Source organism: Pelobates fuscus, chromosome 1 (assembly GCF_036172605.1).
Source record: "Pelobates fuscus isolate aPelFus1 chromosome 1, aPelFus1.pri, whole genome shotgun sequence".
NCBI classification, from domain to species: Eukaryota; Metazoa; Chordata; class Amphibia; order Anura; family Pelobatidae; genus Pelobates; species Pelobates fuscus.
The window spans coordinates 47,978,171-48,122,349 of record NC_086317.1 but is presented as its reverse complement, the minus strand read 5'-3'; the positions used below and the strand labels follow the sequence as shown (position 1 = coordinate 48,122,349).

Genomic DNA, 144,179 nt, shown 5'->3' with positions numbered 1-144,179 from the left:
TATATTTTTCCTGATCAAACATGGCAGCATTTACTCATGGGTTAGCTCCTCCCCTCACAGCAGGAAGGACAGGAAATAGAACTCTGAAACTGGTATAAATAGATCCTCCCCCTTCCCATCAAGCAGTCCTTTTCCTGTCCTTCACAGCAGTTTGGAAGGAGTCTGCTTAAGCAGGCCTCAATTTTTTTTATTTTTTTTTATGCTCACCAGGCCAATATTTTTGTGGCCCTTCCAGGGTTCAGCCTCTAATCCCTGAAGACCCAGCAACAGCACATCTCTGAGTCGCTAGCCTGGGTACCCCCTTTAATGACAGGGGTCTTACAAAGGTCTCTCTTCCTCAGGGGATGAAAGCGGTCCACTGTATACATGAGGTCCATATAGGGTCCAACCTCTAATTCCTGAAGACTCAGCAACAGCCTATCTCTATGAGATGCCAGCCTGGGTACCCTCTTTAGTGAATGGGGGTCTGACCTAACTCTCTCCCTCAGGGCGTAACAGTGGTCCACTGCATACATGAAGCCAAACCAGGGTTCATCCTCTTATCCTTGAAGACCCAGTAAACAGCTCTTCCATAAAGTGGCTGCCTGGGTATGCCTCTTTTATGTATTCCACCATGGGGTTTATTTTAAACCTTTCCCCACTGGTGGTGGCATATGGGGTACAGAGGGAAACCTATAGTTCAAACTGTTTATGCTGTTATTCAAAACCCCATTCACTGCTGAAATTCAGGTCTGCAGCTGTTCATCTGTATCCATGGCTGTTTAGTGTGGTTTCCTACCTCAGGAAAATACATTAGTAATGTAGATTAAAGATTTAATGACAATTAGGCTCCTTTCTAAAAAAAATAGGTCATATTTAGGAGGTTTGTGTGGTGAGCATTTAGGTAACTTTATGCATGCAATGATGCATTTTACAAAAGAGCGCTGATAATGCAATCATGCATTTTACAAAAGAGCGCTGATAATGCGATCATGCATTTTACAAAAAGAGTGCTTATAATGCAATCATGCATTTTACAAAAAGAGTGCTTATAATGCAATCATGCATTTTACAAAAAGAGTGCTTATAATGCAACAATGCAATTCACAAAAGAGTGCTGATAATGGATATCCTGGCTGTATAAAGTCTGCCTGGATACCACAGTCCTGAAGACAGAGAATAGGCCAATACCCACGGTAAGAGAAAGCTTCCCTTGGTGACTGAGCCAATTGTACCTGTACACCCAGTGCATACAAAGGGTAAGTGATTGCATAGTGAAAATATATACTTACCAGCAAGCGCTTCACTCATTTACTGGTGTTGGCGTCTGGTTATCACACGGTATAAAATAATTTTTGTACATTTCTGGTGTGTTGTAAGGAAAGAACGAACCAAAGTGTTGTAGCAGCTTATTATATGTATCTTTCTATTGTTCAATATTTGTTTGTAAGCGCCTCTTTTATCACAGATATATCCTATAACCTGGTCTCCACACTTGAATAACCCTGTGAATATTCAAATTCAGGCAAAAATGGCCAAGTTGTGACTTGTTATTTTGCCCACCTTTTGCTATCAGACGTTAATTTGCTAAAAATCAGAATTTAATGAATAAAACTGTTCATGACGATTTTTTTTCCTTTTGTATGAAAAGGTTTTTGTTTTTTTTCTTCAATATTAATAAATAAATAAAATTAAAAGCAAATAGTTTTTGTCTCTCATGTTCTTACATTGCAAAACAAACACCAGAGCCACAACAGTATGGTTTTTGTACCAGGAATACCAATGGTTTGACTAGCCACCTAGGGTCTGCTGGTCGCTGTCCCATGGCAGCACTACACCTGACAGAATGCTGGAAGCTGTACTTCTGAGCTAAGTCTGCAGTGCAGGGCTTAGCTGAGTGGCTGAGAGCGATCAGCTGTTGAGAGCTAAGGGAAGTTCTTAACCCCTTAAGGACCAAGCTTCTGGAATAAAAGGGAATCATGACATGTCACACATGTCATGTGTCCTTAAGGGGTTAAGCAGGCACGTCAAACTGTTTCAATTCAATGGAAAGCAATGCCTGCAAGAGGAAGTTCTTCATTTAAATATTGAACGTAAAGGCAAACAGAAGGACAAAGTGCACATACAAACCGTGCATGAAGGACTTCCTCTTGCCAGCATTGCTTTCCATTGAATTGAAACAGTTTGACGTGCCTGCTTAAGAACTTCCCTTAGCTCTCAACAGCTGATCGCTCAGCCACTCAGCTAAGCCCTGCACTGCAGACTTAGCTCAGAAGTACAGCTTCCAGCATTCTGTCAGGTGTAGTGCTGCCATGGGACAGCGACCAGCAGAACCTAGGTGGCTAGTCAAAGTATATGACATAGGATAGGGGCAGCCAGGGCTGGCCTGTACATCGGTCTTGGTAGAACCATGGCTCCAGGTGGCACATTGACAGGGGTGGCATTATGCTGCCTCCGACATAATCTAAGAGCAGTTGGAGAAAACCCTTGTTTCCCCCGATCTGCGGGCTTGGAGGTTGGCCAAAATTCAAAACAATCCTGTGCGTTGAGAGAGGGGTGGAGAAGGAGATTGAGCTAGAGCTGGCTGGGGACTCAGTCAAGTTTTCCATTGAAGATCTGGCGCTCTCACATCATTGGCTATGCTGCCGGAACTTCATCTGTACTTTACTTACAGTAGTGGTGGTGAAATGAACAAAGCCGCTGGGAGTCAGTTCAGACTCTAGTCAAAAGCCACACCACCGCTGAAATAGCAAGTAAGCACCTTGATTAGCTGCAGTGCACACACAGAGTGCTGTACATAGGCAGTGGAGGGCTGGCAGCCTTAGGCCTGGGGGGCAAAACCAGTCAAGTGGCCCATTGCGCCACCAAATCATTTCACCATCCATGCCCATCTTTTCCTGGTTTTATAACGGATATTGATGTTATGCTAATCAGTAGCTCTTTGCCATACCCGCTCCTTCGTGGCTCTGACTTTCAGTGTTGTCAGAGCACAGGCTGAGAATCTCTGAGCCTGTGCTCTGACTCACTAACTGAGCGCTGGAACCACGAGGGAGAGGATATGATCTGACTGCACCTACTGCTGGTGCACACCAGTGGACCACCAGCGAATCGTTTAAATTAAATATGCTGGTGTACCCAACTTGTGAGCTGTGTTGGCCGCCGGGTGCCTCTGTTGTCATGGCACCCTGCGTGACCGCACAGCTTGCCCACCCCAACGGCTGGCCCTGCTGACACACACTGACGTTACTACTTAGACATCCCTCAATATTAATACAGACATCACAGTAAACACCAATAAACTGTGGAAACAGAGCTGATCCCCCCAAATTTATAAAGGTTTGCTTAGAGGATTTATTGTAAGATTAAATCATGCCTCCTCCTCTCTCTCCCCCATGCGCTGCTCTGTAGGCTGGGAGGAAGTGAAGAGTAATCACAGTCTCCCAGCACTACGCCACCTGTGGCTGCATGGGGAACAGCTGTTTAATGTAATGCTTGCAGGACGGCCAGCTGCCGCAGAACCTCTTTGTTTCCGTCTCTGCAAAGGGCTCCAGGCACTGCTTGTTGTGAGTGTGAGCCACTGTAAATTAGGGGTAGAGGGCAGAGGGCACTTGCACTGCGGTCAAGACGGGTCTGGGCAGGAGGAGAGTGCAGTGCAATCAGTGCACTCCCCTCCTGTGGGTCACCAGTAGACTGGTGCACCTGCCAGGGATCAGAGCCGGTGCAAGGATTTTTGCCGCCCTAGACAAAATATAAATTTGCCGCCCCCCCCATGTGACATCACAATGCCCCACCCATATGATCTGCCATATGAACTAACGCCAGTGCTGCACACAGTGTGTGTTTACATTAAAAAGCCTGCAGGGACCAGCTATAGACACCAGAACCACTTCATTAAGCTTTAGTGTCCCTTTAATATGAGGTAAATTATAGATTAGTGTCACTAATAATATACTAGATTGCCTACTTACAATTAGATGAGGATGATGATGGGCTGCAGTTTGGCTCCACTGGTCTGGTGTAGAACAGGATCTCTGGAGGCTTTTTGCAACTGTGGTCACAAAATTCAATGTTCTGGGAGAATAGGAAGCAGCTCCATTTTTGGGGGGCCTCTTACACAGCTCAAGGTCTGGGCCCCAGGGCCTGACGGTGGGTATGCCCATAAGGCCCACTCATAAGTCCACTCATATGTTCCACCCACCCATGAGTTCGCTCACAGGGAGTGGAGTGTGTAGGGGATGTGTTATGTGTTATTGTAGAGGATCTAATATGTGTGCTTATGGTATGTAGTGTATAGGGATACCAGTTTGTGCAGGTGATGCAGTGTGTTTGTCTGAAGTGGAAGCAGTGTGTATTTGTGTATAAGGGATGTATTATGTGTTTCTGGTTGTGTGTAAGGGATGCATTGTGTGAATCTGTGTTTGTATGCATAAGGGATGCAAGGTGTGTGTCTGTATGTGTGTGCATTGAGTGTAAGAGATGCATTGTGTTTCTGTGTGTATGTAAGAACAGTGTGTGTGTTTGCATGTGTGTGTAAGGGTTTGCATTGTATGTTTCTGTGTATGTGTGCAAATGATGCATTGTCTTTGTGTGTAAGGGTTGCATTGTGTGTGTGTGTGTAATGGATGCATTGTGTGTTTCTCTGTGTGTAAGGGAAGCATGTTGTGTTTCTGTGTATGTATAGGGATGCATTGTGTGTTTCTGTGTATGTATAGGGATGCATTGTGTGTGTGCGCATAGTGTGAAAGAGCTCCCTGTCGTATAGAGCTGTCCCTTCTGTCCCTTAGAGCTCTCCCCTGCCCCTTAGTGGTCTCTCCTCTCCCCCACCCTCCCCTAGCGGTCTCTTCTCACACTCACCCACCCTCCCTGTGCTCTTCTCATCCCCCCCCTCCACCCTCCCCGTGTTCTTCTCACTCCTCCCTCTGTGTGTTCTCCTCACCCCCCTGTGTTCTTCTTACCCCCCTCCTCCCTGTGTTCTTCTTACTTCCCCCCTTGTTCTTCTTACCCCCTTCTTCTTATTACTCCCCCCTTCTTCTTACCCCCCTTCTTCTTCTTCTTACTCCCCCCTTCTTCTTCTTAACCCTCCTACTTCTTCTTACTCCCCCTTCTTCTTCTTACCCCCTCTTCTTACCCCCACTTCTTCTTACTCCCCTTCTTCTTCTTACCCCCTCTTCTTCTTACCCCCCTTTCTTCTTACCCTCACTTCTTCTAATTACTCCCCACTCTTGTTCTTCTTACTCCCCACTCTTTTTCTTACTCCCCCTTCTTCTTCTTACCCCTCTCTTTTTCTTATCTCCTCTCCTTCTTACTTCCCCCTTCTTCTTACCCCCCCTCTTCTTACTCCCCATTTCTTCTTCTTACCCCTTCTTTGTCTTACTCTCCACTCTTCTTATTCTTACTCCCCCCTCTTTTTCTTACTCCCTCCTCTTCTTCTTCTTACTTCCCCCTCTTTTTCTTACTCCCCCTTCTTCTTCTTACCCCCCTCTTTTTCTTATCTCCCCTCCTTCTTACTCCCCCTCCCCTTCTTCTTACTCTCCTCCCCCTCTTCTTCCCCCCTCTTTTTCTTTTCTCCCCTCCTTCTTACACTCCCCCCTCCCCTCAGTCCCCCTCTTCTTACTCCCCCCTCCCCTTACTCCCCCCCCTCCCCTCTTACTCCCCCCTTTTTATCCCCCCTGTCCTCTTCTTACTCCCTCCCTCCCCTCTTCTTACTCCCCCCTTCTTCTTACTCTCCCCCCTCGCCTCTTCTTACTTCCCCCTCCGGTTACTCCCCCCTCCCGTCTTACTCCCCCCTCTTCTTACTCCCCTCCCCTCTTCTTACTCTCCCCCCTTCCCTCTTCTTACTCCCCCCCTCCTTCTTACTCCCCCCTCCCCTCTTCTTATTCCCCTCCCCTCTTCTTACCCCCCTCCCTTCTTCCTACTCCCCCCTCCCCTCTTCTTACTCCCCCCTCCCCTCTTCTTAATTGCCTCCCTGCCCCCCGGCCCAGCCCGCCCCTGCACATAGGAAACAATCAACAGCACACATACAGACACACTGCGTCACCAGCACACACACAGAAACACAAACTGCATCCCCAGCACATAATCAGACACACCGAATCTCCAGCACACAAACTGACACACTGCATCCCCAGCACACACGCATACACACTGCATCCCCTGAACACACACTGACACAATGCATCCCCAACACACATACAAACACAATGCATCTCCTGCACACACACAGACACACTGCATTTCCTGCACACACAGAGACACAGTGCATCTCCAGCACACACACAGACACACTGCACCCCTTGCACATACACAGACACACTGGACCCGAGCACACACAGACACAAACTGCATCCCTAGCGCACACACACAGACATACTACATCCCCAGCACAAACACATACTGCATCCCTAGCACACATACAGACACAGTGCATCCCTAGCATACTCACACACTGCATCCCATGCACGCACACAGATACATTGCATCGCCTGCACATACATAGACACACTCAGGGCCGGATTAACATAGGGGCTGATGGAGCTGCAGCTCCAGGCCCAGGCCCATGGAATAGGCCCATTGGTTTTTAAAAAAAAAAAAAAAAGTTTTTTTACATTTTTTTTTTTTTTTACACGCTACTCTTAGGGTTGCCAGGTATTTCTCATGTATTTCTTAGGGTTGCCAGGTATTTCTCAGAAGTATTTCTCAGGTATTCAGGTATTTGAGGCTGCTTAGCCGGTGCCGGTATTGCAGTAATATCGGCAATACAAATGTCTGTCTCAGTATAAACATAGATTATTCTGCAATACCAGCGCCGGCCAGTAGGGGTCGCTGTTTGTGTGGAGAGAGGCAGGGATAAGAAGTTACGGCATCTCCCTCCCTGCCTCTCTCTACTCACTGATCCACGGGGGAGCAGCTCTGCACAGAGAGTCCAGACAGCAGCTCCGAGACATGGGGACGCTGAGACATTGGGACACTGGGGAAACGGGGGACCCTGAGCATGGACGTCCGCAGGAATTTTTCCGTGGGGGGGCATAATTGTAATGACATCCATGCTTGGCCCCTTTTTGACAGTGTCATGAAAGGGAAGGAGCATAGTCATTTTCACATAAAGCAAGGATGAATAGCGTTTTCACAACTATGGTGTCAGGAATATATGTTTGTATTCCTGACACTATAGTGTTCCTTTCATCAAATTACAGGAACATTCTGGTCACCATAACAACTTTATCTAAATGAAAATGCTGTGATGCAAGGAGGCCCCTGGGTGCTCTTTCTTTGAAGGGGTGAAACCGCTCTCAAATGGTTTACCCCCAAAGGCTTCCTTCAGCTCCAGATCTCCAGGTCGGTCAGTGGTATTCGACTTCTGAAACAGAGTGTCAGGAAGTGCAGATTGACGTTGGGCATGGGTGCCGTTGATTGGCTAGAGTGGTCAGCTGACACTCTAAGCCAATCACTAGTTCCCGATTCATAAAAATGTTTTACGTTTTTATGAATGGGGAGCTACTGATTGGCTTAGAGTGCTAGCTGACCCATCTAGCCAATCAGCGGCACCCCTACCCAGCGGCCCTCTGTGTTTCCTGACACTCAGTAAATAAAAGTGAACACATTAACACTGATATTGTTTGTTTTTACCTGGGGAGATGAGAAGGTCCAAAGTTTCCCTGCCAGGCCCAGGTACCAACGCCTTATGATGTGGTGTCCAGAATGAAGTGCTCCAATCTCATTTTCTTCTCCTTCATTTGACACAGTCTTCTTTGTCTTCTGAGGCTCCTTCTGCTCCTTTACCTTTCTGCTACTTTCTGCTTATTTTGCGCCCTTCTGCTCCTTTCTCTTTCTGATCCCTTTCTGCTCCTTGATGGCTCTTCCTGCTCCTTGATGGCTCTTCCTGCTCCTTGATGGCTCTTCCTGCACCTTGATGGCTCTTCCTGCTCCTTGATGGCCCTTCCTGCTTCTTGCAGACCCTTCCTGCTTCTTACTGCCCTTCCTGCTTCTTTCTGCCCCTTCCAGCTTCTTGCAGCCCCTTGCTGGTCCTTTCTGTTCCTTCTGATTCTTCCTGCTCCTTGCTGCCCCTTCCTGCTCCTTGCAGACCCTTCCTGCTCCTTGCAGACCCTTCCTGCTCCTTGCAGACTCTTCCTGCTTTTTGCAGACCCTTCCTACTCCTTTCTGCCCCTTCTTTATCCTTGCTGCCCCTTCCTACTCCTAGCAGACCCTTACTACTCCTTGCTGACCCCTCCTGCCCCTTGCAGACCCTTTCTACTCCTTGCTGACCCCGCCTGCTCCTTGCTGCCTCTTCCTACTCCATGCTGCCCCTTCCTACTCCATGCTGCCCCTTCCTACTCCATGCTGCCCCTTCCTGCTCCTTGCAGACCCTTCCTGCACCTTGCAGACCCTTCCTGCTCCCTCTTCCTACTCCTTGCTGCCTCTTCCTACTCCTTGCTGCCCCTTCCTGCTCCTTGCTGCCTCTTCCTGCTCCTTGCTGCCTCTTCCTGCTCCTTGCTGCCTCTTCCTACTCCTTGCTGCCTCTTCCTACTCCTTGCTGACCCCTTTTGCTCCTTGCAGACCCTTCCTACTTCTTGGTGTCCCCTCCCGCTCCTTGCAGACTGTCCCTACCCCTTCCTGCTGCCCCTTCCTATTCCTTGCTGAACCCTCCTGCCTCTTGCAGACCCTTTCTACTCCTTGCTGACCCCTCCTGCTTCTTGCTGCTCCTTCTACTTTACCCTCCTGCTCCTTGAAAACCTTTCGACCCCTTCCTGCTTCTTGCTGCCCTTTTCTATTCCTTGCTGACCCCTCCTGCCCCTTGCAGAACCTTTCTGCTCCTTCTACTTTACCTTCCTCTATGCGGTCTCCCCCACCCCCCATCCCTCACCTTCCTGCTCTGTAGGCTGCCTCTGTGCTGCTTCCCTGCAGTTTCAGTCATGAGAGAGGCAGGGATAAGCTGTAGCTTCCTGCCTTTCTCCATTCACAGCGCCACCTACTGGCCAGTGCTGGTATTGCACTGTATTCTCACACCAAAACGAAAAATAGCAGCACAAGCTGAAAAATCGTGTGGGGGGGGGCAAGTACCCCCCTTTACCCCCCATTCGGATGCCCATGACCCTGAGACACTAGGGACACAGTGGCCCCATGTCTCCCAGTGGCCCCTAGTCTGTGTCCCCATGTCTCCCAGCCACTGTCCCTAGTGGCTCAGTGGCCCCATGTCTCCCAGTGTCCCCATGTCTCTAAGTGTCCCCTAGTGTCCTAGTGACATCAGGACACTGGGAGACATGAGGACACAGACTCTAAGGGACACTGGGAGACATGGGGATACAAACACTAGGGGACACTGGGTGACATGGGGACACTGAAAGGCATGGAGACACAGGGAGACATGGGGACACTGGGCGACTTTGAGACATAGGAGACATGGCAGTGTCCCCATGTCTCCCAGCCAGTGTCCCTAGTATCTCAGTATCCCCATGTGTCCCTGGTGTCTCTCAGTGTCTGTAGTGTGCCAGTGTCCCTAGTGTCTCAGTGTTCCCTAGACTCCCAAAGTCCCCTAGTCTCCCAATGTCTCTGTGTCCCCATGTCTCTTAGTGTCTCAGTGTCCCCTAGTATAAAAGAAAAAATCTCAGGCACTCACTGTGATAGATTTAGGCAGGTTTATTGGACACCCCATGTCTCTCTGTGCCCGTAGTGTCTCTGTGCCCGTAGTATAAAAGAAAAAATCTCAGGCACTCACTGTGATAGCTTTAAGCAGGTTTATTGGACACTGCAACATTTTGACCTGTACCCAGGTTTTTATCAAGTCTCCAGTGTCCCCTATATATCACAGTGTCTCAGTGCCCCATGTCCCCTCGTGTCTGTCACCCAGTGTCCCCAAGAGTCTCAGATTTCCCAGGTCTCCCAGTGTTCCCTAGTATCTGTGTCCCCATGTCTCCCAGTGTCCCAATGTCTCTCAATGTCCCCTAGTGACATGGGGACACTGGGAGACATGAGGACACAAACACTAAGGGACTGGAAGACATAGGGACACAGACATTCCCCCTTTTTGTGTATGTTCGCCCTTTCGGCTGTTCTGGTTATGTGATTTGTGTCAGTAGCCCACCCTTTTACCGCATCCATAGACTTCCTGCTTTACTGGACACTGCTGTTAGGGGGTATGGGTTTACTTGAAAGATGAAAGCATGAGATTAGCAAAGGGTATGTGTTTTCTCATAGTTGCATCCTATGAGTTTCCCTACAGCATCATCTCCATCAGATACATGATGCTTAGGAGGTAGGACTGTTTTAGTGTTTTTGGTCAATAAGATTTTGTAATTAGGCCCATCATAATTATCAGCACCAGGCCCACTGGGCTCTTAATCCGGCCCTGGACACACTGCATCCCTTGCACACATAGACACACTGAATCCCCAGCACACACACAGACACACTGCATCCCCCGCACACACAGACACTCTGCACCCCCAGCACACACACAGACACTCTGCATCCCCAGCACATACACACTGCATCCCCAGCACACACACAGACACTCTGCATCCTTAGCACACACACAGACACTCTGCATCCCCAGTACACAGACACACTGAAATTCCTGCACACACACACACTGCATCCCTTGAATGCACACAGACACACTGCATCCTCTGCACGCACGCACACACACACACACACACTACATTGCCTGTGCACACACACAGACACAAACTGCATCTCCAGCACACACACAGACAAACTGCATGCCCTGCACACACACTACATTCCCTGCGCACACACGCAGACACAAGCTATATCTCCAGCACACACACAGACACGCTGAATCCCCTGCAAACACACAGACACACTGCATCCCCAGCATTCACACAGACACACTGTACTCAAGCACAAACATACAACTCACTCCATCTCCAGCACACACATACAAAGTACATCCCCTGCACACACATTGCATCCAAAATCAATCACACAGACACTGCATCCCCTTGACACACTGCATCACCAGCACACACACGCTGAATCCACTACACAAACACACACACTGTATCCACTATATACTCTCTGCTTGCATCCATTATACACAAATACTCTGCATTCACTTTGTTTTGGTGGCCTGATTTGGGGGTGGTGGAGTGGGGGAGGAGGGGGGAGGTGTGGTCAGTGAGGGGATGGGGGGGAGGATTTTATCCCTGGACCAGGCAGCAGAGTGTCTTTGCCAGCTCTGGTGGCAAATGAGACAGTGGAATGATAGTGCTCCATTTGTAGTAATTCCCTATAATGGTTAACTTTCAAGGTTGAATGTTAAACTATTAGCAGGGTAAATGCAGTCTTTCATGGTTCCAAAGTCAGTGACGAGTAAATATACAGCATCACATATTTGTAAAATAGCACAAGCTTGATTTATCTTTTGAGGTACAATGTTTTTATTTTAGTATTTTGGCAATTAAATACTTATTTCCAGATAATATGTAATTCAACTGGACTGGGTAATGTAGTTTGATTGTAATGAAGTGCCAAAGTGTACCAGCCCCCAACTAGAGCCAGCGATTTCATGAACACAGATATCTCTGGAATGCAGACAGTTTTAGATAAGAGGGGAAACAGCAAAGCATGGAACCCATTAAAAAGAATATTAGGGGCAACATTCTTTTTTAAACCAATAAAATACTCATCAACAGAAAATATATTCGTCTTTAAATTGTTGATGATTTAAAAAATAAATTGCAATGAATATTCTTTGCACTTCATGTATTTTTTAAGACAAATATATCATGACCTCTCTAATGAGAGCAAACAAGCACATCAGCTTGTTTAGAATTAGTGATGATAATTTAGATTTTTCAGTCTTCAGCAGAGCACAAGTGTGCCATAATCACAAACATCTTTTTAACCTTTCATCCAACATCAGTCTCAAGTACAAATAAAGTACAAATAAATTACAAAAATTATGCAATTATATTACTTCAAAAGATTTTGTTTTCTAGTTAAATTAATAGCCTTGTCCATCTCTTCTGTGGGGCCCAGATGCGTCAAGCATACCGGGGGTTCCCCACTCCCAGCATTCCACCTCCCTGGGGGATCGGAAGGGCTCAGTGGCAGCCCTGAGTGGTTAACTCCGTGAGCTCACCCGGCAGTGTGGGCGAAGGGAAGGTGAGAGAGATGCTGGTTCCATTTGCATATTCAGCGCCTGGTGTGTGCTGCAATCTGAGATCCCCCGCATTGCTTCAGTTGATCCCAGAAGATTGCGCATATGCTGTGAAATGCTGCCAGAAAGCCGAGGCTAGGCCTCACATGCTCCGTCGCCACGTTGGATGCTCGAGCTAGTCCCCTTGAAAATGATTATTATATTATTTATATAGCGCCATCACATGCCGTAGCACTGTACAATGTGTGGACTAACAGACATATAATTTTAGCCAGACAATTGGACATACAGGAACAGAGAGGTGGAGGGCCCTGCTCAATGAGCTTACATTCTGGAGGGAGTGGGGTATAGTGACACAAAAGGTAAAAGTAGGGGTACGAAGTAGGTTATTAGAAAAGTATTCATTGAGGGCTTAGTAGGTAATTTTTGACGTTTGCAGGAGAGGAGTCATGGGGGATTGGGGATAAAAACCTGCTAACAGTTTAATTGATATGCTTTCTTGAAGAAGTGAGTTTTAAATGATTTTTTGAATGAGTGGAGACTGGGTGAAAGTCTTATGGAGAAGGGAAGGGAGTTCCACAGAAGAGGTGCAGCCCTGGAGAAATCTTGGAGGCGAGCATTAGAGGTGGGCGTACGGACAGAGGATATACGTAGGTCTTTGGCAGAGCGCAGGGGCCTCGACGGGACATACTTGTGTATTAGGGAGGGTAGGTAGGTTGGAGCAGCAGGTTGATCTTAGCAGGGTGATCACAGGTCAGTCCCAGATGACAGTAGGTAGCTTAAAGTGCAGGATATCCCTCATGGGCGCGGGAGTAGACCTGAGCAGTTCCCCATCGCTTCCACTGTTAGATCGTGGGTTGAGTGATCGGCCACCTCCCTCACTTTCGTGTCACCCGGCCGCAAGAGTGCCATGTTGATTGTCCAGTAAATGAAGCAGTGACAGCTTTCTAAAGCACTAAGTAGGAGTCTCAGAATTGTATAGTTTCAGATTAGCATTGAAAAAGTTGTCAAAAAGGACTACCGTATATTACAAGAAATCTCCTGGAGCTCAGGTGATGTGCGACTGCTCACCATGTTGGTAAGGCCCTGCCCCCCCTCAGGAAACTTTTTTTATTGTTTAAAATAAATATTGGAAGGGGACAGAAAAGTGAAAAAAATCATAACAAATGGTAAAATAAAGTGAATACTTATCACTAATAATAAGCTTTCCAAAAGCACAGAAAAGCATAGCATGAATATGTGGCTAAAACCAAATATGTTTCAGTTTCATTGGTGCCCAGAGTATTCCTTCAAATATTAAAACAATCTAACCTTTCCATTAAAGAAAAACAAACATTTTATTAAATTCACAGCACGCTTACAGAGCTTTTGTTTGCTTGTTTTATTGTTAAATCACACACATGCTCAGTACACCAAACACATCTTCAGTGACAAAATGAGCAGATTGGGCATATAAAGACCGCCAATGACCACGATGGAGGGAGATGAGAATACACCACAATAGCCAATGAAAGTCATCCTTTGTCAACCCGCAGGTTATTCATAAGGAAAAGTTGTCCCCTACTTTTCCTACTTTGCAAATAGGCGTAATTTTTAAAATGGAAAAAAATCAGGGCAGACAAGGGGGATTTTAGCCATGCCTAAAGATAAGAGAGCCACTTTAAGGAAATAAATGAGTAATAAATGAGCACAATACTATTTTGCAGCACAGCATGAGACTTAAAAGTATAACAAATACAGTCAGACAGAATGGTAACACTTTACTCCAAGGTAGCATGGGTTTCAGTTAAGGCTCAAACATCCATCACATTTGAGTCAAAGCATTGTTATAACAATGCATTCCTAAAGACAACAACCACCCATAAATGCATTCACACTTAATTGCACTTTCTCATTGAATACAGTTTAATTGCCCCAAAAAACAGGGGTCTCCAACAGCAGGATCTAATTATTTTCATTGTTCTCATCAGGATGAGATTTCAAGGAGAAACCCTGACTCAGTGTGAGCAGATACAGGGCTGCACAGCTTAGCTGCCCCTTTTATTGTCTTTCTGCACTGTTCTTCAAGGTACAGTTATAAAACTTATCACAGTACTTCTAAAAGGATATTGTTCTGCAGACAGCTCTGTAGACAATCACTGGAGGTGTTAAAGGAACACTCCAAGCACCATGAATATTAAACCATAACTACTAAGAAGTCAAAACGTTTTTGAATGGTTCACTTTCATACCTGGGGTCTGCTCCTTGACTCTACTACTGAAGAGTCGGAAGCTCCTATGCAGTGTAGGACTTAGCTCATGAGAGCAAACCAATTTCCTGTTTAGGAACTTCTGGATTTCCAGGATTGGTACCAGAGGAGGTGATGTGGGTGAGGCAGCAATGGTGGAATGTGATGCCTTACAATGAAGGGGTACCAGGGCACTTTTGACACCATAACCACCAACTGGTTGTTGTGCATAAAGTATTCTTTTAAGCTAGCTAGTAGATTGCGTGGACATGATACACACTGTCTACCATAGCTACCATGGCAAATGTTATCCAAGATTAGTGTAAGTTTAAATCATTAGTGGGCAGCCAGTAGAAGGGTGTGTTGTCATATGTTTCTAGGGAGGTTCATTTCCTGCAAAGTGATAAGGATTCCAGCAATGAGGAAGTAAGCTTTCCCAGCCACTCCAGTATTGTTCATTTGCAGAAAAATAGAAGGTAGGTGTAAATAAATACTATTTGAGAACATCTTATGATGTGATAATGTGTGAATCAGACCCACCCAAGGAGAGGTCAAGGAAACATGTTAAAATGAATGTAAATGATGAAATCCTTACTAGGTCCTTACATAGATTTATCTATGATATTATATTATTTAAGATAAATCATGGCAATAAGTCATCATTGAGGCGTGGCAGAAGGTGGGGGCCCTAGCAAGAATAATAAATGGGGGGACATAGGGTTCAACTTACAAGAGTGTACTTCTCTTAAAGGGAATAGGTAATTCATGATATGTGAGTGGAAAGGTCAATGGGTTTAAGAGGAAATTTAGATTTTTTAAATGTAGCAGCTATATGTGTGTTGCAAGTTAATTATTGATATGTCTGGCTGTTGGTGATATGAGTGGAAAGAGGATCAGAGGTCACTACAAGAGCAAAATTAACCATAAATGAACCCCAGGTGGCCTATGGCACAGATATTAGGTATGGGCCCTGAAATGATGAATTTTACTTGGATTTATGTTCCCTATATGAAGGGGCCCTGGTAACCTGCCTAGAGCATTGTAGGGTATTAATCCTTCTCTGGTAACTATAGGTGGATAGGAAAATTATTTATGAATCTGTTGGTATACAGGGAAATAGTTGTGTATGTGTGTATGTGTCTATGTTTTGAAAGCGAATTGATGCGGTGTTTGTGTGTAGAAAGGCAATTGATGTGAAGGAGCAGTGTGGAAAGGAAATCAGAGGTCACTATACGTGGAAAGGAAAATCTTTGAGGAACCTGTGTGAATAATTTAGAGGGACATGGTTGTGTATGTGGTGTGTCTGTGTATTTGGAAATGGAATTGGTGGCATTGGCATAGCTGTGTGTGGTAAGAGGATTAGTATAATGTGTGGGAAAAGAAGAGACAGCACACTTGATGTCTGTTCAGGGATTTTTTTTGTTCTCCAATTCTTTACCTCTTTTGTGCCATCAGTTTTTCTTTATAGAATGTTCTGTAGTGTTAGCCCAATCATAATTTAAAGCTACAGATCCTCATGGACCTTACTCAGGATAAATGTGCGAAAGATTATTATTAGAATTTATTTAGCTAACATATTCCTCAGCGATTTACAATTATAAAATGAGAATATCTAACAAGTAATTGACATACAGAATATTAGCAGATACAAGAGATGAAGAAGGCCCTGCCTCAAAGAGCTTACAATCTAAAGGATTAGGGTTCCTCTACCCAACTATAACAATAACAAAACATTTTCCTCATCCATATCTCCTCCACAGAATATTTTGCAGTCACGGATATTACCCACACCATAAATGATTTTCATATATTTTTTATTAAGGCTGGGTCTGAGTGGGGACACTGATAAGCATACGTGGGTATCACCAAGTCTCCAGGTTTCTAGGTAACAACCTTAAAGTAATGCTACCTTTTCTTTCAGTTGGGAAAGTGCTGTATAGCTCTGATTACTCCCTGCCTGGTTTTGCTCCAAAACAGCAAAATTTGCCTTGTTAAGAGACAGGAATTCCCCTTACCAGGTACTCCACAAATATGTTGTAGGAGGAATAATAGGGAGACACGCATACATTTCAGAAAAGTATAAATGGCAATACAAGGGTGTAGATATCCCATGAAATGTGGAAAAGACTGCATCAAACAGCATACTCCCACCAATGCACTATTCAGCATGGGCTAGCAAATGATATAAAACATAAGACCCTGCATGAGTATGAGCCGTATAATGAGCAAGTAAAAGTTCATCTGACCCCTGTATTTGTAGGAAACAGAATATGTGTGGCTGGTGACCTATTGGCATGGTCATGTAACCACAAATAATTAGCAAATTCAGTTTCTGGGGCAGAGACTCTAAGTCCCCAAGGTATGGGGGATGTAGGGATAGACGGCCAAGAAGACCCAGTGCATCACATTACTCCAGGCCTCAATCAGGATTGACACTCAGTGCCCACTGACCTAACCTACAGAGGCTAAGTCAGAGTCCTGAGTAAGTCCCCACATCATGGCACATGCATGGCGGGCCTCTTAGGTGTGTGTGAACGGTGCTTTGGCATAATAACCACTGCCACTCCTGGCCCAGGTTAAAACCTGCCCCTTGAAGCTTCCTCCTTGAGATCCAGCTGGTCGGGTGGTGTGGTGATTCTTGGAGGCAGTTCTTCTATCCTGTCCCAGAACAGAAAGCAGATGTGATAAAAAAGGCCTTCAAGAATGTACATGGTTGCTGCACAGGTAACTCTGCCACCGCGTGAAGTACAGAAAGCGGCCATCTTGGATCCGCATCTCTGGGGGGGGGGGTTTAGTCCCTGAGTTGAAATTAATGATATATGAATTGTTTTTGAGGAAAATAACTTGGTAGTGAAGGGAATTATCATTTCAAGTTTCTATACAGTAAGCATTAAGAGGGTTCAGCATGATTGTACACTGAACATAAAGTCTCAATTTAATATTTTTTGATACGTTTTTGAAATTATGTAATATTTTTGGATGAACGTTTACAATTATGAAATATTTTGAAAAACGTTTTAATATTGTAATATTTTTTATATTTTTCACATATTGATTTTTATCTATATTTTAATAATTAAAAAAATAATGAAATCAAGGCCAAAGAACTTTATTTTTTAAAGGTCTTAAACAGGAAGAGCCAATAGTGACTGGCAGTCTCACTAGAGCCAACATTTTAGATTAATGTAAACATTTCTATTTTTCAGAACTCAAACTTGGTTGTGTACTGCACTTGTAGCTAAATCTGATAACCAGACAGCAAATGTGCGCTCTATATAATCACATGTGAGCTTAAACTTGAGCAACTTCATTTATGCCCTTTTTTAAACGGTCACGTGTTCAGAGTACACAGCAGGAAATATTCTAGTACTCTGAATCAGGATTTAAAGAAAGATTAGAGAGCAGTGTTTCATCTACTGTGGCAATTAATTTGATGCATATTTGAATACTGTTCTGTGCTTTCATTGTACTGAAAACATCACAAGCAAAAGGTTACTTTTTAATCTTAAGAATGAAGCCAGTGTAACACAGAATTTCATAGCTACGCTTTAATTCACTTTTTTTTTCTTGAGAACCTTTGATAATTTGAATGAAATTCAAGTAAATGTTGCTATTTTTCAATAAGATATGTCTGATCTAATTAGTGTATATGTTGAAGGCAGACAGCAGTGAAGTTGTACCAGTGCTATAACAAGGGGCCATTGTTTTATATTACAATGACTAAGCTGACTCAGGCGTTTGTAGAAACAAAGATTTGCTCTTACTGTCTAATCCATTCCAGCTCATCGTTGTGTTAACTGAAAAAATATTACCATTCTTCTCTCACATTAAATACGTATTAACTTTTTCATGATCAGAGCATTCTTAGTTTTGGACAAAATGCTTATTATTTTTGTCCAACTGTAATTTCCTCCTTTATCAAATAAAGATCCCATTGTACAGCGCTATGAAATTTGCTGGCTCTATATATATGGTAAATAATAATATATTAATATATGCCCCCCCTTCTTTCCCTCGTTTTTGCAAGCAGCTCTCATTCATTCTTTTTTTCTTTTTTAAGAACGTGGTGTAGGTTCTTTCTGCATTGTGCTGGTGCAAGCATCTCTCATTTACTAGAATGGGGATGTAGTGAGCATTTGATGTGATCCACCATGCACAGTTTTCTTTTCCAGATCAGCGATTGCACAGGGAATTGTATGTGATCAGTCTGATTAATGATATTTTAAAATGATCTTAATTTAGCCAGAGTTGGATTTACATGTCAGGTGCTGTGGCCACAACATTCAATGGTGCCCCCTCTACCCACCCACAAAATAAGGTAAAGTAAGTATAATCAATTTATTAACGGGTCTTTGCAGGACTAAAAACATCTATAAAAATATTCATATTTGAAAACTGCATTTGTGTAAATGTGTGTACGTGCATATTTCTTACCCGGTTGATGAAGCCATGTGGTTAGTGGCGAAACGCGTTCCGGATTTGGCACATTGCTGCAATTTTATTTGTTAATTTTATTTCATGTGAATAAATACTACTTTTTATTTATATTTCGTATCCTGGTTTCCAGCTATTTATATTTCAAAAAGAAGGGAGTGCAGCCCTCAGTCTGCATATCGTTTGGAAATTGAGTCATTACTTGATGACTCTAGATTTGTAAGTACCCACTCGGGATTCCCTTTGTATAATTTTGGGCACTGTACTAGCAATACTGCGCAATTGTGTGTGTTTCTATTTTCTCACACAGAAAGAAAAGTCACATCGCTAATAGGGGTGGGTCGCCTAAACGGACCCAGAAGCGATTTCAACTAGAGCTGAGTTGACAGCTCTCTGTTTGTGAGTGTAATATATCTTTAATTCTAAGATTCAATAATTTATTTTGTATAATCTGCACTGTTCGAATATTTTTTATAGATGTCAACGCATCCTGCGTTCCCTTAAAAGAGAATACTTCATTCAGAACTCAAACAGGTGACTCATTTTTGTTTCATCTGTACCAAAATAAGCGCTACATTTTTTTCTCTGTGACACATTTTCTGTTACGGTGTTATTGTAAGGAAACACTTGAATGTTTAGCAGCTAAACTTAAATTGTTGTGACATTGATTTACTGAATTTTGGAATTAATAAGAGCTGGTTTCAACTATTCCTATTTTCAGGTGTAGGCTTTGAGTGCTGGAGTTTGAAAGGTTATTTGTAAAGTACTCACACTCCAATGTCTTCTGCAAAACAGCCAGACAAATTATATTGGAGCTGCAGCAGCTGCTATACAGTGTGCATCACTAAGGGCTTCCCCATCTCCTTCTGCAAGGCATTTCTGGTGAGAGAGGTTACTAGTGGTCATATGGGAATTGATCTCTTTCACTCCCTGTCCAGCCTCATCACACACAGCAGACACTGTAGGAACTGGGACAGTTTTACACCCTCTAGTCTATACCTCTTCCTGCAGGTCTTTGATTAAGGCTGACTGGAGTACAGATGATTGGCCAATGCCATTGTATTTATCTCTCACCACAAGCCTATTTAACCCCTTAAGGACACATGACATGTGTGACATGTCATGATTCCATTTTATTCCAGATGTTTGGTCCTTAAGGGGTTAAAGGGACATGATAGGCACCAAATCAACTTTAGCTTATTGAGTCCATTTTGGTGTATAGATCATGTCCCTGCAGTCTCACCGCTCAATTCTCATCCATTTAGGAGTTAAAGGGAATCTCCAGTGCCAGGAAAACGATCCGTTTTCCTGGCACTGGAGGGTCCCTCTCCCTCCCACCCACCAATCCCCGTTTTCCTGGCACTGGAGGGTCCCTCTCCCTCCCACCCACCAATGCCGTGCATGCGCATTAGCGCTCCCCATAGGAAAGCATTGAAAAATAATTTCAATGCTTTCCTATGGGGATTTGAGCGACGCTGGAGGTCCTCACACAGCGTGAGGACGTCCAGCGATGCTCTAGCACAGGTTTCCTGTGCTATGAAGGAGGAAGTGACCTCTAGTGGGTGTCTAATAGACAGCCACTAGAGGTGGAGTTAACCCTGCAAGGTAATTATTGCAGTTTATAAAAAACTGCAATAATTACACTTGCAGGGTTAGGAGTAGTGGGAGTTGGCACCCAGACCACTCCAATGAGCAGAAGTGGTCTGGGTGCCTGGAGTGTCCCTTTAAATCACTGTTGTTTCTGTTTATGCAGCTCTAGTCACACTTCCCCTGTCACACATCTCTTTGCCTGCATGAAAAAAATTGCTTTGTGTTCAATCAGATGTGAACTTGCTTTAAAGGTTTTAACTTCTGCTCTGTAAATTGGACTTTAATCACTCACGGGAGGCTTCTCCAAGTTCTAGAAGACTATTAATATAGCAGGAAATAAAACATTCTAAATGAAATTACTTTTTCAATAAAGGAAGTTTAAACATTAGATCACTCTTTACAGGAAGTGTTTAGGAAGGCTGTGTGAGTCACATGCAGTGGGGTGTGGCTAAATAAAGTGATTTAACTCCTGAATGGCAGAGAATTGAGCAGTGAGACTGCTTCATTAAGCTAAATTTGATTTGGTGCCTATAGTGTTCCTTTAAGGTGAAAAAAGAACATTATTAGTGCTGAAAACAGGTGCCCCTTAGTGGTCAGGCACCGCCAGTGGGCTGGTGCCTACTCTGCTTAATGGAAAATCAGGCCATGACCTTAGCAGGAATTGTGGAGTATTGTATATATCTGGACTGCTTTTTTTACATTGATATTGATCCAGAGCTGATCTTTACATTGCTTTTTTCATAATCATTTACACTGATTTTAAATTCCTGTCTTAGCTAATTCATAATCAATTATCTTTCATCTTACAGTCATGTATTTTTTAATTATTTTTCATGTATTTTTATTTCATAATCAAGTGTAGTCATTTTATATTAATATATTCTAGTTTTTACGTGAACAATTCATTTTAGATTTATGAGATCCTAATATAAGGTAAGCAGAGCCAAAAAAATAACGTAAAAATAAATACCGTATATACTCGAGTATAAGCCGACCCGAATATAAGCCGAGGCCCCTAATTTTAACCCTAAAAACTTGGAAAACTTATTGACTCCAGTATAAGACTAGGGTGGGAAATGCAGCAGCTACTGGTAAATTTCTAAATAAAATTAGATCCTAAAAAAATTATATTAATTGAATATTTATTTACAGTGTGTTTATATAATGAATGCAGTGTGTGTGTATGAATGCAGTGTGTGCGTATGAATGCAGTGTGTGTATGTGTGCAGTGTGTGTGTATGTGTGCAGTGTGTGTATGTGTGCAGTGTGTGTGTGTATGAATGCAGTGTGTGCGTATGAATGCAGTGTGTGTATGTGTGCAGTGTGTGTGTATTGGTGCAGTGTGTGTATGTGTGCAGTGTGTGTGTGTATGAGTGCAGTCTGTGTGTGTGAGTGCAGTGTGTGTGTATGAGTGCAGTGTGTGTGTATGAGTGCAGTGTGAGTGCATGAGTGCAGTGTGTGTGTGTGTGTGAGTGCAGTGTGTGTATATGAATGAAGTGTGAGTGTGTGTGATGCAGTGTGTGTTTGTGTATGTGTTGGTGGGGGTGGGCATTTTGATTATTGTTATTTTATTAATTATTATTTTAATCATTTTTTGTTTTATTATTTATTTTATTAATTATTATTTTAAAAAAAATTGTTATACTGTTATTTTTTTTTAAATTATTATTTTTAATATTTTATTATTATATTTATTTTTTTCGTCCCCCCTCCCTGCTTGATACATGGCAGGGAGGGGGGCTCTCCTTCCCTGGTGGTCCAGTGGCATTGGCAGTTCAGTGGGGGGAGGGGGCTGGCAGAGCTGTTACTTACCTCTCCTGCAGCTCCTGTCAGCTCCCTACTCCTCCACGCCGGTCCGGTCAGCTCCCCTGTCAGCTCACACTGTAAGTCTCGCGAGAGCCGCAGTATGACCCCGCGGCTCTCGCGAGACTTACTGTGGGAGCTGACAGAGGTGCAGAACGGACCGGCGCGGAGGAGAAGGGAGCTGACAGGAGCTGCAGGAGAGGTAAGTAAATGCTCTGCAGCCCCCACAGCCCCCAGTCTGTATTATGGCAATGTAAATTGCCATAATACAGACACTGACTCGAGTATAAGCCGAGTTGGGGTTTTTCAGCAAAAAAAATTTGCTGAAAAACTCGGTTTATACTCGAGTATATACGGTAAATATATATTTTCATGCAGGCGTGTGACTCTGTTATGAGGCTGTTTCATATATTTGAATTCATGAAGTTGTTTGAAGTGTTCTCTTCTTATTCATATAGTGCTAACAGGTTTACTTAGCATTTTAAATGTTACATTACCTTAGGAAGTAAAGTACAGTATTTATACAGTATCTGCATGTTTATATATTGGATTTGTTTTGTGCTTTTAGTTGTTCCAAGCACTTTACAGTTTAATCCCTTCAATGCAGTGGAGGAACTAATGTAGAGAGGGTTCTGGTGGAAGAATATCTGTTGGACAACTCCCACAATGCAAGCTGGAGACCTACCATTTGCCCATCGTTGTCGGCTTGCATTTAGTGCAGAGCAGTGTGTTTGAATGTAAGAATATTGTTTTATGGTGTATGTTTAAGTGAATGTAGCAGTGTGTTTGAGTGCACTGTGGTCTTTCGAATGCAGGCATGCATTTGTGTGTAGTGTTGGGTTTTGAATGCAACGGTTTATTTAAATATAATTTTGGTGTTTTAATACAGAGGCGTTTGTATGTAGTGTTGACATTTGAATTAATGAGTGTTTGTATGTAGTGTTGACATTTGAATATAGGAGTTTATTTGTGCAGTGTTGAAGATGAAATGCTGAAAAGAATGCACATATACAAATACACTGACACATACACACAAACACACTGACACACAGATACATATAGAGATGCACAGACACACAGATACAAACACTGACACAGATACACAGACACAAACATGCAAATACACAGACACATAGATACAAACCCTGCCACACATACAGATACACAGACAAACATATAGATATACACACACTGACACACATGCAGATACACAGACACACATGCAGATACACAGTCACATAGATACAAACAGACACACATACAGAAACACACAATGACACACGTGTAAATAAGCCTTCCCCCGCCCTGCAGAGCTCAGTCTGCGCAGAGCCCTCGCCGGGTGAAGATGGATTATTTTTTTTGCGCTTGTTTTTTTTTTTTTATTGTGTCGGTTATTGTTTTTTTATTTGCCCTTTTTTGGGGCTGAAAAAATAAGATTTTAGAAGAAAGAAAACATCAAATGGTAAGTTTTTTTTTACAGGTTCTTAGTTGAAGGTCCCCCCCCTCATTATTTATAGGGTGAGGGGGGTAGGTAGGGGGATAATTTTTTTGGGGGGGAGGGGGTGACTAGGGGTTGGGGGACCCCTAGTCACCTGGTGGGGGACATATTTTTTAGGGCCCCCACCCGCCGCTTAGGGGTGGGGGCCGGGGGGGGAGGACAATAGGTCCCCCCCATATTGATATTTAGGGCCCCCACCAGCCGCTCAGGGGTGTGGGCCAGGGGGGGAGGACCTTAGGTCCCCCCCTTTTTAGTATTTAGGGCCCCAACCCGCCGCTCAGGGGTGAGGGCCAGGGGGGAGGAGATTAGGTTCCCCCCCCTTATTCCAATTTATGGCCCCCACCCGCCACTCAGGGGTGGGGGCCAGGGGGAAGGACATAACGTCCCTCCCTTATTCCAATTTAGGGCTCCCACCCGCAGCTCAGGGGTGGGGGCCAGGAGGGAGGACAATAGGTCCCCCCATCATTTTACTTTAGGGCCCCCACCCACCGTTCAGGGGTGGGGGCCGGGGGGGGCACGTCGCGGGTGGGGGCTTGGGAGAGGGGACCCAATTTTTTTTTTTAAACAGTGAGCAGCCACAGGCTGCTCACTGTTTAATAGACATGCCCCTACTCGCGGTATTGCGAGTAGGGGCAAAATTTACTAATACTAAGTTATTTTTACTTAGTATTAGTAAATTCGGCTGAAAGACCAATTTACGTCTTTCAGCCTTTTGGTAGATAACTTCCTAATACCGTGGAAATTAGAGAGTTATCTACTAAGCGGCTGCAATAGAAGTCCCGAGGTGCCGAAGTCCCGAAGTAGCCGAATTTCCGGAGTGCTGAAGTGCCGAAGTCTTGAAGTGCCGAATTGCGAAAATACCGAATGCCGAACCAAACCGAAAATTTTCCCCATGCACATGCCTAATATTCTTCCTTTCCCCAGGGCAGTTTGAAATAATAACTGGTGTACTGACCTCCGAATACTGTAAATCATCATCGGATAGTCAATCCAAACGAAACTACAAAGAAACAATAGCAACCTGTGTACAGAAAGATTCTGTTTACTGCCCATTCTTTTTAAAAAATATTTTTAAAGTGATAATTCTCTAATGAAAATGTAATTGAATATATAGTGAAAAGCTCCCTCCTGCAGGACACATCTTCTATGCATACAGCACTTTATCAGGTTCACCTACATCAATTTGCCCCCTTGCGGCCACGTCCATCTTCGGCTCCTAGCGCTGATTTACGATAATGCAGCATTTTCGTGCATGCGCAGGAGCGCAACACCGAGGTCCCGCGAGATCCTCCACAGACAGAACCTGAATCCCACAGGTGTAATTTGTGACGGCTGCGGTGATTGGGCAAAAATTGATGGAGAAACTCCGCCTTTAGTCGACCTAAAGCTTTACCATAAGTCAATGTAGTCCATACTCTTTTGAATCTGTGAAAATCTGATTCAATGCTTTTCTGTGGGGAAGCCCTAATACACGCACAGCAAGTTCCTCCATTTCCCTGACGTCGCAGGAGGAGGAGCCCGATCCAGTGCTGAGAGACATTGTTACTGGAAGCAGGTAAGTGACTGAAAGGTTTTTTTTTTTAACCCTTTAATGGACGGGAAAAGGACTGCGGGGCAGAGAGACACCCTAATGTTATAAATACATCTTTATATTTTCAGCACTAAAGTGTCTCCCTTAAAAGCAGATCTATAACTTTTTAGGGGTCTTGGCATATTTTTTGCCGAAACTGACAGAGCATATGTGAGTGCCGGGGGATGCTGGGTGGGTGGCAAGGTTCACTTACCTCAGGCCGTCCCTCGCGGCCACCGCCATCTTTGGTTCCGCCTTTTGTCAACCTAAAGCCTTACCATAAGTCAGTGCAGTCCTGACTTTGCTGTATGGCAGCGGTGCCCGATAGGTGCCCAAGGATCCACACTAATCTCATACCCATCTCATGTTCCTCTAAATCCTCCTTCAATACTGCCCTCTGGAACGCACGCTCTGTTTGCAATATAACTAAATCCACTGCTGTCCATGACTTCTTCATCTCTCGTTCTATAGATTTACTAGCCATAACAGAAACCTGGCTCTCCCCCTCTGACACTGCCACCCCTGCATCTTTGTCCTTCGGTGGTCTCCAACTTACCCACAACCCAAGAAACTCTGAATGTAAAGGTGGTGGTGTTGGGTTTCTCCTCTCCCCTCACTGCTCTTTTAAACCTCTTCCCACCCCCCCTTCTCTCTCTTTCCCATCATTTGAAATACACTCAATTCGCCTTTTCAAACCCTTCTCTGCTAACATTGCTGTTATTTACCGCCCCCCTGGTTCCCCTCTTCTCTTCCTTGACCACTTTGCTGCCTGGCTACCCTATTTCCTCTCTTCTAACATTCCATCCCTAATTCTCGGGGACTTCAATATTCCTATAAACCCACCTTTGACCTCTGCAGCCACCAAACTACTTTCCATGACTTCCTCCCTCGGGCTATCGCAGTGGGCAGATTCTCCCACCCATGTAGCTGGCAATACCCTTGACCTAATCTTCACTTATGCATGTACAGTATCTAATATCTGCAACACTCCATATCCACTCTCTGATCACCACCTCTTATCATTTGCTCTCACATACCCCCTCACCCAAAAACCTCAGCCTAACCCCCCTCAACTCAGGAGGGACCTTAATTCTCTTGATCTCCAACAGTTGTCAGCTGACATTGATTCACAACTGCTGTCCATCCCTTCCCTCTCCTGTCCTTCACAGGCCATCTCCATATATAACTCTACTCTTACATCTGCCTTGAACACTGCAGCGCCACTCCAAACAAGCACCTCGAGGAGGACCCGCCCCCAACCATGGCATACTAAATCAACGCGCTACCTGCAAAGATGCTCCCGTTGTGCTGAACGCTCCTGGAGGAAGTCTCGTACACAATCAGACTTTCTCCATTATAGATTCATATTGTGTTCATACAGTGCAGCCCTTGCCCTTGCCAAACAGTCCTATTTTTCCACTCTCATTAGTTCATGTTCCCGCAACCCCAGGCGTCTCTTTCACACCTTTAATTCTCTTCTTCGCCCTGCTGTGGCCACCCCCAAAACTAACCTTACTGCTGATAACTTCGCATGTTACTTCACTGACAAGATTGAACAGCTAAGGAAAGAATTCTCCCCTCCTTGCCTTTCTGTTTCTCAATCACACATAGATCATGCCTTTCCTACCCTTCAGACATTCTCCCCAGCTACTGACTAAGAGGTGGCTGCTCTTCTTTGCTCCTCTCGCCCCACCACTTGCCCACTCGATCCTGTCCCATCTCACCTTATTAGATCTCTCTCCACTTGTCTCGTGCCTTCTCTAACACACATCTTCAACTGCTCGCTCTCCTCTGGCATCGTCCCTGCTGACCTTAAACATGCCACTGTAGTACCTATACTAAAAAAACCATCCCTCGACCCATCCACCCCCTCTAACTACCGTCCCATATCCCTGCTCCCTTTTTCCTCAAAGCTTCTGGAAAGACTTGTCTTCACCCGTGTGTCTCATTTCCTCAATTCCAACTCTCTCCTTGACCCTCTTCAATCTGGCTTCCGCCCTCTCCACTCTACAGAGACTGCCCTTATCAAAGTTACTAACGACCTAATCGCAGCTAAATCCAAAGGCCACTACTCCATACTAATTCTTCTTGACCTCTCAGCGGCCTTTGACACCGTTGATCATGCTCTCCTTCTTCAAACTCTTCAATCGCTTGGTCTCTGTGACTCTGTCCTCTCATGGTTTTCCTCTTATCTCTCCCAACGCTCATTCAGTGTCTCCTTTTCTAATGATACCTCCTCCCCTTGCCCTGTCTCAGTTGGAGTTCCCCAAGGCTCCGTCCTTGGTCCCCTTCTATTTTCTCTTTATACTGCCTCTCTTGGCAAACTTATTACCTCTTTTGGATTTCACTACCACCTGTACGCTGATGACACCCAGCTATATCTCTCCTCCCCGGACCTCTCCCCTGCCGTCCTGCAACGTGTCACTGCTTGCCTTTCTTCCATCTCTGACTGGATGTCCTCCCGCTTTCTGAAACTCAATCTCTCAAAAACTGAGCTCCTTGTCTTTCCTCCTCCTAATACTGATCCTCCTCTTTCGCTCTCCCTCCAAGTTTGTGGTACCAACATCAGTCCATCCTTGCAAGCGCGCTGTCTTGGCGTCATACTTGACTCTGGTCTCACCTTTGAGCCTCACATCCAGCATGTTGCCAAATCCTGTAGATTCCATCTTAAAAACATAGCCCGCATCCGCCCCTTTCTTGCACCAGATACTACCAAGGAGCTTGTCCATGCTCTAGTAATTTCCCGCATGGATTATTGTAACCCTCTCCTGATTGGTCTCCCCAATAGCCGTACTGCACCCTTACAGTCCGTAATGAATGCTGCTGCTAGATTGATTTTCCTCTCTAGTCGTTTCTCTCACACCTCACCCCTCTGCCAGTCCTTACATTGGCTTCCTGTATGCTATAGGAGTCAATTCAAGGTACTAACTCACACCTATAAAGCACTGAACAACTCTAGCCCCTCTTATATCTCCTCACAGATCCATAGGTATGTCCCTTCTCGGTCTCTCCGTTCTGCCCGTGACCACCTCCTGTCCGTTGTCCGCACTCGTACGGCCAACTCGCGCTTGCAGGACTTCTCGCGGGCGGCTCCCTTCCTATGGAATAGCCTGCCTACCGCCATCAGACTCTCCCCTAGTCTTGCATCTTTTAAGAAGTGCCTTAAAACCCATCTCTTTAGGAAAGCTTATGGCCTCCAAGACTAACCCTTACCTCACATACCTGTCTCTTGCCCTCTCCAAAAGGGCAGCCCACCTTATTTGATTGTAAATTCCTGTCCTAATGTGTTTTACACCCCACCTCCTATAGAATGTAAGCTCGTTTGAGCAGGGTCCTCTTCAACCTATTGTTCCTGTAAGTTTATTTGTAACTGTCCTATTTATAGTTAAATCCCCCTCTCATAATATTGTAAAGCGCTACGGAATCTGTTGGCGCTATATAAATGGCAATAATAAATAAATAAATAATACATCCCCCATGAGTTTTAAAACTACAGCTTCCATGCTGCTTTGTCATTTCCAAAGGCACGCAAAGCATCATGGGAGTTGTAGTTCTACAACATCTGGGGATCTACCTGTTGGGCAGCCCTGCCTTAGAGGCTGTGTATTAGCATGCATGGTATTAGTAAAAGCTGTGTGATAGGTGTAGATTGTGATGGTGGATGCACTGGGTGTGATCAGGACAGGACTCATTATCCAGGTCTCAGTGTGACACATATAACTGTCTGTGTCCACAAACCATGATAACTCGGGGTACAGGTAGTAATGAGACCCCCCCGGGGGGAGGGGAAGGGGCTGTATGAAAGGGGACTGACCGGTAGACAGGTAGGTTGTAATGTACCTCACTGTCTTATCTCACTTTGTTTGGATTGGGGCTGGGTAGGGTCCTGGCCGGAAGTGACGTCACGATTCACCTGCTGGGATTCAGGCATCGACCGTGGGCAGAGAGAGCGATTGATAGATAGAGCTCGAGACACACTGCGCTCGCTCTCTCACTCTCCCAGCGGCGCACGCGGATTATTAACCGTTGGAAGGCAGCGCGAGGACAGGCAGTGCGGGTTGCCAGGTGACCGAACAGGGGCGCGCGGGGGAGAGCGCTCCGTTATTATTATCATCATCATTATCACCGACCGGGAGAGGGATACACCCAGCCAAGAGCCGCTCCTTCACCGACACCGGGCTCTCCAGGATGGCGCTGCCAGCCTCCGCTCTGCTGCTGATTGTCAGCCTCGGTAAGTACTGTCTGAACGGACACCGGGCACCGCAAGGTGAGGGGGAAGTGGGGCAGTGATCACTTACCCACTGCACCAGCTCGGCCAAGCGTCATGGGAGTTGTAGCTGCAACCTGGGGGCTTCACAGGGCTTGCGGCTGTCTATAGAATTGGAGTTGCTCAGCAGCTGGGGGGGGGAATCCTGGGAGTTGTTGGAGTTGATATACCTGTTGGCCAAGTACTTCCTGCATGATTGGCTCTGGGCTCACATGACCACCTAGTTCATTAGCTTGAAACCACCCAGCCCTTGTTAGACTACCATCACTCTCAGCCAGCCTGCTGATAAGCTGTTCATAGTCACCTAGTGCCAACACCCAGAGCAAACCCAGCTCTTAGGACATTTACTGGACACTAAATACACTATCTACATCTCATCCAACTAAATACACTATCTACATTTTATCCGTGATACTTTTGGTTTTTAGAGTGATTTATGTATGATGTTTCTAAGAAAAGAATTTATATTCCTGTCTGTTTAGTAAATTATACTAACCAGAAATGACCCTTCATTATTCACATTACACTAAAGTGGCCAGCAGGTTGGGTCCCCCTACCCCCACCCCTTCGCAATGTTAAAGAACTGTAACTCACATGATGCTCTACCAGCAGAGAAACATGGGAGTTATAGGTCAGTAAAGCTGGGGAGGAGTACTCTGTCAGTGGGTGTATGTGGATTATTCAAGCCCTGTAGGAGTAAATATAGAGGTATTGATGTATTACATTACCTCATGGCACTCAAAGGTGGAAAATAATTTATATTTTAATGTGCACCCAGTATACAAATAGTTAACACAAGACTACTGCTTAACCAGGTAAGTGCAAGAGACATGTATGCTGCTTTCTGTCCCATGGGGCACACATTAAAGAGTTGTTTTCTTTAACCCTGATGTCATGGCATGTGACCCTGGATGCCCACAAACCCCCCATCCCCCTACATGAGCTGCTCCTGCTGTTGGAGGGTTAAGTCAATCAGTGGGACAATGTAGTGGGGGAAGGTAACTAAGGTTTTACCCCATCAGGAAAGCAAGGGGTGGGGGCTTGCACAGTTTTCTGAGTTTTTATCCCATTAGGAAAGAAAGAGGGGGCTTGTACAATGTGCTGAATTCGAGAAGTGTGATCTATTAGTCACAAATCCTCCACAAAACTATTGGAGAAAACTTTTTGTTGATCTTAATTAGATAAGATGACCTGTAATCTACAGTTTTGAAACAGTCTCTAGTAATCAAATAATTTAGCTTTCCGTAATCGGGGAAGTTTTGGCTCAGATTCCTAACTGGAGAGTCAACACATTTTCATCATCCTTGAAAATGATTATAATTCCTTGTAGTTGACTTTTCTTCAGTCCCAATTTACACATTTTAGTTATCTGTCTGGTTAATTTAGCCATAAATACAGTCAGCAAATATTAAAATATTTCATGACTTTATAAATGTGATCTGCTCTCAACATTCCAGAAATGCATAATAAATGTTCTCCCATCCCTGACAATGAATCAATTAGTAATATTCATTGACAAAGATGAAGCCTTCTTGAAGGGCAGTTTTTTTTTTTATCTTGTCCAATCCATTGAAGTGGTTAGGGTGCCTACAGTGTTCCTTTAACTTTTTTTTAATTAAATAGCAGACAAGGGACTGCCATTAATTGTAGTGTAATCTGCTGATTTTTTGGTTACTGACCTCAATTTACATTTTAGTTGTGGTTCTGGTATATAGGTTTGGTTCTAAGTGGGATAGATGACAATTGCATTTCTGTCCCTCTGGCACCCAGTAACTGATTTCTCTGACCAGCAAGCTGCTTGTAGCTGTAACCTGCAGTATTATTTAAACAGGTTTTTAGAATGCCATTTCATATTAAGTTAGTGGGATTTGTTAGGAACTATAAATGATTTTATAGGGAATTTTAAAATGTAAGTTCAAAGTAGTTGAACTCGAAACTTTGCAGACAAGTAGAATTTGTCCAGTTTGGCTATTTTGGGCCTTGAATTTGAGATTCACTGTGAATTCACATTTCATTAACAATTCTCACGTTGGTACATTACTCTGATGAAATACTCAGATTTTCTTTCCCGGTAGTTTTTAGTTGCAGGCAAGGCTGTATGTTTTGGAATGTGCGTTTGCTCCTCCTTCAGTTTGCCCTTTGTACTCTTCTTCTGATGAGTGTGTGGTATCTGTTGACTTTCAATCTGCAGAACATGCTATTTCCAGCTGACAAACTTCAGTGCAGGTTCCTTATCAGCACACTATTGTAAACTCTGATATGCATGTACTGTCTGGAATCACATTTTCCTGCTTAGATTTTGTGTGCCAGCGACATTTAAAGAAACAGGCTAAGCAAAGTTTTACTAACTTTTACATGTAATGTATCACATAATTCTGCATTAGTATTTCCAGTGTCAGATGTGCTCTCCATTGAAATGGGGAAGGCTTACTGCAGTGACTACAGCCCTTCTGACCTGACAAATCGCTGTTGACAGAAAGGGCTGCAGCAGTTTAGCGATGCTGGATGAATCAGATGTTCCTATAACTCAGCTCTGTGAGCCTATCACTGCATATTTGGACAAATAATGAGGAAGTGAAAGGCCTTGTTATGATGTAGTCCTAAACTGGTTAACATTGTTTAACTGTGCAGTGACTCCCACAACAGTTTATTCGCTATATACTGTATAAGAAGGTGAGGATTTTACTCTCTCCCCTGTCCTACACATTTCTGCATGATGTACTAAACCAGTAGTAGTCAACTTTTTTCTACCTACCGCCCCCTAATGCATCTTTTTGGTTGAAAAAAATTCCTTACCGCCCACCAGTTTTCGCGCAAGTGCGGAATACATTTTAGAAAGGAGGGTGTTTAAAAAAAAAAAAAAAAAAATTAAATAAAAAATGTACGTACATTTATCTTTTTATTTGGAAAACAAAGTAAAAAGAAATTACCTTTACTAGTGATTAATGAGATCCTTGAGGTTGATGCTGCAAGACAAAATATTTGATATCAGGTTCGTTTTTCGTAAGGAACAAACAAAGGTCTCCTCTTTCGGTGATATTCAGACGACTTCTCTATTTGCGCATAATATGATTTCTCATCTGTGCGTCAGCTCCCCTCCCCACCTTTCTCCCCCCCCCCCTTATTTTTTTTTTAACCTTCCTTATAGCAATGCCCAGTAGGAAGGCTGAGCTAGGTAGGGGGGTCCCATGTCCGCACCCATTAGCAGGGTGTGTGGATATGAAGCGATAAGGTGGGGACAATATGTTGTAGTTGTTCTGGTGACTATAGTGTCCTTTTTAAGTCAGCTCATTATTTTTTTTATTTTTTTTCAAGTTGAAATTCAGAGGAGACTTAAATCCTACACCACTTAGATATGTCTGTTAGTGCATTAACCACGTCTCCTAAGTCTCTAATTTTAACATTTTATAGAAATTTACCATAAATTCCTCCATGGGACGAGGCTCCTGGCAGAACCCAGGTAAGTTCTCAAACGGTCTCATATGGTTTGACAACTTACCCTTGGAAGGTGCAAAGGGCACTCCTGACATTATAACAACTACAGCCTCCTGTAGTGGTTATGATATGGTGCTTGGAATGTTCTTTTAAGATTAAATTATTTTGGTGCTTTGACTGCCCCTTTCCTTAAACAAACTGGTTTTCCTCCCACTATAGGGTCTTTGGGTGGCCCCCCTCCCGCTGGGCTAAAGGGGGTTAAACACTCGCCTTTCTCCAGCGCTGGGCTCCCTCGGCGCTGGGGACTCTCCTCCCTCTTCTGACGTCATCCGCCGAATGCGCGGCAAGAGCCGCGCGTGCATTTAATCAGTCCATAGGAAAGCATTTCTCAATGCTTTCCTATGGACGGCAGCGTCTTCTCACTGTGAAAATCACAGTGAGAAGCGCGGCGCCTCTAGCAGCTGACAATGAGACACCCACTAGAGGCTGCATTAACCCTAATGTAAACATGCAGTGCTGATAGGATGTCTCACAATGTGTTTCTCTGAAACTGCTATGTTTACAGCTGCAGGGTTAACCCTAGATGGACCTGGCACCCAGACCACTTCATTGAGCTGAAGTGGTCTGGGTACCTATAGTGGTCCTTTAATCAAATGTCATAATCTTCTAACATTTTGTGTTTTTTTTTTTTTGTTTTTTTTCTTTTTGGTAAGCTTGTGGTTGCTTTTTGACTTGCTCTATATATTTTTTTTATTTATTTATTGTCTCTTAATACTCTTTTTCTTCTCGATCCAAATTAAGCTTTGTATTTTTCCTCTCCTATGAGATTACAGAAACTACATGGGTGCAGATTTTTTTCTTTCTTTTTCTTTTTTTTCCATTCTCAAAGAGTCTTCAGAAAAAAAACATTGCATGTTAGCATGTGGATTTTTACAATCTCTGAATTAGACAGTAACATGTTTGTTTCTGATTGTTTTTATTTTTTGTTATACATAATTTTCCATAGTTGTTTCCTACTGCTCTAGAACCCCTTTTGTGTTTGGTTTTGTAAGTGCTGATAGAATGTCTCACAATGTGTTTAGTTGTTCAGCGTACCTCTATAGAACATATCATGTGAACCATATTAAAATGTGGCATCACAGAATCTTAACCAATTGTTCAGTACTGTGATTGTGTGACTAAAAATGGTTGCGCACTTGGGAAGACTACACAGTAGCAGAAACATGGCATATACTTTGGGAGGCTTTTGCATACTTAACAATGAGGAAATGATTGTCAAAAAACAAAAACGTCTACATTGTGCAAAAAATGTTTACATATTTTTATTTTATTCTATCAAATAAACATTTGATATTTTGGTTTGATGGAAAGTTTACCTTTAGTATCTCTAACATGTGATTCGCTTGCTGCATTTCAATATTCTGGATTTGTTTGCGGAATGGTAATAGTTACTTCTTTCATGTATCCATTTGTTCAAATTTCTGAAATGATTATCACTGTGTTCTGTTCAGTGAACTAAAAACATTCACTGCATTCTCTAACCCTTCCATGACATGCAACAGTTGGCACACAATATAGAATGATTGTGTGCTGGGATTTGTTATTAATAAAATGTATGGCTTTGTTAAAGGGGCATACCAGGCTTGCATTGACCTATTTTATGTATTTATAGATAAAACGCTAAAATGTGCCAACAAATGTACATTCAATAAAAAGATACTTGCCTTTTAAACAAACCCTCCAAACATGTCTAGGTGCCCCTATAAACCCCAAGGTAAGTAGTGGAATTGTTAAGTAAGATTTTGACTGTTTCCAACAGTGGAACCAGGATAAGAAGTAAACAATTTTAGAAAGTGGTTTGACTACTTGCATTGGTAGTGCATCAGGGCATTGTTGGCACCATAAATACTACAGCATGTATTCCTTGTAAATTAATGAGATTGCTGCAAAAACCTTATTATAAACTGTGCCCATACTTGGAAGTAGCTGGCCTCTGTTGGACAATACTAGCTGTCCCACTGGATTACCAGTAGCGCTGAGTAAATCTTAAATTATTTCCTTCTCGGCAGAGGTTTATTTGATCTTTATTTCAGCACTTTGATTCTGTTCGAGCCACTCTTAAGAGACATGGAACTTTCTATGTCATACATTTGCTCAGCTGACACATATGGTCCAAGTACTTGTTTGTCATTGCTCCTGCTTTTATGTATGCTCATGGGACCCTGTACTTTATAGCCCAGCAGTAGTGTTTGACATTGGCAGTCATAACCTATGCAAGGAGTTTTGTTATGGTGGTCATCTGTAAAGGGACTCCGTAATTACCAGAACCCCTACAACTTAATGTAGTTGTTCTGGTATCTATAGCCTGTCCTGTTTACGGTGGTGCCTAGTAATACCTCTAGTGGCAGTCACTCAGTCCTATGTTCAGCATCTCCATGCACACTCTACATGGAGGTGCTGAATGTTCCCCATAGAGATGCCTTGATTCAATGCATCTCTATGAGGAGATGCTGACTGGTGTAGTGTGGTGTTTTGCTGCGCATGCGCAATAGCCTCCCAGTACTTTCCTATGTGAAATCATTTGATTTGCTAAGATCAAGATTGATGATCTCAGCCATGGAGCTGGGACCAGTTGTGGTGAGACAGGCACTGTGCAGGAGAGGATCTGGAAACTATAGTTTGTATTCTTGACACTATAGTGTTCCTTTAGGCACACAAGCATTTTCTTTAATGGCTTATTTTCAGAGTTACATTGAATTCTATTTTGACAGCAGAGGGGCCAGGCTTCAGTTTGACATAGAATAATGGCCCAGCACCTAAATAATCCTGCAAACTGTTACTACTACGACTGTATTGATTATAGTGCTCGACGTCACTTATTTGGAAAAACTTTGGTTTTACAATTATGGAGTAATGGGTTTTCTTTGTTCTTTATTAGGATTGCCAACAAGTAGTATAGCTGCCACCTGGATTGTGGACATTTTTATTTTTTGTTTGATTTATCCACACTCTCTTCTTCCCAGTATTTGTTTCCTGTTGGAGTGATAGTTAACCCACTGATCCCATGACATCGGTATTGAGACATCTTTTAAACAGGATAACAAATGAATCTCTATTACAGACAAATTGCATGCTGTACAAATAAGCCCAAAGAATGCTAGACACCAAGTAATGGCCATCTGGCATGAGATTATGTACAAGCTCCTCACCGTATTTTTATAAAAAGGGGACTGGCATACATGAGATGCAGTATAGCTATCAATCACAGTGTGAAAAGTGTAGATAGGACATTTTATACAAACCAACTTAAAGGAATACCTATAGCATTAGTAATACACACATGTATTCCTAACACTACCAATAGGTTGCCCCCTCCATCCCCTTACTGTATTTACATTACATCCCGCCTCTTGCTGGTTGTACCAAAGCTCAGTTTTTATGAGACAATTTTATTGAAATAGCAGAGTTTACTCTATTTCAAAACATTTAGAGTGCTTCTAATGGCTGTCATTGGTACAACCACTATGGGCATTTTAAGCTTGCAATGTAAACATTGCCTTTCCTGCAGAATGGCAATGTTTTCAATTGCAGGGTTAAATGACAAGAAGATGGCTCTCAGGTCACTTCATTGAGATGCACTAGTTTGTGTGCCTACGGTGTCCCTTTTTAAAGGAATGCGCAGTACCATTACAGCGCACTATAGTGTTTATGGTATCATGAGTCCTCTGGAATCATTGCTACTATTAAGTGTCAAACCGTTTTCAGGGTCCCTTGGGCATCCATGGTCTCTAACTCTTTTTATAGAATGCTTACAAAGTGAACCCAACACATTATACATTTCCCCCAATGTGTTCCTGAGATTTGGGACAGCTGTAAACATTGCCGAGTGGGAAATACCTGTGAGCGTATATAGTAAAGACTCTTTAACGTGGCAACCGTCTGCACGTGTTTAAAAATACGAGACAATGACATTTTGGAGATGTGCTGATCCAGTCGTCTAGTCATTATTTGGCCCTTGTCAAAGTCACTCAGATCTTTTCGCTTGTCCATTTTTCCTGCTTACAAAACACATGAAATTCAACAACTGACTGATCACTTGATGCCTTATTATCCCACCCCTTGACAGGTTCCATTTTAATAATATCAATATTATTCGCTTCTCTGTCAGTGATTTTAATGGCTGTTTTATGTATGATCTAAAGTTAAAAAAAAAAAATACAATAAATTAAAATACTCTGAAATCCTTCCTTCCTTTCTTTCCCATTTTACTCTGAGCTTTCTCTCATTTATACACTAAGATTGATTACAAACCGTAGGTCAGGGGTGCACAAAAGGTAGATCTCCAGATATTGTAGAGCTACAACTCTCATGATGCTTTGTCATTCTAAAGCATTTTAAAGGCATGCAAAACATCTTGGGAGTCGTAGTTCTAAAACATCTGGGGATCTACCTTTTGGGCACCCCTGGCAAACCTCTCTGTCAGAAGCCACCATTTATTTAATGTCTGTTCACCTCCTTTCAAACAGAAGTCACCAAAAAACCCTTTTAGCTTTATGAAGCAGTTTTGGTGTATAGATAATGCCCCTGCAGCCTCATTGCTTGATTCACTATTTAAGGGTTAAATAACTTTGTTTATACAGCTCTAGTCACATCTCCCTGCATCTGACTTGCGCCGCCTTCCTAAACACTTCCTGTAAAGAGTCATCTAATGCTTATACTTCCTTTTTTGAAAATTCTGTTTAAGTTGGCCTTTATTATCACATGCTTTGTAAACCGCTTGCTAGACACTGAAAGAGCCCTCTGTACATAAAGTTCAATTTACAGAGCAAGAGACCACATGAATTACTGACCCAATCGTGTTAACACATGTAGGGTCCCTAGTCCCCTTAAAGAAGTCTAAAGCATAACTTATTTCTAGAGCTGTGCGAAACAAAAGCCTGCATGGATCACCACATTAAGCTGTATTTGTTCTGTTGACTATAGTGCCTCTTTTTTTTTCTGATTTGGAAATGAAACCATTTTGCTTTCATGCAGGTGGTGTCAGTCACAGCAAGGGGAGGTGTGGCTGGGGTAGCATGGACAGAAACAAGTTATTTAACTCCTAAATGGCAGTGATTTGAGCAGTGAAACTTCAAAGAGAGACCTGGTCTATGCACAAAAAACTGCTTCATTAAAGGAACACTATAGGGTCAAGAATACCATCTCCCTCCCCCCCCCCCCCCCAAATACAGCTGAATCTTACCTTTATTCCAGTCTGCTGTTACTGACTCTGTCCCTGATCTGCCTCCTTGGCTGACCTCATCAGAAGTGATGATCTAAAGCCAATCACATTGCTTTCCAATTGGATTGGCTGAGATTTCCAAGGAGGCCGATCAGGGGCAGAGCCAGCACAAGCCAAACACAACCCTGGCTAATCAGCATCTCCTCCTAGAGATTCAAAAGGGACACTATAGCCAAGAAAAGAACTACAGCTTATTGTATTTGTTCTGGTGAGTATACTCTGTCCCTTCAGGCTTTTTGCAGTAAATGTTTTTTTCAGCGAAAAGGCAGTGTTTACATTTTAGGAATGTCTCCACTAGAGGTGCTTCCTTTGGTAGTGTTGCAAGTGTGACTGACATTAATGGAGACCATAAACTTTCCTTGTAGAGATGCATTGACTTGATTCTGATTGGCTTGTGCTGGTTCTGCACCTGATCTGACACACTCTGCCAATCCAATGCTTCCCTATGTGAAGGCATTGTGATTGGCTCAGAACATTTATTCTGTCAGCCAAGCAGGCAAATCAGATGCAGAACCAGCAGCAGCACACTGGAATAAAAGTAAGATTTTGCTATATTTAGGGGGATACATGTTTGTGTTACCCTATAGTGTTCCATGTAAGCTAAAGTTGTTTTGGTGACTAGTGTCCCTTTAGCAGAGCATCAAATGTGAAGTTCTGTGCTACTAGCCAGGCCTAAAAAGCTTTACACCTATATGTAATTTGCTTGTAGGTTTTTAAGGACCCTGAAGGCATAGCAGTACAGCTTACCTAATAAGTGCTAACAGTATGTCAAATGAATGTTGCATTGAGCACAGTTAAATCTTATTTTTGTTATATGCTAATAATGCATATGCTTCAAATGTTAAATGGATCCTATAGTGCCAGGAATACAAAGCTGTTTTCCTGGCACTATAGGGTTAATAGGTCCCCCCCCCCCCCCCCTCCCTTGTGCCCCCACTCCCATAGGGCTGGAGGTCCATGAGGAGGGCAGACTTAGAGCTGTAATGTAAACATTGCAGTTCTCTGGAACTGCAGTGTTTTACATTGCAGCACTAAGTGCAAAAGGGTCACAGCACCCAGACCACTTCAATGAGCTGAAGTGGTCTGGGTGCCTACAGTGTCCCTTTAATATTTTTTTCGATCCAAAAGTGCTTGGTAATGAAGGGGTTAACAATATATCCTGATTGCGGTACAATTTCATTAGTTAAATCTAAAACTGCAAACAAATGAATTTGAACGAAACTGTGTAAATGTGGCCCTGCTTGAGTTTACAATCTAGTGGATGTACACTTAAGCTGGTGCTCAGATTGTTGGCGCGGTGTGATCGCATGGCATTGTTTTTCATTGTTCTGTTGCTTGTTACTAATCTCTGGAGAGCGAGGTCAGCACTGCACTTGTTGCTAAGAAACATGGAGGAGACAAATGGAACATGACTCTGGGAATTACTGCAATCCGACTCTGTTCCTCTTAGTGGCAATGTGAACAGGTCTGTTGAAAAACTAAGCATTTTTTTTTCTTTTTTTAAAATGTAATATTTTTGTAGTGCATTGAAACAATACATACAGGCCTTAGGTGCCCCAACAGCAGTCCTCAGGCTTAGCACATGCGGTACAATTGGGGTAGTTGCAGGAACATGCACAATTTTTAATATCTTGAACATCTTAATGGTTATATCGATTTAATGCCAAAAATGATAAATAGGTGTGTGTGTGTGTGTGTATATATGTTAACATCTGTAGCCTGTTGCTGTTCGCTAGATTGGCAATACGAGTTGGTTACTAAAATAGACAATAACATAGGTTTAGCTAAACTTGTCATGCATCAGGCTTATCGGGTACAGGTAACTCTGGAAGTAATATTGTGTAGAATTTAGCTGGCTACCCTATGGATTATCAGTTGTCCGGCTTGATTTTGGGGAAAGTATTACTGAAAGAGTGCCAACTTGTTTACCTCTTTTCCTTTCGTGTCATGGTTCCAAGCAGGCTACTCTTATGCATATAGATTACTGTAGTCTGGAGCTGCAGTGTGACAGCAATAGTGAAACATTAGTAATTAACGTATTTTTCGCTCCATAATATGCACCTTTTCCCCCTCTTATGGAGCGAATTTGAAGCTTTACTTACCTGTCTTGTAGCGTTGGCCGGCAGCACCGGGCGCACCGCGGTACAGGAACTTCAGTTTCGGGTTCCGGTTTCCGGCGGGACTGAAAGGAAGTGCGCACTCAGTGTGCACACTTCCTTTCTGTCCCGCCGGATACCGGAACCTGAAATTGAAGTTCCAGTACCGCGGTGCGTGCTGTAAGGCGAGCCCACGCTACAAGACAGGTAAGTAATTATGGGACAAGGGGAGGGGGACAGTATGGGACAGGAGAGAACACTATGGGAGGGGGGGGGGAGAATATGGGAGGGGGGAGGGGAGAAAAAAAATATTCTGAACAAACTGTCCCATAGTAAGAAACACTATGGGACAGTTTGTTCCGAATATTTTTTTTTCTGGGTTTCTTCCTCTAAAAACTAGGTGCGTCTTATGGTGTGGTGCGTCTTATGGAGCCAAAAATACGGTAAACAGTGTTACGTGGTAAGATGGTGACAAAACATTCTGCCCTCGAGTCTGAATAGTTCTAGACCTCTTAAGCAGCCTTGCTACAGTAGCTGCTCAATACTAGAACGATGAGCGCTCTGTGGGCTTGTGGTAGTGTCTGTTTTAACAAATGCCTTCTGAGGGGATACGGTCGGCACCTGCAGGAGGTCCTCAGGGAGCCACTGGTGCGTAGGTACTCGTGAGGGGGACCTTCTTGCCCCAGGCTGATGTGTGTTCCTGCATCTGTTGGCCACAAACTCGGTCATTGCTAGAGTCCGAGTTTCCTCCAAGTGTGGGAGTAACGGAGGGCCTGGTGATTTGCCTCTGCTTGCAGTACTTGGGCCTCCGTTGGTGTGGGTGATTCTGTCGGGTTTTCACCCGCCTGACCTTCAGCCTGGGTGGGCCCTGTAGAGTGGGGGGTAAGTGGGTATAATATTGCTGTGCCCAACGACTTCCTCTCACCTCCCGTTGCTCGTGGCTCCGCTCATCCTTAGTCTGTAGAGTGTGCTGTGCGTGCTGGGCTACTTGTTGTCGCTCCCAGAACTGTTCCCAAAAGCGGTTAAAGATCTCGTCTAGACATTTCATGGTGTCTTGGTGCAGCCTGTTGTGTGGGAGCAGACTCTGCTCGAATGTCGCTTTATCAGCCGCCATCTTGGGTGCGCCGGGCATAGGTGCGGTGTAGATTGTGTCAAAATGACCGCTCCAGACATCCAGCATGGACCGAGATATCCCCCGTCGGTCCATTGGGGTGGAGTAGGTAGGTGAGTAAACAGCGTGGTCGATGTGAGGAGAGCGGCCGCCTCTCCCTGACTCCATGACAGGTAGGCCCCATTCTGTGCTTGCGGGTACCCGGTTATTGTTTGTTGCAATTTTGGTATCGATCGAGTCTCCCGGGTGTCCCAGTCTTGGTTGTCACTTTCCAGGCGGTATACATGCCACTTTTCTGGGTTTTTTTCCCTTGACTTAGGGGTTTGCATCAGGAGCTGCTTCATAGCACGTCCATTCAGCCTGGAAGCTAGGCTCCGCCCCCAAAACTAAGCATTTTCAATTGCCTTTAGTGGGTTTTTGTTTTTGGGATATATAGTGAAGTGTAAGGTTTTGAGGCACTTTAGTGGCTAATTACTAGTTGAAACACCTCTCCCATTTCTTACGCCAGATCCTAATTTATTTGAAGCACTTCTCTCAATTCTTCTACCTTTTTTCAGAAAGGTAACTTGCCACTTGAAAGTGGATTTAACAATTTCTCTAGTAGGGTTATTCACCAAAGTGAGAATTGTCGGGAATGGCAAGTGAATTTCAAAATTGAGGGCAAGATAATTCTTTATATATTGGCCTGAAATGTGAAATTCACTTTGAATTCCCAGAAATGATCACTTTAGTGAATAATCCTGTTGATCTACTTAAAGGAACACTCTACACCATAACTACTTAATTTTATTGTGCTGTATGGAGGTCCTTTGCACTGTCTGACCCTAAGGGGTTAGACCATTTATTGTGGATGCAATCTCAAAGTGCTCATAGTGGCTTTTGTCCTCCATGCCTGTTTCTCCTCCTCTGGCTTCTATGCAGATGCCTTGGACTGGGCACCAGTAATGGGGTGAGAGTGACAACTGATGCTTTTCAACCTGTCACTGGCTTATAGAGTCAGGTTCACGAGCATGTAATCCTGACACTATATTATTATTATTTTTTTATTTTTTTTTGCACCATGCAGATCTCACAGTGACTGGCCCACACCTCGCTCTGCCTCTATGGCTGAGATAATCAAATTTGATATTTTAACCAACCCTAATGTTTTCCTATAGGAAAGCATTGGGAGCCATGCTTGGTAAAATGCCACGCTTTGCCAATTGTATCTCCTCATTGAATCAATGCATCTCTATGGAGAATGTTAAGGACCTCCATGCAGAGCCCCAGGAAGCACCTCAAGTGGAAAGGAAGTGTTTAATTAAAAAGCCTGCAAATGCATGATATAGACACCAGCACTAATCTATTAAGCTGTATTTGTTCTGTTGACTATATAGTGTCCCTTTAAGGACATTGTTGTTTATTTTTTGTATGGTTTTGACCATACAAAGTGTTAATCTTGACTCCATAACCACTACACCTTGCTGTAGAAGTTGTCAGTCAAACTTTTTTTTTTTTTTAATGGTTTGGCCCTAATGTTTACCCTATTTAGACATTGACTGAATGAGAATTTCAGCTGAGACTCGCAACCAGTTCAAACAAGGTGTGAAATTGATAGCATTCATGTAGTAGTATTAATATCCACGGGCCGGGCCGCCGAGCTGAGTGGTCGCAGGACAGCTCGGCTCCTGCAAACAGCGGCACATATAGCCTATAACACCGGATTCCGAGAGAAATTACCGGCTCCAAACTGCGACCCACAAAGTAACTGGGCTACCTGAGCTGGGGTGAGGCTTGCTCACGGAGTTCCAGTCCCTCGGAGGAAGGGGCCCGCTGCATCAGACGGGACCTGTTCTGGCGGTGAGTGAAGTGGACGGCCGCCGCGACACTATCCTGCCCGACGGAGTCCGACACACGTGGACTACCTGCGGACCCGGTCCTGTTCCCCCCCCCCCCCCCTTTGGACTGGGGGGGTGATCCCGATCCAAGCCATAAAGCCACACTCGGAGGCACTGATATGCCCAAGACCCACAGCTAAGATGCGTCGTTGAGCATAGTGAGTGCAGCCATTCCCTGGCCTGGCGCATGGGACACCGTGCAACAACTGACCGATACCAGGCAATGGTCTCTGAACCCGGAGACTCCCCGGGCGCATGGCGCTCCTAAAACACGTGGATAACTGCCGAGAGGCCCGCTCACTCTTCATCTGAGCTGGGCACTCACTTGGAGGAATCCCTCCATAGCCTACCATACCCCCAGGGAGACGTTCTGCATCCGGCGGAACCCTGGGCCCACGATCCTGGAGATGGGATCAATGGCAAAAGGGCACGAATGCCTACTAAGGCCTCAGGCCGAAGACAAGCGTCCCTCGGAGGTGGAAAAGCCACAGCAACAGATCACGGAAACCGGAGCCATCAGCGCCCGCTAGAGGAATCGGTGGACTCAGGAGCCTTACAAACCACTGGCACTGTATATCCACTGGTTGGACCGCATGGTTTAACGACACCCATCTGGGCCATACCCCTCTAGGACCGCTCTGTGCTGAACTGATGAGATCTCAACCCATACAAGTTTTGGGGCTGTGCAAGACATGCTTGACGTGGACTCTAACCAATATGGCCTCACATGATGAGTATTATTATTAACCTAGCATATTGTGTTTTGTATTTTTTCACGGATGGTAGTTTGCGCGGGCAACGCTAGCGCTAGGCACCGGGGGTGTGAATTGCTATGTCCTCTGCTAACAGCCTGATGCAGCCACCGGGAGGGCCAGACCATATATACGCTTTACACGTCAGACACTGACCCAGACTGCATATAACAGGACACACCACTCCAGCACAGCCCACACAGTTCAGCTTATCTGCCCCTATGACCACTATGGCGCCGTGCCGCCTAACTCACACATGCGCACCCAGTACCGACATAACTGAGCCACGAGTAACTGACAACGACGGACAAGCAGCAGAGCCACAGTGCGAACAACGAGAACAGCCAGTCTACAACTATACCTACGATCTAACACTGACACCACTATCCAACTCACAATCCACATGCCAGACGCAGACCTGATACCTTATGCAGACGTGCATTACCTTTTCGACTACTTGACCTGAACAAGCGATGCATCCGAGTGAATCCACGTTAATAATTTCGACTTGCCACAATTTACACATGCCGAGCTATCTAGACACAGCGATAGAAATATATATGCAAGCAGATAGACCTGTGCATACGTATTAATGTTGAAAGCTACTGCAAACATACGACTACCTGCTAATGTATTATCCATTCCTGCTTTATGCTCAGTCTACGTTAAACGACTTACAAATTAATATAAAAAATGAGGCATTGATAACCTGGAAATTTAACCAACGGTGTTATCGCTATATCAACCCTACTCTGTGAAAATCCTTGCATTTCCCTTTCGTTTTTCTGTACCCTTCACACGTGCCTTAATAAAAGAAAGATTGACAAAAAATAAATAAAAAATATCCACATTAACAAAGAGAGAACCTTTCCAAGGGGTGATTGGGGGACTTCGCCTGGAAACACCTGGCACCATAACCACTAGATCCCCCCCCCCCCCCCCACACTGTTTCACAGTAATGGGTAAAACTACATCAGAACAGTTTGGCACCTGGTTCTGTTGGGGTCCACATTTTTCTGGTTTGCGCTTATATGCTCACAACTATGGTGTCAGGAATACATATAATCTACACCCAGCCATCAATCCTCCTTTTATTTTTAAAACTTTTTTTTAGATGCCATAAAATGTTTCTGTATGTGAGCGGTTCATCGCATTGGTAGCAACTTTGGTAGAAATGCATTTGTGACTTTTGAATTCACGTATGTGGTTAACCCAATGCATAAACTAGGAGTGTGTACTAAATTTTTATTTTTTTCCTTTCCTTACTCAGGTTCAGTAATAGCCTTAGATTTGGTTCCCACCGATCAGAAAAAGATAGAAAAACCTGAAGGTGATCGAGTAACATTAGATTGTAAATTTACTGTTGGGCCTTTAGATGTTGGATCCCTGGATATTGACTGGGCATTAGTGGCCGCAGATACTCAGCAAGAAGATCAACAGGTATGTACCAAATAACTAATTCATAGATTGTGTTTTTTTTATTTTTTTCACTTCATATTTTTCTGAGGTTTTAGTCCTCTGGCTGATATGGTTCTCAAAAACAGCTGTCTTTCTTGATACGATTTTTCTACTTGGGTTGATCAAAAATTTGCATATTTTCTCATGCTTGCTGTTATATATACTCGCAGACCCCCTAGGTTTCTCCTTTTTAATATTACACTTTTGTGTTTTTCACTTTACCCTTTTTTCCTTTTTCACTATTATGTTAGAAATGCCCGTTAAATACTAATAAAAGTTTTATATTTAATTTTTTTGTTTCTTCCCAATTAGAAGTGGGTTATAAATGTTATATGTGGGTAATCGAACCTTTTTTTGAGAATTTTTACCCATACATAGTCTTTTGACTTGGGACCCCCTTTTTTCAAAGAAAGATTTGTTATTCTTTTTTCAATTTTTGGCTTTTTTCTAGGTTAAGCCCATATTACCCATTTAGTCCACTCTTGACTCTGGGGTCAGGTTTTTCTTGCCCCTCTGTTTTTCTGTATATCTATACTTGTTTGTTTAATTTAAACTTTTTCACATAAGCACAACATTTTAAACTCTCTTCTATCCTCATCCTTCATGATTTAAATGCTGTCTTTGACACTGTTGTCTGTCCATCCAAGCCTTCTCTTCACCTGGTACAGCCCCTTACCTGGCTCTCATCCTGCCTTTCCGATCTATCATATCAAGTTTTCTTCAACAATACATCCACTCTGCGGGTCCCTCTTCTTAGTGGTATTCCGCAGGGTTCAGTTGTTGGACCTTTCTATTTCTCCCTTTATATGGCACATCTGTCAAACCTCATCTTTACACATTGCTTCAATGCAGATTTCTTTCCAGTTAACATCCCAATCTTCTCTTTCCCTTCCTTTAATCTGATCTTGCCTCTCTGACTTTCGAGGATATTCACATTTTCTGCAAATGAATCCTGCCAAAACCCAAACTCCAGTCTTCATTTTCCTCCTCTCACCATCTCCCTTGTAACTCCAGGGTCATCTTGAACTCAATACTATTTGAAAAACACCTAGCCACTGTTACTTCTGTCTGCAAAAATAGAAAAAATGAGGGCAGCGCAAACAATTGCAAATGTGCACACCAAGTGCTACAAAAAGCTTTATTTTCAAGGACATAAGGTACAAATGTTTCGGGTTATCCCCTTTATCAACGCATGTTAAAGGGGATACCCTGAAACGTTTGTACCTTATGTCCTTGAAAATAAAGCTTTTGGTAGCACTTGGTGTGCACATTTGCAATTGTTTGCACTGCCCTCATTATTTTATTTTTTATTTTCTTCTAATTTTGTGGATTACTTTACCCTACTTGGAGCTGCAGATGGAGGTGTCAGCAGCACAATTGGAAAAGTTTTATATTTTGATTTTTTCTCTGGGTACTGCTGTAACCCTTACCTCAGCTGTATACGGGCTACTTCTGTCTGCGTTTCCACCTATTTAGCATTCAGAAAATCTGCCTGACCTTTTCTTCTGCAAAACTCCTTATCCACTCCCTCGTCCTCACTAAATTTGATTTCTGTAACTCCTTTCTAGTTGGTCTTCCAGAACACTTCATTACCATGCTTCAACAAATTCAAAATGCTTCTGTCCACATACTTGTTAACATGTCCCAACCATGTCTTCAAAACCACAATTGACTTCCGGTAGACTATATTTCTCCCTTCAAATGTCTTGCCCATGTGTTCAAATCCCTCCATAACCTATCCTCCCCTTACTCTACACTCGTAATTGTCCCCTCCACTCCCTCAATACCACCGCTTACCCAGCCACCCCACCCATGCACTCCCACACTATTTATCTTTATTCCTTTTGGCCCCTTCCACTGGAACAAGCTCAGTCACCTCTTTCAACTTGCGCAAGCCTGACGCGTTCCCAGTCACTTCCTAACCAAATCCCTCACATGTCCATCATAGTTGAACATATCCGAATGTATCACTTTCCCATTACTCCCTGAACTTGAACCTCCCAGATGCATTTCTTCCATTCCAATTCTTTGATTGCTTAAAATGACTCCTTATAATGGCACAATACATTTGTTACCACATTGTTTTATCCCCACAACTTTTTGTACAATTCCCCTATAGTTTGTAAGCTCATGTCATCGTTCTCTTTTTGTTTCATTATGTCTTAACCCCTTAAGGACCAGACATCTGGAATAAAAGGGAGTCTTGACATGTTACACATGTCATGTGTCCTTAAGGGGTTAATAGTTATCTCTGTATAATTACTAATGTTTTTGCATACACTGTAAACCACTTTAAATAAGAGCGCTCTATAAAAACAGTTACAAAAAATTAAACACCACTTTTTAATTGTTGGTAATGACTATAACAGGTTTTGCCATTTCTGTTTTCTTACACATGGTTTTTGTCTTCTAGATAATTATGTTCAGCGGAGGGATGCCATATGTAATATATGATGGGCTAAAAAACAGAGTACATTTTAATTCCACCGATCCCGCAAATGGTGATGCATCCATAGACATTATTAATTTAAAGTCTAGTGATACCGGTACTTATCAATGCAAAGTGAAGAAAGCTCCTGGTGTGCAAAGTAGAAAAATTGTTCTTTCTGTATTTCGTAAGTACTTACCTAATTTAACCTTGGCAAGCTTGTTATCTATTTGAATTGATGGCTAAAATGTTTTTATACAAATTATGCTTATAAAACAGGAAAAGGTGTAGTGCCTGAAGTGTCCTTTACGGAATATATGTAATAACAAACAAAAAGGACTGATAGTGTAGTAAGTTAAAAACTTCTTGATAGAGTAAGGAAAATTAAAAATTGTACACTCATTATCCCCTGCCTATATTTTTTTTTTTTTGTGGTAAAAATTCTTGAAGTTTTGCTTGTTGCGATGGGTATCCTCTTAAAAAATACAAGTGATTAAATAAAAATGTATATAGTGCAGTATGTTGAGGTAATTAGCAGGGGTAGGTGTGTAAATTGGTGTACACTAACATATTATGGAGACTAACTATTGACTCCAGAAGCAATGCGTGAAATGGTATGATCCCCACTCTAGGATATAGGTGATGTGGAAAATTCTCGGTGGGTATATAAAAGAGAAATAAAAATACACAGTAGTGCGTACCATAAATTTAGAGCGTAAAGCACAGTAAAAGTAATAAAAACCTACTTGCATGCTTCAGAGCAAAATGAGGTTTGCTCAATCCAGTTAGCTTTGGTGGTATTATCCCCACCAAGGATATATAGGTCAGGATTCTACAGCAGCAGATCAGGTCCAATAAAGTACTTTTATTTATTTTTAAAAACTATAAAATCCAAGATAAAATAATTATAGAAAACAGTATAACTATACACTTAACGAATTTCACTATGGATGGTATAAGTGTTTTATTCAGCAGATGTAGCTTCAAGTTTAAATTAAAAAAATGTCTTGCTCTACAGATCAGTGGTAGAGGAGCACTTTTGATTTGTTGTGGATGTGCAACTCGTCGTCTTTTATGATGAATTAATGTAAACCTGTAGCCCCAGTAGCAGAATGGTTGAGAAACTAACAAATCTGCTGTAGAACATCACCTTACAGCAGTGGTAGTCAACCCTTTTCTACCTACCGCCCACTAATGCATCTTTTTGGTTGAAAAAATTTAATTACCGCCCACCAGTTTTCGCGCTAATGCGGAATATTTTTAAGAAAGGAGGGTGTTTAAAAAAAAAAACAAAAAAAAAAACCAATGTACGTACATTTATCTTTTTATTTCTACTTAATGCTGGTTTATAAGGTTTTTAACTTTATAAAGTTTAATGAGAAAACAATAAACTAAATTGAAATTACCTTTACTAGTGATTAATGAGATCTTTGAGGTTGATGCTGCGAGACTAAATATTTGATATCTGGTTCGATTTTCGTAAGGAACAAACGAAGGTCTCTTTCAGTGATATTCAGACGACTGTTTGCGCATAATATGATTTCTCATTTGTGCGTCAGCTCATCTCCTCTCCCTCCTCAATTCCCCTCCCCACCTTTTTTTCACCCTTTTTTCTATTTTTTAACCTTCCTTATAGCAATGCCCAGTAGGAAGGCTGAGCTAGGTAGCCCACTTACTATAGTCCACTAGAACAGACAGGCACACATACAAGGCACACATACACGACACACATACACAAACAACACACACACAAGAAACACGTACAGACACATACACACACAAAGACACAGACAGGTACACATACACACACAAGACACATACATACATACATACAGACAGACAGGCACACACAGACAGGCGCACACACAGACAGGCGCACACACACAGACAGGCGCGCACACACAGACAGGCGCGCACGCACAGACAGGCGCGCACGCACAGACAGGCGCGCACGCACAGACAGGCGCGCACGCACAGACAGGCGCACGCACAGACAGGCGCACGCACAGACAGGCGCACGCACAGACAGGCGCACGCACAGACAGGCGCACGCACAGACAGGCGCACGCACAGACAGGCGCACGCACAGACAGGCGCACGCACAGACAGGCGCACGCACAGACAGGCGCACGCACAGACAGGCGCACGCACAGACAGGCGCACGCACAGACAGGCGCACGCACAGACAGGCGCACGCACAGACAGGCGCACGCACAGACAGGCGCACGCACAGACAGGCGCACGCACAGACAGGCGCACGCACAGACAGGCGCACGCACAGACAGGCGCACGCACAGACAGGCGCACGCACAGACAGGCGCACGCACAGACAGGCGCACGCACAGACAGGCGCACGCACAGACAGGCGCACGCACAGACAGGCGCACGCACAGACAGGCGCACGCACAGACAGGCGCACGCACAGACAGGCGCACGCACAGACAGGCGCACGCACAGACAGGCGCACGCACAGACGGGCGCACGCACAGACGGGCGCACGCACAGACGGGCGCACGCACAGACGGGCGCACGCACAGACGGGCGCACGCACAGACGGGCGCACGCACAGACGGGCGCACGCACAGACGGGCGCACGCACAGACGGGCGCACGCACAGACGGGCGCACGCACAGACGGGCGCACGCACAGACGGGCGCACGCACAGACGGGCGCACGCACAGACGGGCGCACGCACAGACGGGCGCACGCACAGACGGGCGCACGCACAGACGGGCGCACGCACAGACGGGCGCACGCACAGACGGGCGCACGCACAGACGGGCGCACGCACAGACGGGCGCACGCACAGACGGGCGCACGCACAGACGGGCGCACGCACAGACGGGCGCACGCACAGACGGGCGCACGCACAGACGGGCGCACGCACAGACGGGCGCACGCACAGACGGGCGCACGCACAGACGGGCGCACGCACAGACGGGCGCACGCACAGACGGGCGCACGCACAGACGGGCGCACGCACAGACGGGCGCACGCACAGACGGGCGCACGCACAGACGGGCGCACGCACAGACGGGCGCACGCACAGACGGGCGCACGCACAGACGGGCGCACGCACAGACGGGCGCACGCACAGGCGCGCGCACGCACAGGCGGGCGCACGCACAGGCGGGCGCACGCACAGGCGGGCGCACGCACAGGCGCGCGCACGCACAGGCGCGCGCACGCACAGGCGCGCGCACGCACAGGCGCGCGCACGCACAGGCGCACAGGCGCACGCACAGGCGCACGCACAGGCGCACAGGCGCACGCACAGGCGCACAGGCGCACGCACAGGCGCACAGGCGCACGCACAGGCGCACAGGCGCACGCACAGGCGCACAGGCGCACGCACAGACGCACAGGCGCACGCACAGACGCACAGGCGCACGCACAGACGCACAGGCGCACGCACAGACGCACAGGCGCACGCACAGACGCACAGGCGCACGCACAGACGCACAGGCGCACGCACAGACGCACAGGCGCACGCACAGACGCACAGGCGCACGCACAGACGCACAGGCGCACGCACAGACGCACAGGCGCACGCACAGGCGCACGCACAGGCGCACGCACAGACGCACGCACAGGCGCACGCACAGACGCACGCACAGGCGCACGCACAGACGCACGCACAGGCGCACGCACAGACGCACGCACAGACGCACGCACAGACGCACGCACAGACGCACGCACAGACGCACGCACAGACGCACGCACAGACGCACGCACAGACGCACGCACAGACGCACGCACAGACGCACGCACAGACGCACGCACAGACGCACGCACAGACGCACGCACAGACGCACGCACAGACGCACGCACAGACGCACGCACAGACGCACGCACAGACGCACGCACAGACGCACGCACAGACGCACGCACAGACGCACGCACAGACGCACGCACAGACGCACGCACAGACGCACGCACAGACGCACGCACAGACGCACGCACAGACGCACGCACAGACGCACGCACAGACGCACGCACAGACGCACGCACAGACGCACGCACAGACGCACGCACAGACGCACGCACAGACGCACGCACAGACGCACGCACAGACGCACGCACAGACGCACGCACAGACGCACGCACAGACGCACGCACAGACGCACGCACAGACGCACGCACAGACGCACGCACAGACGCACGCACAGACGCACGCACAGACGCACGCACACAAGACATACCTACAAAGACACATACAAAGACAAGACACACCTACATACAGACTTACACATACACACAAGACATACCTACAAAGACACATACAAAGACAAGACACACCTACATACAGACTTACACATACACACAAGACATACCTACAAAGACACATACAAAGACAAGACACACCTACATACAGACTTACACATACACACAAGACATACCTACAAAGACACATACAAAGACAAGACACACCTACATACAGACTTACACATACACACAAGACATACCTACAAAGACACATACAAAGACAAGACACACCTACATACAGACTTACACATACACACAAGACATACCTACAAAGACACATACAAAGACAAGACACACCTACATACAGACTTACACATACACACAAGACACACCTACATACAGACTTACACATACACACAAGACATACCTACAAAGACACATACAAAGACAAGACACACCTACATACAGACTTACACATACACACAAGACATACCTACAAAGACACATACAAAGACAAGACACACCTACATACAGACTTACACATACACACAAGACATACCTACAAAGACACATACAAAGACAAGACACACCTACATACAGACTTACACATACACACAAGACATACCTACAAAGACACATACAAAGACAAGACACACCTACATACAGACTTACACATACACACAAGACATACCTACAAAGACACATACAAAGACAAGACACACCTACATACAGACTTACACATACACACAAGACATACCTACAAAGACACATACAAAGACAAGACACACCTACATACAGACTTACACATACACACAAGACATACCTACAAAGACACATACAAAGACAAGACACACCTACATACAGACTTACACATACACACAAGACATACCTACAAAGACACATACAAAGACAAGACACACCTACATACAGACTTACACATACACACAAGACATACCTACAAAGACACATACAAAGACAAGACACACCTACATACAGACTTACACATACACACAAGACATACCTACAAAGACACATACAAAGACAAGACACACCTACATACAGACTTACACATACACACAAGACATACCTACAAAGACACATACAAAGACAAGACACACCTACATACAGACTTACACATACACACAAGACATACCTACAAAGACACATACAAAGACAAGACACACCTACATACAGACTTACACATACACACAAGACATACCTACAAAGACACATACAAAGACAAGACACACCTACATACAGACTTACACATACACACAAGACATACCTACAAAGACACATACAAAGACAAGACACACCTACATACAGACTTACACATACACACAAGACATACCTACAAAGACACATACAAAGACAAGACACACCTACATACAGACTTACACATACACACAAGACATACCTACAAAGACACATACAAAGACAAGACACACCTACATACAGACTTACACATACACACAAGACATACCTACAAAGACACATACAAAGACAAGACACACCTACATACAGACTTACACATACACACAAGACATACCTACAAAGACACATACAAAGACAAGACACACCTACATACAGACTTACACATACACACAAGACATACCTACAAAGACACATACAAAGACAAGACACACCTACATACAGACTTACACATACACACAAGACATACCTACAAAGACACATACAAAGACAAGACACACCTACATACAGACTTACACATACACACAAGACATACCTACAAAGACACATACAAAGACAAGACACACCTACATACAGACTTACACATACACACAAGACATACCTACAAAGACACATACAAAGACAAGACACACCTACATACAGACTTACACATACACACAAGACATACCTACAAAGACACATACAAAGACAAGACACACCTACATACAGACTTACACACACACACAAGACATACCTACAAAGACACATACAAAGACAAGACACACCTACATACAGACTTACACACACACACAAGACATACCTACAAAGACACATACAAAGACAAGACACACCTACATACAGACTTACACACACACACAAGACATACCTACAAAGACACATACAAAGACAAGACACACCTACATACAGACTTACACACACACACAAGACATACCTACAAAGACACATACAAAGACAAGACACACCTACATACAGACTTACACACACACACAAGACATACCTACAAAGACACATACAAAGACAAGACACACCTACATACAGACTTACACACACACACAAGACATACCTACAAAGACACATACAAAGACAAGACACACCTACATACAGACTTACACACACACACAAGACATACCTACAAAGACACATACAAAGACAAGACACACCTACATACAGACTTACACACACACACAAGACATACCTACAAAGACACATACAAAGACAAGACACACCTACATACAGACTTACACACACACACAAGACATACCTACAAAGACACATACAAAGACAAGACACACCTACATACAGACTTACACACACACACAAGACATACCTACAAAGACACATACAAAGACAAGACACACCTACATACAGACTTACACACACACACAAGACATACCTACAAAGACACATACAAAGACAAGACACACCTACATACAGACTTACACACACACACAAGACATACCTACAAAGACACATACAAAGACAAGACACACCTACATACAGACTTACACACACACACAAGACATACCTACAAAGACACATACAAAGACAAGACACACCTACATACAGACTTACACACACACACAAGACATACCTACAAAGACACATACAAAGACAAGACACACCTACATACAGACTTACACACACACACAAGACATACCTACAAAGACACATACAAAGACAAGACACACCTACATACAGACTTACACACACACACAAGACATACCTACAAAGACACATACAAAGACAAGACACACCTACATACAGACTTACACACACACACAAGACATACCTACAAAGACACATACAAAGACAAGACACACCTACATACAGACTTACACACACACACAAGACATACCTACAAAGACACATACAAAGACAAGACACACCTACATACAGACTTACACACACACACAAGACATACCTACAAAGACACATACAAAGACAAGACACACCTACATACAGACTTACACACACACACAAGACATACCTACAAAGACACATACAAAGACAAGACACACCTACATACAGACTTACACACACACACAAGACATACCTACAAAGACACATACAAAGACAAGACACACCTACATACAGACTTACACACACACACAAGACATACCTACAAAGACACATACAAAGACAAGACACACCTACATACAGACTTACACACACACACAAGACATACCTACAAAGACACATACAAAGACAAGACACACCTACATACAGACTTACACACACACACAAGACATACCTACAAAGACACATACAAAGACAAGACACACCTACATACAGACTTACACACACACACAAGACATACCTACAAAGACACATACAAAGACAAGACACACCTACATACAGACTTACACACACACACAAGACATACCTACAAAGACACATACAAAGACAAGACACACCTACATACAGACTTACACACACACACAAGACATACCTACAAAGACACATACAAAGACAAGACACACCTACATACAGACTTACACACACACACAAGACATACCTACAAAGACACATACAAAGACAAGACACACCTACATACAGACTTACACACACACACAAGACATACCTACAAAGACACATACAAAGACAAGACACACCTACATACAGACTTACACACACACACAAGACATACCTACAAAGACACATACAAAGACAAGACACACCTACATACAGACTTACACACACACACAAGACATACCTACAAAGACACATACAAAGACAAGACACACCTACATACAGACTTACACACACACACAAGACATACCTACAAAGACACATACAAAGACAAGACACACCTACATACAGACTTACACACACACACAAGACATACCTACAAAGACACATACAAAGACAAGACACACCTACATACAGACTTACACACACACACAAGACATACCTACAAAGACACATACAAAGACAAGACACACCTACATACAGACTTACACACACACACAAGACATACCTACAAAGACACATACAAAGACAAGACACACCTACATACAGACTTACACACACACACAAGACATACCTACAAAGACACATACAAAGACAAGACACACCTACATACAGACTTACACACACACACAAGACATACCTACAAAGACACATACAAAGACAAGACACACCTACATACAGACTTACACACACACACAAGACATACCTACAAAGACACATACAAAGACAAGACACACCTACATACAGACTTACACACACACACAAGACATACCTACAAAGACACATACAAAGACAAGACACACCTACATACAGACTTACACACACACACAAGACATACCTACAAAGACACATACAAAGACAAGACACACCTACATACAGACTTACACACACACACAAGACATACCTACAAAGACACATACAAAGACAAGACACACCTACATACAGACTTACACACACACACAAGACATACCTACAAAGACACATACAAAGACAAGACACACCTACATACAGACTTACACACACACACAAGACATACCTACAAAGACACATACAAAGACAAGACACACCTACATACAGACTTACACACACACACAAGACATACCTACAAAGACACATACAAAGACAAGACACACCTACATACAGACTTACACACACACACAAGACATACCTACAAAGACACATACAAAGACAAGACACACCTACATACAGACTTACACACACACACAAGACATACCTACAAAGACACATACAAAGACAAGACACACCTACATACAGACTTACACACACACACAAGACATACCTACAAAGACACATACAAAGACAAGACACACCTACATACAGACTTACACACACACACAAGACATACCTACAAAGACACATACAAAGACAAGACACACCTACATACAGACTTACACACACACACAAGACATACCTACAAAGACACATACAAAGACAAGACACACCTACATACAGACTTACACACACACACAAGACATACCTACAAAGACACATACAAAGACAAGACACACCTACATACAGACTTACACACACACACAAGACATACCTACAAAGACACATACAAAGACAAGACACACCTACATACAGACTTACACACACACACAAGACATACCTACAAAGACACATACAAAGACAAGACACACCTACATACAGACTTACACACACACACAAGACATACCTACAAAGACACATACAAAGACAAGACACACCTACATACAGACTTACACACACACACAAGACATACCTACAAAGACACATACAAAGACAAGACACACCTACATACAGACTTACACACACACACAAGACATACCTACAAAGACACATACAAAGACAAGACACACCTACATACAGACTTACACACACACACAAGACATACCTACAAAGACACATACAAAGACAAGACACACCTACATACAGACTTACACACACACACAAGACATACCTACAAAGACACATACAAAGACAAGACACACCTACATACAGACTTACACACACACACAAGACATACCTACAAAGACACATACAAAGACAAGACACACCTACATACAGACTTACACACACACACAAGACATACCTACAAAGACACATACAAAGACAAGACACACCTACATACAGACTTACACACACACACAAGACATACCTACAAAGACACATACAAAGACAAGACACACCTACATACAGACTTACACACACACACAAGACATACCTACAAAGACACATACAAAGACAAGACACACCTACATACAGACTTACACACACACACAAGACATACCTACAAAGACACATACAAAGACAAGACACACCTACATACAGACTTACACACACACACAAGACATACCTACAAAGACACATACAAAGACAAGACACACCTACATACAGACTTACACACACACACAAGACATACCTACAAAGACACATACAAAGACAAGACACACCTACATACAGACTTACACACACACACAAGACATACCTACAAAGACACATACAAAGACAAGACACACCTACATACAGACTTACACACACACACAAGACATACCTACAAAGACACATACAAAGACAAGACACACCTACATACAGACTTACACACACACACAAGACATACCTACAAAGACACATACAAAGACAAGACACACCTACATACAGACTTACACACACACACAAGACATACCTACAAAGACACATACAAAGACAAGACACACCTACATACAGACTTACACACACACACAAGACATACCTACAAAGACACATACAAAGACAAGACACACCTACATACAGACTTACACACACACACAAGACATACCTACAAAGACACATACAAAGACAAGACACACCTACATACAGACTTACACACACACACAAGACATACCTACAAAGACACATACAAAGACAAGACACACCTACATACAGACTTACACACACACACAAGACATACCTACAAAGACACATACAAAGACAAGACACACCTACATACAGACTTACACACACACACAAGACATACCTACAAAGACACATACAAAGACAAGACACACCTACATACAGACTTACACACACACACAAGACATACCTACAAAGACACATACAAAGACAAGACACACCTACATACAGACTTACACACACACACAAGACATACCTACAAAGACACATACAAAGACAAGACACACCTACATACAGACTTACACACACACACAAGACATACCTACAAAGACACATACAAAGACAAGACACACCTACATACAGACTTACACACACACACAAGACATACCTACAAAGACACATACAAAGACAAGACACACCTACATACAGACTTACACACACACACAAGACATACCTACAAAGACACATACAAAGACAAGACACACCTACATACAGACTTACACACACACACAAGACATACCTACAAAGACACATACAAAGACAAGACACACCTACATACAGACTTACACACACACACAAGACATACCTACAAAGACACATACAAAGACAAGACACACCTACATACAGACTTACACACACACACAAGACATACCTACAAAGACACATACAAAGACAAGACACACCTACATACAGACTTACACACACACACAAGACATACCTACAAAGACACATACAAAGACAAGACACACCTACATACAGACTTACACACACACACAAGACATACCTACAAAGACACATACAAAGACAAGACACACCTACATACAGACTTACACACACACACAAGACATACCTACAAAGACACATACAAAGACAAGACACACCTACATACAGACTTACACACACACACAAGACATACCTACAAAGACACATACAAAGACAAGACACACCTACATACAGACTTACACACACACACAAGACATACCTACAAAGACACATACAAAGACAAGACACACCTACATACAGACTTACACACACACACAAGACATACCTACAAAGACACATACAAAGACAAGACACACCTACATACAGACTTACACACACACACAAGACATACCTACAAAGACACATACAAAGACAAGACACACCTACATACAGACTTACACACACACACAAGACATACCTACAAAGACACATACAAAGACAAGACACACCTACATACAGACTTACACACACACACAAGACATACCTACAAAGACACATACAAAGACAAGACACACCTACATACAGACTTACACACACACACAAGACATACCTACAAAGACACATACAAAGACAAGACACACCTACATACAGACTTACACACACACACAAGACATACCTACAAAGACACATACAAAGACAAGACACACCTACATACAGACTTACACACACACACAAGACATACCTACAAAGACACATACAAAGACAAGACACACCTACATACAGACTTACACACACACACAAGACATACCTACAAAGACACATACAAAGACAAGACACACCTACATACAGACTTACACACACACACAAGACATACCTACAAAGACACATACAAAGACAAGACACACCTACATACAGACTTACACACACACACAAGACATACCTACAAAGACACATACAAAGACAAGACACACCTACATACAGACTTACACACACACACAAGACATACCTACAAAGACACATACAAAGACAAGACACACCTACATACAGACTTACACACACACACAAGACATACCTACAAAGACACATACAAAGACAAGACACACCTACATACAGACTTACACACACACACAAGACATACCTACAAAGACACATACAAAGACAAGACACACCTACATACAGACTTACACACACACACAAGACATACCTACAAAGACACATACAAAGACAAGACACACCTACATACAGACTTACACACACACACAAGACATACCTACAAAGACACATACAAAGACAAGACACACCTACATACAGACTTACACACACACACAAGACATACCTACAAAGACACATACAAAGACAAGACACACCTACATACAGACTTACACACACACACAAGACATACCTACAAAGACACATACAAAGACAAGACACACCTACATACAGACTTACACACACACACAAGACATACCTACAAAGACACATACAAAGACAAGACACACCTACATACAGACTTACACACACACACAAGACATACCTACAAAGACACATACAAAGACAAGACACACCTACATACAGACTTACACACACACACAAGACATACCTACAAAGACACATACAAAGACAAGACACACCTACATACAGACTTACACACACACACAAGACATACCTACAAAGACACATACAAAGACAAGACACACCTACATACAGACTTACACACACACACAAGACATACCTACAAAGACACATACAAAGACAAGACACACCTACATACAGACTTACACACACACACAAGACATACCTACAAAGACACATACAAAGACAAGACACACCTACATACAGACTTACACACACACACAAGACATACCTACAAAGACACATACAAAGACAAGACACACCTACATACAGACTTACACACACACACAAGACATACCTACAAAGACACATACAAAGACAAGACACACCTACATACAGACTTACACACACACACAAGACATACCTACAAAGACACATACAAAGACAAGACACACCTACATACAGACTTACACACACACACAAGACATACCTACAAAGACACATACAAAGACAAGACACACCTACATACAGACTTACACACACACACAAGACATACCTACAAAGACACATACAAAGACAAGACACACCTACATACAGACTTACACACACACACAAGACATACCTACAAAGACACATACAAAGACAAGACACACCTACATACAGACTTACACACACACACAAGACATACCTACAAAGACACATACAAAGACAAGACACACCTACATACAGACTTACACACACACACAAGACATACCTACAAAGACACATACAAAGACAAGACACACCTACATACAGACTTACACACACACACAAGACATACCTACAAAGACACATACAAAGACAAGACACACCTACATACAGACTTACACACACACACAAGACATACCTACAAAGACACATACAAAGACAAGACACACCTACATACAGACTTACACACACACACAAGACATACCTACAAAGACACATACAAAGACAAGACACACCTACATACAGACTTACACACACACACAAGACATACCTACAAAGACACATACAAAGACAAGACACACCTACATACAGACTTACACACACAAACAAAGACACACATTATATTTAAGTCACCCTCCTGTTTCCTACCTTTAAGGTGCAGGAGGGTGACTTTTTCTGGGGTCCAGTGGTGGCTCAGGTGGATGGGAGTCAGAGTTCCCACTCTGACTCCCTCTGCTTCCTCCCGCGCGGCTCTCCGTTTTAGCTGGGAGGAGTGACCGGGGAATCACTTCCTCCCAGCTCTGTGATGTTATCACAGGGGGCCCGGTCACGCTGTTAAAGCGCCCAGCGCTGACCGGGCCCCCTTACAATCCGCATCCATCGGGTGGCCCTGACAGCATGGGCCACCCGATGGACACTTTGGAAGGCGGCCCCGGCGGTTTACCGCGCGGCCGGAGCCGCAAATGGTCATAGCGGTACCCAGTCGCACGGGTACCGCCGGCTCGCCTCTGCCCGCACTATCAACTTGGAAATCCCTACCGCCCACCTGGAATCCTGAAACGCCCACTAGTGGGCGGTAGGGACCAGCTTGGCGAACCATGCCTTACAGGAACACTTTGGACATCATGAAAACCTCACCTCAAATTGTTGTTGTACCTAGAATCTTACCTTTAAGTGTTTAAACTGTTCTCCAATGGTTTAACACTAACGGTTTGTCCTCAAGTGCTGGTCCCTCTCCTATTCTGATCAGTCTAACACAGAAATGACTGGTGCTTGAGGGCACCTCTTTAGAGTTAAACTGTTTAGGAATGATTAAGGTTAGAACTCAGTGGGTGCTTCAAAATCAACTTTATTGAGATAAGTGGTTATGCTGCTGGGAGGCTTCCTTTAACCCCTTAAGGACACATGACATGTGTGACATGTCATGATTCCCTTTTTATTCCAGACGTTTGGTCCTTAAGGGGTTAAAGGGACTTTACAGGCAACCGAACCACTTCATCTCAATGAAGTAGTTTGAGTGTGCTCCTGTGTTTCGTCTGTGTGTTAATTGATTTGGAATTTAAATCAATAGAAATGACTTGGGATTTAAAAATAAAATAAAAAATTTAAGACCTTCAGTGGTACTTCTTCGTAATAGGTTGAGAAACCATGCTCTGGAAACTTGGCTTTTTTTTTTTTTTTTGGAGCTGGTTTACTAAGCAATGCTGATCCATGAAAAATGTTTTTGTTTTCTGAAGTTTATTTCTAAGATTGTGAGAAAGTAAATGGTGTACAGTATACACGTCAGAACATTTGTGGACTTTTATTTATTTTACCCAATTAATTATAGAAGCAATGGCTTTCTGTGACGTAATGAAAACCACAAATCTGTTTTAATAGATCCTTTGCATTTACACTTTTTAAACTACTGTTATGAACTGTGTAATTTGGCTAGTCCACCAACTGTGATGTGTGTTCAAACCTCATAATAAATTTGATGCAGGACTGCCTTTCACCCTGCTGAGATTTGAAAAAATGTAATGCCTGCTTCAGGACAAGTATAATACAATATCAGTGTAGCTTCATGGCAACATTCTTTTTTTCACACATGAGTTGTATTCGTCGTGGTATGTAGTAAGCCGTCTACATCATCTCACCCATTACCCAATAGCATTCCATGTAGGTTATAAAATAAGGTAGGTGAATCATATCCACAAGTATTGATGCACATGATAAATGAACATCATTCACATCACATAAGAATTAATTGTTGTGCTTGTTTCTCGTTACCTGTCATAAATCTCTAACACAGGGAATGAGTTACGATTAGGCAATGCTTCAATATTTATGTTTACTGGCAGTCAAGATAACACTGTGGGAGATTATTTTCCTCCTGTCTAGGGAAATCAAACTACAGATGTCAACAAATTCACCTGTTTCTTTCTTTTGTGTGTATGTATTAGACTGATTAAAGTGTACTAGCATGTAATATATAGATTAGATTATGGTATTTTATATCTTTATTTCTATTTCCAGTTAAGCCAGCAAAAACAAGGTGCTCTATTGAAGGATCACAAAAAATTGGGAATGACCTCGCCTTTAAATGTGGATCAAGTGAAGGAACTGCCCCCCTTACATATGAGTGGCAAAAACTCACCGGCTCACGATCGCTTCCTAAAGGATCAGTATTGGGTATAAAAGAATTTTCATTTTATTGCTCAGAATGAGTTTTAGCATCATGTAAAGATACAAATTTCTAAATGATGTACTTCTCCAGCATATGCAGGATTCATATAAAAACACACAAAATTTGTGATATCTTGTTTGTTTTTCTAGATGAATCAACTGGTGTCCTTACTGTCAAAAATGTTTCTCAAGAACACAGTGGCACATATAAATGCTTTGCCAGGAATCGGGTTGGTAATGATGAGTGTATGGTCAGACTGGATGCTGTTCCTCGTAAGTATATACTTATAAATTAAATTTTTTTTTTTTTTAATGACTTTGAACATTTTGGCAAAATAATTCAAACCATGAGTTTTGTTCTATTTGCCACAGATACTTTATCTTGCTGAATTGGTTGTGATACAAGGAACGTCTCTCCTTTACTTGCAGAAGAGTATTTGCTTGATACATTTTTAATATGACATACATTCTGTCATTGAAGAGTTATGTAGGTTTCCTGTACTGTAACTACCAATTGTTGGTGTTTAACCCAACCGGCAAGGCACTTTTTAATTTAAGCAATGGCATTACCTGTAATGAAGTGCAGAAAATTTAAAAATGTGAAAGCCATACTATGTATTTCTGTTCTTGTTAGATGATTTATATGCCAGTATATAATGTGTGTATTTTTTTTTCATATTCCTCTACTCCCCCTCACACCCCCCATACAACTATCCTGTCCTTCTCTTTCCTTCCTTCCTGTCTGTGGACTGATCCCTTCTGTCTGTCTTTCCTTTCTTTTTTTTTCTCTTCTCTTCTAATGTTACAATGTTACATTTGCCTTGTATATGGATTTTTCGTATTTCTCCCTACTTTCAGTCCCCTTTGGCCTCTCTTCTATTTTGATCCCAAGAATCTAATATTGTCCTATTGCTCCGGCCACTCATTAGACATATATTTACTTATCACATTACCATTTGGAATACCCCCTCTGCAGCGCTTGCTTCCTTTTTAGGGGAAGCACTTACCCCAAGAGGCTAAACTGCTGCTGGTCTCCCCCACCCCTCCACAGGTGACATCTGGGTTATGAAACGTAAGTTTCAGGAAGTGCAGAGTGCCACTGGGCAGGAGCTCTAATCGGTGACCCCACATACACTAAAATGGCTTGGAAAGAAATGTGCCTTTTCCAAGCCAGTTTTGTAAACGGTGTGTCACTGGCTGAGAGTTTTAACTGACTACTCATCCAATCAGCAGTAATCCTGCCTGGCCGCCCTCTGCGCTTCCTGAAACAGAAATTTTATAAGTCGGATACTGCTGGGGGGAGCGGAGGTCGGCGCTAGCGGTATCTTTGGGGTTGAACCGCTCAAGAAAGGTCTAACCCTTTGAGGTGCGATTGAGCCCGGGGGCCTCCTGGCACTATACAATTTTAAATTAAGTTGTTGTGGTGCCTAAACTGTCCATTTTAAATCAGAAACCAACTAACACAGAATTTTAAAAAAAAAATATATATTTTGTATTTTAGATTCAAATATTAGTGGAATAGTTGCTGGTGCAATAATTGGAACATTATTAAGTCTCGGGCTTGTGGGACTTCTGGTATATTTTTTCTGCAAGAAGAAAAAAGAGAAAAAATATGAGAAGGAAGTACAGCATGAAATCAGGTAAGATTGTGCATGGGAATTACTGTATTTAACAAATTTAGCATATAACGACCTTGCACTGATTTAGAAACCCAAATCTGGTGCTTTATTCCTATACATCAAACTGTATTAAATTTAACACTGAACTGATACATTTAAGCAAAAAAGCTGGAAATGATTTTAGAATCAACTTTTGGCTAAATTTTACAATTCTGTTTTTATTACACTACAGTTTAGTGTTTGGTATTTATTTATTTTTTTTCCTAAATTGAAAGGGTACCTGTCATCCCACTTTGTGATTTGCAGAAATTAGTTCTACTAAACGGTAATTTTTATTTTGGGCATTGGTGAGTCCCTTTAAGTTAAAATAAGCATTACAGGTTCACTTTAATATGTAAACCTGATAATGTTATGTTACATTAATATTTTATTTTTATAGCACCAGCAAATTCCGTAGCGCTGTAATGTGTAATTTCTTATATATTTGGGAGTTAGAATGCGCAGCTTTTGCAGCTCATGTTGATAAGCATGTATTGCCATTACAGAGAAGATGTCGCCCCTCCTAAAAGCCGCACCTCAACTGCTCGCAGTTATATCGGGAGCAATCATTCTTCATTGGGATCGTTGTCCCCATCAAACATAGATGGATACTCCAAATCTCTCTACAATAAAGTACCTAATGAGGATCAAGAACGTCCCCCAAGCCAAACACCAAACTTCATGTTGCCTAAGGTAGCTGGTCCAAATCTGAGTAGAATGGGAGCCATTCCTGTGATGATTCCAGCACAAAACAAAGATGGTTCAATTGTGTAAATGATAAAATGGTCACTTAGTCTACAGATGTGTGTGAAGGTTTGCAAATGTACAATTATCCCATCTATATTTTTATTTGCCTTGGCAGCACCACTATATAATTTGTATTGTCATTTTATTTTTTTCCTAACATGCCCCCGATGTTGGTAAAATATTGAAAGCAGAAAAGTGAAATTGGACATAAATAGCATGCAATTTTCACAAATTATGTGGGTTCCTCCAGTTATTTAAAAATTGGCAAACCTAACTTATTTACGTTTCAGAAACTTAAAATTGAGTTTATCTTGATATAGGCTGCCCCCTCCTTTTCCCTTTTTTATTATGTATATGTGCTGTTATTGGGTTGAAAACCATTTAACTGGACTTTGTTTTTGAAATACAGTTATGAGTTTGTACTCTTATTTGAGTTTTTTTTTTTTTGCCAGTCCAGTATTAGATTTGCATGTATAGCTCTGTATGATTTTGAGAACGTTTAAAGTACACGAGACAAGCTTGTGTCTGTTTGCAGCCTCTACTTGCATGAGTTTTGGGTATGCTTGTTGAAGTGCAGGAAAGAGTTAAGTGTTGTACTTTAATTTATGTCTCCAGATTATTTACCAATGGAAAGGTGAAAGGGGTTGGGTTGAAATACACACTAATCAATCACAAGTTATAAACAATAAAAAAAAGTCTGTTTGAAATAACTTAAAATGGAAGCACATACTATATCACTGGCGTAGGTTTCCCTCTGAGAAATGTAGTTTTAGTGTTCCGTATTGCTTTTCCTGAAAGGCTTACATGTTTTAGTGTGATCGCACCAGTTGCTGAAAGACTCCTAAGTACGGTATATGATCTGAGAAGTTGTAAAACTGGTGGTATTGCTTCTAAAATGCTGAGGATCACTGCAATAGCATTTACCACCTTAATAAGGCATATCTTTTTTGCATGTGAAAGGTCAATAGTTTTGTTTTGTTCTTGCCGGTTAACATTTCATGTATATTTGTTTGTATTGATCATTTCATGCCAGCTTCCGGTCAGTTGTTGTAGTGAAACACATATCTATCTTACCCTAACCTGTGCCTTTATAACTAAAGCCTCTTTAACCACGTGTGTGCCTAACTTTTTCAAAGGTGCTTTGAATGTGAAGGTACGTGTTTTTTTTTGTTTGTTTTCCCCCTACTTCACGTTGATTACATTTTGTCTTTGTCAAAGCCTTGCTCACAACCAGGGTGAATTCAAACACTTGCAATTAAATGTGCTCTCTTTCAAAATGAAAGCGAATTGGCAAATAAAATACCGAGCTTGGGATATTGCCATAAGATAATCATCCTGAGTGTGACTAATGGTTCTCCCGCTGCATTTTCCTGCCTTCTTTCTTGGACAAAATTCAGCTGTAATGTAATCGATTTCTAGTGTTTTTAACATGTCAAATGATTTATGAAAAAATGTCAAAACTGTGTTTTTTTTTTTTGTAAATTCTATACAATCTACTTTGGGTGGGATATGTGTTTTAACATTTTTATTCTTTAGTAAGACCAAATCTTCTAGTCACTTTGTTACATGTCTATTTAACTATTAAAACTACATTGCATGTGTAATTTTTCAGGCTGTTAAAAAAACCTGAAGATGGACTTTTTTATGAAACATTTTGCTGATTTCCAAAGGCAGTTGTGTAAATAGTATGAATATATTTATCTTTGATTATTTTTTTTGCCCCCAGTAGTAATACGTTTAAAACCATTATTCAAATCAGTAACTCTGCTCCGATATCATATCAACACATTTGTACTTCATATTTGCAGTACAATAGCCTTTTCTTCACCAACAAGTTTATCCAATAACTATTTACACATTGACTCTGCCAGAGCACACTAAACAGGATAAGCTGATCAGCTTGACTCCCACAATGCTTTCACAGTATAATGGGAGTAGTGCTCTTTTTTTTTTTACTTTTTTTTTTTTTTTATATAAAGGAAAAAAATGTACGCTAAGGGCTTTCACTTGTGTAATATTTTTGGTAGTCTTTGTGATATTTCTGTACTTTTTAAAATAAATATTACTGGTAAATCCATACTTGTCTGTTTTTCTGCATTTTGTCCAATAAAAACTTACAATTTCTGTCATTTGTGGGGTGCAAGAAAACTAATCAACCTTTTCTGTTTCTCATAACATTCATTAATTGGCAATTGGGTTTTATTCTCTGTTCTGTGAATAACCAAATCATTGGAAAACAAAACCTCTTTTTTAAATTTTTCCATTAATTGCTTCTGTAAATCTGTCAGTTTCTATATCTTTAAGGGACTATTTAAGAAATTGGACATACAATTATTTGTCACTAGAGGATGGTGTTTTGCAGTGGACATTTAAGTGTTTTGTTTGCATTTTATCCAATGAACCTTAAAAAAGCAACATATGAAGGTTTAATGTTTATTTGAAATCTTATCACGTTTCATAACAATTTTATTTTTAGTTCAGGTGGAAAACGAAATAAACAAATGTTGTTTTGTATACTCTATAAACCCCAATGATTACTTTTAAATATCCCAGGTTTTAAGAACCACTGTAACGTCCCTAAAAGTTTGATTGCCTGCCAATAACTTGCAGGCAGCCTATATAGGGAAGTCCTACATTTATGCCTCTCTGGCTGTATTCATAACCTCTAACCTCTTATGCGACCATTCAAACGAATAGATCTTTAATAGGAAACTTGTGGAGAGTAAACCACTGCGTAAACAAAATAGATTAAAACCAAAAATATTAACTATGCTCTGAAAATCCCTTTACACCTATATGTAAATCATGCAAGTAGCCTCTGCTCTAACCCAGGACTTGACGAATTTACTTGAAATCTAGGAGCCAGCTAAAAAAAAAAGTTAGGAGCCAGTTTTTTTTTTGTTTTTTTTTAACGTGTTGGCAGTACGTATGGGTTGTGCTTCCTAATTGGGACAAGCATCTGCAAGATAGGTGATTAAGAAAAGTCCCTCCCCTTTACCCTATAAAGGGCTTCCCTGGCAAACCCACCTCAGTTCTTCCTTGTCACAGCACAGGGCGGATCAAGCGTCTGTTGGAGTTGAGGCATACAGGATGCTGTGGGGAGGAAGCCTGATGACGCCCAGGTAGTAGGCTGAGCGGCATGGCTCCGGGGGAGTTTCCGGAGCCCTTAACTTTGCACTGAGTATGTTCTGGCATGTGTGAACTGGAACTTCTAGGAAACCGAGTGTGCTGTGCTGTTCCCGCTGGCAGCAGGAAGCTTGTCAGAAGGGTTCCCGGTGTCACCAACCCCCCACACGGCTCAGTGGTTTTCAAGGTAAGATTAGTTGATCTTTGCCTTAAAAATCTGTTCTGCTTAAAATTGGAAGTTATGGATGGAATTTTTTTGCAGAAAGTGGACTGTTTGTACACCGTGGAATGACTCTGCTTTTGCTTATTGTATCTGTGCTACTCCCCTTAATATGGTTCTGGGGTTTATAAATATGACCAAGGTGCTGCAATTTCTTGGGTAATATTAAGCAGAGAATATGCAATCATTCCTATCTATGAATTCTTATAGAGAGTCAAATAGTGTATCAGCTGCTCTGCCTGAGATGTTCCGCAGGTACCGAAGAGAAGCGTCCTTCGATTACTTCTAATGTCTGGCGAATGTTTATCTACCTCTTCTTAAGAACATGTCTGGTTCATCATATTGTGTGCAGTTGGTTCCCACCTGATGTACTGAGAAGATTCATTAGGAATGTCTTGGTCATGGGGCAGGATAAATCTGCTAAACTTTTAATGAGGGTTATCTGTTCCTCAAACCCCATCTCTGTCTTGTATGCAGAAATGGGAATACTCTGTGTAACGAGCCTTTCTTGCCCGATGTTTAATATGTTTACCATCAAATGGGTGAATGTTACACCCCCCAGGTACACTGGGAATCCATAAAATTCTGCAGAAGTAGCTGCTTTAAAAACCCTGTCATCAAGAAGGCTGAGATCTCTTGCAGGCAATCTTTCCAGACTGTTGGGTTGCAGTATGGGTCTTTGCTGGCAGGTGCAGCGGTGTCCAAAACGTATAACTTTGTTTACAATCGTTAATAGAGGTTATTTAAGTCTCCTGGTAAGCAGCTTGTCAGTTTCCTGTTTAATTTGAGATTGTCACCTATTTTATATGGATTTAACTAATAAAATTTGACAATGATGGCCAAGATCATGGGGTGATCTGCTGTTTCCCTTATATCCTGGTGGCTTAATCTTGGACTGCCGATCAGCGTCCTTTTCGATCCCGTTTACTCCCATTAGGGAAAAGGTTTTGTTTTTTGTTTTTTGTTTTTTTGATACCCTATGTCGGAAGAGGGAAATAAGCTGTACCTCAAGACAAGTAGAACTAGGTCCGACATGGCGTTTCGGATGCCAAGAAGCCTGGCGGTGTAATCCTGCATTTCTATATGAAGTGTTGATACCTCAGTGGGTTTAGACATTGTTCAACCATTGGGGCTCACAGGTTTGTTTTCCCTGCAGGGTTGACTCAACCCTTCATCCCTTTGAGGTAGATGACTGGAGTACCATTCAATGGAGTCACTTAACATTCCCAGGATGCATACCTACTTGCAATCACTGATTGCTTGATCTAGTTAAAGAGGGCACTGCTTGCTCTTTTAAAATCTACCCAATCCATAATCTTGTGAAAACATTTGATCCTCTATTTACAGAAACAGTGTTCCTGTCGGATTCAAGGAGTTTGAGATATGGTTCTGTGAACCATGAAGTTCGTTGGGTTCCTCAGGAATCTCTTGATTATCAAACTCTGATCATTCCTTTAAACCAGTTATGAATTTAAACTAATTGGTTCCTCTCCTGAGCTTCAGAATTGAAACTTCTGCAACTCTGATTCTGCAGAAAGGACTTTCATGGTGTATATAGATCAGAGATATATTCCCACATATCCCTATTGCGGCCCATCAAGAAGTTTTCTGAAAATACGCCATAATACGTGGATTGTAGAGATCTCATTGCTTTTCAAAACACTCCCATAACAGCATATTTTAGGGAACGAGGCATTCCCTACTTGGGAATTTGGCTACTTATGGCTAATCGGGACGTTTGCCCCCTAAGTATGTTTGGGTAGCTAGCAGAGTGCTACAGCAACACGGTTGGATACGGAGTCTTATTTTCTTCTTCTCCAGGAAACATAGGGGTTTTTGAGGTTCATGTTAACTTTAAAACATTACCTCTGCAGTCATAAAGGAAAGGTCCAATTACTAATAAAGCAAAAAATCCTCCATAAGGACAGGAAATGAGATTGCTGGGATGTCTGACATCTTCAAGTCCTGCGGTCTACTGGGCAAAATCTGGATGTGGCTGCTACAGTGGAAAATTCTCTCCTCTGGGTCAAAGTGTGGAAATCTTTTGGATTTCTGTCTCCTAGACACTCTTTGGAAAAAAGCGGAAGCTGTCCTTTCTGCCTATAGAAGGAGTAAGTTTCACCACAGGCTGGGTCGCTCGTCTAAATTCTCTGTGTCAGTGTTTTTGGTCCGAAGAAAAATGGTGCACTAATTTCAGAGCTTTTAAGGCAGTTCTTTACTCCCATCACCGATTCAGATCTTTGTTGATTTGAGGGACCTATTACAATGCGATCAGACCACGACACGGTTTCCCTCCCTTCAACAACAGATAGGCAAGGTCTGTTTCAGCTATGTACCAAAACTGTGTACTGGGCTCAGGATCTCTGGGAGGTCCTCTCTCCATTTCACTCATGTGACAATGTCATCACCTACAACCTCAGCACAATAAATGTATTTGTGTCCTCTTTTATGTGCATTATTATAGTCACTGTATGGTTTGCTTGTTGTACACATTATACAAGCTCTCCTCGCGTTTTTATTTATTTTATTTATTTTTAAAACTTTTTTCATATATCTCTATATCTTGTTTATCATAATAAAATGAATCCTTTTTAAATATACATTTTTTTTTTTTTTTTTGCTTCCTGATCAACATATATCCCAGGTGGGGATCATGCTACCAAAGCATGTATACTAGAGCAGGTCTGTGCTCTAGTTCATGTGAAGAAGATACCTACCTTTTTCATATATCCACTACCACTTTGATATACAGATTGCACTTGTGGATATTCCAATTTTTGTCTTCACATATTCGAGACACAGGTAAAGTCTACCACCACTGTAGCTTTAAATATATCCAGTGACTGGGATTGTACCATCTACACCCTACACAGCAGAGCTCTTTGTAGCGCTATAAACTGTGAGTGAGTTTTTGCTATAGCACTCTACTTCACTGAGTTAGACATACTGCACTATTTCTGTCTTTTTTTTTTTTTTTTTTTGAGATACCATGCACTGTATTACAGCCAAATTCATAGACTTTTAACAAAAAAGTATGCACATATGATTTATATTTGACCTTATTTTTGTACTTGTTTTAAGGCACGGTTATCTATTTTTTTGTATTTGTCTTCTGTCTCTAATCCTAAAAGGTTTTGGGGAATTCTTGTAAGATTTACTGCTGCCTTAAAGTATATAGTGAGCACCAAATTTTTATTTTTATTTTTTTAATAAGAGCAGTGGTTCTGCCAATCTTTCCGTACTGACCAAACACGAGTTTTCACCAGTTTTCAGCCTTGGTGCTGATGACTTACAAGTTTGGGGATCTTCCGATCTCGAAAACACTTTTGTAAGACAGGATATCCTACTGGTAGTGTTGAATAGGTTAGGGCACTGCATGGTGTATCCTTGATCTCCTTCATGAGTCAGTCAACTTGTTGCATATAATCTTTGTCGTTCCGCCTCTAACCGGTTACATGAGGATTTGGGTAGGAGTGTCTACATTGTTGTAAGGAACGTCATTGTCTTCTAGTTCATTTGCCCGGTTGGTTAAAATTTACGCTTCCTGCAGGAGATTTCCACAGGTTGGGCGTTTCCACGTCAAGACCAAATTGTATTCCTAAAGTTCTTTTTGAGAAGGAATTGGTCTTTGTATATACTGGTTAGAAGTTTCTTTAAAGCAATAGGCTTCTTAAGCCACCCAGGAAGTTCTGTTTCCCTCCTGGGATCTTTCTTCAGTTTTTCAGGTCCCCTTTTCCTTTAGAGGGGTTCCTTTTAATATGCTAAAGCTTAACCAGCATTCTTAGTGGCCATTACCTCTGCCAAGAGAGTAAGCGAGCTTCAGGATATATCTTCAGTGGAATTTCTTATATTCCATCAGGGTGAAAGTTGTTTCATCCTAAAACTTCACTTCTTCTAGAGTTATCTTTTAGAGCAGTTAATCAGCTTATCCTTCTATAATTATGCCACCTCCCCACTGAAACTAGATGGCATATTCTAGAGTTAAAAAAGGGCATTTCAGATGTACCTATCAATATCAGCCGAACTCAGTAGATCAGATCACCTGTTGTCAACTTCTAGGACAGTTTTAAGGGGAATTAAACCTCGTAATTCTATTTCTCGTTATTTCATTAATCATATGGCCTATGCTTCAGTAGTTTTGATTCACCAGTGTCTTTCACAGGGCATTCCACAAAGGCAATGTCCACTTCGTGGGCAGAGAAAAGATCTTGCTTCACCCGATGAAATCAGCATGTCTGCTTTTTGGTCCGCTTTTAGCACCTTACAAAATGTCAGGCATTTTCAGGCTAGATGTACTCTCTGCCTCTAAAATTGCGTTGAGGCGTAGGTACTTCAAGCTGTTTAGGCATAAGGCTTACCCGATTGGAAATCTTGCTACATCCCATATGTACTGTTACCATATATATGTCAGAAAAAACAGAAATATTTACTCACCATAATTTTTTTTTTTTTTCCTTAATACGTTGGAAGTGCAAATCTCCCTCCCTCTAAATTACAATTTTGCTTAGTGTGTGGCTTAGGTGTGTATTCTTGCTACGACTGAGGTGGGTTTGCCGGGGAAGCCCTTTATAGGGCAAAGGGGAGGGACTTTTCTTAATCCCCCTATCTTGAAGATGCTTGTCCCAATTAGGAACCACAACCCATACGTATTGCCACCATATTAAGACAGAATTTACGGTGAGTAAAGATTTCTGCTTTTTTACGGACACTATAGTCACCAGAACCACTACAGATTAATGTAGTTGTTCTGGTGCCTATGGCCTGTCCCTGTAGCCTTTTAAGGGAAAAGTGTTTACTTTGCCTACTAATACCTCTAGTGATAGTCACTCAGACGGCCACTGGCGCTGAATGTTACCCATAGAGAACATGCTTTATATCCTTCCAATGCTTTCCTAAACCCCCAGGTACCTAAACAGACACTCAATCTCTCTCTCTCTCTCTCTAACACACACACACTGACACACATATACATATACACACACTGACACACACATACATATACACACACTGACACACACCTATAAACCCAGGCATATACACACACATTCTCTAACACTCACAAATTTATATTTTTAATTCTAATCCATCCAGCCTCCCTACCTTGGGGAGAGCAGAGTGGACTTTCCCTGGGATCCAGTGGGGCTGCAATTCCTATGTGTGAGGGAGCAGTGATCTTCCTGCAGCTCCTCTCTGCTCCCTTGCACTGTCTGCAGTGGTGCCAGGGCCGGAATGATGTCATATTCCAGCTCCTGGCATCATTACACAGTGTGAGGGAGCAGACAGGAGCTGCAGGAAGATCACTGCGCCTGCCTGCCGCCTCCCCGATCCCTGAGCCGGTCGGCTACATGCTTCCTGAACCAGCCGCCCCCATTCTTCCCAGGGCGGCCAGCTACATGCTCCTGAGTCGGCTGGCTACAACGCTACATGAGCCGGCAGCTTCCATTCTCCCGCAGGCGGGTACTTTAGGTAAAAGGCTGACAAATCCCAGGCACCAGGGCAAAATTTCTAGTTGCCGTGGCGACCTGGCGCCTGGGATTTGTCGAGCCCTGCTCTAACCCAATCATCAATGTATGGTTTTAAATATGTTTTTAATAACCTGTAATGTCCATCAAAATGTAAACTCATCTACCAACATCAATACAAAACTCTATTTGGTTTTCAACTCCAATTGCATGATTTTGCGATTACATGACGAAAAGTCATGATTTTATTAAAGACACGGAGGCTCATATTGCATAACCCTTTCTTTACTGTCCACCAATAGCAGCAAAGAATACAAACATAATGAAAAAATGAAGAAAATACATTAACATAGGCCCCTCCCCGCTCAGGTCCCAGTATATTAGGCAGAACTTCCCTTCCATATCCCTCTTTCTGAAGATGCGACCTTGTAACAATGTCCGAACAAGAACAGAGTCCAATAGTCCACATTAGGGAATCTCACAACAGGGAAGCAGGACCAGATGAGCTGTAGGACCAGAGATTTTCAGCGGGAAGAGTCCTTTCGAGTTGGATAACAACATGCCATTTTATTGGATTAGGCTGTGAAAACATAAAGAAAACAGGAGCCGAGAGGTTAAGATCGATAATTGCAACTATTGTCAGGTACCAACTGAGGAGAAAAAATTTCAAGTGAATACAAACCCACATCCTAGGTGATTAGTAAACCTATCATAACATAAACCAAACCTTGAGACATGGCCCCACTTACCTTACCAAAATTATGCGATGTGACTCGTTGCAACATACAAAAGGGTGGGGAAAAAAATGAATAATAAACGTGGGCGGGACAATACTCGCCTCCGTGTCTTTAATAAAATCATGCAATTTTATAACAAGACACGGAGGCTCATATTGCAAGTTTAAAGCTGATTAACTACTGCCGTAAAAGTATGTGGGGCCGGGCGAAAGTAAAATTCACGGAAAGTAGATTCCCTAGACCAGTCGGCCGTCCTCATAATATCTTCCAGCCGAGCCCCTGCGGTCATCATCGAGGATGCTGAGGCCCCCCGGACCGAATGGGCGCCGAAGATCGTGGTATCGATGCCCGCCTGATCCAGTAACCATCGCACCCAGCGTGACAAGGTGGTGCTAGAGACCGGTCGGAAGGGTGGCCGAAAGGACAGGAACAGCTGTGGGGATACATGTGAACGATGGAGTTTGGTACGATCTTCATATTCGCGAAGGCAAGCCACGGGACATAATGCTGGAGAGGCAGGAAAAACTGGATAGGACACCGACTTGATAGAGGTTTTTGTCCGGCGACTGATGTTGAACGTGACCCCGTCCGGGGTGTATGACTTGGCATCGACGTCCAGGGCTCTAACGTCCGAGACCCTCTTGCAAGATACAAGGCAGAGCAGGCAAACCAATTTGGCAGAAAGTTGCTTCAGGGAGAGCGCTGAGTTAGTGGGCCACGAAGAGATAAAGGATAGTACAACGGACACATCCCATGACTTGGAGTAGCGAGGCCTGGGTGGTCGGTAGAATCGCGAGCCCCGGAGGAGCCGGCACACTAAGTGATGTTGACCCGCTGGGCATCCATCGAAACCTTGATGAATTGCAGAGATGGCTGACCTGTAAAGGTTGATAGTCCTGTAAGCCTTCCCCGCCTCGAAGAGGGACGTTAAAAATTGCAGGACCATGGTTACAGGGGCCGAAACGGGATCCGCGTCCCTAGCCATGCACCAGCTAGTCCAAGCTCGCCAAGCTGACCCATAAGCTCGTCTAGTTCCTGGGGCCCATGCTTCCGCCAACAGGCGTCTAATCGTGTCCGAAACTCCTTGGATTTCCCAGGGTCCCCGGAGATCCGCCATGCCAGGAGTGGGAGGGAGCCGTCCAACCGGAGCGGGTGACACCGTCCCATCGGGTCTAGCAGTAGATTGTGGTGTGACGGTAGGAGCCGTGGGTAGTCCATCGTCATCTCGAGAATTTGGGGGAACCAAGACTGGGTTTCCCAGAATGGGGTCACCATGACTAATTCTGCCCGGTGTCGAAGAGTGGAACGCCCGACGGATCCACAAGGGCGGACTCCGCGACTGCGGAGTGCCTAGTCCCCTGGTTCGCGCCCGGACGGCTCTGCCTGGGCAGAGGGAAGGAGGTCAAAACCTGTATGAGCGGCATCCGCTTAGAGTCGCTGTCCGACTCAATCCTAGCCTCCTCACTTGACCCGATTTCTGAGTCGGAGTCGCTCTCTACCTGTGCTCTGGCACATTTCCATAGCCGCGCCCGTTCTGCCTGGCGCGGAAAGGCTCTCTTGCGTGGTTGTGACACACTTTCAGGGGCGACCGAAGGTACGCCAGTCATGGTGTTTCTGGAGGCAGAGGGACATCTAGATTTGTGGGTAGCTTTCCTGGGTAAATCTCCCGGTGGGTCCACAGGAGGACGCGGCTGAGGCGTCGTGGAGCCCGAGTAGCGCTCGTCCGAAGGACGTGGCAGTAGGGCCTGGGAAATGGTGTGGGAGAGAGTAGAGGACATGGACCCCATGGCTGCCATAATGGCGTCTGTCACTGAGCGCTGTAGCGCTAAGAACTGAGTCCCATCTGAGTAGGTAGTTCTGTCGGAGCGAGCAGGTGAACTACCTGAGGTGACAGGGGCTTCTCCCCTGCTGAGTGGGGCATCAGACTCCCCAGAGGGAGGTGAACCAGAATTTAGTCTGGGTTTAGGCATTTTAGAGAGAGTGAGTATAGTTAGTGAATCAATACTAAATCTCAGGAAAACTGACAAGGAACAGATTTGGGTTAGTCACCCAAAGTATGAACAAGCAAAGAAAAAACGATCTCACCAGGGCCCAGACCAGTGCACACTCTGACAGGGAATAGGGGAGAAGACAGGAAGTTTAGAAAATGGCCGCCGAGAATCTCGCGAGATTCGCGGCAAAAATGAAGTAAGGTGAATAAAGAGAAAAAACTGAACGTTCGATAAAAGAGGAGAATTACATGAATACAAGGTGAGTATAGGACAAAATACAAAACTGACGAACGGGCCGTTCGCAAGAAACAGGCGAACGCGGCAAACAGCCGAATGGCCCTAACTGCCGAACGGTGAGTGGTGTGTGTGCATTATGAAAAAGACAGCATGAGAAAAACGTGCACAAAATGGCGCCGATGCGGGAAAAAGCAATGAAGAAAATAAAACGGAGAGTAAGAGAAAATAAAGGGGGTCTGGACCCTGGGCACAATAGCAACTACCAAGTATGCAGAGAGGAAAAACAATTAAAGCAAGAAGCAATAAGGTAAATCAGGATAGAATAATGAAAATACAATATTAATAAAATATTAATAAAATACTAATAAATTAATAACAATAATAAGAATATAGTAACAATAGCTAAAGGTTATACAGAGTAAACAACTAATAATACTGAGAATAATTTAAAACGGTATTGAAAGAAATAACTATAAAGCAAAGTGACATGTACTTATCTTTGATCGGAGCAGCAAAGAAAGAGGGATATGGAAGGGAAGTGCTGCCTAATATACTGGGACCTGAGCGGGGAGGGGCCTATGTTAATGTATGTTCTTCATTTTTTCATTATGTTTGTATTCTTTGCTGCTATTGGTGGACAGTAAAGAAAGGGTTATGCAATATGAGCCTCCGTGTCTTGTTATAAAATCATGAATTATACAGACGAAATAGAATATCCTGTAAAACATTACTGAACATTGAGCAAACTACTATAGTAGTGAAGAGACTAAACTGATAATCCAATTTTTAATTACAGATTCATTTTAGCCTTAAATAGCTGTGTCTAAATGATGGACCTAAATCATGTCTAGGAAGTAATTACCACTTTGAGGCATGTGATTAGCTTTTAGTGATGTTTAAATGAATGTCTCCATGTCTATTTAAAAATGTTTTGAAGACAAAGCAATAATTAAGTCTACTAGACCCTAACATTTGGCTATCACGTTTCTCTATGATCTGTGTAAACACATCCAAAAGAGATTTTTTAGTAAACATGGCTTTTCTTCTGGAGTGAGATGCAAAAAGCATTTAGCCCTTCTAAAACCTAAATTCTTTTATGTTCATATCAAAATGAAGACCGGAGATACATTTCCTTTTTAGCTAATCCAGAATTTTTAACTCTTGCGATGCCAATACTTCCTAGCCATGTGTTGCATGTTTGTGATATACTAATGGTCTTTTCTAGTGCCTTTCATTGTATGATAACCCCAGATGGAAAGTAGGTAAAAGAGTCCTTATTTTGTGCCCCCCCCCCAACCCCGACCTGCACTCCTCCAAGTGTTGTGGACCACATCTTACAGATATAATGCAAACCATCAGATAAAATTGAGTCAACATCTGGAGAGTCGTAGGTTGCCTACCCCTGGTTTAGATGGGCAGTACTGCGCTTCTTGAAGTTTTCTGAAAAGTAGCAACATTGACTTAGTATAGTTATTTAAAGTCACGTGACAAACATGTGTAGCTCTTGCATGTCTCACTAATTACTAATTGATATGGTAATGCTTCCAAGGTAGTATACCAACTCGTATAATGTTGGGGTGTTATTCAGTAACTGAATGTCAGCAAATGTCAAAACTCTTCTTGGTGTGAGGTGACATGATTATGTTGAACCAGTACTCCTGGCACCATAACCACTACAGTACAATGTGCTTCTAATCCATACAGTATCCTATTAATGCTTTATTTTTTTTCCATGTCTACCTTTTTTTTTTCTTCCCTAATTATATTTTCCAGCACGCCTAGTTTTTCCTCTACAGTGGACTAACAATCAATCGTAACCCCTTAATGACGGGGCATTTATGCAGTCCTGGAAATAGTAGGCTTTAACACCTCTTGGGATAGAGTGGAATTTCCTTTCCTTCCAGCTTTGGTGTGAGCAGGGTTAAATCCTTGGTTGCACCATGGAGTCCAGGTACAAATTGATATTGGGCTTACTGGCCACAAGCTGACAGATGGGATATGAAAAGTGCCCAAAGTGAGCGCGGATACACCCATTTGAAAATATCATAGCCAAAATTCTGTTTAGCTATGCACTCGCCATGTCTTATGGGGGAGACCCACAGGACCTAAAGAGACCCTGATAGTCTTATTGTAACCTTTCATGTGTCTGATCAAACCACCATTGTGATCAGACATCTGTCTCAATGCTGAGAGGTGTCTGATCCCTATGTGTAATCGGACCGAGCAAGCTGCAGCTTAAAAACTGACTCTCTGAGCCTGTCACAGAGCTGAGCTATACAGTGTACAGGGAGAGAAACAGTGTTTTTCCTCATGATGTTTAGATATTACAATGTACAGCACTTAGTGTTATACACTGTGAGGACTGCAGGAAAGCCATGGCGATTTCATCAACAGGGATTCCCTATGAATAGGAGATCCATGGCATCTGCATCTCCGTTTATTTAAAAAAAAAAATAATTGTAATAATGAGAAATTCTTCCCTTTTACTTAATTCTTTGGGTAAGGGAGCGTTCCAGTTCCAATGTATTTAGAACATGTTATATTAGAAATACAGTAATGTGGAACCTGTTACCCAAAAACAAGTTGGACATCTAGGCATTTGATTTATTTAAAAAAAATCTGAACAAATACACATTTTGATGTATTTTTTGATTTTTTTTTTAGCTGCATTAAAAAAATATTCTACCATATTACAACAAAATTATATTTTTGTGCTTTCATTGTGCTTTTCATTTTGTGCTTTTTATATATTTTAATCATACTAAATGATTATTCACAAAAACACATACATATATGTATTGTGCCAAAAAGCCCTAACTGTCCTTTAAAAAATTGAGTGTATTGGATTCATGTAAAGGAACACTGAAACCTTTTTAATGCCTATTCAACTGTTAGAATATGCTATTTTGTTTTATATTTGTATTCATGTATGCTGAAATGTTTTAAGTTTACTTACTATACCTTCCCAACTCCCTTTTGAGACTGCTATCTTTAAGCACCTTCTGTCACATTATCAGTTATCTGACCTTATGTTCCTATTGTGCAGTGTTAAGTTGCTTTTCATAATCCCCCGAAGCTGTAGGCGGAAACATACAATTTTGAGAAGCAACAGACTTGCAAATAAGTGAGCATCGGGTCAAACAAATCACAGTCCGGCCAAAGGTACATAAAGATGGCTGTCTGAAAGGGGAAGTGGGAAAGATAGGCAAGTGATTTCTTCAAATATTTCAATATACCTTTTTTTTTTTAATGGTATATTATATCAAAGACTATAAAGATATTAAACTACTATTAAATATGGAAGTAGAAAGGTACAGTAAAGCAAGCATGTATCAAAATTCGACGTTTTGTTATGAAGATAAAGCTGCACGGTCACGCCAAACTTGCCTTTCTCCAATTGTTTCCTATTCTCTTCCTCTCGCAGAATCTGTTGTTCTTTTCTTCCTATCTGATCTAGTTTTCTTTAAAACATAAGACAAGGTAGGGACTACTTTGTGTTATGTAGTTTTCCTACGCTTGACCTTCTTTGACCAAAGGAGGAGCTTCAGTCGGCTCCATTTCCTGTGGTCAAAGAAAGTTTTCCCATAATACTCACCTTCTTCGGTGTTCTCTTTTTGCTTCATTCGCTGTTCGAATGTCCTATATAATAGGGCGTCGGCAAAATCACAAAATTTTGTCCTAACAGAATGTGTACAGTTTGTCAATTTGTGTTAGGACGAGATTATGGCTTTTTTTTTTTCATTCAAAAAATGGAATTCCAATCTAAATTGTGGCTGCATCTTGCAGCTGCTTAGTAGATTGCTCCCCAATAAAAAACAATCTACTAAAAGGCTGAAAGACCAAAATTGTTATTATGGTGAAGGGGGATAAGTAGAACTGTATTTAATAGAGGGGGGCTCTTGGGACATTTAGATGGGGGGGGGGGGGGGGGGGGGGCTTTATTTTTACAATTCCCCCCTGCCCTCCCTCCCCTTCCTGTCAGTCTGTCCCCCATTTGTTATTTTAATAGGTGACCCCACTATTACAACAATGAGCAGCCATTGTTGTAGTGTTCCCCCCAAAATAAAACGGGTATGGCCATGACAGTGCTGCTTTAAGGGAATCCACTGTTTTTAAGAGGTTGAAACCTGTATTCTTTTGTCTCCTGTTTTTCTTTTTGAAACTTAACAAATTCCTGAAAGCTATGCACTGAATGTTTATCGCCACCTGCAGACTAATACTAACATTGCAGTCTTTTATAGATATTTTAAGCACCTAAAGGAACACTATAGTGTCACGATTACCAACATGTATTCCTGACATTATAGTGCTGGTGTGCTTATTTAGGTTTCTGGCCCCCTGTCTGTGAGAAAGTGAGCTTTAGGCTTGGATTATACCATCGGATCTCAAAGTGAACGCTGCTTATAGATCTTTAAATGTTGCAGTAGCTTGATATCGCTGTGCTGTAAATTTACTAATCAATGTGGCCCTCCTGCAGCCTGTCACTGTCCACCCCCTGTGTCAGGGAGACCCCTAGGCTCTGAAAAGACACCCGGGAGGACTCCCTGCTTGCCCCTCTGTGGCAGGATTAGTACTGGTCTCTCATGCTGCAATCACACTGTATAGAAGGCTCAGCAGAGGGATTCCCTTGAGAGGTGGGATTTGGAATTATGGATAGGATTAGAGGTTGGATTAAGGAAAAAGGTATAATATATGTGGTATCGTACTCTAGAACAGTAGCAGAATAAAAATATGCAGTATTTGCAGAAAGTTTCAAGCGAGGAGTAAAACGAATTGGATGCCAAGGCTAATACTGAAAGGAAAAAAAGCACACAAGATTGCCACTTTCATTTTTATGGTCTCCTTGACACTGTTGTTTCTTCGTCCTCATCCTATCTCTAATTCAGTCGGTGTACCATAAGGTTTAGTTCTGATCCCTTGTGTTTATACACTTTATGCTCGACTTGACAATCAAATTATGACTTTTGATTTCTGGATCTTCAATATATGAAGATGACACTTATGTATTGCTCTCTGCTTCCCTGCCTCTTTTTCTGCCCAACACAGTTGTTCTCTTTCACCAGCAACAAACACTCTCCAATCAATCTCCCTTTAAAAAGGTGCTATCATTTTTCTTTTGTATTTGCCTTTCCAGAGCCCCTTGTACTATGATTATACCCCCTTCTTGCCACGTGCATTTATTTATATTATCGTTTCTTCCTTGTGCTAGATCTGGGTGCCACCATTTTGTTCTCTGCCATGATGTTTGCTGTTCTGTGGGACATATTTTACTGATGGATTGTGGGTAAATTACATCAATAAAATCGTACTGAGCAGTACAGTAGAAAGCACAGAAACCTCAATTTCCATTTTATGCACCATTTAATGTTACTGAACAGGTAATGTTCTGTAAAGTTTTTGGACTTTGCCTATATAGGATTGAAAACTGTAAAGCAAACAGGCTTATTTGGTGCCTACTGTGTAGGCAGTAAATCTGCGGCCAGGTTGAATCAATACATTATCTTTGTACAAAACAAAGTCAAATATAAATTCAGCAACAGCCTGAATTGTGGAGCTCAATTCAATAAATCCTGAGGCACGAAATTGATCTCCAAATAAATATTGACCCATCGGCTGTTTAAGCACTCACTGGAAAATAATAAATTATCTAATGATTAGGAGGAGGCAGGAATGGCTCGTTTTCTATTCACCTCACAGTGCTGTATGAAGGAATGAAGACAAAAGTGGGTTCTTGTATCCCTCGTGATATCATATGGGAACTACAGACTCCTCTATTCCTCTTACCAAATATGCATCCGATAAGAGGGTTACATAAAGTATTGGGGGTGCTCAGTGCCCATTGTAACTATGAGGGGAGAGCCCCAGCCTCTTTTTTTTTTTTACCCAAAAGTGAATATATATTGTTCTTAGCAGAGGCCTTCAAATAACCAAGGCTGCCATGCACAACATACCTCTTATTCTTAGAATAGGTAAACTTGCCACATTCACCTCTAATATGGGCATTAGGTCCCCCCCCCCCCCCTGCTGGGATGAGGGGTTAAAACATAGCAAGATTCCTCCCTCTTTTCACTTTCTGGTGCAATGTTAAATATGTTGCGTGTATAGATATGCTTCCTCTTAAATATGATGCTTCTAATCAAGATGTGATCAGCAAAGCAAGTTAAGAAGAGGTGAATTCTTTATTTTCAAGATGATAGCTTCTTTTTGGAGTCCTTCCAAATTTGAAATCCAACTCTTCTTACAGGGTAAGTGCCTTGCCCATCATCTGTAAAGTGGCAGAACCAGGGAGATTGGCTCTCCATCACTTATAAAACGACATGGGAAATACTCTGGTCCAGTGCAGCCCTGGACCTTAAACCAAATTTAATTCTACAATTGTAGTGTATAAACACGTGGTTTAATTTGATGGACTGATAAACGTATGCTCACAATTCATATAAGAAGCATTTCACCCCACAGTTAGTGGAACACTTGGAAATACACAGTACAACCACAACATAATAAATCCACCCGGTAGTGTCCCTATAACTTTACTTGTTTGATTAAATGTGAGTATGACTGTTTGTGGCTCAGGTAACATTCCTTGGTATTCAAAACCTAGAGAGCTGAATTTTACATCTTATTCACTACAGAGAATTCAAAGTGAATTTCCAATTTAAGGTCCAAATAGTGGAATTGGAAGTCAGATATGCTTTGTTTGGCTACTGTTTTTTTGTTGAGTAAATAAACATTGTTTTAATGTATGACAATGATGCTAGCATGTATACATAGAAATCCTGCTGCCACCTGGTGGCCTAGTTCAGATTTAGTTTGTAAAAAATTAAAAAGGGATCATCTTGGATTTTAAAAGGAACCGATTCTCCTAAAGCAGTAGTTCCTACCCCCTGCAACAAGACCCAACAATATCTCCCCATTGGTAGACACCGAGTCTATCCCTAAGCTGTTTACTTTTAACAGCATTGCATTTCCCAACTCATAGGAGACTTTGGCAGATTTTGTCTTGGAAATTATACTCACTGCGTCACTGGATTGATTTTACATTTGATTATTGGGTTGTCAAGCTAATGCCATGTACAAAATATGTAAAGTAAATGTCAGGCCACTTTTCACTTACCTGAAATAAAATCGTAATTAGATTTCATCTATACATTGCACTAGCAAAAAAGCAAGTAAATATATACATTTCTTGCAAAAACTCAGCAGAAATCAAGACACCCCTTCCTCCTTTCCGACTACTGGCACAGATTGGCATATAGTGGCACTATCCTGATGTCTGTCTGCAAGTAAGCTGACTACCAGCTGCATGGGTTCTATGCTTGCTGCTAACAATATACTGCAATTTATATTGTTCCCACAGCCCAAGCCGGTGCTTTACTAAAAAATAGGAATAGTTTGACCTGCTTGCAAGCCAGCACATCAGCGTTATCAAGGTGCGAGTAAAAAATTGGTCGCAAGAGAATACTGAGAACGGGCAGCAACTGAAATAGCCTGCCCTTCGGTCGGTCACCGCTCAGTTCTCAAGCTGTTTTTTGCTCATCTTGTGCCATTACAGAGAGAACTTCTCTGAAACATATCAGACTGGTCCCACCCATACGGGCAGTCCAGATCTGAAATGCCAGCAAGTTCCCTCTGCACGAGAGACACAGCAACCCCAGACGATCGTTTCAGCCTTGTAAGGCATCATCAGTGAGGCATAGCTGATATCTCCCTAGGCACCGTGAGCAAGGGGTCCACGTCTGGATTATCCCTTAAACTTGTGGAGAGTAAAAAATTGGTCGCAAGAGAATACTGAGAACGGGCAGCAACTGAAATAGCCTGCCCTTCGGTCGGTCACCGCTCAGTTCTCAAGCTGTTTTTTGCTCATCTTGTGCCATTACAGAGAGAACTTCTCTGAAACATATCAGACTGGTCCCACCCATACGGGCAGTCCAGATCTGAAATGCCAGCAAGTTCCCTCTGCACGAGAGACACAGCAACCCCAGACGATCGTTTCAGCCTTGTAAGGCATCATCAGTGAGGCATAGCTGATATCTCCCTAGGCACCGTGAGCAAGGGGTCCACGTCTGGATTATCCCTTAAACTTGTGGAGAGTAAAAAATTGGTCGCAAGAGAATACTGAGAACGGGCAGCAACTGAAATAGCCTGCCCTTCGGTCGGTCACCGCTCAGTTCTCAAGCTGTTTTTTGCTCATCTTGTGCCATTACAGAGAGAACTTCTCTGAAACATATCAGACTGGTCCCACCCATACGGGCAGTCCAGATCTGAAATGCCAGCAAGTTCCCTCTGCACGAGAGACACAGCAACCCCAGACGATCGTTTCAGCCTTGTAAGGCATCATCAGTGAGGCATAGCTGATATCTCCCTAGGCACCGTGAGCAAGGGGTCCACGTCTGGATTATCCCTTAAACTTGGAGAGTAAAAAATTGGTCGCAAGAGAATACTGAGAACGGGCAGCAACTGAAATAGCCTGCCCTTCGGTCGGTCACCGCTCAGTTCTCAAGCTGTTTTTTGCTCATCTTGTGCCATTACAGAGAGAACTTCTCTGAAACATATCAGACTGGTCCCACCCATACGGGCAGTCCAGATCTGAAATGCCAGCAAGTTCCCTCTGCACGAGAGACACAGCAACCCCAGACGATCGTTTCAGCCTTGTAAGGCATCATCAGTGAGGCATAGCTGATATCTCCCTAGGCACCGTGAGCAAGGGGTCCACGTCTGGATTATCCCTTAAACTTGTGGAGAGTAAAAAATTGGTCGCAAGAGAATACTGAGAACGGCAGCAACTGAAATAGCCTGCCCTTCGGTCGGTCACCGCTCAGTTCTCAAGCTGTTTTTTGCTCATCTTGTGCCATTACAGAGAGAACTTCTCTGAAACATATCAGACTGGTCCCACCCATACGGGCAGTCCAGATCTGAAATGCCAGCAAGTTCCCTCTGCACGAGAGACACAGCAACCCCAGACGATCGTTTCAGCCTTGTAAGGCATCATCAGTGAGGCATAGCTGATATCTCCCTAGGCACCGTGAGCAAGGGGTCCACGTCTGGATTATCCCTTAAACTTGTGGAGAGTAAAAAATTGGTCGCAAGAGAATACTGAGAACGGGCAGCAACTGAAATAGCCTGCCCTTCGGTCGGTCACCGCTCAGTTCTCAAGCTGTTTTTTGCTCATCTTGTGCCATTACAGAGAGAACTTCTCTGAAACATATCAGACTGGTCCCACCCATACGGGCAGTCCAGATCTGAGTGCCAGGTGTGGGGAAACCATCAGAGGCTTCCCAAAGAGAGAGAGGACAGAGTAGAGGGTGCATGCCCATGGTGGCACTGGGAAGGAGATGAGTATCCTGAAAAGGTTTTGAAGCGCCTTTTATTAAAGGATTCTGAAAAAAACTCAATTTTTGGTATGTACACATATAGTTTAATTAGTGTTTAAAATTAGGCAACAGGTTCACTTTCAGAAACATTGTTGTAAACTATGACATTTCTCAGACATATTTAATCGGTTTATAAGGTGGTGGAATTCTGATATACGGTAAGTAGTTTCTAATACTCAAACATGTCTTTCCACCTTAAAGTGCATATGTCACCTCCAAAATATTTTAATATGACAATCTTTGAATCAAGTATTGAAAGGAATTACTGCAGACTAATAAATGCTCGGCAATAAAAATATATCATAATCCATAAGAGGTGATAAAATATCTTAAGAGAATTAGAAATATATAAAATGCAATTAAGTAAATTAATTTAAAGTGTAACAGTGACAACAATATTTATTGTGACATGATTTAATTGGAGTTATAGTACTTGCACTCGGTAACTGGTTCTTGTGCCATCTTATTCCCTCGATAGTGAGATATATTTATTTATTTTTTATTGAAAGGAATTAAACTGTTTTAATCAAGTATATGTAATACAATGAGATTACTCATCCCTTTAGTTTATGCCAGGATCCTTCAGCCATATACATGCACCTTGGGCCAGACAGTGTTTGAAAACTGACAGTCTTGGTGGTATCCTGTGCTTAAAGGGATCCTATAGTGCCAGGAAAACAAAGGTTTTCCTGGCACTATACGGTTAATAGATCCCTCCCCCCCTGTGGGGCTGAATTGGTTAAAAACCCTTCAGAAACTTGTCATGCTCTGCCCACGCTCCTCCCCTGCTGACATCCGCCGTCGGGGGAGACCTAATGCGCATGCGCGGCAATGGCCGCGCGCACATTAGACCTCCCCATAATCTGACACTGGAGGTCTGTGAGGACGTCCAGCATCAGATGACGGACCCAAAAGTCAATTTGGATTCCGGAAGCTCTCTAGTGGCTGTCTGATAGACAGCCACTGAGGGCAGACTTACAACTGCAATGTAAACATTGCAGTTCTCTGAAATTGCAATGTTTTACATTGCAGCACTAAGTGCAAAAGGGTCACAGCACCCAGACCACTTCAATTAGCTAAAGTGGTCTGGGTGCCTACGGTGTCCCTTTAACTCCCTGTATCGTGCAGGGATATTACCAGGTATTGTGCAGTCTACTAAACATGAAAAGAGCATATCCTACTAATTAAAAAAAAAACAGGCAGTTTTTTGGGGGGTTTTTTCTAGTCCAAATCACTATTCACTACACAATATACTGAAGGGTCGGTGACTGTAGAGCAAATCTGATCACAACTTTATTTTCTTTGATTGTTCTGTTCTCATTGAAATGTTAATAGGGACACCATAGTCACCAGATATACACAGTGGCGTACACATGACCCATGGGGCCCCGGTGCGAAAATTGATCCGTGGCCCCCCCCCCTCGCGCTTACTCTGCGCGGGCCGGGGCAGCAACCCATGGCGGCGGGCACCTGGTCGCAGGGGTTGCAGGGCTGCGACCGTGGTATGTACGCCAGTGCATGCAGATGCACACACACTTAAAGGACCACTACAGACACCCAGATCACATCAGCTCAATGAAGTGAACTGTTATGTTTCACTGAGGGTTAATCCAGCCTCTAGTGGCTGTCTCACTGACAGCCGCTAGAGGCGCTTCCGCCATTTTAAGACACTGAATGTCCATAGGAAAGCATTGAGTAATGCTTTCCTATGGGCGGTTTGAATGCGTGCGCGGCTGTTGCCGTGCATGCGCATTTGGAGCTGAGAGGTGGAGGGATCCCCAGCGCCATGGGAGTCCGGCGCTGGAGAAAGGTAAGTGCTGAAGACACACACTCTCACGAACAAATGCATACACACTAGCTAACAGACACACACATTTACTGACAGAGACACACTCAGCGGCAGACATACATACACACTCACTTACAAAACATACACTCTCACTGACAAACACACACTCACTAACAGACATCAAACAGACTCACTAACACACACACACAAACACACTCAGTAACTCACACCCACACACACACTCACTCACTCACACACACTTACGTGTTTTTGTTTTTTTTAATTTAATCCCCCCAGCCTCCCTACCTTTTGGAGTGCTAAGGGGATTCCCTGGGGTCCAGTGGTGCTGCTGGGCTCCTAGGCGGGCAGTCAGGCTGGCCGGCGCGCGAGGGAGCACTCTCCCCTGAGTGCTTCCTCTTCAGCTCCCTCGCGCGCCGCGTAGGGATGCCGGAAGATGACGTCATCTTCCGGCTCCGGTATCAGTGCGGTGCGCGAGGGAGCTGAAGAGGAAGCACTCAGGGGAGAGTGCTCCCTCGCGCGCCGGCCAGCCTGACTGCCCGCCGGGTGTAAGCCGCGGGGGGCCCTGAGGTGGCCGGCTCCTGGGGCCCCCAGGAGAAGAGGCTGGCCCAGTGGGTACATACAGGGTCGCAGGGGCGGCCGGGCCCCGTGGTGGCCCGGGCCCGGTCGCAGCCGCGACCCCTGCGACCCTGGTATGTACACCACTGGATATACAGCTTAATGTAGTTGTTCTGGTGTCTACTGCCTGTCCCTGTAAGCTTTTTAATGTAAGCACTGCCTTTTCAGATAAAAGGCAGTGTTTACAGTACTATTATCTCCTCTAATGGCAGTCCCTCAGATGGTGCTTTGCGGGTCACTGCTGCACAATGGTTAGTAGAGAGCAGATCGGGGGTTCATTACAGGATGTTCTGTTTGGACATGTATAAGTGATAACAGGGTGCATGTGTGCTAATCACCATAATCCTCCAACATGTTTTTTTTCATAGAAACGGTGTAAATTCAATGCTTCTCTATGAGAAGCATTTGCGTGTGATGACTGTAGGGGATAAAATCAGCTATATATGAAACTCTCTTAGATGGATATTTTGCTAGAGCCACACCCTCTGTGATAGACAGGATCCCGGGAATCAGTCAAGAAGACAAGAGATGTGTTCTATAACCAATTCAAATTTTATTATACAGTCATATGCATTTATACCCCATTCTCATGTCGGTGGGGGCCTTGAGCATTAGTGACATAATTTGTTTTTCACAAGTATAATTCAGTCTGTTAGACAGACTGCGGTGTATAATTCAGTCTCTTAGCAGACTGCGGTAAAGTTATGTACAGGTAAAACTTTTGCAAACTGTAATGTTTTAGCAAAGAAAGAAAAAAAAAATAAAACAAAATTAAAAAGGGAATTGGTTATAGAACACATCTCTTGTCTTCTTGACTGATTCCCGGGATCCTGTCTATCACAGAGGGTGTGGCTCTAGCAAAATATCCATCTAAGAGAGTTTCGTATATAGCTGATTTTATCCCCTACAACGACAATGAATGCATAGACATTCAAGAGGGTTGGAGGAAGTGCTCCTAATTGCTCAAATTACTTTTATCATTTAAAAAAAAAAAAAATTTTAATCACTGCTATACTTTGTACATTGGATAAACAGAACAAAACAGGTAAATAACAAATTAAAGCAAATCATAAGAAAAGGCCTGAAGACGACCGCAATAAAATAAATTAAAATCACACAAAGCCCACTTTTTGCAACTTTCTTAAAATAGAATAGAGAGTAAAAAAATCTGTGAGTTTCCCACTGTTGTGGGTGTGTAACTTTCACAAACAATTGTGTTGGGCTAGGGGCCTGCCACAGGCTCCTGCATGCTTTGAGATTAATGTACCAAGAGGGACACTTTCATTTTAAGAGTGTGAGTGGCCTGGAGCAGGACTGTCCTGAGATATTTTAGGTGATTTACTAATATGACAATTTATACAATAAAATGTAAGACAAAACTGCAACATTTCTTAGCTACACAAACCGATTTCTAAACACATTCCTTGCAGTTTAGACTTATTACTGAGATGCACCAACTAAGCTTTTAGTAGAGAGGGACAGAGGGATTTGGGCCTAAAATAAGCACTACCCCTTATAAATGGGGACACTTGGGAGTTATGCTCTGGGGTGTCCCTTGGGTTGTGTCAAGCCGCACGAGAACAGGTTGAATGGTACCAGGGGGCAAAACAGACCAATATAATAAGAGTGGATCATGGGAAAAGTCAAGCAGCAGAAACATCATGTATGTACTGGACTAAAAAGGAAATCTAAAATGTTATCTTTCATTAAAGTAAGACGATGGAGCAGATGCAGTCATTTACTTACCGGTAGTTAATAAATGTAGGTTTCCTTTTAAAGATATATTATTCATTCAGGTTCTAATAAAGCCCAGTTTATAATCTTGGTAAATAAGAAATTACATCAATGCAGTAAATATATCTTTTCTAATTATATGGTTTTCTCTTCTCTTTTTCATTCCAGCATCATGGCTTGACAGTGGTCTAGTGAACAGCCAGAATGACGTGATTGGACAGAATTACAAATATGATAAAATTGAGGCCTTTCGAGATACTCCGGTTTTTAACATTTTCTACCAATAATCATGTTTACTTTTAAATTTGTATCTATAAAGTACCATTGCACTTATTTCTCTTCACACAAGTGAACAGCGGAATCCTTAAAGAGGAGTGTCCACACTAGAAGGAAATGCAGTCTAAAAATAATATAGCAATCGGAATCTAATTCAAGGTTGTTCTGGCACTGACTGGCATATCATGCAAATTTCAAAATGTCCCATTACTTCCTTTGCAAAGTCTGTGACCTTGCAGTGACTCATGGTAAAATGATGCCCAACTAGGTGTCAATGTTGAGAACATGGTGTCACTGATGTTTTTGTACAACTCACCCCAGTACAACTTCTGTAGTGTTTACTGGGGATGGACAATCGAGAAACAATCATAAATGTAAAGGGGGCAAGCTGTCTAACAAGAGAAACCAGTCTTTCAGGGATTTTTAACATTAGCATACTTGGAAAACAAAGAGAACATTATTTGCCATCTATTAAGTTTTATTTGGAATTTAAAACAGGTAATATGGCTGTCTTTTACTTTAGACAATATATATATGGGAAAGCTGAGCAGGCCTATAAATACACAGGCCTCCCCTTCCTCTGGGCCAATACTTTTTGATTCAGACCACCCTCCACTCCCTTTTTCAAGCCATATAATTTTGGTGGGCCCTCTTTACGGGCCTATCCAAGCATCGTTTTTGGCACACCACAACCGACTTACACCACGTCTACTTATCTCGGCTTATTGTCCCTGACTACAAATATATATATATATATATATATATATATATATATATATACATACATACATACACACACACACACTTTTTAAAATCCAATGTTTTTTGTCACTCTTTTTATTGAAATGTTTGTTTTTATCGTACCCATGCGGGTCATGAAACGTATAGTACACATAGTTATGAAACTTATTACGGAAAATCCAATGTTAACAAGCATATACAACGTCTCACCATTATCAATCTAGATATTCCATATTTTAGTTAGTATACTTGGGTGTGAAGTCCTTTTCTTCGTAAGGGATTCCTGAATTTGGACATAAATGGGGACTCCAGTGTTAGTTTAATGGAGAGCGGTGAGACTCGTCTGACCTCTGCAGGAACACTCTGGTACTACACTCAAAAAACAACCTACAGATCTTACCAGTGACTCTGGCCTATTCAATGTGCCCAATAATGCAATATCTGCGTTTTAGCTACTCAAACACTAAATAAACATGGGCAGAATTATTCACTATAATGCGAATGGCCATGGACCGACAAATTAATTGTACATTTTAGATCAAAGTAGACAAACTGTAAAGAAATCTGCAATCAAACTATGTTTCCAAATCACTTTTTTGAACTAAAATTGGGACTTCCTAGTGAATTCCCAGCAATTCACTCAGAATAGTGGTAGATTTACTACCCTCCAAGCGATTCACTAAACTGGAATTTATTGGGACCTGACCAAAGGATTGCTAATTTGAGGCCAACATATCCAAGCTGCCAATTTAGAGTATTTTACCAATTCTGGTATTTTGATCTAACATTTGTAATTCCTTTGCCCATGCTCTCATTGTTAGTGTATTGATCAGAATCTAAGGAAATAAGCCCCGTAGGCACAATAAAACACATACTTCAATGAGTTCAGGCAAACAATCACCATTCATTTTTCTAAAACAATGAATTTGGAATATTGATCATCAATAAATCAATACACACATTTTAACCCCTTAAGGACCAAACTTCTGGAATAAAAGGGAATCATGACGTGTCACACACGTCATGTGTCCTTAAGGGGTTAAAACAATACAATTAACCATAATACAGATTTTGAACTTCATGAAAATGTTTTTCTTTTTAATACACTAGATTCTCTCTATAATTATAATAAGAAAAAATCTAAAAGCAGTAAAAATAAAATAGGAATAAAAGGAATTATGTCTCGCTCTGGCAAATAAGACTCCGTAAATAAATAACAGTGCAGTTCTCGGGCAATACATATTCAATTTAATTGTACACGTTGGGATAAAATTTTGCAAATAGATTTTACTTACTTGGTCATCGGGTGCTGATCTTTGGCTCTCCTCTTCCTATATGAAGAGCTTGAAGGTTTTCTCAGGAGCTTCTGTTGGCTCTCCTGAACTAAGCCCTGCAGTGCATGGGGGGCTCATTTGCTCAGAATGTCAGTTGATCACTCTCAGCCAATGAGCTAAGCCCTGCACGATACCTTCAGCTGCAGAAATGCAGGGTCTGGTACCCAGCCAACTCTCGGTAAGAAGTCAAACCGTTCGCAAACAATTCTACTACATACATTGGAAGATACTCCAAGCATCATAACAACTATGCTATGATGTAGTGTTTATGGTGCTTGTAGTGTTGTTTTTTTTTTCCATTTAAAATAAATAAAGCTTTCTAAAATGCGAACAGAATTGAAAAATGTACAAGTTACAAAAACAAAAACTATGAAACATATTTCCTTCAACAGACTAAGCAACACGGACGATTTCTTTTTTTCTTTTCCTTTCCTTACTACACCCCCCTCCCCTTACCACTTTACTTATTTGTATTATTTGGAACACAATGAGCAGTGGATACTGAGGTTTTACTGTAATAAGAAAATGAAGGCGAATTTTAGAGAACGAAATTGAGTGACTGCAAAATATACAAAGAAATTGCAATGTAACAGTGCTGCGTTAAGCACAGTTGAAGTTTTATTGTGGTTTGAACTTGGCTCATATAACAAGTTCTAGTCACTTATTCAGTGACATGTACGTTTACAAAATTGTTCCTTAAATGATTTTCTAAGACTGCATTGATATAAATATGATTGAAATGATCCAGAATGGACAAACATATGATTCACAATTCTATATCTTATACCTTAGTGGGGTGTTTTGTGTTTTCCCCAGAAAATATTACATAAAAAATGAATTAAAAAAGCAGAAAAAAAAACAAAAAACATTTTTATATAGATGGAATTATTCTTGGATTTTGGATTGGTTTGGTGCTTGTTTACTGTGAATATGTAAATATAAATAAAGGGATTTTATTTCAAAATGTTTTCTGGATTCATTTAGGTACCTGATTTTACTTTAACATTTTTTTATTGTAACATTTTCACACATCAATACTGTACATTTTCTGTGGTTATACAAAAGGGATACCAATATGGTGAGACATGGCGTAAAGTGAACCTGTCATGGCAGATATAGGTTTGCAGTTTTCTAACCATCTGACTTGACTCACATTTTAAAATTAGGAGTTTCTTCCCTTAATACTGTTAAAGCTCATCTTTTAACTTATTTAAATTATACCTGTATCCTGTTAACCCCATCATTCATATTTTCTGTGGGGTTACACTTGCTGTGACACGCATTTGGGAAGCACAGGCTTGTTTCCCATTGCAGGTTAAATGTCTAGAACACTTTATGTTGGCTTTGTGTAAATAAAATGTATTTGTTCGCTCTCTCCATTCTCAGATTGCCTGTCCAAAGCTGCTGCAATAAATCATTCTGGTTGTTTCTCTCCTCTCACGGATCTGCTGCTGCTCCGACATAGATCTTGCACCTCCCTATTCATCCATTTGCAGGCACTGCTTTCCCTTAGACTGAATTCAAGAAGAGTCATGCTGAGAGGAGGGTTTTCCTGGTATCAGACATGCATAGCACACTGATCTTTATCTATGTGCCGATTGGCACAGACTGAACTGAGAGGAGGCGAAAAGGCTGTTTTTTTTAACCTCTGATTTAAGAGAAATCTAGACATTTGCTAGCAATTCGTCTAGTACAATGTATAGATAAACTGTGATTCTCGATTATTTAAGATCAAGTTGTATTGTCATGACAGGTACCCTTTAAAACCTATTTTACAAACCATGTTATAGACAAAGATGTATTTTCCAAAATCAGTGTTAAACAGATAGTCATGTCTGGGATTTAAAAAGGCAGAGGAAGTCTTTCACGTGACTGCTTTCAACCCACCATACTTATACTCTAATATCTCCCTCCATTATTGCATACCTTTTAGGGGGAGAGAGTCCCTAGTCCAATTTCTCTCTCATTGTATTGTGGGAGAAGCAGGTGATTTGTGCCTCCAATGTTACATATCTAATTCCTTTATCTTACTGCTGCATGCTATTACAATCTTAGGGTACCTTGACATGATGTCAAACACCAGCACCCCCAGTGTCAACCAGAGAATAAAAAAAGAGAAAAGACCTTTGCCATACTTGGTAAATGATCTGCTGTTCTTACATGGTAAAGATTTGAATGAGGAGTACTGGGTGCAACTAGTAATTAAGGAGCCCTTCCAATGAAGCAGACAGAGTTCTTAGGTTAGAAAGGCCAGTTGGCTAAAACGGAAGAGTTGAAGAAGATGAAGTTTTTGCTTGGACCACGTCATGTTACAGGTGAGCTTATGTGGAATATACATCATCCACGGGTTGGTGCATGCACCATTTATCACAGGATTCCATTATACCTTTGTGGAGCTGACAAAGAAAATGAAATATCTTTGTAAACAGTCCATATGGGTTAACTGAAAACAGAATTGTAACACTTAGGCTAAACAAGCCGATTTGTAAAGAATTGCCAACTCTGCTGTAGTCACAGACTACTTTAGCTTTAATTCTGCTAAAGTGACCAAACTTGAGGTTGCAATGAAAACAAAAAATAATCGTTATCTGATTTCCGCTTCACACTGCCAGTGTTATAAAATTTCTTATGCGATTTGATTAATTTGCATTTATTACATTTTATCTAAAATGTATGTTATTATAAATGCCTAAATGATGTACACATACATATGTGGCTTTAGAGGCATACCCATAACATGCTGTGAATTATACACATTCACGTAGATTATCCAGATGTGCTTACTATGCCTGGAAGGGTATTAGCCACACCTCACTGACGAGGCTCACAGGGGCCGAAACTAATGTCTGTGATTGCTGTATAACTCATGCATTGGGAGCCAGTCTTCATTTTTTCTCAAAACGAGACTGCTCTGCTGTGCTACTGTGGTGCCACTTGGCAAGTAGAGAGGAATCTCAAAGAACAGCGGATACTGACACAAAATATCAGCGCAGGCAAGGAGGTATAGGAAGGTGTCAGCAGAGAATTGTAAAATAAAACCAATAAATATTATAACTAAAAAAACATTTGGGAAGGGGCAGACAGTACACAAGATATAGATTTTTTTTTTTTTTTTTTAAATCATGTGCAAGGCGTTTTCTAGCATTAAGCTTAAAGGAACACTATAGTCACCTAAATTACTTTAGCTAAATAAAGCAGTTTTAGTGTATAGATCATCAGGGTTGTCGCGGCCCTGGCAGTCCTGGGCCCCACTTTCCCTCTCTGCACACATAGATAGCGAATATCGCGATCTATGTGTGCAGCCGCGGGCCCCCGGCTCCCTGTTACCGCAGAGGGGGCCCAGGCAGCACACTGCTTCTCCTCTCTGCTAATAACTCTCGCAAGACCTGGTTGCCATGGCAACGCTCCGCAGGTCTCGCGAGAGTTATTGGAGGAGAGAAGAGAAGAAGCAGTGTGCTGCCTGGGCCCCCTCTGCGGTAACATAGAGGCGGGGGGGGGGGGGGAGGAACCACCAGACCACCAGGGATGGAATCTCCCCCCTCCCTGGACAAAGGTAAGCAGGGAGGGGGGAGAAACAATTTAATTAAATTTTATTTTTTTTTAAAAAAGATTTATGTGAAAATGCCCCTTCCTCCCCCTCCCCCAGATTGCACATTTACACACACACCGACACACACACTCTGCATACACCGACACACACACTCTGCATACACTAATACAACACACACTCTGCATACACTAATACAACACACACTCTGCATACACTAATACAACACACACTCTGCATACACTAATACAACACGCACTCTGCATACACTAATACAACACACACTCTGCATACACTAATACAACACGCACTCTGCATACAATACACACTAACACACTCACTGCATCCGCTATACTGACACACACTCTGCATTCACTACACATTAACACACTCTGCATCCGCTACACACTAACACACACTCTGCATCCGCTACACACTAACACACACTCTGCATCCGCTACACACTAACACACACTCTGCATCCGCTACACACTAACACACACTCTGCATCCGCTACACACTAACACACACTCTGCATCCGCTACACACTAACACACACTCTGCATCCGCTACACACTAACACACACTCTGCATCCGCTACACACTAACACACACTCTGCATCCGCTACACACTAACACACACTCTGCATCCGCTACACACTAACACACACTCTGCATCCGCTACACACTAACACACTCTCTGCATCCGCTACACACTAACACACTCTCTGCATCCGCTACACACTAACACACTCTCTGCATTCACTACACTAACACACTCTCTGCATTCACTACACTAACACACTCTCTGCATTCACTACACTAACACACTCTCTGCATTCACTACACTAACACACTCTCTGCATTCACTACACTAACACACTCTCTGCATTCACTACACTAACACACTCTCTGCATTCACTACACTAACACACTCTCTGCATTCACTACACTAACACACTCTCTGCATTCACTACACTAACACACTCTCTGCATTCACTACACTAACACACTCTCTGCATTCACTACACTAACACACACTCTGCATTCACTACACTAACACACACTCTGCATTCACTACACTAACACACACTCTGCATTCACTACACTAACACACACTCTGCATTCACTACACTAACACACACTCTGCATTCACTACACACTAACACACACACTCTGCATTCACTACACACTAACACACACACTCTGCATTCACTACACTAACACACACACTCTGCATTCACTACACTAACACACACACTCTGCATTCACTACACTAACACACACACTCTGCATTCACTACACTAACACACACACTCTGCATTCACTACACTAACACACACACACTCTGCATTCACTACACACTAACACACACACTCTGCATTCACTACACTAACACACACACTCTGCATTCACTACACTAACACACACACTCTGCATTCACTACACTAACACACACACTCTGCATTCACTACACTAACACACACACTCTGCATTCACTACACTAACACACACACTCTGCATTCACTACACTAACACACACACTCTGCATTCACTACACTAACACACACTCTGCATTCACTACACTAACACACACTCTGCATTCACTACACTAACACACACTCTGCATTCACTACACTAACACACACTCTGCATTCACTACACTAACACACACTCTGCATTCACTACACTAACACACACTCTGCATTCACTACACTAACACACTCTCTGAGCTGTCAATGCCAGCTGCCTTATAATAGTTTTGTCCCACAAGTAGAAGGGACCTCTCTCCTCTCTAGAAAAAGTACTGAGCTGGGGCAAACTGCCTGTGAACCAGGTTGTGTGTGAACATACTGCAGCCACAATATGGATTTTATAATTTCATAAAAAAACGTTTTCTTGGTTCTATGTTATGAATGAAACTTCAGTTGAGGAATAAACTACTTATGCCATAAACACTTACTGGACTAGTTCACAGGATAATATCCTAGACCAGAATGGAAGGCTTCAGAATTGTGAGCATCTTCTTGCAACTGAATATATAATGCACTCTCCAAAAACACAGAGTCAAGTTTTAACAGCTGTGTACCTTTAACCCCTTAAGGACACAACTTAGGGAATTAAGGGGTTAACAATGAGCTAGAGCCATAAAACAGCAGAAATGCAAAGGATCTTTAATGCCACGGATTTGTCTAAAGGTTGTCAATTCACAATTAAAGATTATATGGATTATAAAGATTATATGGCCACTGAAGTGGTCTGGTTAACGTGTCCCTGAAAACATTTCTGTTTTGCCAGGAACTGCAATTTTTCATTGCAAGGTTGACTTGCCTCTAGGGGATGAAAAAACAAAAAAATAGGAGTAAAAAACAAGAGTATAATGCACAAACTAAAAAGGGGAATACTTCCTGCAGGGTGCTCCAGAAAGGAAGGGCCAAACCCTGAAAACATCAAATGGAAGAAATATCCAGGCACACTTTTTTTTTTTTTTTTTAAATTCTTTATTTTGGTAGTGCAGATAGTCACAATATTTCGACAGTCGCCACAACAGCGTATTTCAAGTGTTGCACATGGTATACAGTGGCATGAAACATTTGCACAATTTTTTATATATATAACAGCTTAATAAACAGGCTTATGATGGATCTAATTACAGTATAATCATGTTGAGTATTAGGTATTACATGCCTGAGAGGGACTAACAGTCGTACATATGCCAGGATTATATTCGTTGAGAATCTTGCTTTAAAGCTGAAACGAGTAGGGTAAAAGGCAACGTGTAATCAGGCTTATGGCATAGGCAGTAACTGCCAATATTGTTAAGGTGAGTGTTGAGGTAGCCTATGTGTACTTGATAGGATATAGTATGCAGAGGCGTGACTGAGGATATAGACAAGACACATGCAATCTTATTTTTAGCAAGGCCCTGCAATCAGGTTCATGCTGAGAAGGAGACAGGACCAGTGAAACAGGCATCCAAAACAGGAAATTTCTATTAAAAGAAAGCAAATATATGAAACGCTATGTTTGTCATCGGTACCTCATTATTAAACATGCTAGGCTATAAGGGTATAAAACATTGCTTGGGGACGAAGGTGAAAGAAAAAACATAAGGAAAAAAGGCAATCATATGGGGAAAATATAAGAAAATACCACTGGCGGTAAGGAACTGGAGAGCGTGTATGGCTCTAGTCCGTGTGGCTGACCGGTTGTAGAGACAGTTCAGCCTATGCCTGACGAGTAATTTCCCGATAGCCAGGGAGAGTGACTTCTGTTTTCAGGCTGCGGAGTGGGTTGTAAAGCAAGTCCATTCATTCCCTGGCGTTGGCAGTTCCCGGTGTGTTGTATGTTGCCTTATGTGCCACCATGTCAGGGCCGTCTTCGTTGCCGCTGTCTGCTTCTTCATCAGGTGGTTCCGACCTCTTGTGGGTGAGTACTCGCTGTTATGTTGGTGGGAGGTCGGGCCGATGCGCGTCCGCCTGTGTGCTTGCCGGTTCTCCTGGGCCTTTGGCGAGATCTTGCAGCCATGTTCTGGTAGAGTGCTGGGCCTTAGGGTCTGTTCGGTGGTATTGCTTTTCTGTGCGAGGGGGCTGGTGTGTGCGCCCGTTTCGTGCTCCCGCCATGCCGGCCTTTGGCGTTTGCGCTGCCTGGTGGCCGCCTGGAAGGCCAGAGCTGGGTGTTCGTAGTGACGTCTGCGGGTGATTGGTCTTAGCCACGAGGCCACTAATTGTGTAGCCCGCTGGTAGGTCATCCCCCTGTCCACCAATGTTGTGCAGAATTGCAGGCACAGCTGGTCTAGGGCCATCAGAGGGTGGAGTGTGGCACGGTTGACCGCTGACTTTTTCCTTTGTCTTGGCTGGGCGGCCATTTTGGCTGGGCCTCAGGCGCCTTGCTTGTTTGCAAGTTATGTGGTCTGGGTATCTCGCTCACCGTTTAGGTATGCTTGGGTCGGACGTGTTGTGTCCGTCGCTTGGTAGTGCCGGGATATCCCTCACCGGCCAGGGGGGGTGAACGGGGTCTGGAGGGCTGCAGCGTTTTCCTGCTGAGTTGTTGGCGTGGAGGTCGGCCGCCACTCCCGCGCCTGCATATGTTGGTAGGCCGCAATCCCGTATTTGCCCCAGGTCGCTACTCCGTGCTCGGCAATCCGGCAAATTGAGTCTCGGGGGTCACCCCACTACTCTGCTGCTTCGTTGTGGAAGGTTTGGTGAGGTAGTTTTGGGGGAAAAGTCGCTTGTTAGCCGGTTTTCGTACGGAGCTCTGGTGGAGTGCGACCAGTCTGCTCGGCAGTCAGGCCCCGCCCCCTATCAAGGCACACTTGAGGTTTCTTCTAAAAGGAAGTTTTTTTTTTATTTGAAAAAAGAAAGTGGAGACGATGTTTCGGCTCCTCTCTGAGCCTTTATCAAGTTGATAATTGCTCAGAGAGGAGGCGAAACGTTGTCTCCCCTTTTTGTTTCAATTAAAAAGACAGCTTTTTAGAAGAAACCTCAAGTGTGCCTGGATATTTCTTCTCTTCCATTTGATGCCTCTAGGGGAAGTCAGGAAGACAGCCACTAGAAGGTGTTTCACAGCTATCACCAAGTCAACTCTGTTATAGATCAAATCTCCTCCTAGAGAACATTTGATTGGTGCAGTGTACTAGTTTTGCCGCGCAAGTGTACAAGGCTCCCAATGCTTCCCTATGGAAAGCATTGGATAGGCTGAGATCATTACGACTGATGATCATCTCAGCCAGGCAGGCGGAGCAGAAGCATGGAGACCAGAGTGCCACGGGTTGCAAGGTAAGTAAATATTACCTGGGACAAACACCTATATAGGTAGGGGAACACGTTTGAATTCCTAACGCTATAGTGTTTCTTTAAATCTTTACTTACTCCAATTATTTTTCCATATCATATGTACGTCCCAACATTCAGACTTTAAACATAAGCCAGTACAAACAGAGACAACACATATATATTCAGAACATGTATGCAGTTTTATAAGTTTTATGAAACAAACAGTTCAAGAACTAACAACTTATGATGAACACATTTTGTCAACATCCTAACAAGGACAGCTGGTTAACAACAAAACACCCAATTCCAAAAAATATCTATATATATATTCAAACCCTATTTTTCATTGTAATAAAAGTGTAAATGTGCCCATCTATTATATGATAAAATATGAACTAAATTGTAAATAAATATATTTTGATATAGGAAAAAAAAAAAACACTTTAAATGATGGCAATTGAACTTTAATTTAACCCAATCCTGTGCGAGCCACGAAATATAAATACACTTCCATTATTAAAATACTTAGGCACTTAACTAGAAACGCTACCAAAGTGTTATAAAACTTTTACTGTTAGACAGAGTGCAAAGAAGTTGAATATAAATAAAAATATATATATTACCAATCTAGGAGACAAGGATGCTTACATAATTTGGTCCTTTTTTTGAAATTTTGACGTACTTCTAACAGTGCTCCATCACATAAATTGTTTAAACCAAGCACTGGTGGGCAGTAGTCAAAAGATGTACATTAGTCCACTGGTTCCTTTCATTTGATACCGCTGGTGGGAGCCATGTGATTTGTCCGTACACCTTGTTGCTTCTCCCCTGTGACTGATAGTTGGACAGAAAACGAGGCTGTTGGTGGTAGTGAAAGCCATGTTTTTTCTTTGGGTACTTGTTCATGAAAGACATGGGTTGCAGCACATATTCCTGTGGTTCCTGTGTGCAGAAATACTTGGTTTGCATTCTCAAAATAACATATGCCAGCAGATATAAACTTTTGAAAAAGCTGGTTTTATATATACACATATACATACATACATACATATACATACACACACACACACACACACACACATTTTTTTTTTTAAATCTTGGAAAAATTATATTGATTATACGGATTAGGATTTATTATCTTGAAACCAAACTAATAAGACACTTAGACAGGTGTACATACAAATACAAGTAGTAAAATCTAGTGTTAGCATGAATGACTATAAATGTATATTTACTTAGACATCACTATTTGAATGCTATGTGTGTAAGCAAAAATAAGTAAATAAATGAATGAAAAAAATCCAAGCTGTTGCCATAGTACTCTAAATTAAAGAGGTGCTCTATGTACCATAACCACTAGAGTGAACTGCAGTGGTTATGGTATCATGGATAACTGCAGTCCACCACAACATGCAGTAATGGTCATGGTGTTTTAAATAACCCTTTAATTTAGAGTGCCAAGTATTGGAGTACTTGTTTGTGTACCTTCCAACATTGGAAGGTATGATACCAGGACAAGGCAGGCAGCCTTGAGGGGGTTGTAAACCAGTGATGCCAACCCCTCCATATAGGACCATGCAGAGAAGGTCCTAGTGCCTGTTCACAGCATGAACATTTCGAATGATGTTTCTGTGCTGTGCCACCCAAGGATGCAGGACACCAGGGAACTAAATTGGGACTGTTGGGAGGTCTGCCTTAAAAGGGACAGTTTAGGCACCATAACTTCTTCTAAATAAAAGTAGTTATGGTGCAAAGAGGCCGCCGGCACACTCCTACCTTAAGGGGTTAAACCATTCTTGAATGGTTTAACCCTAAAGCAAGCCTCCACTGCCGATCCCCAGTCCCCCAAGCGGAACCCGGCTTCTGAATCTCAGTTTCAGGAAGCACGGAGTGCCACTGGGCAGCCGCCCAGCTGATTGCCTGAATGCAGTCATCTGATGCTCTCTGGCTTGAAAAGAAAGGTACATTTTTCATTTAGATGAAGTTGTTCTGCTTACTGGAGTGCCCCATTAAACATTGATTTCAGGTATGTCCCTAAATTATTCTGGGTCCGATGCTGCTGTGTAAGAACACCTTATGATTTTTAAAATAATAAAAAAAGGAAGCAAGGTGCTAACTAGCTAGTCTTTTCTGAGAACAGGAAAATAGTTGGGACATGGTTAAGCTAGCTTTTACAGGGACATGGGAAAGGGCCATGTTAAGCATATTAACCCTTTTTGTTTTAGTGCTATCTGTCCTGTGAAGAGATGTAAGGGCAACAAATCGATCCGTGAGATCACCTGTATTTCTGCGTCGGAAATATTGCATGCACCCCAAAAAAGTGGTGTTAAAAATTTATTTTTAAACGTTTTAATTCACATTTAATTAAACTCAACAATGTATCACCTTTTTCTGGCCAAACATATTTTTGTAATGTGTTTTGTAAGCCAATAGGCTGAGGATATCATGAGTTATTCTGCCAGTTGCAATAGTAGCATACGCTTTCGTACGGACAAAGCTCGGAGTTCACTATGTAAAGCACATTTTAAAATACCTGGTAAATATTCTGTCTATCAGAAGCCACCATCATTGGTGAAGTCTTTCTACGACTGATGTAAACTTCATCATCTGAAGAAGACCCGGAGTGATAATCGGACGTCACATTATCCATAGCCTGGCTAACTTTCTGGGACACTTCGGCCTGACTGTCGTCTTCACTTTCAAAACAGGCTACGGTGAAAGGGTGGCTATGCTCACCGTACCTGGTAAACAGCACAGATGGGCGTTATTCCTTGAATCATGTTTATAACAAAAAACGCAGAATTTGACAATTTTCTATTTCGCTATTTTGAGCTAAAATATTCCGTTCAGAATATAAATTGACTCTGTACACCTTAAATATGGCAAAATAATAGTTTTTTTTCTTTTTTACACACACACACACACAAAAAGTAATTTTAGTACATTGCTTGTGCCTCCTAATTTACAATGTTCAGAGGAAATATTTGCACAAAACTAACAAGTGCTTACAGCTCACTGCATTGCAACAGTGTAAAATAAAGTAAAAATGACTATATCCCCATGGAAACCAGAACAAATAACTTTACCAAAGTCTATATTTTTTAGGTCTATGTTTACAGAGTTTATGCAACAGCACCACCTGCTGGTAACTACCCCTAAGTTCAATCTCAAGTACTAGCAAAAAGCTCCATCGAAACTCAATAAAGCTATCTAAAGTGGAGAATTGTCCTGGTTTGAATTCCTGACAATTCTCAGTTTAGTAAATAACCCTGTATGTTGTTGTCACAATGTACAGTAGCTTGGTCTATCAATAGTATCCCAGTACAGGCCCCATTAAGGAGATCAGGAAGGCCAGTTTCTTGTTACTAACCTGCAGCAGACTTCCCATGGATCGACCCACAAGGTTATTTCTCTAGGTAAGCCCAGGTCCTCGTACACCAGACCACTGACCATACAGGCTTTCAGGAGATCAGGATCAATACCGTGAAACTTGTTCACACGGATACACCTAAACAAAGTAACTACATTTTAACAATGGTGCAAAGTGGTTCGTAATAAAATTCATATTTTCCTTAAAGAGACAGTTTTGGTGTATAGTTCATGCCTCTGCAGTCTCAATGCTCAATTATATGCCATTTAGGAGTTAAATCACTTTGTTTATTAACCCTAGTCACACCTCCCTGCATGTGACTTGCACAGCCTTCCATAAACACTTCCTGTAAAGAGAGACCTATTTAGGCTTTCTTTATTGCAAGTTCTGTTTAATTAAGATTTTCTTATCCCCTGCTATGTTAATAGCTTGCTAGACCCTGCAAGAGTCTCCTGTATGTGATTAAAGTTTAATTTACAGAGCAAGAGATAAAATTGTTTAAGGTAAATTACATCTGATTGAAAGTGAAACCAGTTTTTTTTTTTTTCATGCAGGCTGTGTCAATCATAGCCAGGGGAGGTGTGGCTAGGGCTGCATAAACATAAACAAAGTGATTTAACTCCTAAATGGCAGTAAATTGAGCAGTGAAACCTGAGAAGCATGATCTATACACAACAACTGCTTCATTAAACTAAAGTTGTTTTGGTGACTATAATGTCCCTTTAAAAATAAAGTTTTAAATTGTGTTTACAGATAACTAGTAATAATAATTCATGTTTAGTTAGGATAACATCAGATATGTAACACAAATGGACAGACATGTAACACCAAATGCCATATACATTTGTTTTACTACCGAGCTAACAAACCGATACTGTGACGAAAGTACTCACTTTGGTTCTGCTTCATTAAGCTAAAGTTGTTTAGGTGACTATAGTGTTCCTTTAAAATTCACCCTAAATTTACTTACTTTAGTCTAGTAGTATCAGTGAATTATAACCAGCCATAAAGAAGGCTATGCATAGGCAATATGTGAATTAAATGTCAATATAAAAGTCAGAGCAACACAGATCAAGGGAAACAAACAGAGCAAAAAATTCATGGAAGAACCCAAGATCAAGAGACCAGAGGAAACAAACAAGGTTTTGATACTATAGAGCAGTGCTCCCCAACCTTTTTATCGCCGCGGACCGGTAAACGTTTGATAATTTTTCCGTGGCCCGCTTGTTTTGATTTAATAAGCCAAAAATAAAACCAGTCACATATATTAAAAAAACACACAGACACATACATAGTCAGAAAATCACAAACACAGTCACATAAAGACAGACTCAAAATTGTTGGTTCAGGGTCCCACACATACGCAGACTGAATGTATATAGCATGTTCATGTGAGAGTAAATAAAAATGGGGGCAGTGTGTGTAGTGCGTGTAGTGTGTGCATGGGGGCAGTGTTTGTGGGGCGGTGTGTGCAGTGTGTGTATGGGGGAAGTGTTTGTGGGGCAGTGTGTGTATGGGGCAGTGTGTGTATGGGGGCAGTGTGTGTAGTGTGTGTATGGGGGCAGTGTTTGTGGGGCAGTGTGTGTAGTGTGTGCATGGGGACAGTGTGTGTATGGGGCAGTGTTTGTGGGGCAATGTGTGTAGTGTGTGCATGGGGGCAGTGTGTGCAGTGTGTGTATGGGGGCAGTGTTTGTGGGGCAATGTGTGTAGTGTGTGCATGGGGGCAGTGTTTGTGGGGCAATGTGTGTAGTGTGTGCATGGGGGCAGTGTGTGTATGGGGGGTAAGGAGGCTTTTTCTTTTTTTAATTGTATTAAAATAAATATATTTATGTCCCCCCTCCCTTCTTACCTTTACTGGGAGGAGGGGGGACATTTCTTAGTCCCTGGTGGTCCGGTGGGGAATCCCTGGTGGTCCCAGCGGTGGTGAGATGAACTCTAGCCCAGTTACAGGGCTAGAGTTCACTTTTGCGAGATTTGGAGCGTTGCCGTGGTTACCGCGGCAACGCTCTAAATCTCACGAGAGGAGGACCCGGAGGAGCTGCAGGTAAGAGCTCCCGGGTCCTCTCTCACTCCCTCCCCTGCCGGCACAATTGCCCTGTTGCCCCCCCCCCCCCCCCCGGATCCGGGCGGCCCGGTACCGTTTAATCCACGGACCGGTACCGGTCCGCGGCCCGGGGGTTGGGGAACACTGCTATAGAGCACATTATTGGGGTACATTTGAGACAATTATCCCATTGGAATTTCCAATACTCACCGATATGCCTGTCCTCTAGTTGGGGTTTCTGGGTACCAGTGATTGACATACTTCCCGTGCAGTATTCGGGTCAGTTCGTCTGAAAACATCTCAATGTCTTCTTTTATTAGCTTTTCATTCTTTTGGATAAGTCTTGATAGAAAAAAAACCACAGCTGAGATTTCGTTCTTCATCTTGCCCCAGTGAAATTTCAAGTTTTCTGGATAAAAAAAATAAAAATACTAATAATTATGACAATCAGTTAGAACAAATTAAGCAAAGAGTAGGCACAACTGAATATGTTGTAAAACGCATGCACTTTACTTATGTTATCAAAAAGACACACATATTTAAGCGAATACTAAGTATACAGGTTATTATTAATCAGTTGATTGGTACTAATTTTGTTGATGAAGAAAAATATAAATAAAACAAGCAGGTAAAGAAGCTGGTTCATTAAAGGCTTACACCAAGCACCACGATCATTTTACTGATTTGAAGTGGTCATGGTGCCTGGACTCTGTATGTGCAGAATTTCGCTATAAAACCCTGTTAATACGGAGATTAACCCCTCTGCTGTTGGAAGTGTGACTCCATTTCCGGCCGTGACATTAGCCACTTGGAATCAAAGTTCCAGGCTGCCTAAAGTCAATTGTGTACATATTTGCCAGCACTAACATCCCTTCAGTGAAGGAGGAGAGGGATCAGGGAGAATATGGCCTTTAGCTTTTTTTTGGTGTTCTACTGAAACAGAGAAATTTAGTGCTGCCTCTTTAATGTGAACAACAGGCCAAATTGAAATTCTCTTTTAGTTTACTACTTTATTAAATGGTTACTCCAACCACTATGACCACTGCTGCAAAGTGGTCATGGTGCAAGCGGTTTGTATGTGCAGTGTTTCAGCTCAGTTGTCACTCCGCTCATGTCGATGCTCGTGAATGCACACAGCACTCATGCACAGTGCAGCGTTCACCATTTCTGATTGAAAAGCATTGGATTCAATGCTTCTCCATCAGACAAAGCTGATTGGTGTCCTTAAGGCGCTCACCCAGCAAAAAATCCAAGGTCCAGCGCTGCTTCTCTATGAGAAGCATTTGATTGGACCACAGACCAAAAGAGGCTGATGAGACGTGATGACAGAGAAGACTTGGACGGATCAGGGAGAACTTGGTCCACGGCTGGATTCAAGGCAGGGAGGGTGTGATCAGTGACAAAGGCCTAATAAGATAATTACTATTAAATACAAAGACTGTCAAAACAGGGTTGCAGTAACCCTTTAAAGGGTGCTACAGACATTTTATATTGGTAAAGTCACAGATATTTTAACTCTTGGGAGACAGCACTGAGTTATTAACACAGTATGGATTATTCACTTAACATTCAATTGTATTGACGTGAAAACCAACCTACAAAATATATGCTTAAAGGGACACCATAGTCAACGATTACTATAGCTTTGTGCATCTTTGGGAGGAGATGCTGATTGGCCACAGAGGCATTTGGCACCACCTCACCTCCTTGGTGGAGATCATGAGAATTGACTATCTCAGCCAATCCAATCCTTTCCTATGGGAATTCTATGTGATTGGCTGAGATCATCACTTCTGATGAGGTCATCCAAGGAGCGCTGGCGGACTGGAATAAATGTAAGATTTTATTAGATTTAGGGTAGCAAGGGGAGGTCAGGGGGGCTAGATAGTGATTTAAACACTGTAGGGTCAGGAATACACATTTGTGTTCCTGACCCTTTAGTGTTCCTTTAACCCCTTAAGGACACATGACATGTGACAAGTCATGATTCCCTTTTATGCCAGAAGATTGGTCCTTAAGGGGTTAAAGGGAAGGGATACTATAATGTAAGGAATACAAATCCTACTATAGTTCCCTCTATTAATAAACCCTTTCTGTACTCGCCCAAATAACAGCGCCGACCTCCCTCGGCACTGAGTTGGCGCTCCACCTCTTCTGACATCATCCGACGCCCTCCCTATAAGAAAGCATTTCTACAAGACTTTCTTATTTGGCTTTAACTGACACTGGATGTCCCCATGCAGAGCTTGAGGAAGTCCAGCATCAGCTAGGCAACCAAAAGTCGCCTAGCAAGCAGGAATTAGACAACCACTAGAGGCAATATAGTGCCTATAGTGTCCCTTTACATAGCCAAACTAAAGTTGTATTTATCAAAATACAAATACATACAATTGGTGGAACACTTTGGGCGAATCTGTAGGAGAAATATATCACATAGGGTAATATTGTAAAGGAAAACAAACTAATTTATAATCGAGAGTAAATACTCACAAACATGGAGCCAAATAAAATCATAAGGCTCTCATGAGTAGCGCAGGAGGACTCTTTCAGGACGTCCTCAATCCTGCTTCTTGTTGTGTTTGGTGCAGGTAATAGATGAAAGACGACGTCTTTGTGAAAGGACAATTCTTTATTGCACAAGCAAGCACCTATATATAAGTGCTGGTAGTGGTTTAAAATCAGATATCTGGGGTATCTCTGTATGGGTACTGTCTGGGATCAGATCAGACCCAATCATAAAAGTCCCAAAAGGAAAACAAATTAAAAGTCCAATATATAATGTGAAAGTCCAAATGGTACCTTAGGTAACTTCTGTACCAGTGCCGATACGCGTTTCGCCCCTATGGGGGCTTCCTCAGTCGGTGTGGTGTTCTGGGTCCTCTTTGCTTTATATATCTTCTTGTTGGCGTCTATTTCCGGGTTTCTCCTTTCAGCTCATAGCTTCCGGGTTCCGGCGTTGTGCGCACTTGGAACGCAACGTGCGTTCCAAATTGTGCGTCGTTCGCTCCATTTCCGGGTCGCACAGGGTGACGTCATTTTGTTTCGACCCTTGCGTCCCTGGAACGCACGACGTCACAAATGTGCGTTCCAGTGTATCAACAATACTCAAATGGTGTCAACAGATAGAATACATATTGCTATCTCTAATTTTGAACGAAAAAATAGCAGCAACTTTAATTCTTAGAACTGTATTATATAGTGCTCAATTTTGTATGGGAAAAAGTAGTCCCTAGCACATACTGTTACAGCTAACTGGTCTGAATAATAACTACATCCATATAAAACCATATACAGTAAAATACTTAAATAATTGGTATATATATAAAAAATAACGTGTGTTCTAAATTTCAAACTCTCATATGTAAAAATATATATATATATATAAAAATGAATAAAATGGTGAAAAATATGAACAATATAAAGGAATAGTTTAAAAAAAAAAAAAAAAAATAGTTTAAAAAAAGTGGCACAGTTCAAAATCCGAATTAAGACCATGTGGTATTAAAGAGTTAAAGTTAAAGATAAACTTCATTTCCTCCTTTCCTAGTTTGTTAATATAGTCCCCACCTCTCCAATCTTTTTTCACTAATTTGAGGGGACAAAAAAAGAGGTTTTCTGGGTTTTGGTTATGGTGTACCTTGAAGTGGTTAGAGACGCTGTGGGTTTCTAGTCCCTTTTTAATATTCCTAATGTGTTCTGAAACTCTCACATTTACACATCTAATGGTCCTTCCTATGTATATTAAATTACATGGACACTTCAAAAGGTATATGACCCCTTTTGAATAGCAAGTTAGTTGATCCCTAATAGAGAAGGTGGTATTGGTAGATTCTTTCACTTCTGTTATATGTCTTTTTCTACTCTTCGTACTTCTGCAGGCTAGGCAAGATCCACATCCAAAAAAACCTGTTGTTTGATTCATAAAGTGCTTTGGTGCATGGGGTTCCTTACTACTGTGGACTATGGCTTTCTTCAGATTTGTGGCCCCCCTATATATGATCTGAGGTTTTGTAGGTAGCACTTTCTTAAGTATTGGATCGTCTTGTAAGACGTGCCAATACTTTCTAATGGTTCTATTGACTCTTTTGCTGTTGCCATTAAAATTGCATATAAATCGAGCACTCTGCGATGTTTTTTCATAATTTTTCTTTGGTTTGTAGGTCAATAATTGTTCCCTTGGGATTTTTCTCACCTCCTCTATCGCTGTGGTTAGAAGTGAGTCATCGTATCCCTTCTCCAAAAATTGGCTCTTTATCTTTCCTGCTTGACTTAGAAAGTCTTTGTCGCTGGTACAATTCCGTTTAATCCTTAGGAATTGGCCTTTTGGTGCATTGATTAGCCATGGTTTGTGGTGACAACTATTTTGATCAATATATCCATTGGCGTCAACAGGTTTAAAATAGTTTTTGGTCTTAATTAAATTATCTTCTATAAAAATATGAAGATCTAAAAAGTTAATACTTGTTGGACTGTGGGTCGTAGTGAGGATAATTCCCCATTCGTTATTGTTAAGAAAGAGTAAAAATTGTTCTAAAACTTCAATGGAACCATTCCAGATCAAGAGGATGTCATCTATATATCGGCGATAGGACACCAAATTCGCTACCCATGAATGCTTCGAAAAGATATATTCTTCCTCCCAATACGCCATAAAGAGATTTGCGTAACTGGGTGCGAATTTGGTGCCCATCGCCGTACCACGGATCTGTAAATAAAAAGAATCTCTAAACCAGAAGTAGTTATGGGTCAGGATTAGTAAAATCCCTTCTAAAATGTATTCTATTTGGTCGTCTTTAAAATTGGATTTTGTTAAAAAATGCTTGACTGCTTTAAGACCTATTTCATGAGGAATAATACTATATAAGGATGTGACGTCGCTAGTGACCAGATGGTATTGTTCTTCCCATTGAATCGTATTTAGGAGCTGAAGGACGTGAATCGTGTCTTTTAAATGTGCTGTCGTATTGCTCACTAGGGGTTGTAACAGGGTATCGATGTATTCTGAGATTTTTGATGAAATAGAATCAATTCCAGATATTATTGGACGGCCTGGAGGGTGCAGGGGGTTCTTATGGACTTTCGGAAGATAGTAGAAAACTGGGGTTTTGGGGTGCGGGACAGAGAGATATTTACCTTCTTTCTCAGTCAAAATTCCTTTATCAAGCCCCTTCTGTACAAAATTTGCAAATTGTTCTTTAATTTCATTAATTGGATTCGAGGTTAATTTTTGATAAGTTGTGGTGTCGGATAGGATTCTCTCCGATTCCTGTATATACAAAGTCTCGGAGAGAACTACCAGACCCCCACCCTTATCCGCTGGTTTTATAATTAATTCTTTATTGTCTTGAATGTTCTTTAAAATCTTTTTTTCTTTTACAGTCATATTTTGTTGATATCTATTTAATTTCTTAATTTTATTAATATCCTTCATAACCATGGTCTCGAATGTTTTCATCTCATCCGAGACCATGTGTTTGGGGTAGAATTTTGATTTATCTTTTAATTCTGTATGGATATATTCAGTATCTTCGTTTTCTACTACGTTTCCTTCCTTCCCGAAAAAGAACTTTTTCAAACTTAGTTGTCTCATAAACTTATTTAAATCAACAAAAAAATCGAATTTGTTAAGGTCACAACTAGGGGCAAATTTTAATCCTTTTTTCAGGACTTTTATTTCTTCCTCATTAAATACATATTCTGAGAGGTTAAAGATGCCATCCGTATTTACTTCTTCCCTCTTTTTCCCTTGTTCTCTATTTCTTCTTCCTCTGTTTCGTATCCTGTTGATCTTTGGCGTTTGCCCGGAGATTCCCACGATTGTGGTTTCTCTCGCCATTTCAGGTTCTCTATTGTTGGGTCCTTCCGAAAAAAAGAAGAAGTAGAGGTAGAAGGGGTTTCTTGTTGTTCTCTGTGCCTCCTGTTCTCTTCTTCCATTGTTGGAGGTTTCATCATTCTCTGTTTCGGGAGAGATGTTGCTCTTTTTCGATCTCTTTTGTCATCTCTTATAGGGCTATTTCTTATATTTCTTCTTAGACTCTCTCTTGAATTTCTTCCCACCTTTTCTCTCCTTGGATCAGCCTTTATTGGACTCCTGACTACCGTTGTATGGTTATGATGGTTTGATGCATCTCTATAATCCCTTCTGGTGGAGTTCTTTTCTTGGTCTCTCCTGTATGCCAATCTTTGTTCTTGTGGTTCTCTTATCTTGTAAGGGGGTCCTACTCTTTCTTCCTGGTTGTGAGTTTTTACCACATCGCTGTAACTCCTAGCGGTCTGATATGGTCTTGATGTGCCCATTAAGGTTTGTTTCTCTCTTGGTGCTTCTTTTTTCTCACGTCCATAGTACGGATTCTCCTCCCTCTGATGTTTATCATAATGATTCATCCCGAGATACTCTCTTGTTTGTCTTTGTTCTATTCTATCATTATACGTTTTATTCTGTCTTTTTCTTTGTGTTCTTTGGGGAAATCTTATATTTCCGGTCGTATAATCATTGGTATCTCTCATGTATTTTCTTTTTTTTTTTTTAATGTCTATCGTGTTCTTTTCTGCTCTATCTACTTTAGATTTGATTTCTTCTATTAGTTTATTATATGTTTCTGGATTAGTTGTTTCACTTAACTTCTGTTTCCATATAGTGATTTCTGTATCTAGTTGTGTTAAGTTTTCTTCTCTTCTAGACACGATATAACCGATCATGCTAAAAGAGAAACCTTCTAACAGTTTGTTCCAACCATTCATGAAACATTGATCTTCCTTATCAAAGGTTGGATCTTTCTCAAACCTTAGCCCTCGTGGGGTTATTTGTTCTCTAACATATTTCTTCAGGGTCGCTATTTCCCACTGAATTTTCATTTCTCGAATTAATGCTTTTTCAAGATTAATTTTGCATTTATCTGTATTTACATAATTATCGTCTGGTCTGATTTCGTCAGTAGTAGCAAACATATGGTCTATATCTTTCACAGTATAATTTCGATTTTCCAAGAATGCCATATTGCCGTGCCACCCGTGTACTACCCACAATGTGTACAGTAAGGGGATATATACAATAAATGTAAAAAGGATACAATACACAATATGCGGGAGAGAAAGTGTTAGCAACCAGTGCTATAAACCACCTGAGTGGGAGCCCCTTATACCACTCTAAAAATCAAAATACAAATACATACAATTGGTGGAACACTTTGGGCGAATCTGTAGGAGAAATATATCACATAGGGTAATATTGTAAAGGAAAACAAACTAATTTATAATCGAGAGTAAATACTCACAAACATGGAGCCAAATAAAATCATAAGGCTCTCATGAGTAGCGCAGGAGGACTCTTTCAGGACGTCCTCAATCCTGCTTCTTGTTGTGTTTGGTGCAGGTAATAGATGAAAGACGACGTCTTTGTGAAAGGACAATTCTTTATTGCACAAGCAAGCACCTATATATAAGTGCTGGTAGTGGTTTAAAATCAGATATCTGGGGTATCTCTGTATGGGTACTGTCTGGGATCAGATCAGACCCAATCATAAAAGTCCCAAAAGGAAAACAAATTAAAAGTCCAATATATAATGTGAAAGTCCAAATGGTACCTTAGGTAACTTCTGTACCAGTGCCGATACGCGTTTCGCCCCTATGGGGGCTTCCTCAGTCGGTGTGGTGTTCTGGGTCCTCTTTGCTTTATATATCTTCTTGTTGGCGTCTATTTCCGGGTTTCTCCTTTCAGCTCATAGCTTCCGGGTTCCGGCGTTGTGCGCACTTGGAACGCAACGTGCGTTCCAAATTGTGCGTCGTTCGCTCCATTTCCGGGTCGCACAGGGTGACGTCATTTTGTTTCGACCCTTGCGTCCCTGGAACGCACGACGTCACAAATGTGCGTTCCAGTGTATCAACAATACTCAAATGGTGTCAACAGATAGAATACATATTGCTATCTCTAATTTTGAACGAAAAAATAGCAGCAACTTTAATTCTTAGAACTGTATTATATAGTGCTCAATTTTGTATGGGAAAAAGTAGTCCCTAGCACATACTGTTACAGCTAACTGGTCTGAATAATAACTACATCCATATAAAACCATATACAGTAAAATACTTAAATAATTGGTATATATATAAAAAATAACGTGTGTTCTAAATTTCAAACTCTCATATGTAAAAATATATATATATATAAAAATGAATAAAATGGTGAAAAATATGAACAATATAAAGGAATAGTTTAAAAAAAAAAAAAAAAATAGTTTAAAAAAAGTGGCACAGTTCAAAATCCGAATTAAGACCATGTGGTATTAAAGAGTTAAAGTTAAAGATAAACTTCATTTCCTCCTTTCCTAGTTTGTTAATATAGTCCCCACCTCTCCAATCTTTTTTCACTAATTTGAGGGGACAAAAAAAGAGGTTTTCTGGGTTTTGGTTATGGTGTACCTTGAAGTGGTTAGAGACGCTGTGGGTTTCTAGTCCCTTTTTAATATTCCTAATGTGTTCTGAAACTCTCACATTTACACATCTAATGGTCCTTCCTATGTATATTAAATTACATGGACACTTCAAAAGGTATATGACCCCTTTTGAATAGCAAGTTAGTTGATCCCTAATAGAGAAGGTGGTATTGGTAGATTCTTTCACTTCTGTTATATGTCTTTTTCTACTCTTCGTACTTCTGCAGGCTAGGCAAGATCCACATCCAAAAAAACCTGTTGTTTTCCTTTACAATATTACCCTATGTGATATATTTCTCCTACAGATTCGCCCAAAGTGTTCCACCAATTGTATGTATTTGTATTTTGATTTTTAGAGTGGTATAAGGGGCTCCCACTCAGGTGGTTTATAGCACTGGTTGCTAACACTTTCTCTCCCGCATATTGTGTATTGTATCCTTTTTACATTTATTGTATATATCCCCTTACTGTACACATTGTGGGTAGTACACGGGTGGCACGGCAATATGGCATTCTTGGAAAATCGAAATTATACTGTGAAAGATATAGACCATATGTTTGCTACTACTGACGAAATCAGACCAGACGATAATTATGTAAATACAGATAAATGCAAAATTAATCTTGAAAAAGCATTAATTCGAGAAATGAAAATTCAGTGGGAAATAGCGACCCTGAAGAAATATGTTAGAGAACAAATAACCCCACGAGGGCTAAGGTTTGAGAAAGATCCAACCTTTGATAAGGAAGATCAATGTTTCATGAATGGTTGGAACAAACTGTTAGAAGGTTTCTCTTTTAGCATGATCGGTTATATCGTGTCTAGAAGAGAAGAAAACTTAACACAACTAGATACAGAAATCACTATATGGAAACAGAAGTTAAGTGAAACAACCAATCCAGAAACATATAATAAACTAATAGAAGAAATCAAATCTAAAGTAGATAGAGCAGAAAAGAACACGATAGACATTAAAAAAAAAAAAAGAAAATACATGAGAGATACCAATGATTATAAGACCGGAAATATAAGATTTCCCCAAAGAACACAAAGAAAAAGACAGAATAAAACGTATAATGATAGAATAGAACAAAGACAAACAAGAGAGTATCTCGGGATGAATCATTATGATAAACATCAGAGGGAGGAGAATCCGTACTATGGACGTGAGAAAAAAGAAGCACCAAGAGAGAAACAAACCTTAATGGGCACATCAAGACCATATCAGACCGCTAGGAGTTACAGCGATGTGGTAAAAACTCACAACCAGGAAGAAAGAGTAGGACCCCCTTACAAGATAAGAGAACCACAAGAACAAAGATTGGCATACAGGAGAGACCAAGAAAAGAACTCCACCAGAAGGGATTATAGAGATGCATCAAACCATCATAACCATACAACGGTAGTCAGGAGTCCAATAAAGGCTGATCCAAGGAGAGAAAAGGTGGGAAGAAATTCAAGAGAGAGTCTAAGAAGAAATATAAGAAATAGCCCTATAAGAGATGACAAAAGAGATCGAAAAAGAGCAACATCTCTCCCGAAACAGAGAATGATGAAACCTCCAACAATGGAAGAAGAGAACAGGAGGCACAGAGAACAACAAGAAACCCCTTCTACCTCTACTTCTTCTTTTTTTCGGAAGGACCCAACAATAGAGAACCTGAAATGGCGAGAGAAACCACAATCGTGGGAATCTCCGGGCAAACGCCAAAGATCAACAGGATACGAAACAGAGGAAGAAGAAATAGAGAACAAGGGAAAAAGAGGGAAGAAGTAAATACGGATGGCATCTTTAACCTCTCAGAATATGTATTTAATGAGGAAGAAATAAAAGTCCTGAAAAAAGGATTAAAATTTGCCCCTAGTTGTGACCTTAACAAATTCGATTTTTTTGTTGATTTAAATAAGTTTATGAGACAACTAAGTTTGAAAAAGTTCTTTTTCGGGAAGGAAGGAAACGTAGTAGAAAACGAAGATACTGAATATATCCATACAGAATTAAAAGATAAATCAAAATTCTACCCCAAACACATGGTCTCGGATGAGATGAAAACATTCGAGACCATGGTTATGAAGGATATTAATAAAATTAAGAAATTAAATAGATATCAACAAAATATGACTGTAAAAGAAAAAAAGATTTTAAAGAACATTCAAGACAATAAAGAATTAATTATAAAACCAGCGGATAAGGGTGGGGGTCTGGTAGTTCTCTCCGAGACTTTGTATATACAGGAATCGGAGAGAATCCTATCCGACACCACAACTTATCAAAAATTAACCTCGAATCCAATTAATGAAATTAAAGAACAATTTGCAAATTTTGTACAGAAGGGGCTTGATAAAGGAATTTTGACTGAGAAAGAAGGTAAATATCTCTCTGTCCCGCACCCCAAAACCCCAGTTTTCTACTATCTTCCGAAAGTCCATAAGAACCCCCTGCACCCTCCAGGCCGTCCAATAATATCTGGAATTGATTCTATTTCATCAAAAATCTCAGAATACATCGATACCCTGTTACAACCCCTAGTGAGCAATACGACAGCACATTTAAAAGACACGATTCACGTCCTTCAGCTCCTAAATACGATTCAATGGGAAGAACAATACCATCTGGTCACTAGCGACGTCACATCCTTATATAGTATTATTCCTCATGAAATAGGTCTTAAAGCAGTCAAGCATTTTTTAACAAAATCCAATTTTAAAGACGACCAAATAGAATACATTTTAGAAGGGATTTTACTAATCCTGACCCATAACTACTTCTGGTTTAGAGATTCTTTTTATTTACAGATCCGTGGTACGGCGATGGGCACCAAATTCGCACCCAGTTACGCAAATCTCTTTATGGCGTATTGGGAGGAAGAATATATCTTTTCGAAGCATTCATGGGTAGCGAATTTGGTGTCCTATCGCCGATATATAGATGACATCCTCTTGATCTGGAATGGTTCCATTGAAGTTTTAGAACAATTTTTACTCTTTCTTAACAATAACGAATGGGGAATTATCCTCACTACGACCCACAGTCCAACAAGTATTAACTTTTTAGATCTTCATATTTTTATAGAAGATAATTTAATTAAGACCAAAAACTATTTTAAACCTGTTGACGCCAATGGATATATTGATCAAAATAGTTGTCACCACAAACCATGGCTAATCAATGCACCAAAAGGCCAATTCCTAAGGATTAAACGGAATTGTACCAGCGACAAAGACTTTCTAAGTCAAGCAGGAAAGATAAAGAGCCAATTTTTGGAGAAGGGATACGATGACTCACTTCTAACCACAGCGATAGAGGAGGTGAGAAAAATCCCAAGGGAACAATTATTGACCTACAAACCAAAGAAAAATTATGAAAAAACATCGCAGAGTGCTCGATTTATATGCAATTTTAATGGCAACAGCAAAAGAGTCAATAGAACCATTAGAAAGTATTGGCACGTCTTACAAGACGATCCAATACTTAAGAAAGTGCTACCTACAAAACCTCAGATCATATATAGGGGGGCCACAAATCTGAAGAAAGCCATAGTCCACAGTAGTAAGGAACCCCATGCACCAAAGCACTTTATGAATCAAACAACAGGTTTTTTTGGATGTGGATCTTGCCTAGCCTGCAGAAGTACGAAGAGTAGAAAAAGACATATAACAGAAGTGAAAGAATCTACCAATACCACCTTCTCTATTAGGGATCAACTAACTTGCTATTCAAAAGGGGTCATATACCTTTTGAAGTGTCCATGTAATTTAATATACATAGGAAGGACCATTAGATGTGTAAATGTGAGAGTTTCAGAACACATTAGGAATATTAAAAAGGGACTAGAAACCCACAGCGTCTCTAACCACTTCAAGGTACACCATAACCAAAACCCAGAAAACCTCTTTTTTTGTCCCCTCAAATTAGTGAAAAAAGATTGGAGAGGTGGGGACTATATTAACAAACTAGGAAAGGAGGAAATGAAGTTTATCTTTAACTTTAACTCTTTAATACCACATGGTCTTAATTCGGATTTTGAACTGTGCCACTTTTTTTAAACTATTTTTTTTTTTTTTTTTTAAACTATTCCTTTATATTGTTCATATTTTTCACCATTTTATTCATTTTTATATATATATATATATTTTTACATATGAGAGTTTGAAATTTAGAACACACGTTATTTTTTATATATATACCAATTATTTAAGTATTTTACTGTATATGGTTTTATATGGATGTAGTTATTATTCAGACCAGTTAGCTGTAACAGTATGTGCTAGGGACTACTTTTTCCCATACAAAATTGAGCACTATATAATACAGTTCTAAGAATTAAAGTTGCTGCTATTTTTTCGTTCAAAATTAGAGATAGCAATATGTATTCTATCTGTTGACACCATTTGAGTATTGTTGATACACTGGAACGCACATTTGTGACGTCGTGCGTTCCAGGGACGCAAGGGTCGAAACAAAATGACGTCACCCTGTGCGACCCGGAAATGGAGCGAACGACGCACAATTTGGAACGCACGTTGCGTTCCAAGTGCGCACAACGCCGGAACCCGGAAGCTATGAGCTGAAAGGAGAAACCCGGAAATAGACGCCAACAAGAAGATATATAAAGCAAAGAGGACCCAGAACACCACACCGACTGAGGAAGCCCCCATAGGGGCGAAACGCGTATCGGCACTGGTACAGAAGTTACCTAAGGTACCATTTGGACTTTCACATTATATATTGGACTTTTAATTTGTTTTCCTTTTGGGACTTTTATGATTGGGTCTGATCTGATCCCAGACAGTACCCATACAGAGATACCCCAGATATCTGATTTTAAACCACTACCAGCACTTATATATAGGTGCTTGCTTGTGCAATAAAGAATTGTCCTTTCACAAAGACGTCGTCTTTCATCTATTACCTGCACCAAACACAACAAGAAGCAGGATTGAGGACGTCCTGAAAGAGTCCTCCTGCGCTACTCATGAGAGCCTTATGATTTTATTTGGCTCCATGTTTGTGAGTATTTACTCTCGATTATAAATTAGTTTGTTTTCCTTTACAATATTACCCTATGTGATATATTTCTCCTACAGATTCGCCCAAAGTGTTCCACCAATTGTATGTATTTGTATTTTGATTTTTAGAGTGGTATAAGGGGCTCCCACTCAGGTGGTTTATAGCACTGGTTGCTAACACTTTCTCTCCCGCATATTGTGTATTGTATCCTTTTTACATTTAAAGTTGTATTTATTACTGGTATTTATAAAGCTTATAGGTGAGGAATATATATATATGTGTGTAGCTATATATCAGCTATTAGATCACTATTTTACAGTTTGGCTTTTAGTTCATTTCCATTTGACATGGCTGTAATGTGCAAGAGAAATAGCTTTTATGAGCATTCAATGTAAATAAAGAGCAGATATTTAGGTTGTTATCGAGAGAAGGAAATTAAAGAAAACATCCTGTACTTTTGTGTGCTTTGAACTACAAAGGAATCACAGTAACGGAACAAGCTGTGCCTGCTACAGAAACAGTTATAGGGTTTACTGAAGGCGGCATTCTATAACTAGGTGTGTGTGTGTGTGTGTGTGTAAAGGAAGTTTGAGTACACAGAATAATGAGGACTTTTGTTCATAGAGATGCATTGAGAATAAAGCACGCTTTGCTAACCTAATGTCACCTTTACTGTTGTACTGTTACACACGCGCCAGAGTACAACACAGCGGTCTATAAAAGATCCTCCAAGACAGCCGAATTCTCTTTAGTACTGCTATTGCAATGTGCAAGAAGATGCATTTTCCCATAGGCGTCAATACGATTGCATCTGGGATTTGGCAAAACTTGATGGTGGAATCTGGCTATTGCCAGGTTTTGGCACACTCAGTCTTCACTATATGCTAAAGTAGTCCCTTCTTTGTCTCATGATATCTATTGCAGGGCTTGACAAATTTGCTTTGAATCTAGGAGCCAGCTAAAAAAGTAAACTTACAAAACTTTAAAATTCAGTGACAAAAATACAATTCTTAAAGGGACACTATAGTTACCAGGACCACTACAGCATAATGTAGTGGTTCTGGTGTCTATAGCCTGTTCCTGCAGACTTTTCAATGTAAACACTGCCTTTCCTAGTCACACCTCTAGTGACAGTCACTCAGACGGTCAATAGAGGTGCTTCCTGTGTCAGTGCTGCACAGTCTGCAGCACCTACATTCAGCGTCTCCACTCTTTGCATGGAGGCGCTGAACGCTCCTCATAGAGATGCATCGATTCAATGTATCTCTATGAGGAGATGCTGATTGGTGCAGCGTTTTGCAGCCAATCCTAGGGGAAAAAACATTGGATTGGCTGAGATCACCAAACTTGATAATCTCAGCCATAGAGGCAGGGCCAGTCGAGGGGAGACTAGCACCGCGCCGGGGAAAAAGGGTGAATAAAAAAAACATTTGTTTGCGAACGGAAGGGGTCTGGCCACCTAAATGCACACATCATGACAGACAGACACACACACACCCCATGGCAGACACACACACATTATTGCTTGTTTTAATACCAGTTGGGTCCAGTGGGCAAAAGGCTGGGGGACTGTGCAGGCGGGCGGCATGCTGGGGGATTTTGTAGGAAGGCGTCTGGCTGCGCGTATTGTTGCTGGCGGTGAGGGAGTTAAGGTTCTTGCTCTGCCCCCCCGAGCGCCGCTTAATGTAACCGGGCCGGCATATGACATCATATGCCGGCCCTATTAAGTGACGCGCGGGGGAGCAGAGCAAGGACATCACAGCTCCCTCGTTGCCCTCCTCCTTTTCGCTCAGCCACCTGCCTCCACGACCAACCAACAAACCGCCTTCCTACCAAATTCCCCCAAGCTTGCTGATGGCTGGCCACTTGCCAGCCTTGGAGTTAAGGGGCTCGAATATCTCAGGCGCCAAGGCAAAATTCCGAGGCGCCATGGTGCCTGGGATTTGTCGAGCACTGATCTATTGAATGCAATGGAAATTCTGTGGAATTCTAACACAGCCAGAATAGTGCTTCATAAAGATTCTAAATGACAAAGCTGACTTTGACATAACAAGTGTTCCTCCGTTTAACATACTGCTGTAAATTCAGTAAAAAAAGCTAAACAGGACAAAGCAATATTACATCATTTTGCAACTGCTGTATGTGTGCTAATCCAATTTTGGTTTAATATTACCCAGTTGCTAGTAGGGTGTGCACCTACCTAAACCGATCTAATCAATGAGCACTCGTGCCCATACTGATGCACATGGTATGAGTGGCTCATTTTATCTAGTGGGGTCAGACAGGACATCTGTTAAGTCACTAACATCTTCCGTCAAGGCAAGACAGGGTGAGTACTATTAGGACCAGATAAAAGGTATCTGTTAATTACATCAAAATTCCACTGACTTTATGCATTGGTCTGACTATGCTGAAGAACGCTAATGGAATTTTAAGTCCTTTTCTAAGACTGTTGTTTCTCTACGTGGCCAGTTACTCTAAATATTCTGTGTTCCACTGACTCAAACCATAACAGATGTTGTGGTAATGACTAATGCAGCATAACACTCTTTTAAAAAAATCTTGGGGTAAAAGAAAAAAAGTCTTACATCTCATCATGGCATAATAGGTGCACAAACCAGAAAGGTTGTAATACTCAGAAATGCATTTAACAGTGCAAGATCCTCACCCCCTTTTGTTCATTTGAATAAAGTCCGATTAACTACTTAACGCTGTTAGGTAGTGCAATGTGTCCTACGTAAGAATGGCTTTAATGCAGTTATGGTGGCATAGCACACACTAACGATTGGATCCTTCCGGCAGCCAGCATACAAATAAAAAGACTGGAGCTGCACAGCCGCATTCGGGACATCGGACGACAATCTGCCAGGCTCTGTATGCCGCAATTCCAGACGGTGACATTTCTCGCCTATTTAACATGTTTCAGAACCATGTCAGAGCTCTCTGGTATCAGAGCCATCTGCTGCGTATTCTGGTCAGCTATTAGGTAAGTTTCAGCCGTTAAGGCTAAAAAGGAAAAAGCTCCAAGAACTAAGAGCACTCAAACACGTCTGGCCATCTTCAGAGTCAGGCCCCGCTGCCCTAAATAATATATATATATATATATATATATATATATATATATATATATATATATAATTGTATTCTATGTCTATATTTATGTATAATTTTAACATAACTATGTGATTTTAATAATTATATTTTGAGGAATTTGCCTGACAACCCAGGCAGAAAGTCCAGAGAATTTCATTTGCACGCCCTATATTTAACTATGTAACTTTCCAAAACACCATAAAACATGTACATAGTGAGTACTGTTGTACTCATGAGACATTGCTGAACACAAATATTAATGGTTTAGAGCAGCATAACGTACGACTATAATATCAATAGGTGAAAGTACAGTTCTTGTGTGAAAAATGAACACTGACTTTGGTTTGTGACTAAGTGGCTACTAAAAGAGACTGGACATACTCCATTTTAAATACCGTGGGTTGCCTACTTTTGCAGTTGGTATGCCAAGATGAAGATAATTTCTATTAATGGGCTTCCTTATGTTCTCAAAGGCAACATAGGCCCAGCAAATCAATCTGGCAAAATTCAATGTGTTAAAGCTGAAATGGGCAAGCCTATATTTGACTCTGTAACTTTCAGGAACACCATGAAACATGTACAGGTGGCATCGAGGGACATCACAGGATAGAAATGTGTGCGTTTTATTGCAGTAAAGTTAACAGTATTAGGACACAGTTAAAGTGCCATGCAGAATTTGGAAAATAACAAAACGTCTTAATTTCTCTCACATTCTTTTAGATATTATTCACATTAATTGTGTTCCATACATACATATTTGATGTAAAATTAAAGCCCTGCAGAATATACTGGCGCTCTATGAATAATAACCGCAATGACGATACTGAGGCACAAGATCAATTCATCACTTGGGTAATCTGTACTTATGTCCAAACCCCTGCACTCAAAGAGTTAATGCACTCCTGTAAACTTAAAAAGGAAAGAACACTATTCTACAGGAGTGTTGGGCACAGTTTGATACCCCGGTTTATAATACCTGTACATACCGGTGCATATACCAAATTAAAAATAACTTCATATAGATGCATAAATCCCTTTCTCAGTGCATGTAATATAAATTAATTTATAAACATTTAGCATTATTACGTCTGAATTATAGCATTATTCTGACAATGCTGAATTGTTTTGGAACTGTCAATATTTATTGTTTATATGAAATAGCTCCTACACTATTCAGAATTCTATAACAATAATAATAAAGAGGAAACGTTGTCATTCGGGTCATACATATACTAGTTATTCACGCCAATTTTTGGAAAATGTCAAATGCTAGTTTGTGCTTTGATTCCCACAAACCGTTCCCAACTCCAACAGGAAGTGGTAAGACAACGTGTGGGGAAAATACAGCTTCTGCCAATTTGCTCAAGTAGCTTCATTCATTTTAGGAAATTTGGACGTAAAAGTGACCAAGCTGTTGAGCACAGCAGGGCTTTCAGAAGTGCCCCCACCAAAATCAACTGGAGTCCCAGGATTAACTGGGAAATCACAGCCATTCCAGAGGCCTTGCTGTCATAACTCCAGAAGTAGAAGGTTTGTGTGTCTATCTTCTTATGGGTACCCCTTTGGAAGTGACCACAAGAAAGCTTTATTTGAGGAGAGTCTAGAAGCAGTTCAATCAGTAATTATCGCAGTTAGCATGTTTGTCTCCCATGTCAAAAATAAACTAGGACCAACCAATATTGCGGATCTATGACCTAGTGGTGAGTTTAACACAATATGGCCATAGGGTGTAACTGAATCCCCATATTTGTTTGGTATGATATGTGACTAAGTAGCCTTGTAAGATTTAAAACGGTTTATTTTGTGTGCGCGCGCTGTTCCTTCATCTATATTGTTTTAGACACTTACCGGCACATTTTCACAACTTACCTAGTTCCCTCCAGGCACCCAAGCTGCATCTGATCTTCTCCATAAGGAGAAACTGGATGGCTCCATACAGCGACGCGAGCTAGTGCCAGACCGGCTGGCTGGGAGCACTCAGTTAACGCTCTCAGCAAACTCCCATCACCCTTAACCCTGAGTATGTAATTACTGCAGTTTTTCCCCTGGCACTATAGAGTTAGAGTTAGAAAACAAGTTTGTTTTCCTGGCACTATAGATTCCCTTTAACCCCTTAAGGAGACATGACATGTGTGACATGTCATGATTCCCTTTTATTCCAGAAGTTTGGTCCTTAAGGGGTTAAGCAAGGCAGGGATATTGCACCCAGACATGAGGTCCCTTTAAACATGCTCTCAAAGGTTCTAATGAATTTTAACATATTGCTTCAAAAATGAGTTTACTAGGGAAAATGTATTTGTTTCATTTGCAGAGTACTGAAAAAGATAATGTAGGTTTAATGGTAAATAACCTAGAATCCAGCAGCAAAATGATCTCCTCTTTGTAGCTCCACTCTGTTATCCCATATGGTTTTTGAGTGTTACTTTAAACCGGGGTGCCCAGTGTTAACTTAGCATATTAAAGTGTCATGGGCGATATAGTCCTGCGGGATCTACCTTTTGGGCACCTCGGTTTAAACTAGTATATATGTTGCAACCTCATAGGATGATAAATGAATTGTCAACTCTGCCATTTAAAAAGTCAGCGCAATCTGAATGGCAAAATATTGGCTAAAATATCTGATATTTATGAAAAAAAAAAAAAAATAATCAGTTTGGCTATTCTAGCCTGAATTCTGCTTTGTGAGTTTTCATTTTGCTGCCATGCTAAGTATGATGAATAATCCAGTCTCTATCAATGAGAAATGACAATTAGGCGAAAAAAAAAATAATAAAAATGCATGCATAAATAAAATTGGATGAACTAGCAACTAACTGTATTTTAATTTTAATGCAAATATGTTGGGCAGAGAATACTTTGGGAGTGCATCACTCTCGGGCAGCACTAGGGGCTGGCTGAGAATTAAGGGAGTTGCAGTCCACGCATCCTGGGTTGATTTAGCCAACAGCAAATTTCACAAAGGACTGATCCAGGCACAGAAGGGTTAAAATATCATTACATTCTGACGATTGGCGTAGTTTTTAGTAAATATCATTAAGTTTTCTCTCTCTATGATGTCACCAATTTTTATGGAGACATTAAAGTGTTACAGTGGGCTCAGCCAAGCTCCTCTCTTACCGCCAGGGAAGCCTCATGGAAGGCGAGGGGTGACCCGGTACTGTGCAGCCAGAGGATGCACAACTTGCTCCCGCCGGCTCTGCCGCTCTTTGACGTCAATCGGTCATCCGGGGCCGCATTCCATGTCATACCCATCGTCCGCCGCTAGATGGCGCTGTAGAGATGAATGCCATATCAGAAGGAAGACTAGACGGTTCGGATTGCCAATCAAACGCGGAGAGGGAGGCTACGGCTGCCATTTTACTCTAGGGCAAGAATCTTTATTTGGCAAAAGAGAAAAGATGTGTTATTTCTAAGGAGTAGCACTTTTTTGTGAATTGTGATATATGCACGTTAGAAATGGTTAGAGGGACATTGTTGTTTTTTTTTTATTAAAAAATATATATATAAAAAACAAACAAACAAAAAAAACATATATATATATGTATATATGTATATATATATGTGTGTGTATATTTCCAAGGAGCCATCAAACCAAAATATGCAGGAATAAATTAAAGGGACACTGTAGGCACCCAGACCACTTTAGCTAGTTGAAGTGGTCTGGGTGCTGTGAACCTTTTGCACTTAGTGCTGCAATGTAAAACATTGCAGTTCCAGAGAATTGCAATGTTTACATTGCAGCTCTAAGTCTGCCCTCTGTGGCTGTCTAACAGCCACTAGAGAGCTTACGGAATCCAAACTAACTTTTGGTCCGTTATCGGATGCTGGACGTCCTCATGGACCTCCAGCATCAGACTTTTCCCATAGGAAAGCATTGCCACTCATGCGCATTAGATCTTCCCCGCCAGTGGGGGAGGAGCATGGGCGGAGCATGACCCAGCGCCGAGGGACATCGGCGCTGGATTAAGGCAAGTGGCTGAAGTTTTTTTTTAACTGGGGTACTCCAGGAGCCTATATTGCCAGGCAAACGGGCTTGTTTTCCTGGCACTATAGGATCCCTTTAAGTATATTGCAAGTTAAAATGTCAATCCAGACATGGACCACGTGCTCACTGTGCCTAGAGGGGTATCGGCTACACTTTACTGACGAGGCCCAAAGAGGGGCGAAACGATTGTCTGTGCTTGCTGTGTCTCTCCTGCAGAGAGAACTTGCTGGCATTTTGGTTCTGGACTGCCCATATTTTGAGACTTGAGCGGGGATTTACCAAAGATATTGAGTCTCTCTAAGCTTTTGCCCATTCCCATATCCTTTGTTTAAATTGCAAGTTTGCATGTTCTTCAAAGGGTAAATCCAGTGAACGTCACCATTAAACAGAATTAACACTGCACAATGCTTAAGAGAAAATATTAAAACATTTCTTAGACATAGAATCTATAGAGAACAAAAGCATTATTGTACAAAATACATTCAGCATTTCAGTTGCACCCATTCTGTCCTATTTGTGACTAAACATAAGTTTGGGCTAATGATTTTTGGTGATTTTGTTTACAAACTATGAAATAAAAGCAATTGTCAATTACAAGCCAATCAGAACGCTACGCCTTTACAAACTGCAAGTCCACCTTATAATTGATTATTAAATATCCCCACCCACGCTGTTTATTAAATAATAGCCCCCACACATGTCCAGTAGGTGGGTAGTTGACCTGTCTACCCCCCTCCCCCTGCCATTATTGAATTTTAAACCCCCATCTGGTGCAAGTTCCCCCTGTAATTTACAGGTTCCATCTCGATGAGACTTTCATGGCAACAAGGGAGGAATAGTTGTCAAATTTGTAGTTTTTAGCTACAGTGAGCAGCCTCTGTCTGCTCACTGGTTAGTATACACGCCATGCCAGCGGGGGGAGTCCGGGGACATAAGTGAATTTTAAAAACCTACCTTATACTAATATGGGGGTCATATAAATCCCCATAAGCTGTTTTTTTTAAATTTGTTTTTACATGTAATGTGCTGGCTGGCTAGCAAATGCTGTCCCGCCAGGCCGCCACCACATGATTAACTCTCTGAGCCCTGAGGTCTTGTTTTAATTATTTCACGCTTGCTGCAAGTACTGCTAGTGGGCAGATAGTTTGTAAAATATAGGCCTTGATTTGAAAGGGACGCTACAGTCATAAGAACAACCACAGCTTATTGTATAGATTCTGTCTGTAATGGCACAGGTTCTGGCATCTATAACCTGTCCCTGCACGATTTTTAATGTAAAGACTGTCTTTTCAGAGAAAAGACGGCGTTTACGTTACAGCCTAGGAACACCTCCAGTGGCAGTCACTTCCTATGGGAAAACATTGAATTGGCTAAGATCATCAAATTTGATGACATCAACCTAGAAGGCGGAGCAGGGCCAGCCACGACAAGACCGGCACAACGATAGTAAGTTGAGTAAAACACTTATGATACCGGAGAAACTGACGGAAGCAAAGCACAGAGAGATGGACACAGGTTTCTTCAGGAAGGAAGAGATTCTTTATTGGATCACCGATCGGGACTCAGAGGGACTAACGTCACCAAAATACAGCAAGTTCTGAGCCCCGGACAATAGTGCAGGCTCCTTATATAGGCACATAACTCCTCCCATATTAAGCTCCACCCGCACATTCTCTTGACCAATCAATACAAATAAGAATTAACTTCCTGCTTGACCGCATGGCTTGTCCAGCACAATGGAGGAGGGGAATACTATATCCTGTATTCTTGCACATGCTCCGTACACTACTGATCGTATCTTGCCTCGTGCAACCAACTGATCGATACGTCAGCATATGCACGTACACATGCCACGTGGTAATCTCGGTCTACTAAATTTATTTTTACCGAGATTCCACCACATTCCCCCCTTTGATGCCTCTTGATATTTCACAATTACTTGAGGCATCACTTAACCTTAGTTTGCATACACCGCAAATTACCTTGAACCAGACCAGACTTATCTTATGATGTGAATCTTCAACACTCATCTTCCTGCATTGGTTCTCCCTGATCTAGAGCCTTATATTTATAAATTGCCATTATCTGTGCAGCAGCCTTCCTCTCTGCTATATTTTCTATCAGGCTTTGCACAGACCTAACTACTAAGGGTATAAGACACGGCAGGAGTAGACACAACATTAAAATCAGTAGGACTCCACCTACCACTGCCTTAAGCCCTCCAAACCACTCATACCAGCTACCAAACCAACTACTTGGATTATACCCTTTCCATACCTGAGTAGGCACATGCGCTAGTTTAACCATATGGCTAGTAAGCTCAGCTATTGCTTGCCCTTCGTCATCTATTTGAAGACAGCAATTGCTCAGGTTAAACTTCCCACATACACCTCCCTCTACTGCCAAAAGGTAATCCAAGGCTAATCTATTTTGGTAGACTGCTGTCCTCATCCTGGTATTATGCTTCGCTAGAAGATTGAGCGCTTGTGATGTCTCGTTAGTAATGATCTCAACCACCGCCTGTAATCTTATAATACGGTTGAGCATATAAATAGGGGTTCTATAACCAAAGGTACCATCTTCTGCCCACGTGGCTGGCCCATAATAATCTATAATACGCTGGGGAGGCCATTCATTATCTTCCCAGGCGCCGATTTCTATGGGTCCCCTTTTCTTCCTATGATTCACATCATACACTTTAACACCTAAAGTCTCACCTGTTTCAATAGGTAACAAGAAGAAGGATGGTTTGAGCATACCCAACACACATGCCCCTTCCCAGTCCTGTGGCAACTCCGAATAGGCTTTCTTACCACAGATCCAGTACAAATTTGCTGGGGCTCTCCAGGTAGATGTGATAGATAGGTCAAACCACACATCCTTTAAATTGGCGTATCTAGCAAACGGGTTAGATGGTTCTGAGACATTTGAAGCCGACCACCAAGTTGTATTCTTTGTATCATCATCATAAGCTTTTTGCCCTAGACAAGTTAATTCTCCTACAGAAGTATTATACATCATTCCTTTCCTTGCTATGCAAACATAACCTATGATGGAGGTCTTTAATCTCCACTCAGATTTACCTCTAACACTCATATGATAATCGGCTTGTGTAGATATTAATTGGTCAACTGCCTCAGAACCGGACATTACCTCCTTTGCTTCCCAAGGCCATTGGTCTCCCATGTTAGTACCTCCACACACATAGCAGTTGGTAACATTAAGACTACCGGCAATACTTTCGGCTAAATCGATGAACAGGTTTTTAGCATTATGGGGGATCTTATTATCTATGCTCATCTCTTCATAAAAGGAATGGTATACTTGATGAGTTTGGGAGGATACCGTATCAGTCTCTATCCCTATAAACAATACTGTCCCAGGATCTAAACCCGTCCCATATATTTGAAACCCAAATAAATTACCATACTTGTCTAAGAACTTGTCGGGGTTATTTATAAGTATATGGACTGGATTGCATTCCATAGACTTACAATATGGGCTGGTAGGCAACTTAGTCACAATCATGTCCTTGTCTACTGTCTGTCCCCAAGTTGCCCACCCCACACAAGACCAATATGGGCAAAAGTTATAATCTCTATTTGGGCATCTAGGACTCACATATTTATTTTTACTACTGGGACAAATATATTTATCGTTAGACCCATACGTCCTCTCCCATCTAAGATCCCCACATACATTCCACGGCTTTCTACCACTTGATATCGCCTTACACGCATCAAATAGCAGAACACCCGAAGAATGTACGGATTCTAACACCGTCTTATTAATTAGGGTCCCCTGAGGATCTCCATTCCTGAGAGTCAACCAAATTGTACGAGGTTGATACTCCGAACTGAAGCACTTAGGTTCTCCTACTCCTAAATGGCACACACTATATTCTATATTTAGGTATCTACATCTTGATACATCTCCTTTACACTCGTATTGTGAATGCCAAATTAGGGTTTGGGAAATATGGTTACCTGTTCTTGTAGTCTTAATGCATACCTCACAGCTAGGAGTGTCAGTACCTCTACCTTCCTGAATATAAAAATACACATAAATAAACATTATTATAAGCACTTCTTTCGTCGTCATCCTCAGTCTTCGTCCGTGCGAAGGCACCTCAGCTTCCAGGATGTAAGGGCTGCAGGGAATGGAGTTCTGCTCGTCTTCACAGGGGTCCCTTCGAGACTTTCCTGGCTTTTAAATCACACGTTGGTGAGCGGACAGGCTTTATTATGGCCGTCTAAACACTCACTTTACCAAATCTCTGAAACAATAAAATTTGTAATCCACAAGGTTCCTCGTTACTCCGACTGAGTCGTGCGTTTTAACCGGATCTTGCAGGGATTCTCTGGATCTGCTGTAACTTGCCAAGAATCGACTGCTGCTGGTTTAACCCTGGAGTGATGTATCCACGGAGTCACTTCGGCTACTTTTATCGCTGTAGGGGTAGACAAAAGAACAACATAAGGACCTCTCCACTTGGGCCCTAACGGTACATTATTCCACTCTTTAATCCACACTTGATCTCCTGGGTGGTAACTATGAACTGGGGGATAAATATTCACAGGTAATCTATCTTGTACCCATTTCTGTACCTCCTCCATAGTCTTACCCAACTCTACAACCTGCTGCCGGGTAATTCCTTCTCCCAACTGACTCAAATCCCCCCTTAAGTTACCAAGTACGGGAGGTGGTCGCCCATACATGATTTCAAAAGGAGAGAGGCCCATCCTTCTGGTAGGGGTACTGCGGATTCGCAATAAAGCTATGGGTAAGAGAACGTTCCACTTAAGTTGGGTTTCCTGACACATTTTAGCCAACTGATTCTTAATAGTTCTATTCATTCTCTCTACCTTACCAGAACTCTGGGGTCTATATGCCGTATGAAGCCTCCACTTTATACCAAGCATATGAGTCAGTTGTTGTAGGCACTGATGAACAAAAGCTGGACCATTGTCCGATCCTATAGAGCAGGGTAGTCCATATCGGGGTATTATTTCTCGTAACAGGAATCTCACAACTTCTCCTGCTTTCTCTGTACGAGTAGGACATGCTTCTACCCAGCCTGAATAGGTACACACAATTACCAGCAGGTAACGATGTCCACCCGATTTAGGCATCACTGTATAGTCAATTTGTAAATCGGACATGGGGAGTCCCCCCATAAACTGGACTCCTGGTGGCTTTACTGGTCCTTGCCTTGCATTATTCTTAGCACACGTTACACATCTTCGTACAATGGCCTGAGTCAAGTTGGACAATCTTGGTATGTAGAAATGTTTTCTGAGAGATTCTTCTGTGGTGTCTCTCCCAGAATGTGTCCCGTTGTGATAGTTTTGGACAATTTCTACCGCTAGTGATGCTGGAATGACTATTCTTCCATCTTCCAACTGATACCATTTGTTCTCCAAATACTTTCCAGGTTCAGTCTTTAACCACTCCTCTTCTTGAGCTGTATAAACTGGAGTCCATTGAGACAGTGGAGTTGGTATAAGAGCAGCTATATGCCCCACATACTCCTGTCTTCCCGATTCAGCGGCACGCTTAGCTGCACTATCTGCCATCCGATTTCCCTTGGTTACATCACCATCTCCTCTCAGATGCGCTCGACAATGTATGATACCGACTTCTTTCGGCTCCCACACTGCTTCCAATAGTTGTAGGATTTCAGCTGCATACTTGATTTCTTTGCCTTCTGAATTCAATAGTCCTCTTTCTTTATACAAAGCTCCGTGGGCATGAGTGGTTAAAAACGCATACTTGGAGTCCGTGTAGATGTTCACTCTTAAACCTTCAGCCAATTGTAACGCTCGTGTCAGTGCTATCAATTCTGCCTTTTGTGCTGATGTTCCTTTCGCCAGTGGCCGAGCTTCTATCACCTTGTCAATTGTTGTTACTGCATATCCTGCATAGCGGATCCCTTCTTTCACATAACTACTGCCGTCAGTGTAATATTGAACATCGGGGTTCTGGATGGGAAAATCACGAAGATCTGGTCTACTTGAAAATACTTCATCCATTACTTCCAAACAATCATGTTGACTTTCAGTAGGTTGTGGCAAAAGGGTAGCTGGATTTAAGGTGTTTACAGTCTCTAAATGCACTCTTGGGTTTTCACACAACATTGCTTGATACTTGGTCATACGGCTATTACTAAACCAATGATTTCCTTTGTAATCCAACAACGTCTGTACTGCATGTGGGACTCGTACATAAAGTTCTTGACCCAGAGTGAGTTTATCGGCTTCAGCTACTAGCAGGGCGGCTGCAGCTACGGCTCTTAGACAAGGTGGAAGTCCGCTGGCCACTGCATCCAGTTGCTTAGACATGTAGGCAACAGGTCTTTGCCATGATCCCAAGTACTGTGTCAATACTCCCACAGCCATTCTTCTTTGCTCATGTACATACAGGTAGAATGGTCGTGTGTGATCAGGTAGACCTAATGCTGGGGCACTCATCAAAGCCTTTTTCACATCTTCAAATGCCGTTTGCTGTTCTTGAGTCCATAAGAAGGGGTCGTGCTCTGTACCTTTGATAGCTGCATACAGAGGTTTTGCCAGTATCGCGTAGCTGGGAATCCATATCCTACAGAAGCCTGCTGCCCCCAAGAATTCTCGCACTTGTCTTCTATTCTTGGGTATCGGTATTTGGCACACAGCTTCTTTTCTCTCTGGCCCCATAATTCTTTGACCTTCAGAGATATGGAATCCCAGATATTTGACAGTTGGCAAACACAACTGAGCCTTCTTTCTAGACACCTTGTATCCTGCCTTCCAGAGAATGTGTAGTAGATCGTGCGTTGCTTGCTGACATATTTCCTTTGTAACTGCTGCTATCAACAAGTCATCTACATATTGTAACAATACACACTCTCCTGGGATGGACTCGAAATCCAGTAGATCTTGACTTAGAGCTGAACCAAATAGGGTAGGTGAATTTTTAAACCCTTGGGGCAGTCTTGTCCAGGTCATTTGGCGTTTTGAGCCCGTCACAGCGTTTTCCCATTGGAAAGCGAAGATACATTGACTTTCTGCGGCAATTCGGAGGCAAAAGAAGGCATCTTTGAGGTCTAAGACTGTAAAGTAAGTAGCCCCGCCCGGAATTAAAGCAAGCAGGTTATATGGATTGGGTACAACTGGATGTATACTAACAACCGCATCATTGACTGCTCTCAAGTCCTGCACAGGTCGATACTCATCTGTACCGGGCTTTTGAACAGGCAGCAATGGGGTGTTCCAGGGGGAAGTACAGAATTTTAGGATACCATACCGTATGAACTTATCCAGATAAGATTGGATGTTCTTCTTAGCCTTCTGCGGGATGTGATATTGTCTTAGGCTTACTGGATAAACCCCAAGTTTTAGTTCAATTTTAATAGGTGGAATATTGCGGGCCAGTCCTGGTGGGTTGTTCTCTGCCCAAACTCCTGGTATGTTGAATAAGGATTCATCACTCCTAGGGTTTTGGCTAGTCAACGCTGTATAAAATCGCCACTCTTCTTCCTTTGGTACGGATAATGTCATAATACCTGAAGGTCCATTAAACTTTAAGGATGTTGTTCCATTTGGTAGGAACGCAATCTGCGCTTGTAACTTAGATAGCATATCACGTCCCAGCAATTGGACTGGACATTCAGGCATATAAAGGAATTGATGTTTTACTACGTGGCCTCCCAATGTACAGAGTCGACTTTTAAGAACCGGTTTTTCAGCACTTCTTCCAGTTGCTCCTATTACAGTAATAGTCCTTCCAGATGGAGGAGCAACTAGGTTAGTCACCACTGAATGTTCAGCACCAGTGTCGATCATGAACGCACTCCGTTTTCCCCCTATTGATACATCGACCATAGGCTCCGCTCGACCAAGGGGGATGGAGCCCGGTCGGTATCAATAGTCCTCCATGACCGTGTCAGCCAATCCTACAAAGTCCCTACCTTCTCTATCGCGGGACCTTTGCGCTGCTGGAAAATACCTATCTTCCCTAACACTTCCTCTGTTCCCATTACTCCCTCTATTACCATTATTCCCTCCGGGGCCTCCTCTACCTCTCGCTCTGCCTCTAAAGTTTCCGTAACCTGCCCTGGGTTGGTCTCTCTCGTACTGCTCTCTTTGCGGACACTCATTCCTCCAATGCCCTTCTTCCTTGCAATACGCGCACTGATTCCTACTCAAAGGTTCCCTATTCCATCTACTATCGCCTCTATCTGGGCCCCGTCTATCTACGCCTGCGATCGCTACCGCTAGCATATCTGCCTTTTTACGCATCTTGCGCTCTTCCTCTTTCTTACTTTCTGTTTCCCTGTTCATGTATACTTTATTCGCTACCTCCATTAGTTGGGTGATAGACATACCTGCAAACCCTTCTAACTTCTGTAGCTTGCGCTTAATATCTCCGTAAGCTTGGCTGACAAAGGCGGAGTTCACCATTCGGGAATTATCTGCGTCTTCCGGATTAAAGGGGGTATACAAGCGGTATGCCTCCAATAATCGGTCATAAAAGACACTGGGCGCTTCATCACTTTTCTGAATCACCTCAACTGTCATCGACATATTAATGGCTTTCTTTCCTCCGGCTTTCATGCCAGCAATTATAGCGTCTCTATAGGCTCTGAGTTGAACCATATCAGCACCATTTACATTCCAGTCGGGATCGGTGTTAGGATAATGTGTTGCGGCCCATGCTGCCGGATTGGCTTGATTCAAAGCACGGGCTCTATCCTCTAGCGCTTTAATGGCCGCTTGATTAATCCTTGTCCTTTCCTCATTATTAAACAAAGTCATTAATAACTGCTGGCAAATAGCCCATGTCGGGTTATGTGTCTGAACTATTGAGGTGAACAGATCGGTCATAGCTTGTGGTTTCTCAGTATACGAGGAGTTGTGGGTCTTCCAATTCAAGAAATCGGTAGTCGTGAACGGGACATATACGAAGACTGGGTCAGCATGTGCCATTTGACCTGCGGCATCAATATAGGCTGACCCGGGATTCAGACGAAGAGGCATCTGATAATGTTTTAATTGTTGGGTACCGGTCAGTTGTCGGGTTAGTATGGGGCTACGTAGAGGGGCGTCAGTTAGAGGTTCCGGTCGGGGGGTAATAAGGCATGAGGATGTGGGAGCTTGGTTTTGGGAAAAGTTAGTAAATAGAACACTTCGAGCCGAGCTAGAAGAAGCTTGACCGGAAGTCTGAAGTGGCGCCAAATCAGGATATTCAGATCTAATGGGGGTTGGTTCTGGTTCCGGAAGGGGAGATTTAGTACGAGAGGGGGTGGATTCTGTACTGGAGGAGGAAGCGGAAGTGGATGGGGGCAATGGGGAAAGGGGTGCAGGACTTCCTGCATTCGCGTCACTTCCTCTTAAAGGAAAGTAAGGGGGCGGCAAAGGGATCTCGGACTCAGGGGGCGTGTCCAAAATGGGCCTAACACCAGTCCTAGTGGACAAACAAGTCCTAGCCACCATGAGGCGACATTGCTCCTCGTGGCATGTCTGAATCCATTTTGGCGAGTCATTTACGGCCTGTCTCCAACAATCAATATAAGGAAACTGCCCGTAAAGTTCAGGCCTACCTGATACAGCCACGTGTAAGCGCTGTACCAGAGTTGGATCCAAACTGCCACGTGGCGGCCATGCCGCAACCAAAGTAGGCCACTCCCTGGTACACAAAGTGACCAAACGTACAGGAGACATTTTAACCCCAAAATCACATGTTTTGAATCCCTTTTTAAAATGCTTCACCATACAACCTAAGGGATCCGGAATCGTTGACTCCGACGCGCCCATACTTATCAATGGAACGTCGTTGACAACGAATACTATGCACGCGTACTATTCAACAGTCACACCCGTTTCCTCTGGCAACAGCCCCACGTGGTACGGTTACCAAGTGAAACGTACACAATAACACAATAAACACTCAGGGAATTCCCGTACACGCACAGCTGTTACACCAGTCACTAGATAATCAATATTATGCCCTTTGGCGAAACTATACAGTCACCCACGCTATAATTCTCTATATATGAATTACCCGTCTATAACACACCCCAGTAACATCGTCTTTTACAAATAGCGGTTACAGTACGGTTAGCATAGGTCAAAGCACAATTTAAGGTCACAATACAATTATTAGTGGTTATGGTGTTAAACATGCAATAGACGACAATGATTAGTACTTATATACAGTGTCAGTAAATATACAGGGTTATGGTACCGTGCACTATGATACAGCAACACACTATTAACACTCTCGCTAGACGGCTGAGCTCGCGCAATCTAACAAGATATACACTTTACTAAACAATCTTTAACACATTTACAATTCCCAACTAAACTATTGGCCAGTACCTTGAATGGACTACCTAAAACTATGTACACCCGTTTTGGTTAGCCACACTGCCCAAGCACCACATATAGCGAGCTAGAGGACCGAATTTACACAGGCGCCTCTTAGTCGATTACTATCAAAAATCTAGTGGGTTCCAAATTTACACGCCTTCCCACTTAGCCAAGATAGGTTGAGAGCTAGCGAACCGAATTTACACAGACGCCGCTTAGTCTCCCGGTCCCTCCGACCTAGCGAACGTAATATACACCCTAGAACGCTAGTCTAGACAAGACACCGGTGTCCGGCTAGGGCTATTTACACAGGACCCCGCCTGACTAACCAAATCAAACGGTCTGACTAAAGAGCGTTCGATTGAGCGGTGCGCCTTCGCTCCTTCCCTCCGACAGAGGGGGCAGATTCCATACACAAATAACCCCTTATGGGCCTACCGCACAATCGGTATACCCCTAGTGGGTCTGCCGTCTAAAACAGCAGTTGTCTTACCTCCTCGTTCCTGAACCTGAGTTCACACTCATCGACGGGGACACCCCAGCACTTCTTACGTAGAGGCCGATGATCTCCTGGACAACAGACCAGTGGCGCCGAGACGAAGGGAGGTCCACGCAGAAGTTCAGGGGTGCAGCCGTAGAGAACGTGGGCAAAGATAGACCGTCTCACGCCTCTGCCTCTCAGCTACCGTTGAACGATGAGCTTCCCGGCCAATGCACCAAATGATACCGGAGAAACTGACGGAAGCAAAGCACAGAGAGATGGACACAGGTTTCTTCAGGAAGGAAGAGATTCTTTATTGGATCACCGATCGGGACTCAGAGGGACTAACGTCACCAAAATACAGCAAGTTCTGAGCCCCGGACAATAGTGCAGGCTCCTTATATAGGTACATAACTCCTCCCATATTAAGCTCCACCCGCACATTCTCTTGACCAATCAATACAAATAAGAATTAACTTCCTGCTTGACCGCATGGCTTGTCCAGCACAATGGAGGAGGGGAATACTATATCCTGTATTCTTGCACATGCTCCGTACACTACTGATCGTATCTTGCCTCGTGCAACCAACTGATCGATACGTCAGCATATGCACGTACACATGCCACGTGGTAATCTCGGCCTACTAAATTTATTTTTACCGAGATTCCACCACACTTAAAGTGGCACTGTCATGGGCGAATTCCGTTTTTTTTAAACCCCCCCCCCTCACGACTCCACTTCATCTAATTGACCCCCTAGTACCTCTCAAATGCCCCTAAGCCCCCCATATCACCTATTTTTTAACTTTATTTCCTGCCCCGATCTATATTCAGGGCGCCGCCATCTTTGTGTGGGTAAATGAAGTCCCTATGGGACACGTCATCTGCCCACACTAGATAGCGCTGTGAGATTCCCGCACATGCCCAGTTAAACACTTGGACATGCGAACGGGAATTTCATCTATTCATACATTCGTCAGAAAGACGAATGAATGAATAGAAATGTCAGACGAACTAACAAACACTGTGTATCAGTGTTCATTTGTTCGTTCAGTTTATTACAAGGAGGGAGCTACCGGCGCGCATCTCCCTCCTTGTAAAATGTAAAGATAGAAGCGGCAGGGAGCAGTGCTCCCCTCCACTTCCTAAGTCCCCCACGTCCTCCCTCACTCTATGAGGGTCAATATAAAGCCTTGCCCCGCCCTGCAATTAGGCTAAGAACACTCTGATTGGTTGGTTTAAGCCAATCAGAGTGCTCTGTGTCATTTTACACAACGATGAAAAATTCCAGAGAACTTTCCCACGCTCTGTAAAATGACACAGAGCACTCTGATTGAATGGCTTGAAATCTAACCAATCAGAGTGCTCTGTGTCATTTTACACAGCGTGGAAAAGTTCTTTGTAATTTTCCCACGCTGTGTAAAATGACAAAGAGCACTCTGATTGGCTTAAACCAACCAATCAGAGTGTTCTTAGCCTAATTGCAGGGCGGGGCAAGGTTTTATAAGCCTTTCCCCGCCCTGTGGAGCTCAGTCTATGTCGTGTCCTCGCCGGTTGAAGATGGATTAATTTTTTTAGTGTCAGGTTTTTTCTTTTTCATCAAGTTTTTGTTTTGCGCTTAGGTTTTTTATTTTATTTTTGAAGGGCTAGAAAATGATGATTTTAGAAAAAAGAAGACGTCAAATGGTAAGTTTTATTTTTCTTTACAGGTTAGTTATTTTATTCCCCCCTCACTATTTTTAGGGTGAGGGGGATAGGTAGGGGATAGATTTTTATTTGGGTGTGGGGGGTGACAAAGGGCTTGTGGACCCCTAGTCACCTTGATTGGGGGGGGATTTTCATTTAGGGCCCCCACCCGCCGCTCAGGGGTGGGGGGCCAGGGGGGGAGGAGAGTAGGTCCCCCCAACTTCTTATTTAGGGCCCCCACCCACCGCTCAGGGGTGGGGGCCGGGGGGGAGGACAGTAGTTCCCCCCCATTATTATTATTTAGGGCCCCCACCCACTGCGCAGGGGTGGGAGCTGGGGGGGAGGACAATAGGTTACCCCCCATTATCCTTTAGTGTCCCCACCCGTCGCTCAGGGGTGGGGGCCAGGGGGGGAGGACAATAGCCCCCCCCCCACATTCACATTTAGGGCCCCCACCCGCTGCTCAGGGGTGGGGGCCAGGGCAGGGGGGGCTCTAGGTCCCCCCTTCAGTTAAATGTTTTTTGTGTTTTTTTAACAGTGAGCAGCCACTGGCTGCTCCCTGTTTACTAGACATGCTCCTGCTCACGATATAGCGAGTAGGGGCAGAATTTACTAACACTAAGTAATCATTACTTAGTATTAGTAAATGTGGCTGAAAGACCAATTTAGGTCTTTCAGCCTTTTGGTAGATAGCTCCCTTATACCGTGGGACCACATCCGGCTCTTTAGACAGTCCAAAGCGGCTCCCAAACTTTTCAAGTCTGGCGATGCCATATGGCGGCACAGGTGGCCACCTTAGGGCACACTGGTCCACACTGCACAGCGCTCCCCTCCTGTTGGTCATTCTTTGTCACATGGCCGAGCCACAGACCACGGTAGTGCAGCTTGTTTACTTCTACCCAGTCTGGCAGGAAGTGCGAGCACTGAGAGCAAACTGCTTCCTGAACTGCCATGATTGTCACCTGGACCACTCCATCGCAATGTAATTGTCTTGGTGCAGTGGACCTGATGGTTTAACAAGTGGTGGAACTAATGCTGGTGCTGCACCGGGGCCTGCCAGCTCAGGGTTTCCATCAGGTGGCCCATGCACTTAGGACCACTCGATGGGCATCTTTGGCTGGGGCCCGGTCAGGCACCGTGGCTTTTTAACAGTGCGACCAGTCCCCTGGTCTGTGAGAAGCCGAGTTGCTCGGAGGACGTGAATACAAGTCACTTCCTCCCAGTTTATAAACGAGCCTTGCGGTTGAGGGAAACAGGGAAGGATTAGAGAGGAGGGAGTCTGAGAGCCAGGACCAGAGAAGGGAAAGCCTGGCCCAGACTCCCATCACACTCACCAAGATGCCACTGGACCACAGGGTAGCCATCTTCCTGCACCAAAAAGGTATGGAAACAGGGAGTGGCTAAAAATATCTAATGGGATCATTGAGTGTATATACCTGTGTGTATGTGTTATCTGTGTATGTGTTATGTATGTGTGTGTGTATGTCTTAAATGTGTGCATGTGTTATCTCTGTATATATGTGTGCTATACGTGTGTGTATATGTTATGCAGGGCCGCCATCAGGGGGTGACAACCGTGACGGTTGTCACGGGCCCGGCGGTCATGGGGGGCCCGGACTGCTTTGGCAGTCCAGGGCCCCACAATTACTCTCTGCACCTATATGTAGCGATGATCGCTATATATAGGTGCAGCCGCGGGCCCAGCGAACTGTAGCTGTACTTTACAGCAGTGGTGTATCCTGGTTTTGTGCTGCCCTAGGCAGGACAAAACTCAGGCGCCCCCCCCCCCGCACCACACACATTCACTGACAGAGACGCATACACTCACTAACAGAAACACACACACTAACAGACACACTCACACTCAGTAACAGACAAACACACGCCCTAACAGACACGCACTAACAGACACGCACTAACAGACACACACTAACAGACACACACTAACAGACACACACTAACAGACACACACTAACAGACACACACACACACTCACTAACAGACACCCACACACTCACACTCACTAACAGACACACACACTCACATTCACTAACAGACACACACTCACTCACTAACAGACACACACACTCACACTAACAGACACACACACTCACACTAACAGACACACACACACTCGCTAACAGACTCACACACACTCACTAACAGACTCAAACTCACTAACAGACCCCCTTTTTTCCCTGGTGGTCCAGTGGCTGCTGGGCGGCGCTGGCGGGCGGCTGGCGAGGGAGCACTTCCACTGAGCTGTCTGCTCAGCTCCCTCGCGCGCCGCACAGTGAGGCTGGGAGGCGGAGCCGGAATATGACGTCATATTCCGGCTCCCAGCCTCACTGTGCGGCGCGCGAGGGAGCTGAGCAGACAGCTCAGATGAAGTGCTCCCTCGCCAGCCGCCCACCAGCGCCGCCCGACTGCCCAGCAGCAGCCCAGCATGTCTGTTAGCCACAAGGCTAACAAGACATTTGCCTTGGGCATTTGGGGGGCGGCTTTTTTTGCCGCCCCCTGGAAAATGCCGCCCAAGGCAAATGCCTTGTTTTCCTCGCGGCTAATACTCCCCTGCTTTACAGCATTTCCCGCTCTCACTCCCGCGAGATGTGCGGCCGTTAGAGCGTTGCCATGGGTTACCATGGCAACGCTCCGCGCGGCGCGCACACCACATCTCGCGGGAGTGAGAGCGGGAAATGCTGTAAAGTACAGCTGCAGTTCGATGGGCCCCCTCTGCATATACAGGGAGCCGGGGGGGCCCACAATGGCACCGGACCACCAGGGATCAAAGAATCTTCCCCCCTCCCTGAACCAGGTAAGAAACAGGGAGGGGGAAATAACTTTTATCACATTTACATTATTACATTTACATGCATACACTACTAAACACACACACACACACAGCATCCACTGCACTAACACACACACTGCATCCACTGCACTAACACACACACACTGCATTCATTACACTCACACACACTACATTCACTGCACTCACACACACACTGCATCCACTGCACTAACACACACTGCATCCACTGCACTAACACACACACTGCATTCATTACACTCACACACTACATTCACTGCACTCACACACACACTGCATTCACTGCACTAACACACACACTGCACCCACTGCACTAACACACACTGCATTCACTCCACTAACACACACACTGCATTCATTACACTAACACACACACACTGCATTCACTGCACTAACACACACACTGCATC

The 144,179-nt window shown here is 42.5% G+C and overlaps 2 protein-coding genes across 3 annotated transcripts; one reads left to right on the top strand and one right to left on the bottom strand.

Moving 5' to 3' along the window:
• The first annotated feature begins 29,095 nt into the window (after positions 1-29,095).
• CXADR (CXADR Ig-like cell adhesion molecule) lies at positions 29,096-92,312 on the top strand. Of its 2 annotated transcripts, XM_063448414.1 has the most exons (8): positions 29,099-29,450; positions 45,309-45,478; positions 47,910-48,111; positions 63,960-64,115; positions 64,260-64,382; positions 65,611-65,749; positions 66,274-66,460; positions 91,986-92,312. In XM_063448414.1, the coding sequence occupies exons 1-8, from the start codon at positions 29,408-29,410 to the stop codon at positions 92,007-92,009; spliced, it is 1,044 nt and encodes a 347-aa protein (XP_063304484.1). In that variant the 5' UTR covers positions 29,099-29,407; the 3' UTR covers positions 92,010-92,312. The 2 variants fall into 2 exon arrangements, with proteins under 2 accessions (XP_063304476.1, XP_063304484.1); XM_063448406.1 differs by lacking the exon at positions 91,986-92,312 and having other exon boundaries at positions 29,096-29,450; positions 66,274-67,207.
• Positions 92,313-102,923: 10,611 nt separating this feature from the next.
• Positions 102,924-127,635, bottom strand: BTG3 (BTG anti-proliferation factor 3). Its single transcript, XM_063443066.1, has 5 exons — positions 127,559-127,635; positions 108,115-108,313; positions 105,861-105,998; positions 105,024-105,231; positions 102,924-103,432 (listed from the first exon to the last, which is right to left on the bottom strand). Exons 2-5 carry the CDS (start codon positions 108,285-108,287, stop codon positions 103,202-103,204), a joined length of 750 nt encoding a protein of 249 aa, XP_063299136.1. The 5' UTR covers positions 108,288-108,313; positions 127,559-127,635; the 3' UTR covers positions 102,924-103,201.
• Positions 127,636-144,179: the final 16,544 nt, after the last annotated feature.

Coding starts and splice junctions, on each gene's coding strand:
- CXADR (XM_063448406.1), top strand. CDS start 29,408: ATGGCGCTGCCAGCCTCCGCTCTGCTGCTGATTGTCAGCCTCG. Junction 64,383..65,610: donor CAGACTGGATGCTGTTCCTC/GTAAGTATATAC, acceptor TTTGTATTTTAG/ATTCAAATATTAGTGGAATA. Junction 65,750..66,273: donor GAAGTACAGCATGAAATCAG/GTAAGATTGTGC, acceptor TTGCCATTACAG/AGAAGATGTCGCCCCTCCTA.
- BTG3 (XM_063443066.1), bottom strand. CDS start 108,287: ATGAAGAACGAAATCTCAGCTGTGGTTTTTTTTCTATCAAGACTTATC. Junction 105,232..105,860: donor CCATGGGAAGTCTGCTGCAG/GTTAGTAACAAG, acceptor GCTGTTTACCAG/GTACGGTGAGCATAGCCACC. Junction 103,433..105,023: donor ATAGACAGAATATTTACCAG/GTATTTTAAAAT, acceptor TTCTGCACACAG/GAACCACAGGAATATGTGCT.